Source organism: Pseudophryne corroboree, chromosome 1 (genome assembly GCF_028390025.1).
Source record: "Pseudophryne corroboree isolate aPseCor3 chromosome 1, aPseCor3.hap2, whole genome shotgun sequence".
NCBI lineage: Eukaryota > Metazoa > Chordata > Amphibia > Anura > Myobatrachidae > Pseudophryne > Pseudophryne corroboree.
In genome coordinates, this window is record NC_086444.1 from 272,021,627 (window position 1) to 272,149,255 (window position 127,629).

Below are 127,629 nucleotides of genomic sequence, written 5' to 3' on the forward strand. Positions count from 1 at the left end.
TTGGAGGAATCCCAGTTAGGAGAGGACTCGTCAGACTTGCCAGTGACATGGCCTGCAGGACTATTGGCGTTCCTGTCTAAGGAGGAAATTGACACTGAGGGAGTTGGTGGTGTGGTTTGCAGGAGCTTGGGTACAAGAGGAAGGGATTTAGTTGTCAGTGGACTGCTTCCGCTGTCACCCAAAGTTTTTCAACTTGTCAATGACTTCTGATGAATGCGGTCCAGGTGACGTATAAGGGAGGATGTTTCAAGGTGGTTAACATCCTTACCCCTACTTATTACAGCTTGACAAAGGCAACACACGGCTTGACACCAGTTGTCCGCATTTCTGTTTAAATAATTCCACACCGAAGAGATGATTTTTTTTTTTTTTTGTATTTTGACCAGGCATGTCAATAGTCTTATTCATCCCACGGACAACAGGTGTCTCCCCGGGTGCCTGACTTAAACAAACCACCTCACCATCAGAATCCTCCTTGTCAATTTCCTCCTCAGCGCCAGCAACATCCATATCCTTATCCTGGTGTACTTCAACAGTGACATCTTCAATTTTAATATCAGGAAATTGACTGTGGGTGCTCCTTCCAGCACTTGCAGGGGGCGTGCAAATGGTGGAAGGAGCCACCTCTTCCCGTCCAGTGTTGGGAAGGTCAGGCATCACAACCGACACAATTGGACTCTCCTTGGGGATTTGTGATTTAGAAGAATGCAGTTATTTGCTGTGTTTTTGCAAGCTTAACTCTTTTCATTTTTCTAGCGGGAGGATGAGTGCTTCCATCCTCATGTGAAGCTGAACCACTAGCCATGAACATAGGCCAGGGCCTTAGCCGATCCTTGCCACTCCGTGTCGTAAATGGCATATTGGCAAGTTTACGCTTCTCCTCAGACGCTTTTAATTTAGATTTTTGGGTCATTTTACTGAACTTTTGTTTTTTGGATTTTACATGCTCTCTACTATGTCAGTGGGCATCGGCCTTGGCAGACGATGTTGATGGCATTTCATTGTCTCTGCCATGACTAGTGGCAGCAGATTCAGCACTAGGTGGAAGTGGATCTTGATCTTTCCCTATTTTACCCTCCACATTTTTGTTCTCCGTTTTTTAATGTGTGGAATTATATGCCAGTAATATATCTGGAATTAGACGGCAGTAATGTCTGGAATTAGATACCACTAGATAGATACCAGATACCACTGTTTCTGGAATGATGATGACCTATGCACAGTGACAGGACACTACCACAGCACCCTACAGCAGCAAGATGCAGCACAAGATACTGGACTTTTAGTCACCACAATGCAGCACTGATACTGAGCACAGATATTGAGCACTGATGAGGATACTAGAACTGACACTGGGCAGCGAGAACAGCACTGGACTACTGTACTGTAGTATTATATACTGGTAACCACAATGCAGCACTGATACTGAGCACAGATATTGAGCACTGTTCAGGATACTAGAACTGACACGGAGCAGCATTATACAGCAATGGACTACTATACTGTACTACTATATACTGGTCACCACAATGCAGCACTAATACTGAGCACAGATATTGAGCACTGTTCAGGATACTAGAACTGACACGGAGCATCAAGATACAGCAATGGACTACTGTACTGTACTACTATATACTGGTCACCACAATGCAGCACTGATACTGAGCACTGAGCACAGATATTGAGCACTGTTCAGGATACTAGAACTGACACGGAGCAGCATTATACAGCAATGGACTACTATACTGTACTACTATATACTGGTCACCACAATGCAGCACTGATACTGAGCACAGATATCCGATTTAAAAGCCTGATCTTTTTGGTTTCTTTCCACAGGAATTTCGCTTGGGAAACGTCACCGAGCCTTCCTATGGAGTTCCACCAGGAATATTTCCTGAGAGTCAGCGAAAATTCCTTCTCTTTACACAAATCACATTTGCATATGCTAACACAGCGCGTATGATGCCGCAAATGCGCAAAATTACGCAAATGGTATCACATTGCGCCGCGTATTGCATACACACACGTGCGGTCCAATCGCACAGCTTATAGATAGTGATACTTATTATCTATACGCCCTACGATCACAGGAGTTTTACCTTAAAAACACACACACTACGTGCCTCAATACCAAAAATTACGTGAGGTCACTAACCTCCACGCCACCAAGCCTCTGCTTACTCAGTGCCTAACCGATGGGATACCACTTTCCGGGGTTTAATTCACTCACACTTATTTTTCAATACTTACACATATTTATTCTGTACAGAAAAAAAGGAATAATTTACCAGCAATCTGTAGCATCCCCCTAGAGGTATTACACTTCAATTCATATTTGCTATTGACTATAATTTAAATGCTATGATTCAGATTTGATAGTTATCTTGCAGAACATACAATGATATAAATATACATACATTTATATAATATTATTATTATTATTATTATTATTATTATAACAGTGTATATATATATATATATACACACACACATTACTTTATTACTCTATGAAACTCTCATACAGCATATATATATATATATATATATGTGTGTGTTGTCAAAGTCAGAAAAATATCTCTATGCACACTACCATATTTGCACCTCATACAGGTCCGTGCTGCGCATGCGTACACTCTCCCGTGCGCGCGCATACTCGCTGTCGCGTGCACCCGCAGGCGCACGATGTGCGCATTTACGGTAGAGTTTATGTGATCGTAGCGTGCGACTCAATCGTTACATATTTTCACTATATAATGTATTTTGTAGATCATGGTCCCTTTGATAGATTCTGAAAGTTTAGTTAATGTAGCATGTTCCTGGACAGAGAGATCCCTCTTTGTATTGTACGAAGGGTCCAACAGGGGTCATACAGTGATGTTTAGTATCCATCGGAAGAGTATTTAATTAGCAATATTCCGGTGTTGGTTTGGAGCGGATTAATCGCTCGTGCGAATAGTTATGGACATAAGAAGTTTATGTCCATTTACTATTATTTGCACTTACTTATCCATGCGGCGGGAAACCTAGTTTCCCACCCACCTGAGCAGTTGGAAATTGTCACAGCCCACCTGTATGAATCAACCTATGACCTTTTGTTATAATGCGAGGAGGAATTCCTGTGTCCAATGAACAATGAGATTGTAGGGACCATTGAATTGTATTGTGTGCGGGGCATAAATAGACAAGCCGATCACATCCAGCTCACTCTTCAACGGTTCTCATTGCTGATAATCGGGAGCTGGATGTCCAGAGGCGCATGCGATCGTTCCCCTTTGTGCGTAAGTTTTCTCCGCAATCATATTGATCTTACTGTTATTGTGAGCCATTTCTCTCTCTCTCTCTCTTCTCCGCTTTCTCTCTTATTTTCCCTTAAAACGTAATTGTATTGTATTGTATTTCCCGTGTAGTTATCTGGTTAGTTAGTCTATGTTATATTGTAGTGTATGACTTGTATTGTATTAATTCTTTTGCAAGTATAACATTCATAATATATATATAAGGCGTTGGACCCTAAGCACGGTATCTGTGTATTTCTTATAGTGTTAAGTATTCTCAGAGCGTCGGTGACGCTCAAACAGCTTTTAAGTTAATAAGGTTATACTGTGCTGCATTTACACTCTATCACTACACTAAGGTCTTACTGCATAATGCACTGTTTATGGTTTAGATATAAAGGTTTAACATTGTGAGCGTCAGCGCCGCTGGTGATCTCCTCGTGGTCCCGAGCGGCCGCTACGCTATAGCGAATCATTACGTTAGTCGGCAGCCAATAGCGTGCCTGCCTGTGATCTCTTGGCCGTGAGCGAACGTGACGCTTGAGCGTCTCGACTACGGCTAAGCGATTGTTACGCAACGTGCGTAGCCTTACGGTACTCCATACGTAAATAGCGTACAGTGTTCTTAGACCTCATAAAGGGTATTATATAAGATAAATATTTAGCTTTATCAGTGTATATATGTGTGTGTATATATATATATATATACACACACATATACTGAATGTAGCTTCCATAGCAGCCTAATTTGCATCTCAACAGATGTCCACATACTGTACTCTTGTTCCAGAGTAGTTGAACAAGGTCATTAACATTTCAATTGCCTTGCTCATGTAACAAAGGGTTTCACCTTAAACAATGAGCCTGTGTCTACAAGTATTTACACACTCATTTGAGTGGATTTTCTTACATCAAGCGAAGTATTAATCTCACTATTAATCTCACTAGGTCTAATTGAAACACTAGTTATAATTGACTATGGCATGGGTTTGTTAAATTCATTGGTAGCTTTTAAATGGTGATGGCTTTGTACATATATATTGTATGCTTGTGACAAAGGTAACAGATTGTTTAACAATTGCTTATTGTGGTGTTAAATTCAGGAACAGCTGAAAGTAAGCTGTTAGCTAAGTGGGTAGGGAGTGACTTTAAGTTATGTTGGTTTTAAGACCAATGTAGATTTGTACAGCACAAACAGCAGGTAATGTTTGCTATTCATTACTGTAACTTGCACTAGACCTAAAATGGCAACTGCTCCTCCCCCTCCAAACCATGTGCTTGGACACAAAATGGAGTCTAAGCCATGCGGCCAGAACACACAAACACTAGTGCTCTCTTTTGTCACAAGCACCAGAAGTCGCCCTGATAGGCAATTCCCACTGCATGCTAACAAAGCTTCCACACACTGCGTCGGTTTCAGCGCAAATGAAGCTATGTTACTTCAGGCTTGTGTTTGCACGATATGAATAAGACGCAGCATGGTAACCAAGCTATTTCCGTACTATGCAAATTAGACACATGCACCAACTTTTAAACTCTCTTTAAAATTACTTAACAGATAAACAATCCAATCTGAATCAAACACAATATGACTTATTGAACCCCGTTAACAACAATGAAGAGTACACTGTGACATTTCTAATATTGTGCATCTCTGTCACACTCAAAGGCAACAAAGAACTCTATTGTCCCTTGATTCATATCAGCACCTTAATGATAGCACAAAAATGGATGTGGTTCATCGCCATCAGATGCGTCCACTGTTAGCCGGTAGACCACAATGCGTCTGTACTGCACATCATATATGTACGTGAAATCCCGGACAGAGCCCCCAACTGTGAAATTCCATTATTTTAAATAAACATTTACATACCATTGTTATTATATACTGCGGACGTAAGTTGAGTCTTATTACCATATACGATAGTGCGCTAAATGTCGCAGCACTATGTCCCTTAAGAGAAAGCGAGTAGTCGCACACATGGTTTACTGAGGTCCAATGCTCAGATATATATATATATATATATATATATATATATATATATATATATGTATGTATTTGATATTAAAAGGTATGCATACAAAATAAGTAGTCATTCCAAGTTGTTCGCTCACTAGCTACTTTTAGCAGCAATGCAAACGCAAAGTCGCCGCCCTCTGGGAGTGTATCTTAGCATAGCAGAATTTCTAACGAAAGATTAGCAATTCTGCTATTAAGTATTTCCTTGCAGTTTCTGAGTAGCTCCAGACCTACTCCTAGATTGTGATCACCTCAGTCCGTTTAGTTCCTGGTTTGACGTCACAAACACGCCCTGCGTTCGGCCAGCCACTCCCCCGTTTCTCCAGCCACTCCTGCGTTTTCTGCTGGCACGCCTGCATTTTTTAGCACACTCCTGGAAAACGCTCAGTTACCACCCAGAAACACCTACTTCCTGTCAATCATTCTCCGATCAACAGAGCGACTTAAAAGCTTAGTTCACCAGTGAGTAAAATAACATAGTTTTGTATAAAATTGCTTAGCGCGTGCGCCCTGCGGTGCATACGCATGCGCAGAACTGCCAGATTTTAGCCTATTAGCAATTCTGTTAAAAAAAGCAGCAAGCGATCAACTCGGAATGACCACCAACATCTGTACAGTCAGTGGCGTAACTAGAATTTTTTTTCCCCAAGCCAAAACATTCTCTGGTGCCCCCTCATAATTGACACTAGTAAAGTGATGAATCTTTGCATGCCACAAAAAGGGGTGTGGCCTTGCTGAAATGGTCATGGCTTTGCATGAAGGGGTGTAGCACTGCAGGAAAAGACTACCTTATACCCCAGTTTTGCAACCTGCATGCCCAGACGTTGGACACCACAGGAAAAAAAAATAATCCTGATTCATGCCCCTTGCATTATTTGTCATTTTTCCTCCTTATAGTAATACCCAGTATACATTATGCCACATACTGCAATGGCCTTTAGACATTATGCCACACACAATGCCCATGACACAATATGCCACACCATAATGCCCCCGACACATTATGCCACACACCGTAATGCCTGTGACACATTATGACAAGAATCGCAATGCCCGTTATACATTATGCTACACACTGCAATATCCCTGACACATTATGCCACACACTCTAATGCCTGTGATAAATTATGACACGCATTGCAATGCCCGTTATACATTATGTTACACACTGCAATGCCCCTGATATATTATAGCACATACAATGCCTGTGACATATTATGACACACACCACAATGCCCATTATACATTATGCCACACACTGCTATACACCTGAGACATTATAACACATACCACAATGCCCGTGATATAGATTGCCACACACCGTAATGCCTGTGACACATTATGCCACACACCGCAATGTCCATTACACATTAAGCCCTACAGTGAGGCTTCTAATTACTTTTAAATTACCTGCTCATTGCCAGGGGTTTCATGCTCTTGGTTCCATGCACGGTGTCAGGGGTTTTCATGCTCAGGGTGTCATGCTCATTGCCAGGGGTTTCATGAGGTAGGTGTTACGCTTGTTGCCAGGGGTATCGTGCTGGGTTTCAAGCTTGTTGCCAGGGGGTAATATTCGTTGCCAGGGGTTTCATGCATTGGGTGTCATGCTCGTTGCTAGGGGGTAATGCATGTTGCCTGGGATTTAATGAGCTGGGTGTTGTGCTTGTAACCAGGGGGTAATGCTTGTTGCTAGGGCTGTACTCCAAATGCCACATATGCCCCTAGTGCCAGATATTCCTCCACAGTGCCAGATACACATATGCCCCCAGTGCCCCCCCAGTGCCAGATACACACACACCCCCAGTGCCAAATATGCCCCCCCAGTGTCAGCTACACATATACCCCCAGTGCCAAATATGCCCCCTCAGTGCCAGCTACACATATACCCCCAGTGCCAAATATGCCCCCCCCCCAGTGCCAGGAACACATATACCCCCAGTGCCAAATATGCCACCTCCCAGTGCCTGGTACACAAATACCCCCAGTGCCAAATATGCCCCCCAGTGCCAAATATGCCCCCCCAGTGCCAGGTACACATATACCCCAGCGCCAAATATGCCCCCCAGTGCCAAATATACCCCCCCAGTGCCAGGTACACACCCACCCGAGTCCCCAGGCTCCCCCGCTGCTGTGAGTTTTAGGAAGGACACGGAGGACACAGCGCGCACCTCTCATGTGTATCCCTTCTGTGTCTCCAGTAGAGATGAGCGGGTTCGGTTTCTCTGAATCCGAACCCGCCCGAACTTCATGGTTTTTTTCACGGGTCCGAGCAGACTCGGATCCTCCCGCCTTGCTCGGTTAACCCGAGCGCGCCCGAACGTCATCATGACGCTGTCGGATTCTCGCGAGACTCGGATTCTATATAAGGAGCCGCGCGTCGCCGCCATTTTCACACGTGCATTGAGATTGATAGTGAGAGGACGTGGCTGGCGTCCTCTCCATTTAGATTATAAGAGAGAGAGATTTACTGGAGTTTAGGACTAGGAGGAGTACTGTAGAAGTGTAGAGAGTGCAGAGAGTTTACTAGTGAGTGACCACCAGACAGTGCAGTTTATTTAATATATCCGTTCTCTGCCTGAAAAAAGCGATACACACAGTGACTCAGTCACATACCATATCTGTGTGCACTGCTCAGGCTCAGCCCAGTGTGCTGCATCATCTATATATATTATATATCTGTCTGACTGCTCAGCTCACACAGCTTATAATTGTGGGGGAGACTGGGGAGCACTGCAGTGCCAGTTATAGGTTATAGCAGGAGCCAGGAGTACATAATATTATATAGTGAGTGACCACCAGACAGTGCAGTTTATTTAATATATCCGTTCTCTGCCTGAAAAAAGCGATACACACAGTGACTCAGTCACATACCATATCTGTGTGCACTGCTCAGGCTCAGCCCAGTGTGCTGCATCATCTATATATATTATATATCTGTCTGACTGCTCAGCTCACACAGCTTATAATTGTGGGGGAGACTGGGGAGCACTGCAGTGCCAGTTATAGGTTATAGCAGGAGCCAGGAGTACATAATATTATATTAAAATTAAACAGTGCACACTTTTGCTGCAGGAGTGCCACTGCCAGTGTGACTGACCAGTGACCTGACCACACTGACCACCAGTATAGTTAGTAGTATACTTATATTGTGATTGCCTGAAAAAGTTAAACACTCGTCGTGTGACTTCACTTGTGTGTTGTTGTTTTTTTTATTCTATAAAAATAAAACTCATTCTGCTGACAGACAGTGTCCAGCAGGTCCGTCATTATATAATATATAATATATACCTGTCCGGCTGCAGTAGTGATATATATATATTTTTTATATCATTTATCATCCAGTCGCAGCAGACACAGTACGGTAGTTCACGGCTGTGGCTACCTCTGTGTCTGCACTCGGCAGGCAGTCCGTCCATAATTGTATACCACCTAACCGTGGTTTTTTTTTCTTCTTTATACATACATACTACTACGACATCTCTTTATCAACCAGTCTATATTAGCAGCAGACACAGTACAGTACGGTAGTTCACGGCTGTGGCTACCTCTGTGTCTGCACTCGGCAGGCAGTCCGTCCATAATTGTATACCACCTAACCGTGGTTTTTTTTTCTTTCTTCTTTATACATACATAGTTACATAGACATCTCTTTATCAACCAGTCTATATTAGCAGCAGACACAGTACAGTACGGTAGTTCACGGCTGTGGCTACCTCTGTGTCTGCACTCGGCAGGCAGTCCGTCCATAATTGTATACCACCTAACCGTGGTTTTTTTTTCTTTCTTCTTTATACATACATAGTTACATAGACATCTCTTTATCAACCAGTCTATATTAGCAGCAGACACAGTACAGTACGGTAGTTCACGGCTGTGGCTACCTCTGTGTCTGCACTCGGCAGGCAGTCCGTCCATAATTGTATACCACCTAACCGTGTTTTTTTTTTCTTTCTTCTTTATACATACATAGTTACATAGACATCTCTTTATCAACCAGTCTATATTAGCAGCAGACACAGTACAGTACGGTAGTTCACGGCTGTGGCTACCTCTGTGTCTGCACTCGGCAGGCAGTCCGTCCATAATTGTATACCACCTAACCGTGGTTTTTTTTTCTTTCTTCTTTATACATACATACTACTACGACATCTCTTTATCAACCAGTCTATATTATTAGCAGCAGACACAGTACAGTACGGTAGTTCACGGCTGTGGCTACCTCTGTGTCTGCACTCGGCAGGCAGTCCGTCCATAATTGTATACCACCTAACCGTGGTTTTTTTTTCTTTCTTCTTTATACATACATAGTTACATAGACATCTCTTTATCAACCAGTCTATATTAGCAGCAGACACAGTACTGTACGGTAGTTCACGGCTGTGGCTACCTCTGTGTCTGCACTCGGCAGGCAGTCCATAATTGTATACTAGTATCCATCTCCATTGTTTACCTGAGGTGCCTTTTAGTTGTGCCTATTAAAATATGGAGAACAAAAATGTTGAGGTTCCAAAATTAGGGAAAGATCAAGATCCACTTCCACCTCGTGCTGAAGCTGCTGCCACTAGTCATGGCCGAGACGATGAAATGCCAGCAACGTCGTCTGCCAAGGCCGATGCCCAATGTCATAGTACAGAGCATGTCAAATCCAAAACACCAAATATCAGAAAAAAAAGGACTCCAAAACCTAAAATAAAATTGTCGGAGGAGAAGCGTAAACTTGCCAATATGCCATTTACGACACGGAGTGGCAAGGAACGGCTGAGGCCCTGGCCTATGTTCATGGCTAGTGGTTCAGCTTCACATGAGGATGGAAGCACTCAGCCTCTCGCTAGAAAAATGAAAAGACTCAAGCTGGCAAAAGCAGCACAGCAAAGAACTGTGCATTCTTCGAAATCCCAAATCCACAAGGAGAGTCCAATTGTGTCGGTTGCGATGCCTGACCTTCCCAACACTGGACGTGAAGAGCATGCGCCTTCCACCATTTGCACGCCCCCTGCAAGTGCTGGAAGGAGCACCCGCAGTCCAGTTCCTGATAGTCAGATTGAAGATGTCAGTGTTGAAGTACACCAGGATGAGGAGGATATGGGTGTTGCTGGCGCTGGGGAGGAAATTGACCAGGAGGATTCTGATGGTGAGGTGGTTTGTTTAAGTCAGGCACCCGGGGAGACACCTGTTGTCCGTGGGAGGAATATGGCCGTTGACATGCCAGGTGAAAATACCAAAAAAATCAGCTCTTCGGTGTGGAGGTATTTCACCAGAAATGCGGACAACAGGTGTCAAGCCGTGTGTTCCCTTTGTCAAGCTGTAATAAGTAGGGGTAAGGACGTTAACCACCTCGGAACATCCTCCCTTATACGTCACCTGCAGCGCATTCATAATAAGTCAGTGACAAGTTCAAAAACTTTGGGTGACAGCGGAAGCAGTCCACTGACCAGTAAATCCCTTCCTCTTGTAACCAAGCTCACGCAAACCACCCCACCAACTCCCTCAGTGTCAATTTCCTCCTTCCCCAGGAATGCCAATAGTCCTGCAGGCCATGTCACTGGCAATTCTGACGATTCCTCTCCTGCCTGGGATTCCTCCGATGCATCCTTGCGTGTAACGCCTACTGCTGCTGGCGCTGCTGTTGTTGCTGCTGGGAGTCGATGGTCATCCCAGAGGGGAAGTCGTAAGCCCACTTGTACTACTTCCAGTAAGCAATTGACTGTTCAACAGTCCTTTGCGAGGAAGATGAAATATCACAGCAGTCATCCTGCTGCAAAGCGGATAACTGAGGCCTTGACAACTATGTTGGTGTTAGACGTGCGTCCGGTATCCGCCGTTAGTTCACAGGGAACTAGACAATTTATTGAGGCAGTGTGCCCCCGTTACCAAATACCATCTAGGTTCCACTTCTCTAGGCAGGCGATACCGAGAATGTACACGGACGTCAGAAAAAGACTCACCAGTGTCCTAAAAAATGCAGTTGTACCCAATGTCCACTTAACCACGGACATGTGGACAAGTGGAGCAGGGCAGGGTCAGGACTATATGACTGTGACAGCCCACTGGGTAGATGTATGGACTCCCGCCGCAAGAACAGCAGCGGCGGCACCAGTAGCAGCATCTCGCAAACGCCAACTCTAGAGCACGATATAGTAGGTGGAATGCACCTGTCTCAAGCGCAGTGGAGAATGATTTCAACGTTGTGCAAGGTTCTGATGCCCTTTGAACTTGCCACACGTGAAGTCAGTTCAGACACTGCCAGCCTGAGTCAGGTCATTCCCCTCATCAGGCTTTTGCAGAAGAAGCTGGAGACATTGAAGGAGGAGCTAACACGGAGCGATTCCGCTAGGCATGTGGGACTTGTGGATGGAGCCCTTAATTCGCTTAACAAGGATTCACGGGTGGTCAATCTGTTGAAATCAGAGCACTACATTTTGGCCACCGTGCTCGATCCTAGATTTAAAGCCTACCTTGGATCTCTCTTTCCGGCAGTCTGCTGGGGTTGAAAGACCTGCTGGTGACAAAATTGTCAAGTCAAGCGGAACGCGACCTGTCAACATCTCCTCCTTCACATTCTCCCGCAACTGGGGGTGCGAGGAAAAGGCTCAGAATTCCGAGCCCACCCGCTGGCGGTGATGCAGGGCAGTCTGGAGCGACTGCTGATGCTGACATCTGGTCCGGACTGAAGGACCTGACAACGATTACGGACATGTCGTCTACTGTCACTGCATATGATTCTCTCAACATTGATAGAATGGTGGAGGATTATATGAGTGACCGCATCCAAGTAGGCACGTCACACAGTCCGTACTTATACTGGCAGGAAAAAGAGGCAATTTGGAGGCCCTTGCACAAACTGGCTTTATTCTACCTAAGTTGCCCTCCCACAAGTGTGTACTCCGAAAGAGTGTTTAGTGCCGCCGCTCACCTTGTCAGCAATCGGCGTACGAGGTTACATCCAGAAAATGTGGAGAAGATGATGTTCATTAAAATGAATTATAATCAATTCCTCCGCGGAGACATTGACCAGCAGCAATTGCCTCCACAAAGTACACAGGGAGCTGAGATGGTGGATTCCAGTGGGGACGAATTGATAATCTGTGAGGAGGGGGATGTACACGGTGATATATCGGAGGGTGATGATGAGGTGGACATCTTGCCTCTGTAGAGCCAGTTTGTGCAAGGAGAGATTAATTGCTTCTTTTTTGGGGGGGGTCCAAACCAACCCGTCATATCAGTCACAGTCGTGTGGCAGACCCTGTCACTGAAATGATGGGTTGGTTAAAGTGTGCATGTCCTGTTTTGTTTATACAACATAAGGGTGGGTGGGAGGGCCCAAGGACAATTCCATCTTGCACCTCTTTTTTCTTTTCTTTTTCTTTGCATCATGTGCTGATTGGGGAGGGTTTTTTGGAAGGGACATCCTGCGTGACACTGCAGTGCCACTCCTAAATGGGCCCGGTGTTTGTGTCGGCCACTAGGGTCGCTAATCTTACTCACACAGTCAGCTACCTCATTGCGCCTCTTTTTTTCTTTGCGTCATGTGCTGTTTGGGGAGGGTTTTTTGGAAGGGACATCCTGCGTGACACTGCAGTGCCACTCCTAGATGGGCCCGGTGTTTGTGTCGGCCACTAGGGTCGCTAATCTTACTTACACCGCTACCTCATTGCGCCTCTTTTTTTCTTTGCGTCATGTGCTGTTTGGGGAGGGTTTTTTGGAAGGGACATCCTGCGTGACACTGCAGTGCCACTCCTAGATGGGCCCGGTGTTTGTGTCGGCCACTAGGGTCGCTAATCTTACTCACACAGCTACCTCATTGCGCCTCTTTTTTTCTTTGCGTCATGTGCTGTTTGGGGAGGGTTTTTTGGAAGGGCCATCCTGCGTGACACTGCAGTGCCACTCCTAGATGGGCCCGGTGTTTGTGTCGGCCACTAGGGTCGCTAATCTTACTCACACAGCTACCTCATTGCGCCACTTTTTTTCTTTGCGTCATGTGCTGTTTGGGGAGGGTTTTTTGGAAGGGACATCCTGCGTGACACTGCAGTGCCACTCCTAGATGGGCCCGGTGTTTGTGTCGGCCACTAGGGTCGCTTATCTTACTCACACAGCGACCTCGGTGCAAATTTTAGGACTAAAAATAATATTGTGAGGTGTGAGGTATTCAGAATAGACTGAAAATGAGTGTAAATTATGGTTTTTGAGGTTAATAATACTTTGGGATCAAAATGACCCCCAAATTCTATGATTTAAGCTGTTTTTTAGTGTTTTTTGAAAAAAACACCCGAATCCAAAACACACCCGAATCCGACAAAAAAAATTCGGTGAGGTTTTGCCAAAACGCGTTCGAACCCAAAACACGGCCGCGGAACCGAACCCAAAACCAAAACACAAAACCCGAAAAATTTCAGGCGCTCATCTCTAGTCTCCAGCGGCAGGTCTGTCAAATGAACTGCCGGTTCGTGAGCCAATCAGAGCTCACGATCCAGCACTTCATTTAACAGACACGCCGCTGCCGCCGGAGACCCAGGAGGGACACACAGGAGAGTGCGCGCTGTGCCCTCCGTGTCCTTCCCAAAACAGCAGCAATCGGCGGCAGCGGTGTTGCCCCAGCAGCACTGCGCCTCCAAGCGACTGCAGTGGCTGTGGGCCCATTGTTACGCCACTGTGTACAGTATATCATTCAGTATAACATATATAAGCATAAGTAAGTGGTACAGAGTTAGTTACATAAGAAATAGTTACAGCCACATAAGAAATAGTTACAGCCAGTATACATTACTCTTAGCTCAGTGGACAGTCATCACCAGTTAGAATCAGCAACACTCAACTTCCTGGTTAAGGGAAAATACTTATATACTGTGTATTGGAGAAGGTACCCATCTGGGGCTGGGTCTTCTGCTATTGGTCCAGGAGAGGGAGGTTTCTCATTTATTGTGTGTTATCGGTCAGTTCGAACACTGGGAGATACCTAATCCTATGATGTGTTTACAGTTGTTTACCTTCTGGGCTCCCACCTAAAGACCAGTTCAAACTGACCACAGTATCATACAGGAACATACATGAATCTGGTATAGCTAATAACTTGTTTCCGCAATATGTGACAATATCCTCACAACCATAAAATGATTACTTATGTGACCCTGAACAATTTGATCCCACACACAGTGTCCTTACACGGTGTCCTTGATATTTAATGGAACAATAAATATATAATATATATATATATATATATATATATATATATATATAGTTAACCAGTTGTGTAAAGGCTATGTATAACTCATTGTGTAGGGGACAGGTCAGTGCTGTGTAAACCATAAAGCCAGAATACATAATACATATGACATATCACTATTAGTATAACTTCATGGTCACCTGGCTTAGGTCACTTAAAATGCACACAATCTGTATGTCTTTAGCAATTTGTATGGTATCTGGCTTCTTGTTTGTTAGAGACATTGGCAACACTTGAGGCAAACAATGGTATTTACACATTCAATCAGTCAAAGGTCCATCTTCCATGGACACAATGCCTGTTTGAACAAGACAATCTGATATGTTTAAAACACTGTTTGATTTGTATTCTTGGATGTCCCACATTTGAGTGTCTGTAAGAAATATTTGCCATTTTGAATACAGTATGATATTCATTAACAAATGCATCCTCTGATAGCATGCGTATTTGATGCATGCATCTTAGATGCATCCATTAATAAATGCCATAGCGCACTCCAAATATCGAAATATGTAATTTGACTTCGACAAAGTCCTGTCTGTTCCATACCATTATAGGAGTGGAGGTGGAAGCCTGTGTGTTGTTCCTGGTTGCATGTACCTCTCTAATTTTTAATCACCTTCTTGACACTGTCCTCTTCCTCTTGCCTCTTCTCGTAAGGTGAAAAGTCATCAAATATGAGGTGGTATGTTTGTTGCTAGCTATGATTCGGAGAACTTAGCAAGCTTTTTCCAGGGAGACCACCTGTTGCGGAAATTATGGATTTATTAAACTGTGTACAAAAGTTTGTGCAGTCTCTGCACAGCTCAGGACTTACTCTTCCAGAGCGATTATCCGGCTGGGAGCTGATGTCAGGTACCCTCCCTTCCAATGGCTGGACACAACTGTGTTTATCCGGACATTCCCAGGAAACGGTCAGGTAGCACCCACAAACAGCCTCTGCCTGTCAATCTTCTTGCGATCGCCGGTGCAATCATTTTCTTTGTTAATCCCGTCGCTGTCCAGCGATACCCGTCGCTGGGGGGGGGGGGGGCGACGTGCCTGCGCATTGCGGAGCATATGCATGCGCAGTTCTGACCAGATCGCAGTGCTGCAAAAAACCTTAGCGTGCATTCAGGTCTGAATGATCCCACTGTCTCTTAAGCAGCCCAACACTCTTTTTCTCCTTTTTCTTCTCCATCATTTGTCTATTTCTTTTATCAGCACGTTTTTGTTAAATCTATTATGATTGCTATAGCAATTGTAAATAATACAGTTTTACTAGCGCTGCATGTTTGAAGAATATCAGTATTACAAATAAATAATTAGGAACACCGGTGGATCTTTAAAATGTGTCAGCCAGTAGTAAATAAATACACGTGTGTGTGTGTGTGTGTGTGTGTGTGTGTGTGTGTGTGTGTGTGTGTGTGTGTGTCTGTGTCTGTGTGTGTGTACCAACAATGAGTTCCGTAAAACATGCACTGTTAGGGGTGCTCTGCTAAAGACCATCTATAGGGTTAACTATTAGTAATGTGTACATACATGCAGGGCAGATTCTAGATTCTTCTGCCGCTCCCCAAGCCTTGCTCCAATGCTCTGGAATGGGGCCCCCATGTGATATAAAGCATTCATCTCCGGCTGGATGTTCCTGCTGCCACATCTAATGGCTTACTATGATTGCTGTCCCTGTATATGTCGGAATTATGACATACAGTACATTGCACTTTGCATGATGCATGTTATAACTGTTTTATGCTAATTATGCCCTCTTTATGGACTGGCCATGTGCACTCTAACATCGAGCAGTTGGAAACCCCCGTCTAGAAATCCTGTGTTTGCCACTGCTGGTGCCTTTTTGCCTTTATTCTATGCAGTTACTCATTTTTGGTTGAGGATATGGTTGTGATGTTATTGGTTGATTTTCAGTAGTGTTTTTGTTTTCATCATGAGGTGGCATGTGATATGCAGGTATGGGAGACCGTAGAGTTATGTCCTGCATGAACTCTCTGGAAGTGACATCACTGATGGTTGGGATGGACCAGAGTTCCTACCAACTCATTACATGCCAATTTGAATACATCATTTTTATAACTCTTTAGCTTTATAGAAATATAGATATGTGCGTGTGTTTCTACTTTCCACTATTCCAGTTGCCAATTTACTACACATTTTAAATTTGGAATCTCCTTTTGAAAACCTAAATTTAACACTTTTGTTTCTACTTCATCCACTAGGGGACACTGGAGCATATACAATGGGTATAAATGGTTGAATAATTGGAGACTGGCACTTTTTTTCAGGAAGTGTAGCTGGCTCCTCCCCCTCTATATCCCTCCAAGCCCAGTTTAGATTAGTGCCTCAAGAAGCCAGGTGCTACAAGGGCTGTCTCCAGCCCATTTTACATTTTATTTTATTTCTTTTGCTTGATCTTCACTGAAGACTTCAACAGGCAGGCTGTATGCTGCTGCAGTCTGTCTGTAACAGGGAAAGCCTCCGGGGGAACCCTTCACAGCTTTTTGAAAAGCTTGTGTCCCATTCTCCGACCACAGGATCAATAGTACCCTGGGGACCCAACAAAGCTTATTGAGAAGCTTCTGTCTGGTCCTGCGGCCTCCCGCACACCGGATGGTGTAGGCAGCGGCGAGTATCTCACCATTGTGGGCCCCTTAAGCTGCGGGTGCATCCTAGCGTGGTTAGGTTATTGCGCTGGCCTGTGTGGTCCAGTGGTTAAGGTAATGCTTTACATAGCCATCACATGGGGTTTGAATCCTATTAAGGAGTGATGTAATTTACACACCCAAACCTCGTACCAGCGATCGCAGCACTAGTAGTTGCAGGGCAGCGTTTACTGCCTGCTGCTCTCTGCATCTGCCACTTCCAGGCATAGCAGAGCCGCCCTAACAAGCTCCAGGTAACAGCTGCGCCAAATTACCTCCATTATTTGAAAATTGGGGAGCCAGTATGCACTTTAACTATATTCACTATAGCAGTGGTTCTCAGGGCATTTGCAGATGTGCCATGGACTGGCGGTCAAGGACCAATTCAAATTACATATATTCAATGTTATAAGCAAAACCAGTGCTTGTGGCTGGCAGTCATAACATATGTGGATAACAGAGCCATAACTAGACTTTTTGCTGCCCTGTGCTAGACAGAGAGTTTGTGCCCCCCCCCCCCTTCATTTTTCCAATAGGGACATAAAGTGCATGCCTTGTGTGTGTGTGTGTGTGTGTGTGTGTGTGTGTGTGTGTGTGTGTGTGTTGTGTATATTACACAGACATTTTTAGAACACTGCAACAAAATGGATTTGGACACAAATCTTCTTTATACCACACTCAAGCACTCAGCCTGAGAGCTTACCGCCATTCAGCCATAATACCCCTCATTAAATAACACATTTCAATATACTGCCACACCCAAAACTCAAACCCACAACATACTGCATCCCAGCCAAACACCCCACCCACCGAGCCACTTGATCCCACATAAAAAAATTAGATTTCTAACTACAGTATATGAAACTACTTGTAACTCATAAAAAATAACCAGCACCATAATCGAGCAGATCCATGCAGTGTGCAGCCACAATCCAATCCCTTGCAGCCACACACTACATAGCGCTGCAACTCTGATCACCCCTTCACAAAGTACAAGGTAAGCTTTCAAATAAACTTTCCAGCTTGGAGTTCTCTAGCTTTCTTTGCAAGGGCAGATGCCCCAATGAATACAGTGTTCGACTGCAATGTCATAGACAACGGGTTTGAATCCAGGGCACATCAGCATCCCAAAATGTAATAAAGGACAGTGAGACTGAACAACAAAGAGCTCTCAACTCAAGTCCATCAATGCAGTGAAGGTATTAGCGACAGAAGGCATGGGGGTAGGAGACAGGGGCGGTCAGGAGATGCTGGTCTTCAAAAAGGGGGAAAGCTGCAAGTAAAAGTAATTAGATAATTCATAATTATGAAGTGCTGCCAACAGTGCCCCCTACCCTGTAGCGCTATGTGTGGAGCACACTCTGCACACACCTAGTTACGGCCAGGGCTGTCTTAACAGCAGTGTAGGCCCCTGGGCACAGCAATGCACTGGGCCCCCTACCCATCCTCCAGTGGTAGGGGTGGGGGGTGCTATCAGTGGCAGCTTTGAAGTCCCGCGGGTGGTAGGGGGTGTTCTATCTTCCGCTAAGCATGTAGGACCTGGAGCAGTCATTTCTGCTAATTACTCCTTGACTGCACAAATGGGGCTAAACTGTAGAAGGGGGCATTGGGCTGAATGAAGAAGCCCTGGTACATGACTTTTAGGGTGGCAGGGGGGGTTTAATACATAGGGGAAGGGTGGATAGTGGAGTGGGCTTTTTATTTATAATTTTCTAGTGGGAGGGCAGCTTGCTTGACTGCAGATATCTCAAGTTCCTGAAAATATATTTCTTAGCTTTGAACGGGATAAAAAACTAGAGAGTCTCACTTTTCACAAGGTACTGGGGAATTAGGGCTCAGAGTTCAGGTGCCAGAGCAATTCACCAATGAAAACCTAAAACTGCATATTAGGCGTGTGGAGCTGAAGCAGGGACCAGCTGCTTGAAGGCTGATATTTCTGGTTCTGGGCATAGTAGAGACAAGCTGCCAGTGTCCACCAAAAGGATAGAGTCGCAGCTTTTGGATTATACCCTCAGAAAAACTCTAAGTCAGACAGAACCCGAGATATCTGGCTGGGAAGAACAATTAACAGGCTTGGATGGGGACCACTACTTTGAGGTCGGATATCTCCGGTTCCCCATGGCCGATTTGAAAAAATCTGGTACCCCTGGAAAGAGGGGACCCTCAGCTATCAGCCTAGGGCCCTTATACTCATGGGGCCCTTGGACAAGAGCCCATTGAGCCCATACGGAAAGACGGCCCTGGTTACGGCCCTGGTGGACAAACAGAAGCAAATCTTGTCCCTCGCCACACAAGTGCACCTAATTTAAATAAATGTAATATTTCTTTCTAAATTTCTCAATAACAAACATTTGGCCTAGGGGTGCTGTGAAAAAAATTCTGATACTCATAGGTGCCGTGGTTCAAAAAAGTTTCGGAACCTCTGCACTTTAGTTATACTAAATCTACCTCCACACCCTTCCTACTGAGATGATAGATATTGTCAGTATCTCTACCTGCTAATTACTGTTGCACTCTACAGCAGAGCCATTTCTTGCGGCGGATGAGGTGCATCATTATGTGAAACTCCGTGGAGTAGTAATGATGGGGAGGAGGGGGAGCCACTGCAAGTACACACACAAATGGGCGGGCGGAGATGATGGTGGGCGGGCAGGCTGGCGTCCGCAGTAAACAAACACAAAAGAGAACTACACAGCCCTGGCAACTAGCATTACACAGCCCTGGCAACTGACATTACACTGTGTAATGTCAGATGTCAGGGCTGTCTAATACCAGTTGAAAGGGCTGTGTAATGCCAGTTGCCAGGGCTGTGTAATTTACACTGCCCTGGCAACTGGAATTACACAGCCCAAGCAACTGGCATTACACAGCCCTGGCAACGATCATGACACCTGTCCCAGGGCATGAAACCCATGCAACCAGCATGGATCCCAGAGCATGAAACCCCTGGCAACCAGCATGGATCCCAGAGCATGAAACCCCTGGCAACCAGCATGACACCCAGCGCTTGAAACCCTTGGCAATGAGCAGGTAATTTAAAAGTAACTAGAAGCTTTACTGTAGAGAATAATGAATCAAGGGCATTGCAGTGTTTGGCATAATATGGTGCAGGGAGCATTACTGTGTGGAGCTTAATATAGTGGAATTTTTTATTCTGTGGTGGCCGTGATCTTTTGGTGCAGGGTCAAAAACTGGGGTGTAAGGTAGTCTTTTCAGGTGAGACCACTCCCATTTTAGCAAGATCACGCCCATTTTAGCGAGTCCAGAGCAAATTTGTATTTTTTTTATATCTATGAGGGGGGCGCATTTATTTTTATGTCAATAAGGGGAGAACACATTATAAATCTTGCACTGGGAGACAAATTGGCTAGAAACAGTCTTGTTCTACAGTACTTGAGACTGGATCCAGCCATCAACTATATCAAGGATCCTCAAAATTTTAGCAGATCATCCTAAGGGACACTATGGGATTTGAGAAATAAAAGTAAACATACCACTCCAATAGCATCTATCAAGGATATTATCTGAGGTGTAGTATGGGAACACTTCACCACAGGTAGGGTGTTGCGTAATATAATAGAGATGCTTACATTTACACTTACTGGGGGTAGGGGTATGTTACTATATGGTAGTTAATTCAAGAGGTTTTTTTATTTTTTCTCTAAATTTCAATAGGTCTGGCCTGTCAGGTCTAATTACTGTTACTCTCTGTCCCTCCTTAGAGGAGGGTTGCTCTCTTTCTACTTTTGTTGCAGTGTAGGCAAATTATACAGTGGTATAGGACCATTCACTTGAATATCATAGCTTCACATAAGCACTTTCAGAGGGATGTGGTATACAGGCCCATAGAATTGTCTGTACGCTGCATTGGTCTTATATATCTAGATATATTCAGATTTAATATACACTAGTGGTGTGTCTGGTTACAGAACTGTATCCCTGGGTTTGTTCTGTGATCCAGTTGTGTTTAAACTGAGAGTTCCTTTTCTACTCTCATGTGCATAGATAACATTCTAGTTAGCTCTGTGGGCTATTGTTATTCTGGGAAGCTTAGAAGGTGGTCTATTCTATAACCACTCATATCTTTGCTTACTCCTCTGTTATGATGCACTAACTCTTTTTTGGCAGTTTTGTCTACACAGGATGCCCCTTCTACTATGGTAGTTCCAGGCCAGTGATCAGGATGTAAAGTGATGGGTCTTGAACATCTTTAGACTCTATGGCCTGAAGGTGCTTTAGTCTGATGCATTCAAATCAGGTCAGTTCTTCTACAAGGCATTCATGGACATTTGCAGGTAAGGTTTTCCTCCATTTTGTATGCTGTCACTCTTCCACAGTGTTTCTTATTTTTCTTAAGGGAAGTGGACCGAACTCTACTGGTGACTCACATGGTGGTCGTCACAGTGTACATATAGCTATGGTTTTGATTTTCTCTACTCTCCAGTATGGTGTAGAGAAATTGGATTACTAGGACTCTGCACTAGAGTGAGAAATGACACCAAGAGTATAGAGACAAAAATAACAACAAAGGGGATCTTCTGTGTTTCCTCTGTTTCGCTGATAGGATGCTAACAAAGTTTTTGATCTGCAGGTCATGGTTTCTACGACTCTACATACTACTCTTGGCATGTCATTTTGCCACTTGTCATTGTTGGAGGTTGGTCTTCCAGGATTCTTTCCTCTACTCTTGCCTCACTGGAAGGACATGTGTCCAAGACAGGGTTTACTGGTGTATGGGTGAGGGTTGCAGTACCCTGACCTCCTTGTTACCTCATTTCTCCTATCAGGGGGTTGTGATCCCCAGGGAGGTTTTTTTTACATCCAGTCCTATGTTCTACCTTGGATTTCCTTCTAGAATGTTATTTTGCTAGTGTTCCAGCAGGTATATTTCATTTTGTTTACTCTTGAATGCCACAATTCCTCTGAGGATGTGGGTTTTGGGTCAGAGTGAGAACTTCATGTTCTTTTGACTGTGCAAGAGCACACAAAGGCAGCAGAGTTCTGTCCTTATACAGCAGACTCTCCTATGCAGCCAAATTTCCTAGGTGTCTGGTTGTCCCTGATTTTCCAACATATCCCTTAAAGCATGGCATTAATCTTTCAAGCTCCGGTTTTATTTCTGAGCTTGATAGTAGATCTTTCAGTCCTTAGGTTGTCCTGACCGGATTCAACCCTTAGGTTGTGTTGGACATCCTAGTCCTGTGGATCTCCATGATGGTCCTGACAAACAGGTCTTTTGTGAGTAAGCTGTCAGGGTTTGGTGCTCTGCCTTCACTATCCCTTCCTCAAGGGCCGGGCTGAGATTCACATGCTTATGGCAGTTGGTCACTACTCGCTCCTGTCTTCCACACTTCTCAACCATTGTGTTTTCTGTTTGTTAGCTGACCATTGTATGCATTTTCACCATCTCTGGACATGGTTAGCCCTCTTCGCATGTTCTTGTACTGTTTCCATGTGCACATCAGATTCCTTTTGTGCTTTATCATTCCTGCCAGGTGGAATGCTTTGGCTACTCAATTTTTCTTTGTGGCTTTTCTGGCTTTTTGGTCCACGGATCTTAAATGGTCTGTTCTTGGGCCTACAACTAGCCAGAGTTTTTCTGCTACCTTCTTGTTTAATGCAGGTCCCAGTTTTGACTCACCCTGTTCTCAGGGGTGTTGGATTATTCCCTGTCTGTTGATCTGGGTCTAGCATATGGTTTCCTTGATGACCACTGTCTCCATCCTTGCAACCACTATTTAGTTTGATCGTAGGGTTCTGTGATTTCTCAGTGCCTTCCCATCTGGAAGGTCAACTTTGGGATGTCCCCAGTGTCTATGCTCCAGTGTTCCCTAGTGGATGAAGGAGAAAATAGGATATTGGTACTTACCAATAAATCCCTTCTCAGTTTCCATAGGGGACACTGTTCCTTACAGCCGTATTCCCTAGTTATTGCAGTTGCTTGTTGGTTGTCTGCTGCATCTTGGTCGTTGCAGCTTTTCTCGTTGTTCAGTCTTTGGACTTTTTGCTTAGTTGGTTCCTCCTTCTTTTCTATCCTTCCTCTGGTGTCTCTGCTCTCTGTCTTCTCTCGGCTCAGTTTATCTAAACTGGGCTTGGAGAGATATAGAGGGGAAGGAGCCAGCTACACTTCCTGAAAACATTTAGAGTGCCTGGCTCCAATTATCCACCAGTCTGTATCCATTGTCTATGCTCCAGTGTCCCCTATGGAATCTGAGAAAAGGATTTATCAGTAAGTACCAAGATCCTTTTTTTTCAGTCCAGACATAGAGATGCTCAAAGCATAGCCAACAGCAAGAAATCACATCTGGCTACCATGCTTTATAGTCTTTCTCATTCCTTGGGGCTTGAATGGACTGGGATGGTATAGGGATCCTGGTGCTTGGGATGCCGGCAGTAATTATACTGTCAGTGGCATCCCAATGCTCAGGATCCCGACACCTAGTAGGTGAGTATTCTATCCCTAATCCCCAAACCCCCAATCTAACTTTAACCCTCCTTTTCTACAGCCTGACCCTAACCCCCTTTCTCCTGCAGCCCAATACTAACCCTTCCCAGTCCAGTGGTGCCTTACTCTAACCACCCCTTCCCACCCTAGGTACCTCTCCCGGCTGCCTAACCCTAACCCTCCCCCCCAGCCTAAACCTAACATTCCCCCCCCTACCGGCTTACCTCTCCGCAACCCCGGCAAACGCTCATTTGGGATCCTGATGTCGGGATTCCGAGCAGTGATGGGATTCCGGCATAGTTATTTCGACTGCCAGGATCCCAAACACCGGGATCCTTACTGGATCCCGAATGGACATATACTGTATATATTCATCAGAAGTCAAACAAACAGTTCTAATTTAATTTCTCATACATCCTAGAGGATGCTGGGGACGACATCAAGACCATGGGGTATAGACGGGAGCCGCAGGAGACATGGGCACTCTAAAGACTTTTCATTGGGTGTGAACTGGCTCCTCCCCCTATGCCCCTCCTCCAGACCTCAGTTTTAGAAATGTGCCCAGGTCAACTGGATGCACTCTGAGGAGCTCTACTGAGTTTCTCTGAAAATACTTCTGTTAGGTTTTTATTTTCAGGGAGATCTGCTGGCATCAGACTCCCTGCTCCGTGGGACTGAGGGGGCAGAAGCAGAACCAACTTCCTCAGAGTTTCATGGCTCTGCTTCTGGCTGACAGTCCACCATTGGCTCCTGAAGGGAAATGAATGCTAGCCATGTCTAGATGCTCACTCCCACAGCACGCCGTCACCCCACTCACAGAGCCAGAAGTCAGAAGACAGGTGAGTATGAGAAGATTGAACTTCAATCAAGTAAGTGACTGATGAGATACGACGTGGCTGGCGGGAGCACAGCGCGCCATTGCTGCCCACACACACACAGGCACTGCAGGGTGCATGGCACGGGGGCGCCCTGGGCAGCATAATACCTCTATAAACTTGCTAATAGGGGGCATAAGATGCCCAGGCACAGCCCTACCCCCGCCAGTATAAATATTACAAACAGTCCCTGAGGTAAAAAGGGTGGAGCTTCTTCCTCAGGCAGCCAGCACACTGCTCAGCACCATGTTCTCTCTCTCTCTCCTCAGGCTGCAGAGATATAGCTGGTCCTCCTCCACTTTTGACTACAAGTATTCAGGGTGTAAATAAGGGAGGCACAAAGCGATTTGGGTGCTTTACAAATGTGTTTTACTGTGTAAAGAGCTATATGCTATATGTCAGTGGGCATTCTGTGTTCACAGACATTAAATACAGGCGCTGGGGTTGTGAGCTGGCTGCTCCTATACTGTGTCCCTCTGACAGATTTTACTGTGGGTCTGTACCCAAATGTGTCCCAGTGTGTCTGTGAGTGCTATACAAGTGTGAGGCATGTCTGAGGCAGGGAGTTCCTTATCGGAGGAAGCCATTTTAGGGACACAGCATTGTAATGTGGTGGCGCTACCGGCACACCAAGAGCCTGCATGGGTGAAAGATCTACGTGACAGTATGCATCTGATTAACCGTAGATTGGATAAGTCTGAATCTAAGGCTGCATGCTGGGGAAAATCTGTGGAAGATGTGATTTTTCAGGATGCTGTTATTCCTTATGCGGGCTACCCCTCTGGGTAACATAAGAGACCATTTGCAAATGTTGTAAACACTGATACAGACACAGATTCTGATTCTTGCGTCGACGATAGTGAATCCAGAGAGATAGATCATAAATTGGCAAAAAGTATACAATATAGGATTGTGGCTATAAGGGACGTGTTGGAGGTTACAGAAAGCACTCCTGTACCTCAGGAGAAAGCTTATTTATGTAAGGAAAAGAAATCCAAAGTCACATTCCCTCCTTCACACAAACTAAATGCTCTGTTTGAAGGGATGTGGGTGAATCCTGATAAAAAAAATTGTATTCCCAAAAGGATTTACATAGCTTACCCTTTCCCGGCTGAGGACAGGAAAAAATGGGAGTCACCCTCTGTGTTAGACAGTGCACTTTCCAGGCTGACAAAGAAGTTAATTCTCCCTGCTCCTGGCATGGCTTCTCTTAAAGAGCCGGCAGACCGCAAAATGGAAACGACATTGAAATCCATTTATGTTACCAATGGTACACTCTCAGGCCCACTATTGCCTGCGCATGGGTGAGTCGCGCTATTGAAAAATGGTCAGAAAGCGTGTCATCAGAAATTGACACGATTGATAAAGATGAGATATTCCTTAAGTTAGGGAATATCAAGGACGCTGCCGCCTACATGCTGGAAGCAATGAAGGATATTGGACTCTTGAGTTCACAAGCCGCTACCATGGCAGTATCGGCTAGGTGGGCCATATGGATTCGCCAGTGGAACGCGGATGCAGATTCCAAAAGAAACATGGAGACTCTCCCATATAAAGGTGAGGCCTTATTTGGCGATGGCCTGGATGCGTTAGTCTTGGTGGCTACCGCAGGTAAGTCAACATTTTTGCCCTCTGCGCCTGCACCGGCAAACAAGACCTATCACCCACAAATGCAGTCCTTTCGGCCCAATAAATACAAAAAGACGAGAGATTCCCCCTTCTTTGCAGGTAGGAAAAGGGGAAAGAAGCCCACACCGGCCCCAGGTTCCCATGAGCAAAAGTCTACCCCTAATTCTGCCAAATCCCCAGCATGACGCTGGAACTCCCTTGCGGGAGGCCGCTCGGGTGGGGGCACGTCTCAAACTCTTCAGCCAGGATTGGATTCTATCTGGCCTGGACCCCTGGGTGTTGCAAATAGTATCCCAGGGATACAAACTAGAGTTTCAAGACGTTCCCCCATGCCGATTTTTCAAATCGACCTTGCCAGCTTCTCCGCCAGAGAGAGAAGCAGTAACAGCGGCAATCCAAAAATTATGTCAAGACAAGGTCATAGTCCTGGTACCATTGTCACAACAAGGGCGGGGTTTTTATTAAAGCCTCTTTGTTGTTCTGAAGCCAGACTGTTCGGTCAGACCGATCTTAAATCTAAAAGATCTGAATTTCTTCCTGAAAAGGTTCAAGTTCAAGATGGAATCACTTCGGGCGGTGATTGCCAGTCTGGAGGAAGGGGATTACTTGGTGTCGGTGGACATAAAGGATGCTTACCTGCATGTTCCCATTTATCCTCCTCACCAGGCTTATCTGAGATTCGCGATTCAGGATTGCCATTACCAATTCCAGACGTTACCTTTCGGTCTCTCCACGGCGCCGAGGGTATTCACCAAGGTGATGGCGGAGATGATGGTCCTCCTTCGTCAGAAAGGAGTCAATATAATCCCTTAACTAGGCGACCTCCTGATAAAGCCGAGATCCAGGGAGCAGTTATTACAAAACATATCCCTCTCCATGTCAATACACCAACAACACGGGTGGATCATAAATTACCCAAAGTCACAGTTGGAACCGACGACAAGGTTGTCTTTCCTCAGGATGATTCTAGACACAGAAGTTCACAGAGTATTTCTTCCGCTGGAAAAGACTCTGGAAATCCAGAAAATGGTAAAACAGATATTGAAACCATCAAGTGTGTCGATCCATCAGTGCATTCGGTTGTTGGGGAAGATGGTGGCGGCCTACGAGGCCATACAGTTTGGCAGGTCCCATGCCAGTGTATTCCAGTGGGACCTGTTGGACAAATGGTCGGGGTCACACCTACACATGCACAGAAAGATAATCCAGGATTTCGCTCCTGTGGTGGTTGCACAGCTCTCACCTGCTAGAGGGACGCAGGTTCGGGATTCAGGACTGGGTCTTAGTAACCACGGATGCAAGTGTCCGAGGCTGGAGAGCAGTCTCTCAGGGAGAAAACTTCCAGGGACGTTGGTCACAACAGGATGCCTGCCTTCACATAAACGTTCTGGAGCTAACAGCCATTTACAACGGCCTTCAACAAGCGGTGCATCTTCTTCAAGACCGTCCCGTGCAGATCCAGGCAGACAATGTAACAGCCGTCGCATACATAAACAGGCTGGGCGGAACGAAAAGCAGAGCGGCAATGGCAGAGGCGACAAAAATCCTCCGCTGGGCACAAAAACATCTACAAGCTCTGTCGGCAATATTCATTCCGGGAGTAGACAAATCGGCAGCAGACTTCCTCAGCAGACACGATCTCCATCCAGGAGAGTGGGGCCTCCACCAAGAAGTCTTCTCAGAGGTGACAAGTATTTGGGGATTTCCTCAAATAGACATAATGGCGTCTTGTCTCAACAAGAAGCTTCAGAGATACTGTTCCAGGTCGAGAGACCCTCAAGCAGTAGCAGTGGATGCACTGGTAACCCAGTGGGTGTTTCCGTAAGTGTATGTTTTCCCTCCACTTCCGCTGATCCCAAAAGTACTCGGGATCATAAGAAAGACAAGGGTTCGAGCAATCTTTATTGCCCCAGACTGTCCAAGAAGGGCTTGGTACCCAGATCTTCAGCAGTCACTCATAGGAGATCCTCGGCCTCTTCCTCCTCGGGAGGACCTGCTGCAGCAGGGGTCGTGTGTGTACCGTGGCTACGTTTAACGGCATGGCTGTTGAGCGCCGTATCCTAGCCAGGAAGGGTATTCCTAAGGAGGTCATCCCCACCCTTATTCAGGCCAGAAAGGGAGAAACATCAAAACATTACCACCGTATTTGGAGAAAATATGTGTCTTGGTGTGAATCCAAGAAGGCTCCTTCGGAAGAGTTTCACTTAGGACGTTTTCTCCATTTTTTGCAGGATGGTGTGGAGGTGGGCCTACGATTCGGATCAATCCAGGTCCAGATTTCGGCCTGGTCAGTGTTCTTCCAAAAACAATTGGCCTCTCTTCCAGAGGTTCAGACCTTCGTGAAAGGGGTTCTTCACATCCAGCCTCCATTCGTGCCTCCAGTGGCACCATGGGACCTTAACGTGGTATTGCAGCTACTTCAATCGTATTGGTTTGAGCCTCTACAAAAGATAGAGTTGAAGTTTCTCACTTGGAAAGTGGTGATGCTTTTGGCATTGGCATCCGCAAGGCGGGTGTCTGAATTGGGGGCCTTGTCTCACAAGAGCCCTTACCTGATTTTCCATGAAGATAGGGCAGAGTTGCAAACTCGACAACATTTTCTTCCTAAGGTGGTTTCTGCTTTTCACATAAACCAACCTATTGTGGTGCCAGTAGTTACTGACACATTCACTGATTCAAAGTCTCTGGATGTGGTTAGAGCTTTGAAAATCTATGTTGCTAGAACAGCTCGTATACGGAAAACAGATGCTCTGTTTGTCCTGTATGATCACAACAAGACTGGCTGTCCTGCTTCCAAGCAGACTATTGCACGTTGGATTAGAAATACGATTCAGCAAGATCATACTATGACTGGATTGCCATTACCAACGTCGGTAAAGGCCCACTCCACTAGGAAGGTGGGCTCATCCTGGGCGGCTGCCCGGGGGGGGGGGGGGGTCTTGGCATTACAACTTTTCCGAGCAGCTACTTGGTCAGGGTCAAACACATTTGCTAAGTTCTACAAGTTTGACACTTTGGCCGATGAGGACCTAAAGTTTGGTCAATCGGTGCTGCAGGGTCATTCGCACTCTCCCGCCCGTACTGGAGCTTTGGTATAGACCCCATGGTTTTGATGTCGTCCCCAGCATCCTCTAGGACGTATGATAAAATAGGATTTTGGTAACCTACCAGTAAATCCTTTTCTTCTACTCCATAGAGGATGCTGGGCGCCCGCCCCAGTGCGTACTTTACCTGCAGTTTAGTTATTACAGTTACACAAGTTGTGTTATCTTGGTTTCAGCATGTTGCTGCAATTAGTTCATGCCTGTTGGTGTGTTATGTTGAATGCCATGTGTGTGGCATGGTTGAGGGTGTGAGTTGGTAGATATCTCACCACTAGTTAAGTAATTCCTTTCCTCAAAATGTCAGTCTCCCTGGGCACAGTTCCTACAACTGAGGTCTGGAGGAGGGGCATAGGGGGAGGAGCCAGTTCACACCCAATGAAAAGTCTTTAGAGTGCCCATGTCTCCTGCGGATCCCGCCTATACCCCATGGTCTTGATGTCGTCCCCAGCATCCTCTACGGACTAGGAGAAAAGGATTTACCGGTAGGTTATCAAAATCCTTTTATTAGATTACAGTTATGTAAAATGTGAGTACTATGTATTGTAAAGCAAGTAAAGGAAAAAGACATATTAAAACATGTTCTAAAAAAAAAATATGATAAAAAATAGGAAATTGTTTGCATTTTAATCATATTTACACCACTGTAATCTGATCTCCTTTTGTACTGAGCAGCTGTACATTAACTATAGTGCAGGACGATCACAGATTTTCTAATGCAATCAATTAACAACAATTGTGCAAATACTGTATTTTATGCTTCTGCTGTATGTTTTTCCGTAGATACGTAGGGCATTTGGAAGTAGGGTCCCCCATTGCTGTTCTGGCTGGGCTGTCTCAGGGCATCACCATTTAAATACAGTCACTTGTTGTTATATCATGTTTGTCTATTATTTATGTAAGCAATTTTTTTTTCACATACTCTCTACCTTTGAACTCATAGTGGGGACCTTCCCATACTTACACTTTATATCACTTTACTATCACTATTTTTTGTGTGATGCTCTGGGGGGGTGGGGTCCTTTGTTGGAACATGTTTGGGGGTTCCCTGCGTTCTGGATGTTGGCCCCATAGTGTTAGGAACCTGCTCGACAAGAGGTGACCTGGACGATTGGTGGGCAGGCCGATATCATTGGCCAACGATATACCAACAACCTCTTATGACATATTATATTTTATTATACTGTAATGATCGTTTAGTGCATCTGCACCCCCTTTGTCTGTGCATACTACTTTATTCTCAGCAGCATAGCACCTTTCATTACTGGAGGGTGTGCAATTTAGAACCATTTCCCCTGTTTTTGCGTAGAAACAGTAGTTTCCCAGCTGTGACATACAGTAGATTTCCCAATTCTTCTATAGCATTACCTCATTTGTTCAAAGGATCAGTTCTTTCAGAGTGGCTTATATCTGATCAAAATCCAGGACATTCACTGTGTATTACGGGAAATTCAAACATGCTTCTGCAATATGACTTATTTTTGGCTTTTTTTCTACTTGTCATAAATCTGATCAAAATGTCTGATAATAGAAAGTGAGATTGTCAAAAGTAATTGTTAAAAATACTGCATTTCATAGATAAGTAAATGTAAGTGCTTATTAATAACACAGTAATGTGCTGTAATCCATAACAACCAATCAGATGGTTGATTTCATTTTCTAAACTGTAGGGGAAAAAATGACAGATAGAAGCTCACTGAGTGCTCTAGATTACAGCTCATTTTCTCACACATTGACTATTTAAATATATCAGACTCTCTGAGCTGTATTTTATTGTAGCCAATGGAACCTTCCATTTTGGTAGTATGAGGCCAAGCCCAGTGACAGGGGGTACAAGGTGAATCTTGGGAGTCCAGTTGCTGTGTCCCCCTTGCCTGCAGTGGCGCACCCAGGGGGGGTTTTCCGAGCACCCAGAAACCCCCCTCCAGCAAAAAAAAAAAAAAAAAAATTATTTTTTTTAGCTGCATGAGTATTATTAATGGCTATCTAGCGTACTCTGCAGCCTGCTGTCTTCCTGGTGGCACTTGTAAGTGCTTAATAAAAGTTTACTTTATTTTAATTATAGTACATATATACCCATGTGATTGTGCATACATATATACACGTGTGTGTGTGTGTGTGTGTGTATGTGTATATATATATATATATATATATATATATAACATGATGTAGGGACCGGCACTCTCAGGTATATGTATAACTGCCCCGGTGCCTCCTCAAGTGATCAAAGGACCATAAACAACACCAGCAATGGAGTGGCACTCGTAGGACTTCAGTCAGACAACAAAGGACACAGCGGTCACAGGTTTGGTGAAATCGACGTTTCGATAATTTAATATCGTCTTCAGGATAACCAAAGTGCATAAAAGACAACATATAAATACCTACTCACCACCCCTCGTGTCTCCACGCCACCGCTGCGGGCGCCGGGTCCTCAGACGACCGCAAACTGCGTCGCGCACTTCCTGTGCGCCCGGACGCTCGAGCGGTTGCCTGGAAACCAGAAACATCATGTGACCCAAACAAACAACATACGGCATTGCGGAAGCGAGTGTATCTGTGGAAGATCTACATACAGGGACAGCATATTCGTAACTAGAAATATACATGATCAATGTGTCATGACTATACAATGCATATACAGAAAAGTAATATCTATTGATATAATAAGCATAGCCAGACAAGGCACAATACTCATGAATATCATATGTATAAATGCATGATACAAAGAGAGACTGCTGTAAAAAGAATGTTAGATACTATCTGTAAAGGCAGTAAGAAAAAACAAGTGTGTTAATAGTCACTCACATAGGAGATAATAAATCCCAGAGACATCTAGTGGCTAAACAGACCGCCTGGGAAAGACCACAAGGATGTTTAAAGAGCGCATGGCACTCCACAGATCTGCCATTAGACTTGCTTTGGAAGGGGGTAAGGGTGGATCTAATCAACCAGTTGCTCGGCACTTTAAATTGTCGGGTCATGGCCTTTCCACATTACGGTACAAAATCATTGACACTGAACCAAAACGCCTTAGGGGGGGTGATAGGGGCAAGGCCCTCCTTAAGAGAGAAGCTAGGTGGATACACCGCCTGAATACGATCACACCCAAAGGGTTAAATGAGTATCTCCCTCTGAATTGTTTCCTGTGAGTTTATATGTACTCACAATTTCTTTAGTCTGGCTCTGAGGCGGTCTGTTTAGCCACTAGATGTCTCTGGGATTTATTATCTCCTATGTGAGTGACTATTAACACACTTGTTTTTTCTTACTGCCTTTACAGATAGTATCTAACATTCTTTTTACAGCAGTCTCTCTTTGTATCATGCATTTATACATATGATATTCATGAGTATTGTGCCTTGTCTGGCTATGCTTATTATATCAATAGATATTACTTTTCTGTATATGCATTGTATAGTCATGACACATTGATCATGTATATTTCTAGTTACGAATATGCTGTCCCTGTATGTAGATCTTCCACAGATACACTCGCTTCCGCAATGCCGTATGTTGTTTGTTTGGGTCACATGATGTTTCTGGTTTCCAGGCAACCGCTCGAGCGTCCGGGCGCACAGGAAGTGCGCGACGCAGTTTGCTGTCGTCTGAGGACCCGGCGCCCGCAGCGGTGGCGTGGAGACACGAGGGGTGGTGAGTAGGTATTTATATGTTGTCTTTTATGCACTTTGGTTATCCTGAAGACGATATTAAATTATCGAAACGTCGATTTCACCAAACCTGTGACCGCTGTGTCCTTTGTTGTCTGACTGAAGTCCTACGAGTGCCACTCCATTGCTGGTGTTGTTATATATATATATATATATATATATATATATATATACATACATACATACATACATACATACAAACACATGATATATATATATACATGTGTATACTGTGTACAGTAGACGTGTACAGTATGTATGTATATATATATATATATATATATATATATATATATATATATGCGTTTAATATATATATATATATATATACACAGCTGCTTTTATATATATATATATATATATATATATATATACATATATATATGTATATACGATATATATATATATGTGTAGATATGTATGTATATATATCTCCTATATAATAGCCCTATTCTGTGACTTTGTGATTCATTTGCTAACGCTGGGCGGAGTCACAAGACTGGGCGGAGTTAGTCAAATGAGTCACAGATCTGGCCAAATCTACAGGAGACTAGGAGCAGAAGCAGATGGTATGGGCATGGCACAGGCAGGGGTGCATACCTCCCAGCTTTCTGCAGGAGCTGTCTTCAGGCAGAAGGAGGGACACACACACACACACACACTCAGCAAAAAGGGGGCGTAGCTTCACGGGAGGGCCCCGTTTTCGTCAGTGAGGGGGCATGCCCAGCGCTCTGTGAGCTGCTGGCATGCCCCCAGGGGCTGATTATGAGTCCGGGGGGCCCAGGGCACTTGAGACAATGGAGCCCTATCTCATTGCTGTGCCTGCTGTGGGGTTAGGGGCGTGGCCTAATCGCGGGTCGCGCGGCCACGCCCCCTTATGCAAATTCCGATTTTTATTTTTATTTTTTAAATGGGATTTTGGCCCCTCAGCTAGGGCTAAATCCAGAGGGGGTGGTCGCTCCCCCCTACACACCCGCACAGGCAGAAGAAAGCAGGGAGACTGCTGCCTCCCTGTAACACCACAGACCTGCCAATACACACGATGCTGAAGTTAGCTTCTTATTCGGCCAGCTTCTTATTCACTTCTTATTCAAGCTCTAGCTTCTTATTCACTTCTTATTCGAACTCCCGCTTCTTATTCAGATCATTCAGTTTTGCAAGGGTTAATGAGTCTTGGGTAACAAATTTGACACCGGAAATCAACAGAGTAGGGTCCCTTGCATATGACCCACTTGTATTTTGCCTGGCCCAACGCTGTTTTGGGCATGAAATACACTGGCAAAGTGGGCACACACACCATATTTTGCCATTTTGAATAAGTAGCTGTAGTTTAGCAGGGGTTAACTAGTCTTGGGCCACAAATTTGACCCCCAAAAACAACAGAGGGTGGTCACTTGCATGTGATCCACTTGTATTTTGCTTGGCCCAATGCTGTTTTGGGCATGAAATATACTGGCAAAGTGGGCACACACACCATATTTTACCATTTTGAATAAGTAGCTGTAGTTTTGCAAGGGTTAACCAGTCTTGGGCCACAAATCTGACACCTGAAATAAACAGAGGGTGGTCACTTACATATGACGCAGTTGTATTTTGCTTGGCCCAACGCTGTTTTGGGCATGAAATACACTGGCAAAGTGGGCACACACACCATATTTTACCATTTTGAATAAGTAGCTGTAGTTTAGCAAGGGTTAACTAGTCTTGGGCCACAAATTTGACCACCAAAAACAACAGAGGGTGGTCACTTACATATGACGCAGTTGTATTTTGCTTGGCCCAACGCTGTTTTGGGCATGAAATACACTGGCAAAGTGGGCACACACACCATATTTTACCATTTTGAATAAGGAGGTGTAGTTTTGCAAGGGTTAACTAGTCTTGGGCCACAAATTTGACACCTGAAATGAATTGCTTGTGGTATAAACTGCATTCATCTTCATGGTGTGTGTTCCCACTTTGCCAGTGTATTTCATGCCCAAAACAGCGTTGGGCCAAGCAAAATACAACTGCGTCATATGTAAGTGACCACCCTCTGTTGATTTCAGGTGTCAGATTCGTGGCCCAAGACTGGTTAACCCTTGCAAAACTACAGCTACTTATTCAAAATGGTAAAATATGGTGTGTGTGCCCACTTTGCCGGTGTATTTCATGCCCAAAACAGCGTTGGGCCAAGCAAAATACAAGTGGGTCACATGCAAGTGACCACCCTCTGTTTTTGGGGGTCAAATTTGTGGCCCAAGACTAGTTAACCCTTGCTAAACTACAGCTACTTATTCAAACTTATTCAAAATGGCAAAATATGGTGTGTGTGCCCACTTTGCCAGTGTATGTCATGCCCAAAACAGCGTTGGGCCAAGCAAAATACAACTGCGTCATATGTAAGTGACCACCCTCTGTTGATTTCAGGTGTCAAATTTGTGGCCCAAGACTGGTTAACCCTTGCAAAACTACAGCTACTTATTCAAAATGGTAAAATATGGTGTGTGTGCCCACTTTGTCAGTGTATTTCATGCCCAAAACAGCGTTGGGCCAGGCAAAATACAAGTGGGTCATATGTAAGGGAACCTACTCTGTTGATTTCCGGTGTCAAATTTGTGGCCCAAGACTCATTAACCCTTGCAAAACTGAATGATCTGAATAAGAAGCTGGAGTTCGAATAAGAAGTGAATAAGAAGCTAGAGCTTGAATAAGAAGTGAATAAGAAGCTGGCCGAATAAGAAGCTAACTTCAGCATCGTCCAATACAGAGCAGCGTGTGCTGACTGTAGCACAATGCTGTTGCTGGTAGGACGGGGGAGCTTCTGAGATGGGACAGAGCTACTCGTGCCGGGGGGCCCCCTAAAACTGTGGGGCCAACGGTACGTACCCCCTGCCCACCCCCCTCCCTAATCCGGCTCTGCTGCTGGAACCCCCTCTTAATCCGTACCCCCTGATGCCCCCTCTCCCTCTGTCTCCACTATTCACCGCTGCTCTGCTGCTCTGCTAAGCAGAACAACGAGTACAGGAGCTTTCCAACTGCCCCCCCACCGCGGGACACTGCGACCCGCGGGTGGGACAGCGGGACAGACCCCAAAAAATGGGACTGTCCCGCGAAAATCGGGACATTTGGGAGGTATGGGGGGTGGGTGAGGGGTATGTCATACAGACAGATGGGCACCGGCTCACTGTGTGCTTGACCCCCCACATCTGCATACTCAGCAGGGTCTCTCTGGCGCGGAGGAGCGTCACTTTCTAGCACACTCCACGCTTCTTAGCTGCAGTTTTGTGGGGCACCTGCCGCTGTGCAGGTTCCGTACTGCCTCTGTTATCTCCAGCCCCGGCAACCCCACCGCTAGCTGCAGCGCTGCCACCCGCAGTGAGGTGCGCCCAGCTCATTCACACACTTTAGCTGGCGGGAAGCGCTGCAGAAATCCAAGCTGCATGCTATGACCCCCTCCTCCCTCCAGCCGCAGCATCTCCTGGGGGCTAACCAGTCATTTCCAGTCTCACCTTACCACATTGCCCGGCAGCTGCGCGAGGTCTGCGGTGTGTGACTGAGGAGGGGGGGAGGGATGCGGACGGGCAGAGGAAGCAGGACTCCAGCCTGAGAGAATCAACCATGCCAAGTCTCCAGCAGCAGCAGATCCCAACAGGTTGGAGTGGAACAGCAGCAGCCAGCAGCAGTGACTCCGGTAAGACACATCTGTCTGTCACCACTGTTTTGTCCCTAATACCAATCTCTCCCGTGCCCTGTGTTCTGTCATGTCCCTGTCACCCTTATCCTGGCCCTGCCACCCTTATCCTGGCCCTGTCACCCTTATCCTGGCCCTGTTACCCCTATCCTGGCCCTGTCACCCCTGTGCTTGCCCTGTCAACCCTATACTGGCCCCGTCACCCCTGTCCTGGTCCTGCCGCCCCTACCCTGGCCCTGTCACCCCTATCCTGTCCCTGTCATTTCTGTCCTGGCCCCGTCGCCCCTGTCCTGGCCCCGTCGCCCCTGTCCTGGCCCCGTCGCCCCTGTCCTGGCCCCGTCACCCCTGTCCTGGCCCCGTCACCCCTGTTCTGACCCTGTCACCCCTGTCCTGGCCCCGTCAACCCTGTTCTGACCCTGTCACCCCTGTCCTGGCCCTGTTAATGCATACCCTCCAACTACCTTTTATGGCATGTACAGTACCCGCAGCGCCTCCAGACCTCTCCCCAATGCACCACACCTCCGCACCTTCCCCACCACCACATGCGGCACTCCACCCCTCCCCCACATGCTGTGCCTCCAGACCCCCTACACCACCCGCGGCTCCCACTCCTCCGCCCCTTCACCACCCACAGCACCTCCAGGCCCCCTCCACCATTCACCCCCCTTATATGTCTCCCCCCCACACCTGCCCCCCTCCACCCGCAGCATCTGCAGACACCCTCCTCCATCCGCGGTCCCCCCCTCACCCACCCCTCCCCCACCAATGGCACCCCCGCACCTGCCCCTCCACCACCTGCAGCACCTCCGGACCTCCTTTCCCATCCACCGCACCACCCGTACCTGCCCCTACCTTACCCATGGTGCCTGCGGTCCCCTACCCCACCCCCGGCACTCCCATCCCTTCCCATCCCACAGCACCTCCGGAACCCTTCACCCATCCACAGCATCCCCACACCTGCCCCTCTCCCACCTGTGGCACCCCTGCCCCTCCCCCACCTGCAGTGCCTCCGGACCCCTCCCCCATCTGCATCCCCCACTCCTCTGCCTCTCCCCCACCCGCAGTACCTCCCGAACCTTCCCCATCCGGGCCCCACCCCCACTTCTGCCCCCCCTCCACCCGCAGCATCTACATACACCATCCGCAGTCCCCCCCGCACCCGCTACATTCTGTACATCGTGCCCTGCAGGTGCTGTTCACGCCGTCGCAAGGGGCTGTGCCTCCTTCACCATCGCACGCCCTTTCATTGTGCAATATTTAACCACTAACAAAGGAATGCAGGTAATACTCCATATAATACAAATATTAAACCCCAGAAAGGCATGCAAGGGTTAAGGGGGCGTAGCCCCTTGCGACGGTGTGAAGAGCGCCCGTAGGGCGCGATGAAGCACCTAGTATATATATATATATATATATATATATATGTGGATCTGCACTCCCACTGATGGCCACAGTAAGCACCGGTGCCCTCTTGAAACAAATACTTACAAATACGGAAAGGAGGAAGCTGTACTCTGCGTCTTTAAAAAGGCAGGTCCTGTAGATGTGTTGAATACACTTTTTGCCTGCTTCCTCCTATCCGTATTTGTGTATTATATACACACACACACACACACACACACACACACACACACACACACACCAGTTTTATGGACCCAGCATATACTGGGTCACCTCAGTCCCCACCCCCGTGATTGGCTCAACCCAGTTCTGGAAACCCCCCCATGCAAATCCTGCGTTTGCCACTGAACTTGCCTGCGCTGTATTCAGCACAGCCTTGCAGTTATTATATGATCCTGAGGCCGAAGCCACATCTCCTCTGTGACATGGGTCACACCTCCTCCATGATGTGGCTACTGCCTCATCACGGTCTTCTCTGGTAAAATGTTGGTAGGTACAGTATGTTATCAGCAGGGCCATTTCTAGACATTTTGACTCCAGTGCGAACAGTAAAAATTGCCCCCTCCCCCCATGGTTGTTTTATAAATAAAATATTTGTGCGCACGAAAAAGGGGGCGTGGTCACGCTCAAAGCCGGCCCTAGCCAATATGATGCCCTAGGCAAGATTTTGGCTGGTGCCCCCTAGCACCACCGCTGGTTCCGCCTCTGACCTTGCACCTCTTTCCCAGCACCATCACCCCTCATCCATAGCAGTCCTTATTTTGGGGTTTGTACCCCCTGTATTTTAAATAGGAACAGTTCGCACATTTGGCGCACAGCCCAAAAAGGGGTGTGTTTTTGCTGGCAAGGGGCATGCCACACAATAGTAACCCCAATTCCAATTACACCACTCAGTACTGCAACTTTATTCACATTTGATCATGCGATAGTGTCCATAATTCATATTACATCCCACAGTAGTATCACTTTACCTTATAAACGTTACTCCTCACAGTAGAGCCCCTTATTTACATCACATCACATCACACTGAATTGCTCCTTATTTACATTACACCACACCATATTGCTCTTTATTCACATTCGATGACACAGTAGTGCCCTTTCTATACGCAACGCCACATAGTAGAGCACCTTATACACATAATGCGACACAGTAATGCCCCTTACACATATGAGACACATTTTTAATGTCCTTATAAACATAATGCACCTTACACATTATGACCACCTTTATTAATGTCCTTTTACACGTAATGTCCCTTACACATATGCCGCACATTATTAATGCCCTTATACACATAATGACACACATAGTGCCCCCTACACACTTGCTGCACATTAGTGCCCCTATACGCATAATGACACACATACAGTAGTACCCTGTTACACATATGCCGCACATTATTAATGCCCTTATACACATAATGACACACATAGTGCCCCTTACACATATGTTGCACATTATTAATGCATTTTTACATGACACACATAATGCTGCTTACACATATTCCGAACACTACAGCACAACCAACCTACTCACATGCACACACCACTCACACTGCCACTAACACTGTAACCTCTGCCTCTGCTTGAATACAGATGTGTCCTCATAAATCTTGCCTCAATGCTAAAGTCGGGCACATTTGTTTTAATGAAAATGCATCTTATTTGCATTGCTATGTGGCTAGGATGCACAAGCAGCTTCTACTGATTAAAATTATATGCAACATGCATATATACTGTGTGAGACTGTGGCTGTTTCTGCATATGACATGCTACACACAGAATATAGGCATGCCGCATATCATTTTAATCAGCAGAAGCTGCTGATGCCCCTAGGCATATCAAATGCCCTAGGCAATTGCCTAGTTTGCCTATGCCTATGGCCGGCTCTGGTCACGCTGTAACAGGCGTGACCTCGTTGCAAGGGGCATGTAATTACACATTATGCCACACACTGTAATGCCCCTTACATTAAGTGCCCCTTACACCTTATTATGCTCCACACAGTAATGCCCCTTGGTGGCACATCAAATATTGCAAAATGTATGTGAATAATTATTCTGTTTCATTTAGCAAAAGACCATTTTAATTTTAATTTTTTATTGGCTAATAGTACTGTATGCTGATGTTTTCTTTGTGTTTTCTTTTCTAGATAGTCCCTCAACTGCAATCACTTGTTGTTACTTAGAAATTGATTGAGCAACAAACATGTTACTCATATTACAGCTGGATGGTGCTTTCTAAAATCATCTTTTCATGTGTGTGCTTGAGGCTAGTCCTCTTCTGGATATGACTGTATCCTTAAGAACTACTGGGAGCTTGATTGTCCCATTTACTGGCAGATGTATGCTCATTGCACATATATGGAGCTGTATACATGAGGACTGAACATACTCAATCCTTCAGCTGTGAAGTGTCACAGTGTAGCTTTAATTCACATAAACAAGAGTATGTGGTTTTTATTATATTCTTTTGCTGTACAACTATCCTCTTAAGTGTACATCTACGTTACACTGGTTTTTCTCACAGCAGGTGATAAACAGATACATGCGCTTGAAGAATTGCCCGTGGAACTCTCTATACTTCAAAAAGACTGTACATTACCCCTAACCTTAAAAAACAGCAACAAAATTACTTCCACCCCATCATCCTCTCACTTGTACCAACCTCCCACTGATGACAAAATGCCTCTATATAGTATTTGGACCTCCCACTTTCCACAAAAAGGTTCCACATTTTTCTCATCCTCTACAGTAAATGCCATTTGGATATCCCATTAACCCACAAATTCTCCCACTTATTCCCAAATTCTCTTGCATACCATGATATCCCACATGTACTGCAATACTGCTTTCGGATTCCCATGAGTCACTCAAAAAAAAAACTATCTTGCCCCTATAAAGAAACTTTTGTCCCTCTATTGGAGTACTTCTAACCAACTATTTCTACCACTGTAATCTAATAGCCATAGCGTGTAGAGACTGGCATTTAACATTAGTATCCTGCATAATAATACCTTATTGGTGATGTGAAGGAGGAAGACGATGCGTAGCAGTCAGCACTCTACTCTCTCCTCATTCTCTGATATAATCTACTGGACTACACCAGTGTTGTGCCTGCGGCTATCTTGTGTCCCAGGAGTGTAAGGGAGGCTTTACCCACATTGCCGCAATGATGCTCATCATAGGAACATGTGCCATGACGCCTCACCTGTGGCTATGTACTCCCAGTACCAGAATCACCCTATAGAGGACATGTACTAAGCAGTGATAAAAGTGGAGAAGTGAGCCAGTGGAGAAGTTACCCATGGCAACCAATCAGCATTGACTTAACATTTATAATTTGCATACTATAAAAGTATACAGAGCAGCTGATTGGTTGTCATGGGCAACTTCTCCACTGGTTCACTTCTTGACTTTTATCACTGCTTAGTACATGTCCCTCTAAGTCTCAGAGGCCATGGACAACACAGGTTAAGGCTTGCCAATCCTTCTATTGCTAATCTGAGGAAGTGGGAAAGAGTTTCTGGATGTATGTTTATCAGTGAACACGAGTAGAAATTAAAGTTGTCATTTATTTATAACATTACGTAGCACTTTACTGAGAGTGCTTAATTATTACCGTCTATAATTGTAGCTCCCACATTCTTCCGTATAGAAACAAGCACACATGCACGAAGGTTAAATCCATCAGAGCCAATTTACCTACCAGAATATTTTTGTTGTGTGGGAGCAAACTGGAGCGCCAGGAGAAAATGCAGGCAAAACATTTAGAAAACCTACAAACCCACATAGATAGTGCCCCATGACAGAGTAGAGTCCATGACCCCGTGTAGCAGCAATGCTAACCACTGTGATGAGTCCAGTATGTAAGTGCATCTGTTCAAATGTGGGGGTAATATATATCCCTACCATTATTACTGCTGCTGCTACGACTACTACTACAATAAAACAATTAGAATAATTCATGATACACATAAAAAATGACTCCTCTCTGCAGGACATCATAAAATACTGCTGTCTATCACCGTACAAGATATAAGATAGAAAAACGATTTTTCTTCAGAAGCAATGTACATTAATGACTAATTTGGCAAAAGTGCAGTAAATGTACATCATCATCCCACAGTGTTCAAATTATATTTTATTTAACATATTCATGACCATAATTAATTAATATGCCTCCCTTTTGGAATATTAACAGAGTTAAATAATAGTAATGAATAGCTCTTTGTTCTACAAAGCTATTGACTCCTCCGCTATTAATAAAGTGGTTTGGTACAATTAAAAACCAAGGAAGTTCTGCATCTTTTAACAGCGCATTTGTCAATCAAATTAGCATTGTTTTGAATAGAATATTCATTATATTGAATTATACAGTGTGCTTGAAGGTCGAGCAAAAAGTCTTTCTATTTCCTATGTATCCTTACATATACCCTGTGGTCTGTTTTTCCAGTGTATCCACTTGTATCAATTTATGATGTGGTGTTAAAGGTTTTTTTTTTTTTACTACTGACCTTCTGCTCTATCCTGATTAGATATCCAATACCATTTCTCTGTCTTCATTCTAGACCTGAGAAGATTGATTGAACAAGCCAAGGAGACATTTTCAATCAAGGTAATGTATAAGGCATATGACACAAGAGGAAACACAACACTGTTCATGCAGATTACATTCAGCGGGAAAACTATCAGAATAACTCACATGATGACAAATTGACTTGCTGTTCCTTTGGCGTGGCTACAGAAATGATGTGTGGTTAAAATATATCCTTTTTATGCCCTGGCAGATCTGATAAGGAGAGCACAATGTAGGAGGATGACAATGTGATGTCTCATTAACTTACATGTAGGCATATAACATGACATATCATTGTTAGCTATCATTCTACTGATAAAACTGTTATCACAGAATTAATAAAAGTTGAAAGGTAAACAAGCAAACCGATTCCCAGTGGTAAAGGCTGCATTGCTTTCTGCACATGGGTGGTCATTCCGAGTTGTTCGCTCACTAGCAGTTTTTAGCAGCCGTGCAAACGCTATGCCGCCTCCCACTGGGAGTGTATCTTAGCTTAGCAGAAGTGCGAACGAAAGGATCGCAGAGCGGCGGCAAACTTTTGTGCAGTTTTAGAGTAGCTCAATACCAACTCGGCGCTTGCGATCACTTCAGACTGTTCAGTTCCTGCTTTGACATCACGAACACGCCCTGCATTCGCCCAGCCACGCCTGCGTTTTTCCGAACACTCCCTGAAAATGGTCAGTTGACACCCAGAAACGCCCTCTTCCTGTCAATCACTCTGCGGCCAGCAGTGCGACTGAAAAGCTTCGCTAGACCTTGTGTGAAACTACATTGTTCATTGCATTTGTACGATGCGCGTGCACATTGCGCTGCATACGCATGCGCAGAAGTGTCATTTTTTTGCCTCATTGCTGCACAGCGAACGAATGCAGCTAGCGATCAACTCGGAATGACCCCACTGTTGTATACAGTGCTTCTGTACCAATGGAAATGGACATATTATCTATATTATGTATAATGATGGAAGGTACCGTAGCTACAAAGTTGACAGCAAAGCTGGGTACACACTACACGACAGGCAAACAATACGATTTCCTTTGAACTCCGGACAAATGATATGGGGCCTTATTTAGGTTTGGTAGCAAACCAAAAAAGTAAGCAATTCAGCAAAATGATGTTGCACTGCAGGGGAGGCAGATGTAACGTGCAGAGAGAGTTAGATTTGGGTCAGTTATATTGTTTCTGTGCAAGGTAAATACTGGCTGCTTAATTTTTACACTGTAGTTTAGATTTCAGTTTGAACACACCACACCCAAATCTAACTCTCTCTGCACATGTTATACAGTATCTGTCCCACCTGCAGTGCACATGGTTTTGCACAATTGTTTACCTTTTTGGTTTGCTAACAAACCTGAATAACTGCCAAAGTACATACACACTTTGCAATCTTGCAAAAGACCTAACGATATATCATCAGTAGCCACACCCAGGAGTATACTGTCATTGACGATATTCTCAGATTTTGCTGCATGCAGGGCCGACCAGAAGACGTGGCTGACGAAAACCTTATTTTACATTATTCCTTAAAATGCACTATTTACTGTACATTAGTTTCAATTTCAAACATGTTATTCTTCGGTAACAACAGTATACAGTAGCTGCCTCATGCTGTATAACAAGTCATACTGTATATAGAATGAAGGAAAGAAGTCTGCAGCTACTCAGGTTGGGTCAGCTCTGATATCAACTAGTTCACTGCTGCATATGGTCAGTCAATCATAACCAGAATGTAGGCGGCGCTGTACAGAACTTCCAATAGTGAATTTATTAGTAACAATTAGCTGTACTTATTTAGCCAGTGTTGGACTGTGGCATGAAGGGCCCAGCGGGGGAATCAGTGCTAAGGGCCAATGCTTATGAGTGTGGCCAGTCTTCAGAGGAAGTATGACCAGCCAATGCAGAGGCTTGGCTACTCATTAGAGAGTGCATGGTCAGGAATCCTTGATAAATATGTAAATACTGCTAGTCCATGCATGATAATGTACCAGATTAATAACAGGAATGCTCTAGAAAATACACCATAGTCCTGTGTAGTATAATGTAACATATGTATAATGTATAACTCAAGTGCACAGTCTGGATCCTGATCCCTAGAGAAGGGGGTGGGCCCTCAGGCAGTGGGGCCACCAGGGGTTTCCCCTGTAAACCTGTGGGCCAGTCCAACCCTGTATTTAGCATAGCGTAATGATCACATCTAAAGCATCAGCAACAGAAACTGCTGGTCAACTGTGAATATTTTGCCATGTGTTTTCAGGATATTTTGCTAACATGGAAAGATACAGTAACAGCCATGATTGAAATAAATTAATTACCATATTTAACATATCTCAGTAACAATCCTTTTTTTTTAATAACTTTCATACATAGGGCGGGATGTATTAAGATACATCGCCGGCCCTCGCCACTTATCGCAGCGATGTTGCTCGCATTGTACTAACAAATCAATATCGCAATGGTCTGCGGGGGGTCTCCATCACCTCCCCAGGATCTTCACACTGCCTAGACACCGGGAAGTAGCAGCAGGCTGCCCCCGGCGCCTCCTCCTCCCCCCTGCAACCGGAAGGACCTCCAGCTGCGTTGCTAGAGGGAGGAGGAGATTACCTTCCAGTACCAGGGCTGCCTGGAGGAAGGTATGCCGGGGGGAGGGGGTCGGCGTCTGCGGCGGGTTGCGGCAGTTGGTGATAAGAAGCCCATAGGCTTCTATAGGGTATCGCCATCCAGAGATGGCGATACCCTGGATGGCAAAAAAACGGCAGTAGGGTCTTAGTACATTTGAAAATGTGGTAAAACCCAAGTTTTCGGGGGTTTTACTGAATTTTTCCTTTAGTACATCCCGCCTATATTGTTAGCTCTAAGCTGATTACTTCATTAGATCTTAATATCACAGTCACTAATGCTGACATAATAAACTAACTTTATATTAAATATCTATTTCAAGAGTGTAAGAGAACTATGATAGAAAATCCATTTTTTTAATGAATTGTTTTATTGAAAAAGATTATAAAATGAATCATAAATACTACTAAATATAATAATTGCATTGATCATACATAAATACTAGTAAAACAAATAAGAAAAATAAGCAGCGTGTCCTATTTCAATTTCCATACTGCAAAAAACAAACAAAACAATGCTGCTTCCTTTCTGGAGATAGTGGAATATCGTCTTATTATTGAACACTCCACTAAGTCATTTTGCACAGTGTGATTCATTAGTACTCAGAGGATAGCACTGGATTTAATAATCCAATATGATCAAATATAGAAGTACTGTAGCGTGTAAATTATTACTGTAATTTAAAATTGTTCATGGCAGTTCAATATTTTTGTTTGCCTGGAAAAAATTATATAATCTTTGAAAACAACGCTATTCATTTGTAAATACAATTCTTCTTGTAGTGAAGGCAATATGAATGTACTGTAAAAAAAAAAAAAAAAAAGTATCTTTCTTATGCCTAACAGAGCTACATAATGATTATAATGTCACATTTTCTTGTCAGGTTTTGCTAGACAATATAATATAATGCCAAATGTTGATAAATAGTGCTTTCATATGTATAAACTATGCCACCAAAATTATTCTGATTGTAGTAAACTTTATTGCTAAAATTATAAAATTGTAAAGTGCCCTTGTGATTAATAACCATTTTCGACTGCCTTGAACGCACATCAATCTGGGTTTTTGCTCAGTGGAAAAGGGTAAAAAAACAAAAAACAGGTCAAGTTACCCAGGAATCCAACCTGGGTAGGACCGGTTTACATCATACTGAGAACCCAAACCGCAGTGTCACAATGGGTGATCGGGAGGTTGGGGAACATGGTGCACGCTGGAGATTTGTTCCCTCATTTCTGCCTATGCGCTATGCACACAGCCAATCAGGGAGCACTATGACATTGAGCTCCCTGATTGGCTGGCGTGTCCCCAAGTGACAGAAGTCACAAGCGGATCTCACTGCTCCGTGCATGATGCTACAAACACGGCAGCCAGAAGCAGGTCTAGTTGAAAGTTCTGTTTGTGTACGAATTCCATGCTTTTCCGGCAGTGTATGGCTATTGTCGGCAGTGATTGAGAATATGAATTCTTAGTAAATTCCCGTGTTGCATGAGGTGTATGTGAACAAACAACTGTGTTTGACTGATGGTATATTGATTTGTATTTGTGTGGATGGCAGTGTATCTCAATACGAATTGTCCCAACACTGCCGAGACTTGTGTTTAGTAAATTTCCAAGTTACATTTTCGTATGAAAATGCAATCTCGAATCAAATCGTGACGTTAGTAAATTTTCACCATTGCATGTAATTGTGTATCACTTTGGGGCAAATTCACTTCTCTCCTCTTTTAGTATTGATCTCATACCTTTGCATGTGATTGCACCCACCAGTATTATATAAAAGGGAACGTTCCTCTTAATAAGCCTATGAGGGTGAGTAACTTGATATAACCTTGCGTGTGCAACCAGTATATACATAGGGGTATATGCAATTACCGGCGAATCGCGGCAATTTTTCGTCCGTTTTTTAATTCGACACAATTCGACCGTCGAATTCCGGCAAGTGGGTGCCGAATTCAACATATTCAATAAAAAACGGATTTGACAGTCCCGCTGTCGAAAAACGGCCAATTTGACGGATTTTGATCCGATATTTAAAAAACGGGAAAAAACTGTAAAAAACCCGAAAAAAAATTGCGTGGGGTCCCCCCTCCAAAGCATAGCCAGCCTCGGGCTCTTCGAGCCGGTCCTGGTTCTAAAAATCCGGGGGAAAAACTGACAGGGGATCCCCCGTATTTTTAAAACCAGCACCGGGCTCTGCGCCTGGTGCTGGTGCAAAAAATACGGGGGACAAAAAGAGTAGGGGTCACCCGTATTTTTTACACCAGCATCGGGCTCCACTAGCTGGACAGATAATGCCACAGCCGGGGGTCACTTTTATACAGCGCCCTGTGGCCGTGGCATTAAATATCCAACTAGTCACCCCCCCCCCCCCATCCAAGGGCTGCGGATGGGGGGCTGATAGCCTTGAGAAAATTGAAAGAATATTGTTTTTTCCAGTAGTACTACAAGTCCCAGCAAGCCTCCCCGCAAGCTGGTACTTTGAGAACCACAAGTACCAGCATGCGGGAGAAAAACGGGCCCGCTGGTACCTGTAGTTCTACTAAAAAAAAAATACCCAAATAAAAATAGGACACGCACACCGTGAGAGTAAAACTTTATTTCACACATGTCGACACACACATACTTACCTATGTTCACACGCCGACCTCTGTCCACTTGTCCATGTAGAATCCACGGTGTACCTGTGAATAAAATTATACTCGCCTCAATCCAGTGTCCGGATCTTTAAAAATAATCCTCGTACTTGGCAAAACAACAAAACGAACACCCGGACCAAACGGACTGAAATGGGTCCCATGTTTACACATGGGACCCCTTTCCACGAATGCAGAGACCCCCCCGTGACTGCTGTCACAGAAAGGTCTCTTAAGCCAATCAGGAAGCTCTACTTCGTGGCACTCTCCTGATTGGCTGTATGCGCGTCTGCTGGCAGACAGCGCATCGCACAGCTCCCTCCATTAGTTTCAATGGTGGGAACTTTGCGGTCAGCGGTGGGGTTACCCGCGGTCAGCCGCTGACCGCGGGTGACCTCACCGCTGACTGCAAAGTTCCCACCATTGAATATAATGGAGAGGCTTTGCGTTGCGCTGTCTGACAGCTCAGACGCGCATAGCCAATCAGCAGAGTGCCAGGACGTTGCGCTCGCTGATTGGCTGAAGGGACCTTTTGTGACAGCAGTCACGGGGGGTCTCTGCATTCGGGGAAAGGGGTCCCATGTGTAAACATGGGACCCCTTTCAGTCCGTTTGGTCCGGGTGTTCGTTTTGTTGTTTTGGCAAGTACGAGGATTATTTTAAAAGGTCCGGACACTGGATTGAGGTAAGTATAATTTTTTTCACAGGTACACTGTGGATTCTACATGGACAAGTGGACAGAGGTCGGCGTGTGAACATAGGTAAGTATGTGTGTCGACATGTGTGAAATAAAGTTTTACTCTCACGGTGTGCGTGTCCTGTTTTTATTTGTGTATTTTTTCCCAGTAGAACTACAGGTACCAGTGGGCCCGTTTTTCTCCCGCATGCTGGTACTTGTGGTTCTCCAAGTACCAGCTTGCGGGGGAGGCTTGCTGGGACTTGTAGTACTACTGGAAAAAACAATATTCTTTCAATTTTCTCAAGGCTATCAGCCCCCCATCCGCAGCCCTTGGATGGGGGGGACAGCCTCGGGCTTCACCCCTGGCCCTTGGGTGGCTGGGGGGGACCCCTTGATTGAAGGGGTCCCCACTCCCCCAGGGTACCCCAGCCAGGGGGGACTAGTTGGGTATTTAATGCCACGGCCGCAGGGCGCTGTATAAAAGTGACCCCCGGCTGTGGCATTATCTGTCCAGCTAGTGGAGCCCGATGCTGGTGTAAAAAATACGGGGGACCACTACACTTTTTGTCCCCCGTATTTTTTGCACCAGCACCAGGCGCAGAGCCCGGTGCTGGTTTTAAAAATACGGGGGATCCCCTGTCAGTTTTTCCCCCGGATTTTTAGAACCAGGACCGGCTCAAAGAGCCCGAGGCTGGTTATGCTTAGGAGGGGGGATCCCACGCAATTTTTTTTCTGATTTTTAACATTCCATTTAAAAAAAAATACATATATTTTTAAAAATATATAAATAATACTTGTGCCTCCAAAATAGACAAACCAAGTACCTAATCCCTTCTAATATAAATAGATATGCTATTACCAAAAAAAAAAACACAAAAAAAAACCATGTTTTTAAATTTTTTTATTAGATTCCGCCAGCAAAGTGTGGCGGATTGAAAATGACGAATTTACTGTCTAAAAGCATTGTTGTCGAATTTACAAACTTCAATTGAATATACTTTTGTCGAATTGCCGCATTTGTACCATTGCAGAAATGTCGAATTTGACAAATGTCAAATTTCAAAAAGTCGAATTTGGAAAGTCCGTTTTTTTGACGAAAAGTACTGAATTGCATTGTTGAATTTTTTTTTGGGGTGAAAATGTCCCGTTTTTCGACATTTTCGGGAATTCGACCGCAATTGCATATACCCCATAGTATCTTGACTTGCATTAACTACAGGTTTTTTTTTTCATATTCTGTTACAAATTATAAAGTTGATTAATGGCACCTCATGTTATGTTCATTGGATTTACATGACATAAGCATGTAGATTGTTTTTTATGAGAAGAAACTACAAAAAAGTGGCATAAAAATGTAAGAGGAAAATAGTTACTGAAATTAAACAGAATATACAGTAACTGTAGAATATGTACTACTGTATAACATGATTACTGGTAACAGCAAATTTCCAAGACTCACCAAAAATTTGGACAAACTACACAACAAATGTGGATGTTACTGATTGTCAGATCTACTTCACAGTGAAATAGCGGCATAGATTAATGCTTTTCATGGAAATATCAATCATTTTGAAGCTTATCTGTGTTGCTGTCAGGCACGGATTGAACTGCATATGTTGAATGTCATCCAAAGCCAGTTACTTAAGTTTAAAGTCAGTAGTATTTCATATTTTCATTGGTTGTAATAAAGTATTTAATAATACAAATCCATACTGGGAATCTCTAGCTGTAATGCATATTTATTGGCAAGCTGCTCAATCAGATTGTGATGTCACTCCGGTGCTAAAAGGGAGGGGTAATTCTGTGTAAGAAAAAAAAATTGTTATCCCTAATGTACACTGAGTGAAAAATAACACTATATAATAATCAGATAATACAGAGACCTTGGTTGCATATATCTAGTGTTAGGGACCCCCAATGACAGAGACGCCTTGCCGTTCGGCCTGGGGGCTTAACCCCATATCTGCAGATATATGCAACCAAGATCTCTGTATTATCTGATTATTATGTAGTGTTATTTTTCACTCAGTGTGCATTAGGGATAGCAAAATGTTTTTTCTTACACAGAATTACCCCTCCCTTTTAGCACCTGAGTGACAACACAATCTGATTGAGTAGCTTGCCAATAAATATGCATTGTAGTTAGAGAGGCATGGATGGGTCAGCATTAGGAGGGATTGCTGACACCAGAGTGCCATTGGAGAAGCTAGGGGTGTCTCCATGTAAGCTGGCTCTCAGATGCTGTAGGAGCCATTATCATGTGGCCTTACACTGTGCTATTAGACCCAGACATACTTGTAATTATTTATGGGGTGGGTTTGGGGTGTGGTGACTCCTTTGTTGGTATGGCTGTGCTGCTTCAGGTTGGTACACCCTAACACTTTATTAACACTTATGTTTTTCCCTATCACATTGTATATATGTTTGTATTATTTTAATCACACTTCTCACTCACATAGCACTTATGTGCTTCTTATTAACCCCCACTAATTTTCACATGTGTGCTGCCCTGGAGTGGACAGCCTGGCCGGCATGATGGGGTCCTGCACCCCGGACCCATATATAGTGTTAGGGGCCCCCAGTAACAGAGATGCCTTGCTGTTCGGCCTGGGGGCTTAACCCTATATCTGCAGATATATGTGACCAAGATCTCTGTATTATCTGATTATTATGTAGTATTATTTTTCACTCAGTGTGCTTTGGGGATAGCAAAATGTTTAATCTCTAGCTGTACTATGCAAACTATAGAGAATAACCGCATTCATTATCCATAAGGCAGTTTATAACCCTTTATCATCCACCCAGACCTGCTTATATTACCATTGCAGATTCTTAGGTTGCTTTGTGAGGAGCAGTGCCTGCCTGGTGCAAAACATAGGGGAAAGTATTAGGGGTAAATGTAAAAGCCTGCATGATGCAGGTATCATCAAGTTCCCGGTGAGTATGCCCGATGTTTTAAATAAAACATGCAGCAGACTTTCCAGGATCTCGCGGGTGCTGTATCTCATAGGCTATCATGGTTTTGCCTTATAAATTAATGTCCCTTTAAAACAATGGTCAGACTCATGCCAATGCTTGCATGTCACATGCTTTTATATTTCCCACCCGAAATGTATATACTATATGCATATCCAGAGCCGGCGGAACCAGCTCAGCAATGGGATGCAGTGCAGGGAGGCGCATGCCTGGAGAGGCGCTCTCACTGCTCTGCATTCCTTTGATGTGTGCAGTTGCTGCCGGCTGCGCCTATCACGGTACGTGCATACCGGCTCTCAAGTCCCCACTCCCACGGCGCTGATGTAATCTCCTCCCGTCCTGATGTAATCTCCTCCCACACCGCTGATGTAATCTCCTCCTGCAGTGGCGCTAGCAGTGGGAGGTGTGTGGGCGGGACTGACGGACAAAGGACGGCTTCGGGAGCAGAGAGCTGCAGTGACTACTGTACTTGACTGCAGTACTGCCAGGAGCCACTAGATGCCCCCATATCCATGGAGCCATCTCATCACCTACCAGGACTGAGGAACAATAGAGAGACTGCCCGGGAGGTTGTATCTATCAGAGGAACTAAGTGAGTATTTTGTATGTATGATTATCTATCTATCTGTCTGTCTGTCTATGTGTCTGTCTGGATTTTTTCACTCTGTCTCTCTTTGTTGAAGGGGTCTCTGCCTGCTATAATGTGTAAAATGGGGACTCTGTCTGCTATAATGTGTAAAATGGGGACACTGCTATATTGTGTAAAATGGGGACACCTGCCTGCTATAATGTGTAAAATGGGGACTCTTGCCTACCGTAATGTGTAAAATGGGGACACCTGCCTGCCGTAATGTGTAAAATGGGGACACCTGCCTGCCGTAATGTGTAAAATGGGGACACCTGCCTGCCGTAATGCGTAAAATGGGGACACCTGTCTGCCGTAATGTGTAAAATGGGGACACCTGCCTGCCGTAATGCGTAATATGGGGACACCTGCCTGCTATAATGTGTAAAATGGGGACACTTGCCTGCCGTAATGTGTAAAATGGGGACACTTGCCTGCTGTAATGTGTAAAATGGGGACTCTTGCCTGCCGTAATGTATAAAATGGGGACACGTGCCTGCCATAATGTGTAAAATGGGGACACTTGCCTGCCGTAATGTGTAAAGTGGGGACTCTTGCCTGCCGTAATGTGTAAAGTGGGGACTCCTGCATCCCGTAATGTGTAAAATGGGGACTCTGACTGCCGTAATGCGTAAAATGGGGACACTTGCCTGCCGTAATGTGTAAAATGGGGACACTTGCCTGCTATAATGTGTAAAATGGGGACTCTTGCCTGCCGTAATGTATAAAATGGGGACACGTGCCTGCCGTAATGTGTAAAATGGGGACACTTGCCTGCCGTAATGTGTAAAGTGGGGACTCTTGCCTGCCGTAATGTGTAAAGTGGGGACACCTGTCTGCCGTAATGTGTAAAATGGGGACACCTGTCTGCCGTAATGCGTAATATGGGGACACTTGCCTGCCGTAATGCGTAAAATGGGGACACTTGCCTGCCGTAATGCGTAAAATGGGGACACTTGCCTGCCATAATGTGTAAAATGGGGACTCCTGCCTGCCGTAATGTATAAAATGGGGACACGTGCCTGCCGTAATGTGTAAAGTGGGGACTCTTGCCTGCCGTAATGTGTAAAATGGGGACACGTGCCTGCCGTAATGTGTAAAATGGGGACGCTTGCCTGCCGTAATGTGTAAAGTGGGGACTCTTGCCTGTCGTAATGTATAAAATGGGGACACGTGCCTGCCGTAATGTGTAAAGTGGGGACACTTGCCTGCCGTAATGTGTAAAGTGGGGACTCTTGCCTGCCGTAATGTGTAAAATGGGGACACTTGCCTGCTGTAATGTGTAAAATGGGGACTCTTGCCTGCCGTAATGTATAAAATGGGGACACGTGCCTGCCGTAATGTGTAAAATGGGGACACTTGCCTGCCGTAATGTGTAAAGTGGGGACTCTTGCCTGCCGTAATGTGTAAAGTGGGGACTCTTGCCCTCCGTAATGTGTAAAGTGGGGACTCCTGCATGCCGTAATGTGTAAAGTGGGGACTCTTGCCTACCGTAATGTGTAAAATGGGGACTCTTACCTGCTGTAATGTGTAAAATGGGGACTCTTGCCTGCCGTAATGTGTAAAATGGGGACTCTTACCTGCCGTAAAGTGACAGTCGGAGTACCGACAGCGGTGAATCGAGTTCCCTCTGTGCGCTATGCGCGGTGTAAATGTGAACAAGATTGTGCTACTGTATGGAGTAATTTGAATTGGTACTATTGTGTGACCACGCCCCACCTGTTTTTTTGCGGCGTGAGACTTCATACTGCATTGTCTCTTTATTAAATATGAGAGAGAGGGCGCAAATTTATAGTTTGCAGGAGGGCGCCGAACACCCTTGCACCGGCCCCGTGCATATCCTTAACTTGTGAGCACACTAGTAATAGTGTGATTTGTGTGCACCTTGTTCATGAAAAAAGTGAAATTAACAGCACTGCACTCAGGGTCTACAGTATTATCAAGAATAGAAATCAGATAATGCTACAGTTCACAGATAATTATTATATCAGCATTTGACTATGATATATAATTATACACATACATCGATAAAAGCAACATAAAATTATATGATAAACACATGCAACACATACAGTACACTAATTAAAATGCCTCTGCATGGAAAATCAAGGGTCATATTCAAGGAGCCCTCCTATAACTACCAACAAGTATATTAATAGACTTATGTCCTTGGCTGCATGATCATTATGTCTGGTTAGAAAAGCGGCAATATCTCCCCAGAACATTAGTGATGTGAAGGTCCATATAATGATAAATATGAGATCGCTGAGATAACATGTTTAGAAACAAAACTATGATCATTTTAGAAGAAAACAGTGAGATTAAAGCCTCCAATAAAATCAGTTGGTAATGTTGCACCCAAATATATTTTATCCTTGCTGAGTGGAAAACCTGGTGTGCTGATCACCGATTATTCCAACTAGCTGGGCAGATCCATCTATTCAGGATCTCTTAAATGGGGATTTGATCCAATACCAGCAGCAGTGGTCTGATACACACTGTATAGCCAATGAGATTATAACCCAATAGGGAGTCTGCTTTCAAGTTGCACCGGTTCCTGGTGCACAGCATGCAACGGTTTCTAGTGGCTTTAGGAGATATCAAGTCCCAAGGGCAAAACTGCAAACTGTGTTTAACAGCAGTACCTGGATTATCCTTACAAGTGTTATTATTGTCCTTATATTGTAGTCATCTTTCCCTGGTTACTTCTTTAATATATTCTTTTGCTCTTGTGATTGTATAAGGTTTATAATCCTATTTAACCAAATATTACTGATTTCTTCAATTTGCTCATTACATACATCTTCTTCCATGCAGTTCCTCTTGATCCTCTTAAATTTGTCAGATGGAATTTTTCCAAGCCACTTGTAATGATTCTCACTGGTGGCTGAGATATAAGTGCTAGAGTCTATAGGTTTCCTGTATGTTTTGGTATAGATGGCTTTATCTTTTATATACAGGGTCAGGTCTAGGAAATTCACAGATCGTTTACTGATATCATAAGTTGATTGAATGCCCAGATCATTGTCATTCAGGATGCTACAAAGTGTCTCAAATGCACTTCTATTCACGCCATGTACCTGCCATAAAAATATTGGCATACTGTAACTGGGAGCAAATTTCGTCCCCATCATTTGCTCCTTTATAGGGATTTTGATATGTCCTGTAATAGTGCCTAATGCTTTGTTGACTGCTGTCTCAAGAAAGCAGTCACTATCTCTATGTACTTTAATGTGATGCTGTGATGGTGTTCTTTGTAGACTTCAAATGGGATATATTCTTTAACAATAAAAGTTCAGAAATAGTGGTCAATCCATGTGGAAACATATGAAGTTAAAGAATGTGATCCAGTGATGATCAGTCACTATTCTTGGGCACCTTCAGAAGGACATAAATTACTAGAGTGGATGCGTTTTTAACTTAAAACCTCAAAAGCTATTGTGATTCTGGTCATAGGATCATATTTCATTTTCTGGTAGGTCTCTTCCTCTGCCAACTGTCTATATATCTCAGTAATATATTGTCTGTCCATTATTACCAACCCATCCCATTTGTCATCTGGCAGCTACTGCCACTCAGAGGACAGCAAGCTGAGGAGGATGATGGCAAAGCAGTCATTGAGTCTTTCAGTGACGTACAGTCAGGGTAGGCAGGGGAAGCAGAGCCTCTCTTGTCATACATCAGTATACTCCAGAGTCCAGAGTTTTGACTATAATAATAAATGCTCTTGTATTTACTGCGTCTTACAGCAGAAAATTAAATAAAGGCTACAGCATTTATGTCACCAGAACACATTAGATACATAGTTTTTAGACTTTCTATCTGAGAGATACTAGGAGGGGGATTTTGTGCCATGTTCAGTGGGCAGAGATATTAGTATTATCCAGCAAACACTGTCCATCACTCAGTCGGGGCTGGGCTTAAAATCAAGGCAACTGCTGTGATGTCCTTAAGCCCCACTTACAAATAGACACCTGGAAGTCCAATTGGCATGCTGTATATTAAATCACACAGTCCCCATGACCTTAAGGGATTGAAGGAATGATTTTGGTAATTTTTCTTTAAAATGGAAATATGATATCTACAATTATCTTTGGAGGACATCAATGCCTACTTAGGACCAATTAAGATCCTTAACAACACCATGCCCCTCTCCTTCCCAACTAAAAAGGCCTCTGAAAGGGTCATCAGAAGGACCATCCTTTAAAAATATTTATGTTAAATCCTTCTACAAGCCCCAGTTTATGGTTGACCAAAACAATCATGTGAAGTTTTTCTCCAGCCACATGAACAATTGGCAGGAGCAATGAATGTAGCACAACACACTAAGATGAGCATTGATAGTAACTTAAAATGACTGGGCTTTTGCTTACCTGAACTCAGTCAGACCCATAGAGAACATACACGGTCTCAGCAGCACAGAACAAACCTAGGGGGTCATTCTGACCTGATCGCACGCTGCAGTTCATCGCAGTGCAGTGATCAGGTCAGAAGTGCGCATGCGCTGCAGTGCGCCGGTGCATGGCTGGCAGCCAACGGCTGTCGTTGCCTAGCGTTCGCCTCTGCCTGATTGACAGGCAGAGGCGGTTGCTGGGCGGGAAGGGGCAGCACGGTGGCGTTTTGCTGCTGTTTTGTGGGCGCGGTCTGGCCAACACAGGCATGGCCAGACCGTGCGGGCTGCAGCAGCTGCATGACATCACACGCAGCCGCTGCAACCCGGGCAGCGACGAGTAGCTCCCAGCCAGCACGCAAAAGCTGCGCTGGCTGGGAGTTACTCCTGAAGTGCAAAAGCATCGCCGCTGAGCGATGCTTTTGTACTTCTGCGGGAGAGTGGGGCGGGCCTGACATGAGGGGCGGACTAGTCCTGTGCTGGGTGTCCCCCCGCATGTCAGTGTGCCTGATCGTAGCCCTGCAAAATTTTGCAGGGCTATGATCAGGTCTGAATTAGGCCCCTAATTTGTACTGCTATTTTTCAAATTGGAACCCTGATAGCAATTGCACCCAAGCAGAGTGTGAGGAAGAAGGGGGGGTACAGGAGAGGACTTTCTCTTTGTTTGAATGAAGAGGAGGCTCCTTTAAAACAAATTATAATAATTTGTGTTTCATGTCTTTCAACCATTATTTGAGAATGTATTTGTTTTGGATGGAAACATTTTAACATTTCCTTAACTATAATAAATGTATGATTTCCTTGTTGAACACATTTGTCAACATTAAATTGAATAGGCCCGTGGCAAGGTTTTCAGGAGACTGTTCCTGTGTGTTAATAGACTTCTTCTTATGCTATAGCCTTCTTCCTATGTGCTGGTAACTCACAGGGGACCCGTTTGAAGCATCTCGCCAGCCAGAGGCACTTATATTGCTTTGATATTTTTTTTCTTGTTTGCCACAAGTTTGGAAATCGCAGTTTATTACATCCAAAAAATGGTATTAACAGCTTGTAGTGACTAGTGTTTTAAAGTAGGGATGAGCGGGTTCGGATTTGGAAATCTGAACCCCACCGAACATCCCCGATCCGAGTTGGGAACCGGGTCCGGCTCGGATTTTCCCGCCAGACTTCGTTCCCAGAGCAAGGCAAAACATCATCATCCTGGTGTTGGATTCTCGAGAGAGCCAGACTTTATATATTTTGCGCCTCCCACCCTGCCATCTTCACTCCAGTTCTGGAGTGTAGCCAGAGGACGTGTCTCCTCAGTGTCTGTGCGGGAAAGTGGCGTGGCGCATGGGGTAGCGAACTGCTCTTTTGCATCATTACAGTGGTGCTGTCTTGTGATGCATCAGTCCAGTAGTGGTGTCTTGTGCTGCATCAGTCCAATGGTGGTGTCCTGTGCTGCCATAAGTCCAGTGGTGCTGCTGTATAAGTCCAGTCCAGTGGTGCTGTCTTGTGCTGCATCAGTCCAGTGGTGGTGTCCTGTGCTGCCATAAGATCAGTGATGCTTTTGTATATGTCAAGTCCAGTGGTGCTGCCGTATAAGTCCCGTCCAGCGGTACAGTCGTACAAGTCCAGCGGTACAGTCGTACAAGTCCAGCGGTACAGTCGTACAAGTCCAGCGGTACAGTCGTACAAGTCCAGCGGTACAGTCGTACAAGTCCAGCGGTACAGTCGTACAAGTCCAGCGGTACAGCCATATAAGTCCAGTGGTGCTGTACTGTACTGTATATTATTTACTCCAAATAAAGGGGTTATTAATATTTAATCCAATTAATTTTTACAGGGTTTGCCCTGTGTGGTGTAGGGGCATGCACTCCAGTGCTGCATATTATTATAATAACTCCAAATAAAATGGTTATTATCCAAATATTTTTTACAGGCTTTGCCGCGCGTGTGTGTGGTTTAGGTGTACGCTCTCCTGTGCTGCGTTTTGTTATATAACTCTAGAAAAATAATGGAGAACAAAAATTTGGAGGATAAAATAGGGAAAGATCAAGAACCACTTCCTCCTAGCTCTGAAGCTGCTGCCACTAGTCATTACATAGACAATGAAATGCCATCAACGTCATCTGTCAAGGCCGATACCCAATGTCATAGTAGAGGGCATGTAAAATCCAAATAGCCGAATTTCAGTCCAATGGCCCCAAAAAAATAAATTGAAATGGTCTGAGGAGAAACAAAAGCTTGCTAATATGCCATTTACGACCCTGGCCTATGTTCATGACTAGTGGTTCAGCTTCACATGACGATGGAAGCCCTCATCTTCCCGCTAGAAAAATGAAAAGAGTTAAGCTGACAAAAGCACAGCAAAGAACTGTGTGTTCTGAGATGTATCACAAATTCCCAAGGAGAGTCCAAGTGTGTTGGCAGTTGCGATGCATGACTTTCCCAACACTGGACGGGAAGAGGTGGCTCCTTCCATCATTTTGCATGCTCTCTGCAAGTGCTGGAAGGAGCACCCACAGTCCAGTTTCTGATATTCAAATTGAAGATGTCACTGTTGAAGTACACCAGGATGAGAATATGGGTGTAACGGGTGCTGAGGAGGAAGTTGAAGAGGAGGATTCTGATGGTAATGTGGTGTGTTTAAATCAGGCACCGGGGGAGACACTTATTGTCCGTGAGATGAATAAGCCCATCCTCATGCCTGGGCAGAAGACCAAAAAATCCACCTCTTCAGTCTGGAATTATTTCTATCCAAATCTGGACAACTACTGCCTTGCCATATGTACCTTATGTAAAGGTGCAATAAGTAGGGGTTAGGACGTTAACCACCTAGGAACATCCTCCCTTATACGTCACCTGCAGCACGTTCATAAAAAGTCACTGTCAAGTTCAGAAACTGTGGATAAGTCCATAAGCAGTCCAGAGACACCTAAATCCCTTTGTCCTGTTGTATCCAAGCACCTGCAAACCACACCAGCAGCTCCCTCCTTGTCAATTTCCTTGACAATCCCTTTGTCCTGTTGTATCCAAGCACCTGCAAACCACACCAGCATCTCCCTCCTTGTCAATTTCCTTCTCAGTCAGGATTGGAAGTAGTCCTGCAGGCCATGTCACTGGCATGACTGACTCCTCTCCTATCCGGGATTCCTCTGGAGGATCATGCATTGCTACGCCTACTGCTGCCACTGCTGTTGTTGCTGCTGGGAGTCGTTCATCATCCTGGAGAGGAAGTTGGAACACAACTACATCTTTCACTAAGCAATTGACCGTCTAACAGTCCTTTGCGAGGAGGATGAACTACGACAGCCGTCATCCTGTTGCAAAGTGGATAACTGATAACAGTGGGATATAGACAATTGATGGACGTAGTGTTTCCCCGGTACCAAATCCCATCTAGATTCCACTTTACTAGGCAGGCGATATCGAGAATGTACAGAGATGTCAGAAAAAGTGTCCTCAGTGTCCTAAAAAATGTGGTTATACCCAGTGTCCACTTAACCATGGACATGTGGACAAGTGGAACAGGGCAGACTAAGGACTATATGACTGTGACAGCCCACTGGGTACATGTATCGCCTTGAACAGCAACAACAGCAGCGGCACCAGTAGCAGCAGCTCAGAAACACCAGCTCATTCCAAGGCAGGCTACGCTGTGTATCACCGGTTTCAGTAAGAGGCACACCGTCGACAACCTCTTAGAGAAACTGAGGGAAATCATCGCCCAATGGCTTACCCCACTTAGACTCTCCTGGGGATTTGTGGTATCGGACAATGCCACCAATATTGTGCGGGCATTAACTCAGAGCAAATTCCAGCATGTCCCATGTTTTGCTCACACAACAAATTTGGTGGTGCAGCATTTTTTGAGAAATGACAGGGCCGTGCAGGAGATACTTTTGGTGGCCCGAAAATTTGCGGGATACTTTTGCCATTCAACGACTGTGTGCCGAAGACTGGAGCACCAGCAAACACTCTTAAACCTGCCCTGCCATCACCTGAAGCAAGAGGTTGTAATGCAGTGGAACTCAACCCTCTATATGCTTCAGAGGATGGAGGAGCAGCAAAAGGCCATTCAAGCCTATACATCTACCTATTACATAGGCAAAGGAGTGGTTATGCACCTGACTCAAGCGCAGTGGAGATTGAATTCCGTGTTGTGCATGGTTCTCCAACCCTTCGAACTTGCAACACGTGAAGTCAGTTCAGACACTGCCAGCTTGAGTCAGGTCATTCCCCTCATCAGACTTTTGCAGGAACAGCTGGAGAAAGTGAAGGAGGAGCTAAGATGGAGCGATTCTGCTCAGTATGTGGGACTTGTGGATGAAGCCCTTCATTCGCTTTGCCAGGATCTGTGGGTGGTTAATCTGTTGAAATCAGAACATTACATTTTGTCCACCGTGCTCGATCCTAGGTTTAAAACCTACACAGTGTCTCTCTTTCCAGTGGACACAAGCCTACAGAGGTGCAAAGACCTGCTGGTGAAAACACTGTCAGCTGAAGCAGAACGCGTGGTAGTAGCTCCGTCTTCATTTTCTCCCACAACTGGGGCTGCCAGGAAACAACTTAGATATCCGATTCTTAACCAACCCACTGGTCTGGACTGAAGGAGCTGCCAACAATTTCTGACATGTCTACTGTCACTGCATATGATGCTGTCACCATCGAAAGAATGGTGAAGGATTACATCGGTGACAGCATCCAAGTAGACATGTCAGATAGTCGATACCTGTACTGGCAGGAAAAATAGGCAATTTGGAGGCCCCTGTAAAAAGTGGCTCTATTTTACCTAAGTTGCCCCCCCCCTCCTCCTCCAGTGTGTACTCCAAAAGAGTTTTTAGTTTACCCGGTAACCTTGTCAGCAATAAGCATAGGAGGTTACTTCCACACAATGTGGAGAAGATGATGTTCATCAAAATTAATTATCTATTCTTCCGGATGACCGTCCTCCAGAAAGTACAGAGGGACCTGTGGTGGTGGATTCCAGCGGGGATGAATTAATACTGTGTGAGGATGTACACAACACCAAAGGGGGTGAGGAATCAGTTGATGAGGATGAGGACAACATATTGCCTCTGTAGAGCCAGTTTGTTCAGGGACAGATTAATTGCCAGCTTGTTTTGTGGGGGCCCAAACAAACCAATCCTTTCAGCCAGAGTCATGTGGCAGACCCTGGCACTGAAATGATTGGTTTGTTAAAGTGTGCGTGTCCTGTTTATACAACATTTTATTATTTTATTATTTATTAACAGTTTCTTATATATAGCAGCAAATTCCGTTGCGCTTTACAATTGGAAATAACAATGATATGAAAAAAACTAGGTAATAACAAACAGTCATAGAGGTAGGAAGGCCCTGCTCGCAAGCTTACAATCTATAGGGAAATAGGCATGTATACACAAGGATAGGAGCTATCTATTGCATAGTTGTTCGCCAGACTGCAAAGGTCCTTGGTGGGCTGAACAGCAATGATGAACAGGGGTCGAGAGGAAGGGAGAGTGAAGAATGAGAAGACATGTGAGGATATGTGTGGACTGTGTAGAGTGGATGCAATTTGATAGGAAGGTTTATGAAAGTTATGTGGGCGGTTCTGGAATTTGATATGCTTGCCTAAAGAGGTGAGTTTTCAGGGAACGCTTGAAGGTTTGGAGACTAGAGGAGAGTCTTATTGCGCATGGTAGGGCATTCCACAGAGTGGGTGCAGCCCGATGAAAGTCCTGCACTCATGAGTGGGAGCGAGTAATGAGTGTGGATGAGAGACGTAGGTCTTGTGAAGAGCAAAGAGGTCGGGTTGGGAGATATTTTGAGATAAGCAAAGTTATGTACGTTTGTGTAGTTTGGTTAATGGCCTTGTGTGTGAGTAAAAGTATTTTATATTGAATATGGTAGAATGCAGGTAACCAATGGAGTGACTGACAGAGTGGATCTTCAGACGATGAACATCTAGTGAGGAAGATTAGCCTCGCAGCTGCATTCAGAATGGATTGTAGTGGTGAGAGTCTCATTTTGGGAAGACCAGTTAGGAGACTATTGCAGTAATCAATGCGGGAGATAATGAGAGCATGGATTAGAGTTTTAGCAGTGTCTTGTGTAAGGTATGGTCCTATTTTGGATATGTTTTTTTAGATGCATGTAACATGATCATGAGACAGATTGAATGTGGGGAACAAAGGACAGATCAGAGTCAAGGATGACACCTAGGCAGTGAGCTTGTGGGGTAGTGTAGGTTGTCGAGTTTTTAACAGTGATAGAGATATCAGGTTGGTACCAACTATTGGCCGCTGGAAATATAATTAAATCTGTCTTTGAAATATTAAGTTTGAGGTAGCGAGATGCCATCCAAGATGAAATGGCAGAAAGGCATTCAGTGACACGGCCCAGTACAGATAGGGACAAATCAGGGAGGATAAGTAGATTTGAGTATCATCTGCGTATAGATGATACTGAAATACAGAAGAGCTGATTAGTTTACCAAGAGATGAGGTATAGATAGAGAAAGGCAGAGGACCCAAGACTGAGCCTTGCGGTACTCCAACTGAAAAAGGTAGTAAAGAGGAGGTAGATTCAGAGAAACGAACACTGAAGGAGCGATTAGACAGGTAGGATAGGAACCAAGAAAGAGCTGTCTCTTTAAGACCTAGGGATTGTAGTGTTTGTATGACAGTGTCAAATGCAGCAGATAGATCTAGAAGAATAAGTAGTGAGTAATGGCCTTTAGACTTCGTAGTGACCAAATCATTAACCACTTTAGTCAGTGCTGTGGAGTGTTTGGAACGGAAGCCTGACTGAAGTGGGTCCAATAAAGTGTGTGAGTTAAGAAAGTGTGTGAGTCGAGTGTAGGCAAGTCTCTCAAGTAGCTTAGAGAGACAAGGGAGCTGAGAGATAGGGCAGTAGTTTGAGAGAGCGTTATGGTCAGAATTTTGTTTTTTCATTATGGGAGTAATCACTGCATGCTTGAAGAGTGAAGGAAAAATACCAGTACAGAAAGAGAGAGATTACAGATTTAGTTAAGGTTGGGATGAGCACCAGAGACAGAGCTTTACTTATTTGTGAGCGTACAGGATCAAGAGGAGAGGTAGTAGAGAAGCAGGATGAGAAGAGTGATGATACTTCATCTTCATTTGTGGGATCAAATGAAGAGAGAGTGCTAGAGGGTTCAGGTAAAGAACGGAGCAGGTCACTGGTTGCCGAAGAGCATACCATTTCATCCCGGATCTTATCAATCTTCTCCTTGAAGTAGGAAGCAAGATCCTGTGCCTTGATAGTGGCTGGTGGGGTAGGGGAGGGAGGATTCAGAAGTGATTTAAATGTATTAAAGAGTCGTTTGGGGTTAGAGACTTGAGTAGAGATAAGAGTTTGGAAATATGTTTGTTTGGCAGTGTCCAGGGCATTTCTATAAGATTGATAGACTGTCTTATATGTGATGAAGTCACTTGAAATACGAGATTTATGCCACTGACGTTCAAGTTTACGTGTTTTTGTAGTTGTCTTGTTAATTTGGAGTGCCATGGTTGACATCTAGGCTTACATGGAGTGTGATGGGTAGCTGGAGCCACTTCATCAAGGGCTAGTTCTAGAGTCTCGTTCAGGTGTGATAAAGCCATCTCAGGAGAGGTGAATGCAGAAAAGGTGAAAGCAGTTGTCGGAGTGAAGTGGAAAGTTCTTGAAGATTAATTGTGTTAATATTTCTGTGGGTTTAAGGAGGATTGGAGGACTTCAGCAACACATAGTTTGAATTAACAGACGAGAGCATGCAGGTGATAAGGTTGTGATTTGAGAGGGGGAAAGGAGTGTTAGTGAGTTCAGAGACGAGCATAGTCTGGTAAATACTAGATCAAGGCAGTGGCCCTCCTGATGAGTAGAGGAGTCAGTCCATTGGGAGAGGCCAACATAAGGGTGGGTGGGAGGGCCCAAGGACAATTCCAGCTTGCACCTCTTTTCTTAGCATTGCCAGCTTGTTTTGTGGGGGTCCAAACAAACCAATAATTTCAGCCACAGTCGTGTGGCAGACCCTGGCGCTGAAATCATTGGTTTGTTAAAGTGTGTGTGTCCTGTTTATACAACATAAGGGTGGGTGGGTGGGAGGGCCCAAAGACAATTCCATCTTGCACCTCTTTTTTTCTTTGCATTATGTACTCTTTGTGGCCTAGTTTTTCAAACTGCCATTCTGTATGCCACTGCAGTGCCACTCCTAGATCGGCCACGTGTTTGTGCCGCCGACTTATGTCACTTAGCATAGTCATTCAGCTACCTCGGTGCAACCTTCTGGCCTAAAAACAATATTGTGAGGTGTTCAGAATAGACTGGAAATGAGTGGAAATGAATGTTATTGAGGTTAATAATAGCATAGAATTCTGTGATTTTAGTTGTTTTTATGCTTTTTTCCCAAAAAATACCGATCCAAAACACAAAAGGGTGATTTTGGCAAAACCAATCCAGATCCAAAACATGAAGAAAGATCCAGATTCAAAACCAAAACACAAAACACTATTTTAAAGTAATTTCTCCCAGAGATTATGGTGTATATTCAATTTTTGTAACACTAGATGGCTACAGATGTGTCCTCATACACTTAGCATCACACACCACTCAATCTGTACTAGAGACGCCAGACTGTGAACTTAACAACACGGGAATCAGAGATCTACAGTTTGGTTCTACAGACATCCGATTCCACCCAAATTTTGTGATTCGAACTGAACCAAAACCCAGTCTGGATTTCCTGAGGAGATCCAATCTGAACTGAGTGTGGTTTTGGATCTTCCCATGGTTTGGAATTGTGAGTTTAAATACAAATTTTGAGTTTTGGATTGCAAAAATTATATTTTTTTAGCTGTTCTTATAAATTTTATCAATGATTATTGATTTATTTAAAGATTTTAAACTGAACTGAAGTCCGAATCGTAACCAAAACACTTGAGGGTGGTTTTGCAAAACCATAACCACAACCAAAACACAAAGGTGAAATGAAATCCAAAACACTGGGGTCCACGCACATCTCTAACAGGAATGAGTTTTAAATACTGTATGTACAAAGTCATTGGTAAAGCACAATGGAACTTGGTTTTAGAAACAGCCATGTCCACTGCATTGTCATACACAGATGTATAAGTGCGGTATATCAAATTAATCAGTGTTGAGTCGTTACACAGTTTGTTGCATCAGAATATTTATTTTGTGCGAACAAGACACACATTCGAGTGAAAAAGAAACGGGATGCAAGCAGAGTTGCCCAGGGCCTGGTATGCCGAGAAGGGCTGTTTGGTGTGACTACGACAAGAGTTTATGAGTACACATTTGTATGATGAAGAGACTGATGCTACATAAGATCAGGGGTGGCTCACCAGGAAGATTCCTATCTGTTTGGCCTGTTTTGGGTGTTGTCATGTGGCCCCACCTCCCACATGACAGGCAACCCACTGCACTTAGTATATTGTCCCCATTCATTCTGTTATTCCATCTCTGCAGTACAGCAACTCTAACATCCAGTAATGCTGCCATGGCTACATGGTACGTTTACAGGACCACTCAATCCGCCCCTGGTCTCAGACACAACTGCAGCAAAAGACTCCAGGAAGGCCGTAATTGCATCTATTCAGGCCCTGTGAGGATGGATTCTGTGGTCCTCAACAGACCCCACCCGTCATTAGACCACGCCCCCTTTAGGGCTGCTTCCAAAAATTCCCCGGGCTTGTTTTCCCTCATAATCCGCACCTGCATAAGATGTTACTGCAAATGAAGCAGAAATATGAAGTCAGATAAAATGCACAGCTCTCAACTTTCCTGACTTAATATAAATATTGGGACACATTGCATTTTGCCTCCAATCTATCCAGACCACAATCTGTACAACATAACTGCTATCTGCATTTGCCTTTAACACAAAATGCTAAAGATGACAATATGGTTGGTATGAAGATATTGGATTTTAAATTATTAATTTTGCTCCCTATATCCCCTGTAATTTGACGCAACAGGTAATATATTTGCCTACCTTTAGACAGCTGCATAACTGCTGGTAATAAATGGTTAATAGCGATGACATTTTGAAAGCTAGAAAATCTGTTTGCTTGCAGCTTTTTGTTTTAATTTTGTTTCTCAACACTACTTATTACGATGCTATAAAGGAAGGTTAGCAATATATGTATGCATTGGCTAAACACATGAATCTGCAGTGTAAGTTATACTACTGAATCAACAGTGCACAGTAATTGGCAACATAATATAATTGATTTAAAAAGCATGTTTCTATTCCCGTTTATTGGCTATTATTTTATGTTGAAAAAGCACACTAATGTTAAATACTTCTTTCCCAAGGCTTCTAGTATAAAAAGAAATTACTTACTGTATTAATGCGATACCATATATATATATATTTATATCGATCCATTGCAGGGAAGAAAACAGAAGTTATTTATTTTGTCTTTGTCATAGAGCGCTATTTCTCTAATGTTACTTTACAGCTGTGGATAAATAGTGTTTTCATACCAGGCACTGTTTAAAAACATAATGGGAACATTACTGTACAATACTGATAACTCATTGTGCAGAATCCAATAATCAATTTAAGAACTGTATTTTTGTCAACTTGTTATCAAACATTAACATTCTGTTCTATTGTACCGTGAAAAAGGTTAATGTTTTATGTGGCTGCAAAATATTCACAGTTTGGTTCCAGGCGTTAAAAATTACTCTTTTGTGACTTGTGTGTTTATTAGATATAACAGAGCGTACGTTTTCTCTTATATGGCAAGTCACAGCAGAGATATATGGTCGTTTTAAAAGACAATTGATCTGTGGCTTTAGGCCTTTACTGGCTACAAAACTCTAACGATTTGCAACATTCTTGTGATGTAGAGGGAGATGTATCAAATCCTGAAAAGAGATAAAGTGGAGAGACATAAAGTATCAACCAATCAACTGCTAACTTTTTAAAACACAGGGGCAGATGTATTAACCTGGAGAAGGCATAAGGAAGTGATAAACCAGTGATATGTGCAAGATGATCAAGGCAGCAGCCAATCAGATCCTAACTGTTAATTTACATATTGGAGCTGATTGGCTGGTGCCTTTATCACCTTCCACATATCACTGGTTTATCACTTCCTTATGCCTTCTCCAGGTTAATACATCTGCCCCACAGTCTTTAAAATGACAGTTAAGAGCTGATTGGTTATTACTTTATCTCTCTCAACTTCATCTCTCTTCAAAGATGGATTACTACATCTACAGATGGTCGGGATTACGGTATTAGAAATACCAGATTACGGTAGTTGAAATACCTACGCCAGAATCCCGACGCTGCTCGGAATGCTTGTGTCGGCATCCCGAGTAGGATTACAATCCCGGCGGCTGTGGTTGGGAGGAAGGTTAGGTTTAGGCTGCAGGGGGAGGTTTAGGGTTAGGCTGCGGGGAGGAGGGGTTAGGGATTCTAACCAGTGGAATGCCGCGGCCAGTATTCTGACCGCTGACATCCTGAACGCCAGCATATCAGCCCCAACCCCATCTTCCGCAGTAGTAAGTATATTATAATTGGCATAATAGCAAGTTATTACAGTTGTTATAGTAAATAGCTCTATTATGCACTGTACCGCAAAAAATGTACACCTGACCAATAAAGCTGACTCTGATGCTGATATTTTTGGAATAGAAAATTGCCACAACAAGATTACACCAAGGTAGCTCTGCCAGATAAAGCTACCTCTTGCCTCCTTATAAATGTCAAATACTATTATTTAACTATTTTGACTATGAGACACTCACACGGCTGAGAAATAAGCATAGTGTCAGAGCGTGGATTTTTCTAGGAAATGCAAGTTGTAGTTAACCTTTCACTAAGCTGCAATATAGTGGGTGTATTAAGATAAACATCTACAAACTCCCTTGGGTTGTAGGTTCATGGCATTATAAAACAGTTCTTAGTCTGAATACGTTCAGGGGTCAGCATAAAATGAACAACATTACATGGTATATTTGGAGCAGTGGGAGACCAGAGTAAATCCCTCTGTTTTTTTGAGGGTCTTCTGTTACCACCTGACTCCCATACTCTTGGGCAGATGTCTCCTATATGGATGCTCTCGGAGATGGCGTATATACAGTAGCATCCCCAAACACTAGCTAGCAAGGGAATGATCTTGATGTCAGCCCAAACTCTGCTCTATATTAGGAAAAGGTGGAGCTATCTACTGAAACCCTCCCTCACATGTGGAAGTTTCTCACCCTGACACACAGAGGGTCCAGGAGAGAGATGGATAGTGCCTTTATAACATTCAGCTCATGGGAGATAAGAGCTGAAAGTGAGGAGAGATACTGTAGCTCACTCCCTGTAAACAGAGGGTTTTTCCAAGAAGTCATAGGATAAACTCATTGGTAAGACTTAGTGCAGATCTAGAGGCAGGACTGGTCAAGGATTACTTACAACTCGTGCTAGACTGTACTACAAGGACAAGAGAGCTTCTTTGTTCATATTGTCTTTTGAGTGTGTTCCCACTGCAATTAGTTGACACTGAAACAAAAGCCCTGCCTTGCCAGCAATAAGAGGCAGGGAAACCTTGATTGTTACAGAAGTTTTATAGTCGGATTGGTTGAGTGCTCTTAAAAGTGTTACAGCTTCACTGGTAAATTGGTATTCAATAAACTCCAACAATTTTTGAGCTACTGTATTTAGCCAGATGACAAAATAGTTTCCCCCATCCAGTATATTGCATTATTAACTTCTACATTCATTGAATGCAGAGGATCCATGTCTTTTTATATCGGCAGAGATATATCAGACCTTGGAGAGAGATATAGTACCAGTCATTTAGCATCTAACTGCCATATTAGAGGCTCAGGGGATGACGTACTAAGCTTTGGGGATAGATAAAGTATCATCCAATCAGCTACTAACTGCCATGTTACAGGCAGATGCACTTAGCTTTGGAGAGAGATACAGTGGTGAGATGATGATTATTATTATTATTATTATTATTATTGTTATTATTATTATCTTTTATTTATATGGCGCCACAAGGTATCCACAGCGCCCATTACAGAGTACATAAAAATTGAGCAAAATAAGAAAAAAACAAGTACAAGGTATAAATAGAAAACCAGGGGTTATGTACCATCAAAGGAAGTATTGAGTATAAGATAATTTAAGTAAGAGAAGGAAAGGCACGTGAGGGGAGAAGGCCCTGCTCTTGCGAGCTTACAATTTAAAAGGTAAATGGCTAACAGACCGGGGTGAGAGTGGACAAGAGGGTTAGGAGGACAGTTGGCTGGGTTTAGAGCCTGTTTTAAGATTTGTAGAGAGGCGGAGAGTCAGATGGGGAAAAATAGAGAATTCCAGAGATAGGGAGCAGCATGTGCAAAATCTTGTAGGTAGGAGTGGGAGGAGGTAATCAGTCGGCAGGAGAGGCGGCGTGCATTAGCAGAGCAAAGAGGGTGGGTGAGAGATGAGGTCATAGATGTAAGAGGGAGAAGAATGGGTGAGGGCTTTGAAGGTGAGTGTGAGAAGCTTGAATTAAATTCTGAATGGGAAGGGGAGCCAGTGAAGGGCTTGTAAGAGAGGGGAGGTGGATGTTGTACAGAACGTTGGGTAAGGAAGATGAGATGGGCATCAGCATTAAGGATAGCTTAGAGTGGAGAGAGGCGTACGTCAGGGAGGCCAGAAAGGAGATCACAGTAGTCCAATCGGGAGATGACCATGAGTGGATGAGTGTCTTAGTAGCATCCTACTAAGGGTCCTACTAAGGGTCGGATCCTGGAAATGTGTTTGAGTTGGAAATGGCAGGTTTTTGAGAGGTGCTGAATGTGTGGTTTGAAGGAGAGGGAGGAGTCAAGGGTTACTCCAAGACAGCGCACTTGGGGGCTAGAGAAGATAGTAGTGCTATCAATAGATAATGAAATTGTGGGAGGTGAGGTTAAGCAGGACGGAGGGAATATCATCAGCTCAGTCTTATGCTGGCCATACACTAGGTCGAATGTACGATTTTAACGCATCATTTGATGCACCTTGTGCACATTGTGCATGTTTTGGGTACGATTACAATGTGATGCATGGCCCTGTGGGTCGAAGGTCGCATCCTCTGATCATACGTGCAGCCCATATTATCTGTCGTAATCGTATGCACATCGTACCATATTTTATGCACATATGATGCGTCATACGCTGGAACATTCGATCAGTGTCATTTGAGTTGAATTTCCCTGGACACTTCCACCAGCCATTTTGCAGCTCCGCTGATGACAGGAGAGGAGCGTATACCACTGATTCAAGCCCAGAATCAAGACAGGATTATACAGCATCTATTATGAATAATTGCTTTCCAACAATGCACACTGTCCACCATTGTTTGTTGATGCCTAGAGAGGATGTTTTTTTAGCCCCTGCAGACTCTGATCTGTGTGCACACACACTGACCACCAATGTTTTATTATGCAGTACTGACACATCCCGTTAATTATACTGCTACTGTCCATCTTTCGTTTGTGCTGCAATTATGCTAAGACTGTACCCCAAATGCATATTATTTGCTAGTGTCTTTTATACCTATGCTGATGTTTTTCAAATATGATTTTGCTACTGTACTCCAAAGGCATATAGGGGCTAATTCAGTAAGCAAAGTAAATTCTGCTAATCAGCAGAATTTGCTATCCTTTGGATAGCATTCTGGGGGCCGCTCATTGCTGGGCAAGGCCACACAGCCTGCAGACTGGAGCCTCTCCCCCTTGATGAATCAGAAATTGCAAGCGCCTCGCAATTTCTGTTTCATCATAAAAAATCTTGATGCCTCCTGCTGGCGCAGCTTAGCTGTGCCCGCAGGAGACCCGGCGCCATCTTACTCATTGCTGCGGCTGCGTGTGATGTCACCCAGCTGCCACAATCACGCTGCGATGCCCCCGTTCGCATCGACCCACCCACCATTCATGCTGCCCCGCCCCCACAATGCTGCGTCTTCTCCCTGAAAACAGAGCATTGCCGCCAACCCCCACCCACCCCATGACCACCTCTGCCTGATTGACAGGCAGAGGCAATTGCTTTTTCTGTGCCCTCCCCGCAGAAAGTGCGGGGCATGTGCAGAATGGGCGCTGTGCATGCGCCCGCATCTTTTCAGCAAAAATTCCGTTTGGATCACACACTGTGATCCAACCAGAATTAGCCCCATAATCCACTAGTGTCTTCACCAGGGCCGGTGCTAAGGTGTTCGGCGCCCTCCTGCAAACTATAAATTTGGTGCCCTCCTACAAATACAGATGTGGCCACACTCATCTTACCTGCAAGCAGCCGCATCGTAAGCTGCGTCCTGTTTGAGGGAGTGTACACACCATGCGATCCTAGGGATCACAGATGCATGCACACCCACGGGGCAGCACACACTAATATACCACCTCCCCCTCCCCAGCACACACTATTATACCACCCCCCTCCCCGGCACACACTAATATACCCCCCTAGCACACACTAATATACCACCTCCCCCTCCCCACCACACACTATTATACCCCCCTCCCCAGCACACAATAATATACCCCCAGCACACAATAATATACCACCCCCCCTCCCCAGCACACAATAATATCCCCCTACCCCTCCCCAGCACACACTTATATACCACCTCTCCCCCCCCAGCATACACTATTATACCACCCCCCTCCCCAGCACACACTAATATACCCCCCCAGCACACACTAATATACCACCTCCCCCTCCCCAGCATACACTATTATACCACCCCCCTCCCCAGCACACACTAATATACCACCTCTCCCTCCCCAGCATACACTATTATACCACCCCCCTCCCCAGCACACACTAATATACCACCTCCCCCTCCCCACCACACACTATTATACCCCCCCTCCCCACCACACAATAATATACCCCCCAGCACACAATAATATACCCCCCCCCTCCCCAGCACACAATACTATCCACCTACCCCTCCCCACCACACACTATTATACCCCCCCACCACACAATAATATACCCCCAGCACACAATAATATACCACCCCCCCCTCCCTAGCACACAATACTATCCACCTACCCCTCCCCACCACACACTATTATACCCCCCCACCACACAATAATATACCCCCCAGCACACAATAATATACCACTCACCCCTCCCCAGCACACAATACTATCCACCTACCCCTCCCCACCACACACTATTATACCCCCCCACCACACAATAATATACCCCCAGCACACAATAATATACCACTCACCCCTCCCCAACACACAATAATAGCCACCTCCCCAGCACACAATAATATCCACCTCCCCCTCCCCAGCACACAATAATATACCCCCCCCTCCCCAGCACACACTTATATACCCCCACACACAGTGTGTCAGCTGCAGTGTGTACCTGAGTCTCTGCTTCTCTGTATGGCATGGCTAGCTGCTAGATGGGCTGGGCTGCTCCTCTCATGTCTGAAGGCTCCTCCAGTCGTGCAGTCATATGTGCACCACATGACATCCTGTTCCTGCCCAATGTCAGGAAGCAGGCTCAGCGTCGGGAGGTGGCTGCCCAGGTCTGCTATGAGGCTGAGCACACAGTATAGTATGTGGATGCAAATTAAAAGTGCCCGGGCCACAAAAATGACATCGATGGGAGGGGAGAGAAGGTGGATAAGGGAGGGGGCGGGCACTGCGGAGACTGCTGTGTCTATACTGACAAGGGGAGGGAAGGGGGTGACACTGCTGCCGTCCTGTTATTCAGCTTTACAGAAGGTGCGGGGAGGAGCAGGACAAGAGGGAAGAGGGGAGGTCCATGATACGTAAGAACAGTGAAGAGCTTCCGTATATGCTGCCGGCGCCGCTGCTGCCTGTCAGTGTGACAGGCGTGGGCAGCACCAGCAGCTAGGGTAGTAGCAGAGCAGGGAGAGCGCCTCATGAGTGCAGCGCCTCCCTGCTTTGCAGGCTTTGCTGAGCGGCTAGCGCCGGCACTGGTCTTCACATGTGGTTTTCCTATGCTGATGTGGTGCAAAGGGGATTTTAAAGATACTGTACCTCAAATGCATATTACCCACTAGTGTCTTCTCATGGGGTTTTCCTATGCTGGTGTTTTTCAAATGTGATTTTGCTACTGTACCTCAAATGCATATTACCCACTAGTGTCTTCTCATGTGGTTTTCCTATGCTGGTGTGGTGCAAAGGTGATTTAAAAAGATACTTTACCCCAAAACTAGTCATGTACATATATGTGCACTATAGGTCATTAAAGAACCAAATATGGATTTCATTCACATATAGGACACTACTTGTTAATTTTAATGTCATTTAAAAAAAATGTGCTTTGTGTCAGTGAAATTTGTTTTGACACTCCTATTCATAGGCAGTCATACACATTTACAATAACTGACGTGTAAAAACCAATACAACTTTATTTACAACAATGAAATTAGTGAACATTTAAAATTTGGGTCAATGAAGGCTAACATTATTTGGGGGCCGCAATTGTCCATGTCGACTTTGTGCCTGTCAACATTATGGGGTCGACCCATAGTCCGGATCTCAGATTGCAGTATCCTGATGAACATGTCATGCTCATTGCACAATGTGGATCAAACAGAATTATTACATATACCGGCATACTGTGACTGACATAGTGGGCACTCACACATGCACACGAACCAGGAACCTCTGCTAAACATCCAGAGAATCCTATATGTAATTATAGTTATCAACTGGTCGGATTATAAAATCATTTTCTTATTATGAACTACAGCAGCCAATCTATCTTTACAGCAGACATTCTAAGCTTAGAGAAACATCAGTTTACAACTGTCTAGGCTTAAAGTATATAATCAATGAATGAAACATTATGTTAGTTATTATGCATCATTACAGTTGAATGCTATATATCAGTTTACTAACAAATAACGTATTAATCAGGAGATCAATGAACCATAATAGAAACTTAACTTGATTTACTTACCTATCTCAGCTTACTATTTTATTTCACATACAGTATATCAAATTAATGTATATGACTTAGATTTAAAGCTATATATGATCCGGACATTTATTCCCCAAAATTTCTTTAGGATAATTTAGTTCTAAGTAATGGGAGATAAACACTGTTTTTGAACATAAAAGATGTTATTCATGTAAATCATCTGTGTCTCATTATGTGCCAACTTATCCCATCAATTAAATAGATGGGCAACTAGATACCATAATTTTGAGACATTGAACAGTACAGTATCTCCATTGTAAGGTTTCGATAAACTGCTCAACAAATATTGCAACACTATAGACATCAGTGCCAAATTAACACACCATCCTCACTTGAGGAGTAACAGATTATTTACAACAATAATTCCTGATGGGCTATAGATATTATTCCTGAGTATACATTTAAGAAGATGTGATTTATATCAATTATATTTGGTCTCATTATATAATGATCTATTCCATTAATTCACTAGATGGGTAATTAGAGACCGTATTGTTGAAAAATGGAACAGTTATTCTATCTCTGTCATCACTTGAGCAGAACAAACATTTTATAACAACTCCTGAATTAATGAGTAGATTAACTTGATATAAGCCTGATATGGAATTACATTATTATTTTTCATGCAGTCATTATACAAACAACTCGCCCATGGATTGAATTTTTTAAATCACTTAACTTCACCACTCTTTGATTATGTTTTTTGTTTCGTTTACCTCTTTTTTTGTTTTCTATTTTTAATGTATGCCAATAAAAGATATTAATGTTTGAATTTTTCATTAATATATATTTATTAAGTGCATCCTTGCTATTGTATATCCTATTTTTTTTCTTATTTGAACCTGGAACTTCAAATATGGGCAGCGAACCTCAAAGGCAAACTTCAAACACATATTTAAAGAGTGTTTAAAAAATGTAAAATGCAATTTGTAATACAAAAAGCAGAACAAGGGACATAAACGTCAGATGGCAAACAGCGACCAATAAAATGATCGGTAAATGTAAACTGCGAGTATGAACTGGAAATTTTGAAACACAAATTTAAATGAGGATTTTTGACAGTTATACCACAAACATGTATCCAAATATCCCATTAAATTCAATCACATTTAGAACCAGGTAGCAAGTTTTGAGCATCACTAGCAAACACAATTTATACATATAACTGTATCTTAGTTTAACTGCTTTTTTTTACTTGAGTAAAGGCTTGCAGATACATTTTGGATCTGTTTATGTCTATTTAGGGATCTCTTTAAAGGGGCAATCCTACATACAGCAGATTTGTTTTTTTTTAAACAAAGTTTTGTATACAGTTTCTTTAGAATAAACTTGAAAATGACAATTTTTCAAGACAGCTATGGTAAAACTTAGTATTTCCATTGCATAATAGCTCTGTCACTACAAAAAAAAAAAAGGGCCTCTCTCCTGAGCCAGTCAGTCAAGGGGCTACTCAGAGGTCACATAGTCACAAAGGAAGGAGACCCTATGCTCACAACAATATGCAACTGTGTTTGTTAAGGTAATCACTGGAGATGCTTTAAATATTTCAGCCATTTTAAAATTAAATCAAACTAATCTGATTCAACAAATGAGAACCAGTCCTTGACATACTGATATTTCGGTTCAACAACCAAGGTGTGTCTTTTATAATACCATTTTGGAATTCTCCATTCACATGGGAAAACATAGCTATTTAAAGCTGGAAACATGTTTTTGAAGTCGAGAGGGGCCATGGGGGCCACTATGTGCAAACAGTTTTCCCTGGTTCCCCGCCTATAAACCAAGGGGTAGACGTAAGTGGAAGGACCAACAATAAGCCCAATATTTTCACATTCAAATGTGGTAAAATAAATCAAATAAATAAAATTAAGCAAAGAACCAGCAGGTGAGATGGGATGTTTTTCTTAGATGCTAGTGTGGCTTTAAACTTGAACACGCTTGTCTATGCTTCAAAATGCTAGCACTTGGTTTACTCTGTTCATCTTTCTAAAATGTTTGGCAAATTGTTAATTTGGGGAATTACAAATTTACTGGCTCATAAAGCACATCTAGTAATCTCATGACATTTAATAGATTCTAAATGAATAACTTATTAAATCAAATTCAAATGGAAAACAAATGACTCCCTGGGGGGTATTCAAATTCATCACAGATTGCTATTTGTTTTGGCCTCCACCCCACTGGACTTAATAATGGCTTGAATGGTTAAAACGCCAAATTTTTCATCATCAACATGCACTACTAATGTGTGAAATTTAAACCCTAAATCCAAGTAGTTTAGCACAATCTTCTTGCAGTTTAATGAAAGACAGTGCCATTCTAGGGGGAAGTGGCTACGATTGGCAGGCCTGCCTACTTTGCATTCAATCAGTTGTGATCTTTAATAAGCCACACATTACCAGTCTTCCAAAAAAGGCTTCTACACAATATATATTTTTTGGCATTTACACAATGACAGAAAAAATACCTGCGATCTCAGCCATCTCGTATGTTGCAATCACTTATTTCTTTCTTTTGGAAGTTAAACTGCACTTTGTGTAACCACAGGTTTGTGTATTCAGCTACTTGTGTTTCTTTAATAGAAAAATATGTTGGCGATTTCAGGTGGGTTGCTTTCAAAGATGTAAGTAAAATCTGCATCTTGCATGTGAAAAATCCTTGAAAACAGGTAAGTTTAGAATATTGCACAGCATTAAATTGCTACCATGTTTCTTCTTCATTTTTAGATGAAACTGCAGCTTTAAGACATTGACATTTTTAGCTTCTAAACAAAATATTGCATTTTGGTACTGTCATATCAGTATGCAATTCAGGCACTCATATAATGTGATCCTATTTTAAAAAATTCAATCATTTTAAATGACATCATTCATCAAAAAACTAGTGACTGCTTCCCAGTTTTGACCTGATAGAGCAGAAAGACATTTGCAGCAATCGAGTAATGGAAGACAGGAGAGTCCACATGTGACCCTCACTTTCCGAAGCCTAGTCTATACTGTATGTTAGTTTACTTGTTATATTTTAGGTTTTGTTTTGTCTACTTTAAGTAATGCTATGTGCCCATAAGAATAAATAATAATAACCAGCCCCATTGCTATACCTTTGGCTGACTATTGCACATTGGTTGCTCCTCTTCTGGATGGACTCACTTCTTTTGTCACTGTAAGAGCGGCACTGATCACCAGACTACGTCAGATTGCACTGGACTAAGCAGGGACACTTGTGACATGGGGCCTGCATCATGACTTGCTAAAATATACAGTTGCATATAGCGGAAGTAGGCGTATAGCAGAAGTAGTGCTGATATTCAAAAAGGTAAGTAAATTGAACCAGGTAACTATAGACCAGTTAGTCTTACATCTATAGTGGGGAAAGAACTGGAAGGTCTTTTAAGGGATAGTTTACAGAAGTTCCTTGAAGCCAATAAGATTATTAATAGTAACCAACATGGATTTTTGAAGGGCTAGATCATGTCAATCAAACTAACTAAGCTTTTATGAAACAGTTAGCGTGAACCTAGATCAGGGTAAAGACATGGATGTAATCTGTTTACACTTTGCTAAAGCTTTCAACACAGTACCGCAGATGAGATTTCTCTATAGTTACAAGAACTGGGGCTAGGGAGCACAATATGCACTTGGGTTAGAAATTGGTTAGATAATAGGGAGCAGTGAGTTGTGGTAAATGGAACTTTTTCAAATTGGACTGAAGTACTTAATGGTGTGCCACAAGGGTCTGTACTTGGACCACTACTGTTTAACATTTTCATAAATGATCTAGCAGTAGGTTTAGAGAGCATGGTGTCACTTTTTGCAGACGATACCAAACTGAGTAAGGTTATAAATTCAGTGGAGGATGCTGAGTCTCTTCAGAACGATGGGCAGCCAAATAGAGAATGAGGTTCAATACAGACAAGTAATGCACTTTGGTAGCAAAGAAAAAAATTCCACCTACACACTAAATGGGGTAGAATTAGGGGATTCTGTACTGGAAAAAGACTTAGGTGTTCACATAGATAACAAACTTAGCAGCAGTAGCCAAAGTAGGAATGCAGCGAAAAAGACAAACAAGGTATTAGCATGCATTAAGCGGGGAATTGATGCAAGGGATGAGAGTGTTATACTCCCATTATATAAATCACTAGTGAAGCCACATCTTGAATACTGTGCACAATTTTGGGCACCATACTATAAAAAGGATATCCTGGAACTAGAAATGGTTAAGAGGCGGGCGACCAAACTGATTAAGGGGATGGAGACATTGGAATACGAGGAAATGTTTGCTAGGCTAGACATGTTTAAATTGGAAAAGAGGAGATTAAGAGGGAATATGATTAACACTTGCAAATATAGAAGGGGACAATATACAGAGCTTGCGGAGGATCTGTTTTTGACAAGATCGGCACACAGGACACGTGGACACCCGCTTAGGTCAGAGGAGAGGAGATTTCGCACACAGAGGTGTAAAGGTTTCTTCACAGTACGGACAATATGTATTTGGAATTCCCTGCCTGAGAAAGCAGTAATGGCAGACTCGGTCAATACTTTTAAGAATGTGCTAGATAAATTCCTAATCGATAAGGATATACAGGGTTATGGTGGGTAGATCACACACTATAGTTAACAAAAGAGAAAAAATAACACAACGGCTAACATTCACAACAGATAATTTTAGTCCTAAAAATAATACACCGTAGGAGACCATAAACAGGTTGAACTTGATGGACAAATTGTCTTTTTTCAACCTCAGAATTCTGCTAAGCTAAGATACACTCCCAGAGGGCGGCGGACTAGCGTTTGCAATGCTGCTAAAAGCAGCTAGCGAGCGAACAACTCGGAATGACCACCTATGTGCGATGATGCAGGACATATTCTGAACATGCAAAGAATGCGTCCATTGTATATGTAGGCACCCCACCATCAGAGATGTACACAAACCAGAATTAGAGGAACCACAGCAGATTCTTGCATGTGGTTGGTTTTGTCCAATAGAAAATGAGCAGGAAATGGTAGCTGTTTTTTGACTGATTTTTATGTCTATTTGCTGTGGATTTTGAATGGAACGAAACCCCCCCCCCACTGAATTTAACAAAAAAACAAAGTCCAAAAGAATTAAAAAAAAAGATCAACATTGTGTTTTAAAATGATTTTATAATTGTCTGTTAGTAAATAAGGAATTTAAAACCAAAAACATACTGTCAATGTTGATCGATTTTAGTTCATTTTATACTTCCGTAAACTTACCCTCTGGTCTTATCTCTGACAACTAAATTGTGTATGATGGAAGCAGTGCAGTAGCCCAAGCACTGGCACACAGGCCCCTGAGTTTCGGTGGGCCCATACCAAACACCCTGCATGCATTTTTTTCAATACTTACCCTCCGGAGTCCCACTTCACAGCAGTGCTGTAGAAATCACTGGGAAAATGGCACGGCAGCCATTTTCCAGGTGTTTTGCACATGCCGAGTAGGAAAATCACTGGGGAAATGGGCCAATTTTCCCAGAGACCTGCGCATGTGCACTAGACTCTGGGACAGAGCTAGGGTCCCCTTGTGACCCTAGTGACCAGTGTCAAGAGTGTGCTGCCAGCTAGACAGGAAGAGGCCCATAAGGAGACTGTACATGGTCTTCCTCCTCTCTGAAGATGCCCCTGAGCCCAAATTATTAACTGATTTGATCAGGGTTGCATTTAATTTTTGTTGAAAATACGTCCCTCATCAGCAACATCATCATCAATTTGACAACAATACCAGCCTTGTTTAAGGGTAGCATTTAGAGTCGGACTGGATCACCCGTGTATTGCTGGAATTCCCTGCCAGTACATGTATGCCGTGACAATGTTTAGAGGAAACTGGATCTCTGCACTCACCTCTGCAATTAGCATCATTGACTAATTTTGACATCAGCAATGCCAATTCTATTTGCTGGAGCTGGTGCAGAGAACCAGGTGCCTCTAAGTACTACTGTGGCATATACGGAGGGTGGCGTATCCTGGCAAGATACCAGTGAAGCAGTACAATTCTGGCATTATTTATGCTTGGTGAAGAACATCTTTCAAAGATAAATGTAGCACAAATAAAAAGCCATTCTGTACTGCAATTTCTTGTGAACACCATGAACAGCCTTTCTAAGAGACAGCCAAGGTTAGGAATATGCACCTGAAAATACTGTGCCAAGCTGCATGCATGAATAATGCTAATAATTATATGTAAAACACAAAATTATACAGCACAGAAGTAATATTACTTGTCTTCTGTTACAGAGGACGTTGCGTAGCTGCATGTTGAAAGAAGTGTTAGAGATGTTTAACAATGTTTTATATATATATTTATATATATATATATATATATATACACACACAGAAAATATATGTATGTATATACTGTGTGTGTATATATATATATATATATATATATGTCCGAAATTGCCGGCACTCCACTTAATCACAGATATTGCCTGGGTGCCATCCTTACCCACTTAGCAAGTGGGATACGTAGAGAAGAGGTGTGGAGGCGACACTCCTAGGTCTTTGTGTTTCAAAGCTGAAATAACGGTATCTAGGTACCTGTAAATCTATCAACGTTTCAGCTTTATTATTAAAAACTTTCTTCAGGATACAGAGACAATACATTCACATACCTTTATAGAATACACCATCACCAAAACAAAAGTCAAGAGGGGTCAGGTCGGCTAGTCGGGAATTACGTCATCACACGTGTGACGAGCGCTTGATCAGCACCACTTCCCGTTGCTGCCGTAGCCAAGCAACCACTAACAACAAAAGATATATCGTCACTAAACAACATCTTACTATGGAATCCGGAGTCACATGGACAATATAAGCGTCTGCTAATACACAACATGATCATAACCACAGAGTGTATCATGTTCATTAATACTAATTCAGCAATAAATTCAAGACCAAAAAACATATGCCAATGCGGAGAAATAACTGATAATAGAAAGTATGCTGTACTGCTGCACAGATACTTGTTGATGCAGTTATTAATACGCTGAATAGTCGATTGCCACAAGCTATCTATGCAGTAAGGATAAAATACTGTGTTGCAGTCTGCAACAAACAAGAATAAATGATCACTATATCCATGCATCTTGACAGCAATATCAGTCCCCGATATTAATCTTATAAACAGACTGCAACAGAAAAACGGTTAATCGCGCTGCCATTTATATCACAAATGTACCTGCATGATCAATACTACCAACCAGAATGTCCTCATGTATTGAATATAGCCCTCTAAAACTATAAATAACAGTTCCAGAAAATGTACTTATTGAGTCCTGCAGGTGCCACCGTGTTAAGTTTGTAAATCCAATGGGTCTCCAGTTGGAGGAGTTGTTTCCCCCTCTCACCTCCCAAAATATGAGGTGGTACATGATCTATAATCTTATACCTCAAAGAGGATATGTTGTGTTTCAGCAGTTTAAAATATCTGGCCATGGGTTGATCATGGTTACCCCCCTATAGAGCTTGTCTGATGGCCATCCTGTAAGTGGCCATTCGCTCTTTGAATGTGCAGATGGTCTTATCGACATATAGGAGTCCGCAGGGACAGTGGATGAAGTAAACAACAAACCTACTGCTGCAAGTTAGAATATGTCTAATAGGAATCCGTACTCCCGTGTGAGGATGTCCAAAGTCGCTGCCCGTCTCCGTTACCTGCGGGAAGTGGTGCTGATTGAGCGCTCATCGCACATGTGGTGACGTCACTCCCGACTAGCCGATCCGACCCCTCGTGACTTTGGTTTTGGTGATGGTGTATTCTATAAAGGTATGTGAATGTATTGTCTCTGTATCCTGATGAAAGTTTTTAATAATAAAACTGAAACGTTAATAGATTTACAGGTACCTAGTTACCGTTATTTCAGCTGTGATACACAAAGTCCTAGGAGTGCCGCCTCCACACCTTTTCTCTCTCTCTCTCTCTCTCTCTCTCTCTATATATATATATATATATATATATATATATATATATATATATATATATATATAAAATCTACATTAGAGATGTGCGTGGACCCCCATGTTTTGGTTCTAATTCACTATTGTGTTTTAGGATTGACAAAACCACCATCTAGTACTTTGGTCCAGATTTGGTTTTTGGTTCAGTTTAAAAAACCACCATCTAGTACTTTGGTCCAGATTTGGTTTTTGGTTCAGTTTAAAATCAATTAAAAAGTCAATAATCATTGCTAAAAAAATGCAATAAAAAGCTATAAAAACAGCTAAAATCATGTAAAATGGACCTGTTTACATGCAATCCAAATCTCTAATACAAATAATGAAAATCTTTTTTTCATTCGTTTCTGAGAATATTTTCTGCAATTCCTACATAAAAAGCAATATACTGTCAAAGTCAGAAAAATGTCTCAATGCACGTTGCCATATTTGCACCTCACACTGGTCCGCGCTGCGCGTGCGTACGCTCTCCCGTGGAGGCGCATACCCGCAATAGCGTGCACTCGCAGGCGCGGTATGCGTATTTACGGTAGAGTTTATGTAGTCGTAGCGTGCGACTCATTCGTTACAAATGTTCACAATTAATGTAGTTTATAGATCATGGTCCCTTTGATAGATTCTGAAAGTTTGGTTAAAATACAATGTCCCAGAGCTAAGGAATCCCTCTTTGTATCGTACGAAGGGTCTAACAGGAATCATACAGCAGTGTTTGGTACCCATCGGAAGAGTATTTAATTAGCAATATTCCGGTGTTGGTTTGGAGCGTATTAATCGCTCGTGCGAATAGTTATGGACATAAGAAGTTTATGTCCATTTCTACTATTTACTCATACTCAGGTATGCGGCGGGAAACCCAGTTTCCCACCCACCTGAGCTGTTGGAAATCGTCACAGCCCACCTGTATGAATCACCCTATGACCTTTTGTTATGATACCGGGCCGAATTCCTTCGGCCAATGGACAATGGGATTGTAGGACCAGGAGATTGCATTGTGTGTGGGGCATAAATAGGCAGGCCGACCACATCCAGCTCTCACTCTTCAACGGTTCTCATTGCTGAAAATCGGGTGCTGGATGTCCAGGCGCATGCGATCGTTTCCCCTTGTGCGTAAGTTTCTCTCCGTAATCATTGTCTTTCTGTGAGCCAATCTCTCTCTCTCTCTCTCTCTCTCCCCCTCTCTCTCCTCTTTTCTCTTATATCTCCCATAGTATTATAGTATTGTATTGTATTTCATTTAGGTCAGAGTAGTATTGTCTTTTTGTATTTTAGTTCTGTGGTTAGGAAGTCTCTGTTATATTGTAGTGTATCATTTGTACTGTTATCCCCTTTTACAAGTATATTAGATATAATACAGTTAATAGGCTTTGGAACCTAAACCAGTATCTGTGTGTTTTCTATAGCGTTAAGTGTTCACTTGAGCGTCGGTGACGCTCAAGCAGCTTTGTAGTTAGTCAGGTTACACAAGGTTGCACTTACACCCTGTACTCACATTAAGGTATTCTTTGTATTTCTTTGGTATAAGGTTTAAACATTAAGGTATAGCGTTGTGAGCGTCTGCGCCGCTGGTGATCTCCTCGTGGTCTCGAGCGTCCGCTACGCCATAGCGAATCATTACTCTAGTCATAGCCAATAACGTGTCCTGTGATCCCTGGGCCGTGAGCGAACGTGACGCTTGAGCGTCTCGCCTACGGCTGAGCGATCGTTACGCAACTAGCGTACCATTACGGTACTTCTTAAGTAAACAGCGTACAGTGTTCTTAGCTTCATAAAGGGTTGTTTATACGACAAAGGAATTTAGCATTGTCAATTGGGGACTCGTCCTATCCTTCTCATATCTGCACTAGGTAGATCAGCAGACATTATCCCCCAGCAAAGGGTGGGAGGTTGTCTCCCAGTGCTGACGGGATAAGCGTCTGCTTCGCTTAGATAAAGAGTGCTGAAGGAATCCGGGAACCGGAAGTAAGAACAAAACGCTTGTGTCTTTTAAAACTGTTTTATTTTTCTTCTGTCTTGCGTATACACGCACGCATACATTTATCTGTATTTCTTTTTCAAATTTCGTATATCACTATTCCTGTTTGCCAAGTTTTATAGTTGATAGAAAGTGCAAAAAGAGATTTGCTGTTATTTCATAGTAGAGGTAATAGTTAAAGTATAGACCAACACACGGCTTGTCTGGGAGATAAGACAGTCAGTGTGGTGTGCGGTAGATGATCAGGGATCATCTACATTGATAAAGGTAGAAATTGTGTTACGGTGGATCTTTGTTTTGCGTACACGTGTCCCTAACAAAAGACTTGCGTACGCAATCCAAACGGCAGACGCACGCAGCGTACATTACGCAACGTAGCGTCTGGTTACGCAACGTAGCTCAAGTCACGAAAAGTTGAATTAGCGCAAAGCGATATTTAGCGCAAAGGCGATAAGTAACGCACAGCGGTAAATAACGCGACGCGGTAAATAACGCAAATCTATTTTTGGAAAATCTGAAATTTAGTTTAACAGATCCTGCTCCTAATTAGTAACACTGTTGGACTGAAGACAATTTCTGCGCAGAAATAGATATAGAAACAAAAGTGTACATGTGTTGAGTGAGTGTGGTTTTGTATACAAAAGTTTATATAACTTTAAGGTGGAACCAAAAGGAAAGCCGGGTACTCGTCAAGGGACATACGTGTAAGTGACATATACGGTGGCTAGGGAGGCATCCCTGGTTAAATAATATTTGAGCATTAGAGTATAGCGGACCATAAGGTAACAAGACCAGGAGGTCATAAGGTAACAAGACCAGGAGGTCATAAGGTAACAGACCAGGAGGTCATAAGGTAACAGGTAAAATAGACAAAGAGGTCCGCTATAAAAGTCCAGTGGCACAACGCCTGGGGTGTTGGTGCAGAACCCATATAGGCCATACAAGCTCTTGCTGAAGGAATCGCGGCCGGAAACATCGATTCCATTGATCTTTCAGTACATGACAAGTAGTGCTCGTGTACTGAACGATTGGACCGCACGTAATTGTGTGCAGTAGTTAGTAATCTGACCTAATACCATTAGAGTAAAGTGGTCACAAACGCTATTTGTACATTCTGACGTGATTTGTGTAATTTTTTATTTTTGGAAGGGAAGTTCGCTGGTCACTCAGGAACTATCCAACAACCGATACTTGCTGGGGAACGCGCCCCAGTAAATAAAGGTTCACAGGGGCCCTAGGTTGGGTACAGCAGCTCTGGTTACAGTGATTGCAGTACTGGCCAACGTGGGCGAGAAGTAAGTGGGGTACTTGATAAACCACCACCGCCGGCCTGCCCAAGGACATCTTGGTTTGTTTGTAAGGGTTCGCTGAAAACCTTGAGATAAAGATCCAAGGAGGAATAAGCAACGCCTGCAGATTATGGGGGCCATTTGTTCAGGTAGGGGGCGATCAACCTCGGTTCGGGTTGATTCAGAGAACTGACCAGTTGGGTCGGCACGATATGTAATGTGTGAAAAATACGGTAGTCACACAGAGGTTTTATGTGATGAATGGGAGAGAATGACTGTACAAGACAGGGACAAATTCCCAAGAATAGGTAGCTTCAGTCCAGAAGTGTTACAAAATTTAAGGAGGAGGATATGTCTCGTAAAATCAACAAAGAGACGAATTCAACATCATGATTGTTTACAGTTATGGCACCAGGAAGGTGAGATACAGAGAGGTTTGGCTCTGGCGGCAGGATCTGGGGCAGTCAGGAAGTTGATTGCCACAGCTCCTCCTCCACCATACATTGCAGGAGAGAAGTTGATTGCGGAGAGAAACGCACTGGGTTGTAAAACACAAACTCTTAGTAACCCTGTAAATGTTAATGACGTTAACCAAATAACTCATGCAAGTATTAACCCGTGCAAGATGTACCCTGTTTTGAACCTTCCTCAGGAGTGTGATCAAGAAGACGATTCAGCAACAATTTCAGCTCTCTCTCTCTTGCAGCCACCATAGCAGAGACCACAGTAGGCACAGCGACACCCACGAGATTAGTGAAAGCCCCTAGCGGAGGGATAGGTGAGGTCGTGTCAACGGGTAAGTACGGCACCATGCACTACACTGAAACAATTGTACCACAACAAGCAGTAGAATCTACACAGGAAGAGGCTGTTAGAATTGCTCCTGTAAGGGTAATAGCAGTTCCCAATGGAAAAACAGATGTATCTGGAGCCACTCCCATAAGGAACATTGCCATGTACACTCCATTTTCCCGAATGGAATTAAGAACAATAGTGTCCGAATTTCCTGACCCCAGGAAGGATTTAGTTGCTAGCCAAAAATACATCAGGGATCTAGGTAACACTGTAGAACCCAACAACAAGGATTGGCAGATACTGCTAAGAGCTTGTTTACCTTCCAATGTTGACGCAACTCAATTTTTAGCTGATTGTGCATTGGATAAAGATGTACCGCTTACAGACGTGTACAACAAGGATAATGTAAAAAGGATAAATTTACAGCTAAAAGAGTATTTCCCAGCCGTTGTTAAATGGAATAAAATATTTTCCATTAAGCAAAAGGAGTCCGAAACGGCAATAGAATATTTTCACCGGGCACTATTAGAAATGGCAAAGTACACGGGTATAGAAGACATAAAGACCAACCCAAACCATCGGGAAGTAGCAGTATCTGTACTGATGGATGGTTTAAAGGAAACATTAAAGACTAGGGTTCAGACCACGCAACCATGCTGGCGAGGTCTGTCAGTGTCCGGCTTGAGAGAGGCTGCTATTGATCACGACAGAAACATCACTAGGCACAGAGAGTCGCAAAGTGATAAGTTGATGTCCGTAAGTATACAGGCGCTGACCACAAGGCAGCCTGCGTATGTACCACCGAATCCTGTGGGTAAGGCAAGTGTAATAACATGTTTTTCTTGTAACAGACCGGGACACTATGCACGAGAATGTAGAACAAAGAATGTACAAAGATCTTTTCAACCCCCTAGACAACAACACAACACACGACATTGGGAGCAGGGTCCACAGAGGCGGAGTTTTGAGCCACATACAGGGGAAACAAAAAGATACCCCCCGAACAGAGATTGGCATGCCTCTGGTAGTTCCCAGCTAACTCCCCCACAAGTAGTTGCTGCCAATGGGATTCAGGGAGGTCAGCATACCCAATAGGGGTATGGCCATACCTGTAATCTGCAGCCAGTTAAGTTGATTGCCAGTCTTGGAAGCGAACCAGAGATTGCAATCAATGTGGCTGGTAAAACTTTAAACTTTCTTGTAGACACAGGGGCGGCCAAGTCAGTGATAAATTCGACAGTGGGCATGAGAACCACTGGTAGGACAATTCCAGCCATGGGAGTAACAGGAGTAGTCCAGCACTACACTGTTAGCAAACCAGCCGAGATTACAATAGGGCCTTTGCATACCAAGCATTCCTTTTTGCTGGCTGCATCTGCACCAACTAATCTCCTGGGAAGAGACTTACTATGTAAAATGGGTTGCGTCATTTATTGTACTCCTGAAGGTGTATTCTTGGACATTCCTGAGAATCACGCTCAGGAAGTGCGAGACATGCTAGACTCCCCATCAAAATTAATGTCACATTCCATTATGACAAATAGGAATCCATCCCAAGTAGAAGAGATGACATCTCAGATACCAGAGTCGCTTTGGACAAAAGATGGACAGGACACTGGATTAATGGCAAACGTAGCTCCAGTAGTTGTGCAAGTAAAAGATGGTAGGATAGCTCCAAAAATCCCACAGTATCCTCTGAAGCCAGAGGTGGAGCTAGGAGTTTTTCCCGTAATAGAGCGCTTGCTACAACCGGGCATTCTAGTAAGAACGTCCAGCACCGCAAATAGTCCCATCTTCCCTGTTAAAAAGAGTGGGGGGAGGGGTTACAGGCTAGTGCAGGATCTAAGGGGGATTAACAAAATAGTTGAGAGTCAGTTCCCCGTAGTGCCTAATCCAGCTGTCATCCTAATGCAAATTCCTCCCACTGCCAAATTTTTCACTGTTATTGACCTCTGCTCCGCTTTCTTTTCGGTACCTCTGCACCCTGACAGCCAATATTTGTTTGCATTCACATACAGAGGAGTCCAATACATGTGGACTCGGTTACCCCAAGGTTTCATAGACAGTCCAAGTATATTTTCTCAGGCTTTGCATGATTGTTTACAGTCTTTCCAACCGGAGAGTGGATCAGTGTTGATACAGTACGTGGATGATCTACTACTGTGTTCTGATTCATTGGAGGCATCCCTGAAGGATACGAAACAGCTCCTGTTTCATCTTTCAGACACAGGTCACAAGGTTTCCAAAGACAAGTTGCAATTATGCCAAGCTAAGGTAAAATATTTGGGACACTGTCTAACACAAGGACTGAGACACCTGACCGCTGATAGAATCCAAGCCATTAGAGACATGACACTGCCACAAACCCAGCAACAGATCAGGACGTTTTTAGGAATGTGTGGGTATTGCCGTAATTGGATCCCAGGGTTTTCCATATTGGCGCTACCTTTGCAGGAAATGGTCTCCTCAAACAAACCTGATCGGATTTCGCATACAGACGAATCCGAAACAGCATTTGAGAGACTCAAACAGTGTCTAACGCAGGCACCAGCACTAGGTATGCCAGACTATGGGAAACCCTTTGAACTATACGGAACAGAAAGTGCTGGGTGCGCAGCAGGTGTACTAACACAAAAACACGGTGATGCCAGCAGGCCAATTGCATACTACAGCGCTCAGCTAGATACGGTAGCGCGATCCCTCCCCACATGCTTGCGTAGCGTTGCGGCGATAGCATTGCTAGTGACAAAAAGCGAAGATGTCGTGCTAGGCCACAACCTCACAATCCATACACCGCATGCGGTATCTGCCTTATTGAATTCTGCCCAAACCAGACACGTCTCATCAGCAAGGTTTACAAGATGGGAATTGGCATTAATGGCCCCCGTAAACATCACCATAAGAAGATGCAGTGCATTAAACCCTGCAACATTTCTCCCAGGTGTGCCTGGTCAGACACAAAGGGTGGAAGGTGAGAGTGATGGGGAAGGAGGATTTAATGCAAAGGAAGATACACATGATTGTATGGAATATTTGACCCAAAATTTTACCGCAAGGCCTGACATCAGTGACAATCCACTGGAAGATGCAGAACTCACGTTCTACACGGACGGTAGTTGTCACAGACAGTCAGACTCGGGAGACTTGTGTACTGGATACGCAGTCGTAGATGACCAAGACACCATAGAAGCGGAACCGCTAGGCCCACCTCACTCAGCCCAGGTTGCTGAACTGGTCGCCCTAACCAGAGCATGTGAATTGGCTAAGGGTAAGTCTGCCAATATCTACACCGATTCTAGATACGCGTTCGGGGTAGTACATGATTTCGGAGCGCTATGGCGTCTCAGAAATTTCATGACGGCAGCTGGTACACCGATAGCGCATGCAGCTCACATAAAAAGGCTTCTAACAGCGATACAGGAACCCGATAGAGTGGCTGTTATCAAATGTAAAGCACATACATATAGCCAAGACCCAGTATCCCTTGGTAACAGCCGAGCAGACGAAGACGCAAAGCTTGCAGCTGCTACCCCCATACAGACAGACACCACACAACTGATGGTATTTAATACCATCAACACACAGAAGTTGTGTGAGATGCAGAATTTGTGTTCCACACAGGAAAGAGCAGTCTGGAAGGCAAAGGGATATGGCCAGGAGTCCTCAGGGCTCTGGACGGATGGACATGGTAAACCAGTGGCCCCCAGGGCATACCTTCCATGTCTGGCTGAAGCAGCTCACGGGCTGACTCATCTAGGCAAGGAGGGGATGTGCAAATTGGTAAGAGCATACTGGTGCGCCCCAGGATTCTCCTCTCATGCGGGTAAAAGAGCAATGTCATGCCTTACCTGTCTGAGAAAGAATATTGGAAAAGCAATACCTACAGAACCATCCCATATCCCACCTGCCGGCGGCCCTTTCCAGGTAATACAAATTGACTTCATTCAATTACCCCCATGTAGAAATTTGAAATATGTACTTGTCTGTATAGATGTTTTCTCGAATTGGGTCGAAGCTTTTCCAGCAGCTACAAATACCGCTATGTTTACAGCTAAGAAAATTGTGCAGGAATTTGTATGTAGATATGGTATCCCTAGAATCATTGAAAGTGATAGGGGTACCCATTTTACAGGTGATGTCTTTCAAGGAATGTGTAAGTTGATGGGAATTGATAGTAAGCTGCACACTCCGTACCGTCCACAGGCGAGTGCGAAGGTCGAAAGAGTGAACAGCACTATTAAAAATAAATTGAGTAAAGTAATGGCAGAGACAGGATTGACGTGGCCAGAAGCTTTACCCATTGTTTTGTATAGCATCAGAACCACTCCCAGGTCCCCTCTTAACCTGTCCCCTTTTGAAATTCTGTTTGGTCGACAACCGCATGTCATGATTAACCCTCAGGATGATTTGAAATGTAACAATGAAGTAACTGTAAAATACTTGATTAACATGAGTAAACAGTTGAGGAATCAAAATGATAATCTGAAGTTGGTGATTCCTGATTTACCAGATAGTAATTGTCATGACATTGAACCTGGGGATTATGTAATGATACGAAATTTTCTACGCTCAGGTTGTCTTATTGATAGATGGGAAGGACCATACCAGGTCTTATTGACTAGCACCACAGCATTGAAGGTTGCTGAGAGAGAGACTTGGGTCCATTCATCCCACTGCAAAAAGGTTGCCGATCCAGAGAAGTCCCGTGATAAGGAACAGACGGTAGAGGTTGTATCACTGGAGTGTCTGTTCCAGGAGGACTGAGGCGGCACCTGAGCCTTGAAGACCGAAAGCAGTTGTCGACTCCCTTCTCCCTTTTATTGTTTTTCTCCACTTCCCAGCCCCTCTCCCTTAAGATTTCTTTTTCCCCCTTCTCATTCTTCTCTATTTTTTCCTCAAAGATGGACTTGCCCCAAGAGACTGTGATCCGGATTTTGATGTTAACCATGATGTTGACCAGAGCAGTCTGTTCCGGCGAGAGTACCATAGAGGTCGAGAGAGGTTCTGGAATGGGTTCCGATTATGATGATGGAGGCGTAGTTTTCCAAGATCAACCAAACCAACAAGCAAAGGCGAGTATCAGAAAACGATCCGATAGAAGAAATTGTGATGGATTGTTAGCTGAAGAAAATTGTATCTGTAGGCTCTGTGATAATCTGGTTGAAGATGGATGCATAAAGAAATGCCAATCTAGTTTTAATATCCATATGGACCGGCATCCATTGAGTGACTATCACTCTCTAGTGGGTAACGTGTTAAACCAAACAGATTGTTGGGTATGCTCTCAAGTACCTCAGGGTCACAGTAAATCAGGGCTAGTACCATTTCCTTTAACGTTAGGGGAGGTACTTGAGCTAAGTGGTGGGAGACCGGTGGACCGGAGGTTTAACATCTCCAGCCCTCCTAGTTTGAAGCTCCACCAATACCATGTGGATAGGTCCCTCATATGTTTTAACATCTCCAATCCCAGAAAACCGGGAAATTGGGAAGTGTCATGGAGCAACCTTACCATGACCTTTTCACACAGAGCAGATAGAATGCCTACAGATACAGAGCTCGTACGCCACATAGCCAGTAGAGGAAAATCTTTCCGGTATCGATATACCTTAGGAAATAGGATTACTAGAGTTGGAGAGGTATCACCAGGATACTGTGCACATATCGTACAAACCGATACGTGCATTAGGCAGATGGAAGAATTAGGGTCAGGAGATTTCACCTGGAAGGTTTGTAACATGGTCATGTCCTTCTCCGTCCCTTATGTTCTCCCCGATGATGCATATTTCATATGCGGGAGAAAGGCGTACAAGTGGCTTGCCCCAAACTCTGAAGGATTGTGTTATATTGGAAAAGTATTGCCTGAAGTGATGACTGTAACACATGACAAAATGAAGGACATACACCGTGGTGCCCAAGCTCCTTATACTCACACTCATTACGAGCACCGAGTTAAAAGACAACTGTCAGAAAGGTTAGAGCATCCGGCCTCTGATCTTATCCATGAATCCACCGGGATTCAGGTTCTGGTAGCGTTAGATTTCACTCGTACCGCTCGAGGAGTGATGAATTATAGATACATTTCCGCACTCGCCAATTTGTTAGATAATATCACTGAAATGTATGATGACACGTTTAGATACACTGGAAGAGAACTTCAAGCTTACAAAACAGAACTAGTTCAGCATAGGATGGTTCTTAATTATCTTACAGCAGTAACAGGCGGATATTGTGTTACATTAGCAACACAGTACGGCATAAAGTGTTGCACGTATATCACCAATAGCACCGAGGATCCGGTAGAGGTCATAGACCAAAAGATGGATGATATTCTCCAATTGAAGTGGGAATTTCGTCGAAAACACAATCTCACCCTTGCTGCTGTAGGTAATGAGCTGACTGGTTGGGTGTCATGGTTGAACCCGCGAAATTGGTTCTCCGGTTTGGGGGACTGGGCTCAAGGAGTCATAATGGATGTTGGAAAGTTTCTACTATGTATCTTGGGTGTCGTTATATCGATTGGATTGATATTTAGATGCGGGCAGGCTTTAATGAGGTGCAAACAAAGTACAAGAGTGATGAGCTTGAGGAGCGAGGAAACCGTAATTAACCTGGATTTGATTTATGACCCAATGATAGAAACCAGGATGTGATGAAAATGCGATTATACGGTCCGTTTCTTTCACCTGTTTTTCTGCTTTTTCTCCAAGATACAAAGACCCCCTTGGACGAGGAAGCTGACGAGACGAGATGTATACAGACAACGGATTGACCAAAGAAGAAGATTTGACAACTTTAAATATGGACACTTGATGAACTTTGCCATGGATCCCCAGTTTCCCTAGTATTTTTAAACTCACGCTAGCCCAACATTTTTGTAAATCTGATGGCACTGACAAAGCTTGTTGCTCATGCCTAAGGAGCAAAACAGCGCAAAGAAGACGACTCTCAACAGATACCGAACACAACTTCAACAACAGATGTACATTTCCCTGACATAGAATATCATTGCATTTTTCGTAAGTGTTCTTTATCTTCATCTCTACAACCCTCAGGTAACGACACACATAGACGATAGGGAATACAGGCACAGATATCAGCAACCACATACCTCCCCCATTCATGTATCATCAACTAAAATGTGCTCCCCATTTTGTTCAAAATCCGAAACGAGCTCGGTAGAGTTTGACAGCCCATCCACAGACCTGTACCACAGGATAAGAAGGAATTCAAATGTATACTTCGCAATACCTCGAAGCTAGATTTACCACACGTACGGCACGATGATACATGACCCTCCAAACATGGATTCATACACACATGCTTCTGCTATCTCACTAGGTCATACCCTCTTCACACCTTCTCCTCTCTCCTCCCTTACCCAACCATGGAAATCAATTAACCCCTGACTTGCATTTTTCTCCTTAAATGTTTTGTGGCAGTTATTATTGACTGCCAAAGGGTGGACTGTCAAAGTCAGAAAAATGTCTCAATGCACGTTGCCATATTTGCACCTCACACTGGTCCGCGCTGCGCGTGCGTACGCTCTCCCGTGGAGGCGCATACCCGCAGTAGCGTGCACTCGCAGGCGCGGTATGCGTATTTACGGTAGAGTTTATGTAGTCGTAGCGTGCGACTCATTCGTTACAAATGTTCACAATTAATGTAGTTTATAGATCATGGTCCCTTTGATAGATTCTGAAAGTTTGGTTAAAATACAATGTCCCAGAGCTAAGGAATCCCTCTTTGTATCGTACGAAGGGTCTAACAGGAATCATACAGCAGTGTTTGGTACCCATCGGAAGAGTATTTAATTAGCAATATTCCGGTGTTGGTTTGGAGCGTATTAATCGCTCGTGCGAATAGTTATGGACATAAGAAGTTTATGTCCATTTCTACTATTTACTCATACTCAGGTATGCGGCGGGAAACCCAGTTTCCCACCCACCTGAGCTGTTGGAAATCGTCACAGCCCACCTGTATGAATCACCCTATGACCTTTTGTTATGATACCGGGCCGAATTCCTTCGGCCAATGGACAATGGGATTGTAGGACCAGGAGATTGCATTGTGTGTGGGGCATAAATAGGCAGGCCGACCACATCCAGCTCTCACTCTTCAACGGTTCTCATTGCTGAAAATCGGGTGCTGGATGTCCAGGCGCATGCGATCGTTTCCCCTTGTGCGTAAGTTTCTCTCCGTAATCATTGTCTTTCTGTGAGCCAATCTCTCTCTCTCTCTCTCTCTCCCTCTCTCTCCTCTTTTCTCTTATATCTCCCATAGTATTATAGTATTGTATTGTATTTCATTTAGGTCAGAGTAGTATTGTCTTTTTGTATTTTAGTTCTGTGGTTAGGAAGTCTCTGTTATATTGTAGTGTATCATTTGTACTGTTATCCCCTTTTACAAGTATATTAGATATAATACAGTTAATAGGCTTTGGAACCTAAACCAGTATCTGTGTGTTTTCTATAGCGTTAAGTGTTCACTTGAGCGTCGGTGACGCTCAAGCAGCTTTGTAGTTAGTCAGGTTACACAAGGTTGCACTTACACCCTGTACTCACATTAAGGTATTCTTTGTATTTCTTTGGTATAAGGTTTAAACATTAAGGTATAGCGTTGTGAGCGTCTGCGCCGCTGGTGATCTCCTCGTGGTCTCGAGCGTCCGCTACGCCATAGCGAATCATTACTCTAGTCATAGCCAATAACGTGTCCTGTGATCCCTGGGCCGTGAGCGAACGTGACGCTTGAGCGTCTCGCCTACGGCTGAGCGATCGTTACGCAACTAGCGTACCATTACGGTACTTCTTAAGTAAACAGCGTACAGTGTTCTTAGCTTCATAAAGGGTTGTTTATACGACAAAGGAATTTAGCATTGTCAATACTAATCACACAAAGTATGCTAGGTACATGAAAATGTCACGAGGTATTAGTAACGATGAGAATAAATGTCACATCAGAATGAAATGAGATAGATCTTAAGTTAGTTATGACAGCTGCGCTCAGTCATTTCAAACTATGTCTTGCAAAATCTTTGACATTCAATTTATTTTTGTTTCCTTTTTGTATACACAAAAGCTATGTTATTATTTAGAAAGCAGAATAACATTACTGTTGAGTCATTGATATGCAAAAAAAAAAATGAAACCAGCTTGTTGATCAGTCAATCCAATCTATCCCATAAAAGCTTCACAACAATGACAAACGAGCATCTTCTGTGCAGCAGGTATTAGTGGCAGTAAATTTCAAAGACCATGAAAACTAATGAAAAAGTAAGCCTTAATGGCAGGGAGGCTTGAAATTTGAAATCTTTCGGCCTGAACATACATTGAATCTTCTGCAAATATAAAGATTTATAAATATTTACAGCTCACTGGAAAAAGAGAGAGATTATTTTTGCTAGAAGCTCATAGGTAATGCATTTTGTACTCACAGGTAATGCATTAATGTGACTCAAGACACAGTGTGGCTCAGAGCTACAGTAAATGATTTAAAGGTAAAATATCTGTAAATAGTTTTTGGATATATTGAGTTGATGTAAACTAATACATTGTCGGTAGTAAATATAGATCATAATTTATTTACTTACTTATTTGTATGCTTGGTGTTATCAAATGCACTGGTGCAAGAGGGTCTACTACGGTATGCCAGCACTCGGGATCCCGGCGCCCAGCATACCGGTGCTGGGATCCTGACCGCCGGTATACTGGCAGCAGGTCGAGCCCAAAAGAGCCCCTTTCAGGCACGCTGCGCTCGACACACTGCAGGCACGGTGGCGCGCGTAATTTATTCTCTCTCCAAGGGTGTCGTGGACACCTCAAGAGGGAAAATAGTTGTCGGTATGCCGGCTGTCGGGATTCCGGCAACGTTATGCTGAGCGCCGGGATCCCGACAGCTGGCATATCAAGTGCCACCCGGTGCAAGAACATACTTTGAATGCCTCAATACAATTTTTGGAACATTTTTATTGAATGCACAGTTAACACAGTTTACACAATGTTGTAATGTTCTATCCATTGCTAAATTTAACAAGGAGGTTAACTATCAAGGGAAGCCACTATTAGTCTACCACTGAAAGAGAATCTTTATTAACATTAGTAGCAAAAATATAAGAATTAAATTAGTTGGTAGGTCAGATAAGAGTTCTCACTAGTTTCTGCCTGTGCTTCCTTAGAGGAACAATATGTTAATCTTGTTTCTGTTTCACAAGGTGGGATGTTTAGGGGGTTTATCTCATGAGTCCAATATGGCTCATTAAAAGAAATAGAAATAACATAGTGTGTACCATTCACAGTGGTAACTTTGTGTAATATAATATAATGTTGGTTATAATATGAACCAACCTGGGTCTATTGTTTATAATAATACTCATTTAATAAGATAGATCACACATTAAAATGAAACACATTTTTTTCATACAAATAAAAACACAACATGGACCAGTGGTAAGTAGCAAAGAATAAAAAGCAGGTGTTTATCTGTCCATTATAGGAGTCCAGGTAAGTAGGCTCAGTTCCAATGTAAGTAAACACATGTGCACATCTAAATATATACTGCATACTGTACCAGCACATATACTGTACATATAAAAAAAAATGAAAAAAAGCATATGAATGTCCAAGTGACCTGAAAAAGATATTTATGCAAAATTTTATACATACACAAAGGGAATATCTAGTCCAAATAGAGATTCCAATGTAAAGATATTCTAGCACATGCAAAGTGTGTGTGTCGTGTGTGTCGTGTGTGTCGTGTGTGTGTGTGTTTGATGAAAATACTACAGTACTGTATATGTAGCAATTAGCAATACTATGAAAACAATTGAGTTATTAATGTATTCAGATACAGGGATCTAATAGAAAAAGAGGTGAAATGCATTGGAACCAGAGTCCAAGTGTCACTTACCAGATCTGGGATTCAGTGTACTTTCCTTTCAATAGGGGGCACAGACTTTGTGCTTCCGTCTGACCCACAGAATTCAATGACTTTGCCTGATGGGGCTGCTGCTTAATGGAAATACAAGCTGAAGCCCATCAGATGAGTTTCCACTAGTGGCAACATTCCGAATTACAAGTCTTTTTTTAAAACTATGTTCAAATGACCACTGACATGAAACCTAGTGCAAATCACCTCTCCTATATCTAGCCCCTCATCTTCTGGTCCCTAGTTTCCAGGAGACAGCAGGAGCTATACATGCAGAGACCTACTGTACACAGCATGCCAATTTGCTATATGGGCCACACCAAGATGGGAGCAGCTCAGCTACTAGAGGGCCATTAGCTCCGTCTGGGTGTGACCTGAACCTACATGATGCTACAGGTGTACTATGTTATACCGACGCTTGGGATCCCGGTGCCCAGCATACCGGCACCAGGATCCCGAGTGCTGGCATGCGGGCAGCGGGGCGAGCACAAAAGAGCCCCTTGCAAGCTCGCTGTGCTCACCACGCTGCGGGCATAGTGGATCACTATGCTCACCACGCTATTTATTCTCCCTCCAGTGGTGTCGTGGTCACCCCAAGAGGGAGAATAGTTGTCGGTATACTGCGAGGCAGGATCCCTGCAGCCGGCATATTGAATGCCTCCTGATGCGATGGGTGTACTATGTTATACCAACGCTTGGGATCCCGGCACCCAGCAAGCGACAAGGGACAAAGTGAGTGGAGACTGAAGAGTCAAACCTAGTGGGTAACGGAGGAGAGCCTTTAAAAAAAATGCTGGTTTGGCATCAAACAGTGTTTTTGAGATAGAGGAGAGAAAACGAGGCCAGGAGGCTGACTGGGCAATTGCAGTCAAAAATACCTGGGCAATGAGCATGTGACTGCCAGAGCACGACTGCTGAGTAGCTGTGAGACATTGAAGTGAATCCCTGTTGCAGATGCAAAGCAGGCTGTAGTGAGAGCGGTATGGAGCTGATGCTGACCCCTTTGTAGAACCAGGCCAGTACCTACAAAGCTGAGTGTCTTCAAGCTAATCTATGAACCGAGAGGGAGACTCTGGTTGAATGTCGCAGAGGGTTTCTTCTAGAGATGAGCGGGTTCGGTTTCTCTGAATCCGAACCCGCCAGAACTTCATGTTTTTTTTCACGGGTCCGAGCGGCTCGGATCTTCCCGCCTTGCTCGGTTAACCCGAGCGCGCCCGAACGTCATCATGACGCTGTCGGATTCTCGCGAGGCTCGGATTCTATCGCGAGACTCGGATTCTATATAAGGAGCCGCGCGTCGCCGCCATTTTTCACACGTGCATTGAGATTGATAGGGAGAGGACGTGGCTGGCGTCCTCTCCATTTAGATTATAAGAGACTGAGAGAGATTTACTGGAGCTGACTAGGAGGAGTACTGTTACTGTAGAAGTGTAGAGACTGAGTGGAGAGAGTTTACTAGTGAGGACAGTGCAGTTTACTTTATAATCCGTTCTCTGCCTGAAAAAAGCGATACACAGCACACAGTGACTCAGTCACATACCATATCTGTGTGCACTGCTCAGGCTCAGGCCAGTGTGCTGCATCATCTATTATCTATATATAATATTATATATATCTGTCTGACTGCTCAGCTCACACAGCTTATAATTGTGGGGGAGACTGGGGAGCACTACTGCAGTGCCAGTTATAGGTTATAGCAGGAGCCAGGAGTACATAATATATTATATAGTGAGTGACCACCAGACACACAGTGCAGTTTATTTAATATATCCGTTCTCTGCCTGAAAAAAGCGATACACACAGTGACTCAGTCAGTCACATACCATATCTGTGTGCACTGCTCAGGCTCAGGCCAGTGTGCTGCATCATCTATTATCTATATATAATATTATATATATCTGTCTGACTGCTCAGCTCACACAGCTTATAATTGTGGGGGAGACTGGGGAGCACTACTGCAGTGCCAGTTATAGGTTATAGCAGGAGCCAGGAGTACATAATATATTATATAGTGAGTGACCACCAGACACACAGTGCAGTTTATTTAATATATCCGTTCTCTGCCTGAAAAAAGCGATACACACAGTGACTCAGTCAGTCACATACCATATCTGTGTGCACTGCTCAGGCTCAGGCCAGTGTGCTGCATCATCTATTATCTATATATAATATTATATATATCTGTCTGACTGCTCAGCTCACACAGCTTATAATTGTGGGGGAGACTGGGGAGCACTACTGCAGTGCCAGTTATAGGTTATAGCAGGAGCCAGGAGTACATAATATTAGAGATGAGCGGGTTCGGTTTCTCTGAATCCGAACCCGCCAGAACTTCATGTTTTTTTTCACGGGTCCGAGCGACTCGGATCTTCCCGCCTTGCTCGGTTAACCCGAGCGCGCCCGAACGTCATCATGACGCTGTCGGATTCTCGCGAGGCTCGGATTCTATCGCGAGACTCGGATTCTATATAAGGAGCCGCGCGTCGCCGCCATTTTCACACGTGCATTGAGATTGATAGGGAGAGGACGTGGCTGGCGTCCTCTCCATTTAGATTATAAGAGACTGAGAGAGATTTACTGGAGCTGACTAGGAGGAGTACTGTTACTGTAGAAGTGTAGAGACTGAGTGGAGAGAGTTTACTAGTGAGGACAGTGCAGTTTACTTTATAATCCGTTCTCTGCCTGAAAAAAGCGATACACAGCACACAGTGACTCAGTCACATACCATATCTGTGTGCACTGCTCAGGCTCAGGCCAGTGTGCTGCATCATCTATTATCTATATATAATATTATATATATATCTGTCTGACTGCTCAGCTCACACAGCTTATAATTGTGGGGGAGACTGGGGAGCACTACTGCAGTGCCAGTTATAGGTTATAGCAGGAGCCAGGAGTACATAATATATTATATAGTGAGTGACCACCAGACACACAGTGCAGTTTATTTAATATATCCGTTCTCTGCCTGAAAAAAGCGATACACACAGTGACTCAGTCAGTCACATACCATATCTGTGTGCACTGCTCAGGCTCAGGCCAGTGTGCTGCATCATCTATATATATTATATATCTGTCTGACTGCTCAGCTCACACAGCTTATAATTGTGGGGGAGACTGGGGAGCACTACTGCAGTGCCAGTTATAGGTTATAGCAGGAGCCAGGAGTACATAATATTATATTAAAATTAAACAGTGCACACTTTTGCTGCAGGAGTGCCACTGCCAGTGTGACTAGTGACCAGTGACCTGACCACCAGTATATATAATATTAGTAGTATACTATCTCTTTATCAACCAGTCTATATTAGCAGCAGACACAGTACAGTGCGGTAGTTCACGGCTGTGGCTACCTCTGTGTCGGCACTCGGCAGCCCGTCCATAATTGTATATACCACCTAACCGTGGTTTTTTTTTCTTTCTTTATACATACATACTAGTTACGAGTATACTATCTCTTTATCAACCAGTCTATATATTAGCAGCAGACACAGTACAGTGCGGTAGTTCACGGCTGTGGCTACCTCTGTGTCGGCACTCGGCAGCCCGTCCATAATTGTATATACCACCTAACCGTGGTTTTTTTTTCTTTCTTTATAGTCATACTAGTTACGAGTATACTATCTCTTTATCAACCAGTCTATATTAGCAGCAGACACAGTACAGTGCGGTAGTTCACGGCTGTGGCTACCTCTGTGTCGGCACTCGGCAGCCCGTCCATAATTGTATATACCACCTAACCGTGGTTTTTTTTTCTTTCTTTATACATACATACTAGTTACGAGTATACTATCTCTTTATCAACCAGTCTATATTAGCAGCAGACACAGTACAGTGCGGTAGTTCACGGCTGTGGCTACCTCTGTGTCGGCACTCGGCAGCCCGTCCATAATTGTATATACCACCTAACCGTGGTTTTTTTTTCTTTCTTTATACATACATACTAGTTACGAGTATACTATCTCTTTATCAACCAGTCTATATATTAGCAGCAGACACAGTACAGTGCGGTAGTTCACGGCTGTGGCTACCTCTGTGTCGGCACTCGGCAGCCCGTCCATAATTGTATATACCACCTAACCGTGGTTTTTTTTTCTTTCTTTATACATACATACTAGTTACGAGTATACTATCTCTTTATCAACCAGTCTATATATTAGCAGCAGACACAGTACAGTGCGGTAGTTCACGGCTGTGGCTACCTCTGTGTCGGCACTCGGCAGCCCGTCCATAATTGTATATACCACCTAACCGTGGTTTTTTTTTCTTTCTTTATACATACATACTAGTTACGAGTATACTATCTCTTTATCAACCAGTCTATATATTAGCAGCAGACACAGTACAGTGCGGTAGTTCACGGCTGTGGCTACCTCTGTGTCGGCACTCGGCAGCCCGTCCATAATTGTATACTAGTATCCAATCCATCCATCTCCATTGTTTACCTGAGGTGCCTTTTAGTTGTGCCTATTAAAATATGGAGAACAAAAATGTTGAGGTTCCAAAATTAGGGAAAGATCAAGATCCACTTCCACCTCGTGCTGAAGCTGCTGCCACTAGTCATGGCCGAGACGATGAAATGCCAGCAACGTCGTCTGCCAAGGCCGATGCCCAATGTCATAGTACAGAGCATGTCAAATCCAAAACACCAAATATCAGTAAAAAAAGGACTCCAAAACCTAAAATAAAATTGTCGGAGGAGAAGCGTAAACTTGCCAATATGCCATTTACCACACGGAGTGGCAAGGAACGGCTGAGGCCCTGGCCTATGTTCATGGCTAGTGGTTCAGCTTCACATGAGGATGGAAGCACTCAGCCTCTCGCTAGAAAAATGAAAAGACTCAAGCTGGCAAAAGCAGCACAGCAAAGAACTGTGCATTCTTCGAAATCCCAAATCCACAAGGAGAGTCCAATTGTGTCGGTTGCGATGCCTGACCTTCCCAACACTGGACGTGAAGAGCATGCGCCTTCCACCATTTGCACGCCCCCTGCAAGTGCTGGAAGGAGCACCCGCAGTCCAGTTCCTGATAGTCAGATTGAAGATGTCAGTGTTGAAGTACACCAGGATGAGGAGGATATGGGTGTTGCTGGCGCTGGGGAGGAAATTGACCAGGAGGATTCTGATGGTGAGGTGGTTTGTTTAAGTCAGGCACCCGGGGAGACACCTGTTGTCCGTGGGAGGAATATGGCCGTTGACATGCCAGGTGAAAATACCAAAAAAATCAGCTCTTCGGTGTGGAGGTATTTCACCAGAAATGCGGACAACAGGTGTCAAGCCGTGTGTTCCCTTTGTCAAGCTGTAATAAGTAGGGGTAAGGACGTTAACCACCTCGGAACATCCTCCCTTATACGTCACCTGCAGCGCATTCATAATAAGTCAGTGACAAGTTCAAAAACTTTGGGTGACAGCGGAAGCAGTCCACTGACCAGTAAATCCCTTCCTCTTGTAACCAAGCTCACGCAAACCACCCCACCAACTCCCTCAGTGTCAATTTCCTCCTTCCCCAGGAATGCCAATAGTCCTGCAGGCCATGTCACTGGCAATTCTGACGAGTCCTCTCCTGCCTGGGATTCCTCCGATGCATCCTTGCGTGTAACGCCTACTGCTGCTGGCGCTGCTGTTGTTGCCGCTGGGAGTCGATGGTCATCCCAGAGGGGAAGTCGTAAGCCCACTTGTACTACTTCCAGTAAGCAATTGACTGTTCAACAGTCCTTTGCGAGGAAGATGAAATATCACAGCAGTCATCCTACTGCAAAGCGGATAACTGAGGCCTTGACAACTATGTTGGTGTTAGACGTGCGTCCGGTATCCGCCGTTAGTTCACAGGGAACTAGACAATTTATTGAGGCAGTGTGCCCCCGTTACCAAATACCATCTAGGTTCCACTTCTCTAGGCAGGCGATACCGAGAATGTACACGGACGTCAGAAAAAGACTCACCAGTGTCCTAAAAAATGCAGTTGTACCCAATGTCCACTTAACCACGGACATGTGGACAAGTGGAGCAGGGCAGGGTCAGGACTATATGACTGTGACAGCCCACTGGGTAGATGTATGGACTCCCGCCGCAAGAACAGCAGCGGCGGCACCAGTAGCAGCATCTCGCAAACGCCAACTCTTTCCTAGGCAGGCTACGCTTTGTATCACCGCTTTCCAGAATACGCACACAGCTGAAAACCTCTTATGGCAACTGAGGAAGATCATCGCGGAATGGCTTACCCCAATTGGACTCTCCTGTGGATTTGTGGCATCGGACAACGCCAGCAATATTGTGTGTGCATTAAATATGGGCAAATTCCAGCACGTCCCATGTTTTGCACATACCTTGAATTTGGTGGTGCAGAATTTTTTAAAAAACGACAGGGGCGTGCAAGAGATGCTGTCGGTGGCCAGAAAAATTGCGGGACACTTTCGGCGTACAGGCACCACGTACAGAAGACTGGAGCACCACCAAAAACTACTGAACCTGCCCTGCCATCATCTGAAGCAAGAAGTGGTAACGAGGTGGAATTCAACCCTCTATATGCTTCAGAAGTTGGAGGAGCAGCAAAAGGCCATTCAAGCCTATACAATTGAGCACGATATAGGAGGTGGAATGCACCTGTCTCAAGTGCAGTGGAGAATGATTTCAACGTTGTGCAAGGTTCTGATGCCCTTTGAACTTGCCACACGTGAAGTCAGTTCAGACACTGCCAGCCTGAGTCAGGTCATTCCCCTCATCAGGCTTTTGCAGAAGAAGCTGGAGGCATTGAAGAAGGAGCTAAAAGGGAGCGATTCCGCTAGGCATGTGGGACTTGTGGATGCAGCCCTTAATTCGCTTAACAAGGATTCACGGGTGGTCAATCTGTTGAAATCAGAGCACTACATTTTGGCCACCGTGCTCGATCCTAGATTTAAAGCCTACCTTGGATCTCTCTTTCCGGCAGACACAAGTCTGCTGGGGTTGAAAGACCTGCTGGTGACAAAATTGTCAAGTCAAGCGGAACGCGACCTGTCAACATCTCCTCCTTCACATTCTCCCGCAACTGGGGGTGCGAGGAAAAGGCTCAGAATTCCGAGCCCACCCGCTGGCGGTGATGCAGGGCAGTCTGGAGCGACTGCTGATGCTGACATCTGGTCCGGACTGAAGGACCAGACAACGATTACGGACATGTCGTCTACGGTCACTGCATATGATTCTCTCAACATTGATAGAATGGTGGAGGATTATATGAGTGACCGCATCCAAGTAGGCACGTCACACAGTCCGTACTTATACTGGCAGGAAAAAGAGGCAATTTGGAGGCCCTTGCACAAACTGGCTTTATTCTACCTAAGTTGCCCTCCCACAAGTGTGTACTCCGAAAGAGTGTTTAGTGCCGCCGCTCACCTTGTCAGCAATCGGCGTACGAGGTTACATCCAGAAAATGTGGAGAAGATGATGTTCATTAAAATGAATTATAATCAATTCCTCCGCGGAGACATTGACCAGCAGCAATTGCCTCCACAAAGTACACAGGGAGCTGAGATGGTGGATTCCAGTGGGGACGAATTGATAATCTGTGAGGAGGGGGATGTACACGGTGATATATCGGAGGGTGAAGATGAGGTGGACATCTTGCCTCTGTAGAGCCAGTTTGTGCAAGGAGAGATTAATTGCTTCTTTTTTGGGGGGGGTCCAAACCAACCCGTCATATCAGTCACAGTCGTGTGGCAGACCCTGTCACTGAAATGATGGGTTGGTTAAAGTGTGCATGTCCTGTTTTGTTTATACAACATAAGGGTGGGTGGGAGGGCCCAAGGACAATTCCATCTTGCACCTCTTTTTTCTTTTCTTTTTCTTTGCATCATGTGCTGATTGGGGAGGGTTTTTTGGAAGGGACATCCTGCGTGACACTGCAGTGCCACTCCTAGATGGGCCCGGTGTTTGTGTCGGCCACTAGGGTCGCTAATCTTACTCACACAGTCAGCTACCTCATTGCGCCTCTTTTTTTCTTTGCGTCATGTGCTGTTTGGGGAGGGTTTTTTGGAAGGGACATCCTGCGTGACACTGCAGTGCCACTCCTAGATGGGCCCGGTGTTTGTGTCGGCCACTAGGGTCGCTAATCTTACTCACACAGCTACCTCATTGCGCCTCTTTTTTTCTTTGCGTCATGTGCTGTTTGGGGAGGGTTTTTTGGAAGGGACATCCTGCGTGACACTGCAGTGCCACTCCTAGATGGGCCCGGTGTTTGTGTCGGCCACTAGGGTCGCTAATCTTACTCACACAGCTACCTCATTGCGCCTCTTTTTTTCTTTGCGTCATGTGCTGTTTGGGGAGGGTTTTTTGGAAGGGCCATCCTGCGTGACACTGCAGTGCCACTCCTAGATGGGCCCGGTGTTTGTGTCGGCCACTAGGGTCGCTAATCTTACTCACACAGCTACCTCATTGCGCCTCTTTTTTTCTTTGCGTCATGTGCTGTTTGGGGAGGGTTTTTTGGAAGGGACATCCTGCGTGACACTGCAGTGCCACTCCTAGATGGGCCCGGTGTTTGTGTCGGCCACTAGGGTCGCTTATCTTACTCACACAGCGACCTCGGTGCAAATTTTAGGACTAAAAATAATATTGTGAGGTGTGAGGTATTCAGAATAGACTGAAAATGAGTGTAAATTATGGTTTTTGAGGTTAATAATACTTTGGGATCAAAATGACCCCCAAATTCTATGATTTAAGCTGTTTTTTAGTGTTTTTTGAAAAAAACACCCGAATCCAAAACACACCCGAATCCGACAAAAAAATTCGGTGAGGTTTTGCCAAAACGCGTTCGAACCCAAAACACGGCCGCGGAACCGAACCCAAAACCAAATCACAAAACCCGAAAAATTTCAGGCGCTCATCTCTACATAATATATTATATAGTGAGTGACCACCAGACACACAGTGCAGTTTATTTAATATATCCGTTCTCTGCCTGAAAAAAGCGATACACACAGTGACTCAGACAGTCACATACCATATCTGTGTGCACTGCTCAGGCTCAGGCCAGTGTGCTGCATCATCTATTATCTATATATAATATTATATATATCTGTCTGACTGCTCAGCTCACACAGCTTATAATTGTGGGGGAGACTGGGGAGCACTACTGCAGTGCCAGTTATAGGTTATAGCAGGAGCCAGGAGTACATAATATATTATATAGTGAGTGACCACCAGACACACAGTGCAGTTTATTTAATATATCCGTTCTCTGCCTGAAAAAAGCGATACACACAGTGACTCAGTCAGTCACATACCATATCTGTGTGCACTGCTCAGGCTCAGGCCAGTGTGCTGCATCATCTATATATATTATATATCTGTCTGACTGCTCAGCTCACACAGCTTATAATTGTGGGGGAGACTGGGGAGCACTACTGCAGTGCCAGTTATAGGTTATAGCAGGAGCCAGGAGTACATATTATATTAAAATTAAACAGTGCACACTTTTGCTGCAGGAGTGCCACTGCCAGTGTGACTGACCAGTGACCTGACCACACTGACCACCAGTATAGTTAGTAGTATACTTATATTGTGATTGCCTGAAAAAGTTAAACACTCGTCGTGTGACTTCACTTGTGTGTTTTTTTTTTTTTTATTCTATAAAAATAAAACTCATTCTGCTGACAGACAGTGTCCAGCAGGTCCGTCATTATATAATATATAATATATACCTGTCCGGCTGCAGTAGTGATATATATATATTTTTTATATCATTTATCATCCAGTCGCAGCAGACACAGTACGGTAGTTCACGGCTGTGGCTACCTCTGTGTCTCTGCACTCGGCAGGCAGTCCGTCCATAATTGTAATACCACCTAACCGTGGATTTTTTTCATTCTTCTTTATACATACATAGTTACATAGACATCTTCTCTTTATCAACCAGTCTATATTAGCTGCAGACACAGTACAGTACGGTAGTTCACGGCTGTGGCTACCTCTGTGTCTGCACTCGGCAGGCAGTCCGTCCATAATTGTATACCACCTAACCGTGGATTTTTTTCAGTCTTCTTTATACATACATAGTTACATAGACATCTTCTCTTTATCAACCAGTCTATATTAGCTGCAGACACAGTACAGTACGGTAGTTCACGGCTGTGGCTACCTCTGTGTCTGCAGTCGGCAGGCAGTCCATAATTGTATACTAGTATCCATCTCCATTGTTTACCTGAGGTGCCTTTTAGTTGTGCCTATTAAAATATGGAGAACAAAAATGTTGAGGTTCCAAAATTAGGGAAAGATCAAGATCCACTTCCACCTCGTGCTGAAGCTGCTGCCACTAGTCATGGCCGAGACGATGAAATGCCAGCAACGTCGTCTGCCAAGGCCGATGCCCAATGTCATAGTACAGAGCATGTCAAATCCAAAACACCAAATATCAGAAAAAAAAGGACTCCAAAACCTAAAATAAAATTGTCGGAGGAGAAGCGTAAACTTGCCAATATGCCATTTACCACACGGAGTGGCAAGGAACGGCTGAGGCCCTGGCCTATGTTCATGGCTAGTGGTTCAGCTTCACATGAGGATGGAAGCACTCAGCCTCTCGCTAGAAAAATGAAAAGACTCAAGCTGGCAAAAGCAGCACAGCAAAGAACTGTGCATTCTTCGAAATCCCAAATCCACAAGGAGAGTCCAATTGTGTCGGTTGCGATGCCTGACCTTCCCAACACTGGACGTGAAGAGCATGCGCCTTCCACCATTTGCACGCCCCCTGCAAGTGCTGGAAGGAGCACCCGCAGTCCAGTTCCTGATAGTCAGATTGAAGATGTCAGTGTTGAAGTACACCAGGATGAGGAGGATATGGGTGTTGCTGGCGCTGGGGAGGAAATTGACCAGGAGGATTCTGATGGTGAGGTGGTTTGTTTAAGTCAGGCACCCGGGGAGACACCTGTTGTCCGTGGGAGGAATATGGCCGTTGACATGCCAGGTGAAAATACCAAAAAAAATCAGCTCTTCGGTGTGGAGGTATTTCACCAGAAATGCGGACAACAGGTGTCAAGCCGTGTGTTCCCTTTGTCAAGCTGTAATAAGTAGGGGTAAGGATGTTAACCACCTCGGAACATCCTCCCTTATACGTCACCTGCAGCGCATTCATAATAAGTCAGTGACAAGTTCAAAAACTTTGGGTGACAGCGGAAGCAGTCCACTGACCAGTAAATCCCTTCCTCTTGTAACCAAGCTCACGCAAACCACCCCACCAACTCCCTCAGTGTCAATTTCCTCCTTCCCCAGGAATGCCAATAGTCCTGCAGGCCATGTCACTGGCAATTCTGACGAGTCCTCTCCTGCCTGGGATTCCTCCGATGCATCCTTGCGTGTAACGCCTACTGCTGCTGGCGCTGCTGTTGTTGCCGCTGGGAGTCGATGGTCATCCCAGAGGGGAAGTCGTAAGCCCACTTGTACTACTTCCAGTAAGCAATTGACTGTTCAACAGTCCTTTGCGAGGAAGATGAAATATCACAGCAGTCATCCTACTGCAAAGCGGATAACTGAGGCCTTGGCATCCTGGGTGGTGAGAAACGTGGTTCCGGTATCCATCATTACTGCAGAGCCAACTAGAGACTTGTTGGAGGTACTGTGTCCCCGGTACCAAATACCATCTAGGTTCCATTTCTCTAGGCAGGCGATACCGAAAATGTACACAGACCTCAGAAAAAGAGTCACCAGTGTCCTAAAAAATGCAGCTGTACCCAATGTCCACTTAACCACGGACATGTGGACAAGTGGAGCAGGGCAGGGTCAGGACTATATGACTGTGACAGCCCACTGGGTAGATATATGGACTCCCGCCGCAAGAACAGCAGCGGCGGCACCAGTAGCAGCATCTCGCAAACGCCAACTCTTTCCTAGGCAGGCTACGCTTTGTATCACCGCTTTCCAGAATACGCACACAGCTGAAAACCTCTTACGGCAACTGAGGAAGATCATCGCGGAATGGCTTACCCCAATTGGACTCTCCTGTGGATTTGTGGCATCGGACAACGCCAGCAATATTGTGTGTGCATTAAATATGGGCAAATTCCAGCACGTCCCATGTTTTGCACATACCTTGAATTTGGTGGTGCAGAATTTTTTAAAAAACGACAGGGGCGTGCAAGAGATGCTGTCGGTGGCCAGAAAAATTGCGGGACACTTTCGGCGTACAGGCACCACGTACAGAAGACTGGAGCACCACCAAAAACTACTGAACCTGCCCTGCCATCATCTGAAGCAAGAAGTGGTAACGAGGTGGAATTCAACCCTCTATATGCTTCAGAGGTTGGAGGAGCAGCAAAAGGCCATTCAAGCCTATACAATTGAGCACGATATAGGAGGTGGAATGCACCTGTCTCAAGTGCAGTGGAGAATGATTTCAACGTTGTGCAAGGTTCTGATGCCCTTTGAACTTGCCACACGTGAAGTCAGTTCAGACACTGCCAGCCTGAGTCAGGTCATTCCCCTCATCAGGCTTTTGCAGAAGAAGCTGGAGACATTGAAGGAGGAGCTAACACGGAGCGATTCCGCTAGGCATGTGGGACTTGTGGATGCAGCCCTTAATTCGCTTAACAAGGATTCACGGGTGGTCAATCTGTTGAAATCAGAGCACTACATTTTGGCCACCGTGCTCGATCCTAGATTTAAAGCCTACCTTGGATCTCTCTTTCCGGCAGACACAAGTCTGCTGGGGTTGAAAGACCTGCTGGTGACAAAATTGTCAAGTCAAGCGGAACGCGACCTGTCAACATCTCCTCCTTCACATTCTCCCGCAACTGGGGGTGCGAGGAAAAGGCTCAGAATTCCGAGCCCACCCGCTGGCGGTGATGCAGGGCAGTCTGGAGCGACTGCTGATGCTGACATCTGGTCCGGACTGAAGGACCTGACAACGATTACGGACATGTCGTCTACTGTCACTGCATATGATTCTCTCAACATTGATAGAATGGTGGAGGATTATATGAGTGACCGCATCCAAGTAGGCACGTCACACAGTCCGTACTTATACTGGCAGGAAAAAGAGGCAATTTGGAGGCCCTTGCACAAACTGGCTTTATTCTACCTAAGTTGCCCTCCCACAAGTGTGTACTCCGAAAGAGTGTTTAGTGCCGCCGCTCACCTTGTCAGCAATCGGCGTACGAGGTTACATCCAGAAAATGTGGAGAAGATGATGTTCATTAAAATGAATTATAATCAATTCCTCCGCGGAGACATTGACCAGCAGCAATTGCCTCCACAAAGTACACAGGGAGCTGAGATGGTGGATTCCAGTGGGGACGAATTGATAATCTGTGAGGAGGGGGATGTACACGGTGATATATCGGAGGGTGAAGATGAGGTGGACATCTTGCCTCTGTAGAGCCAGTTTGTGCAAGGAGAGATTAATTGCTTCTTTTTTGGGGGGGGTCCAAACCAACCCGTCATATCAGTCACAGTCGTGTGGCAGACCCTGTCACTGAAATGATGGGTTGGTTAAAGTGTGCATGTCCTGTTTTGTTTATACAACATAAGGGTGGGTGGGAGGGCCCAAGGACAATTCCATCTTGCACCTCTTTTTTCTTTTCTTTTTCTTTGCATCATGTGCTGATTGGGGAGGGTTTTTTAGAAGGGACATCCTGCGTGACACTGCAGTGCCACTCCTAGATGGGCCCGGTGTTTGTGTCGGCCACTAGGGTCGCTAATCTTACTCACACAGTCAGCTACCTCATTGCGCCTCTTTTTTTCTTTGCGTCATGTGCTGTTTGGGGAGGGTTTTTTGGAAGGGACATCCTGCGTGACACTGCAGTGCCACTCCTAGATGGGCCCGGTGTTTGTGTCGGCCACTAGGGTCGCTAATCTTACTCACACAGCTACCTCATTGCGCCTCTTTTTTTCTTTGCGTCATGTGCTGTTTGGGGAGGGTTTTTTGGAAGGGCCATCCTGCGTGACACTGCAGTGCCACTCCTAGATGGGCCCGGTGTTTGTGTCGGCCACTAGGGTCGCTAATCTTACTCACACAGCTACCTCATTGCGCCTCTTTTTTTCTTTGCGTCATGTGCTGTTTGGGGAGGGTTTTTTGGAAGGGACATCCTGCGTGACACTGCAGTGCCACTCCTAGATGGGCCCGGTGTTTGTGTCGGCCACTAGGGTCGCTTATCTTACTCACACAGCGACCTCGGTGCAAATTTTAGGACTAAAAATAATATTGTGAGGTGTGAGGTATTCAGAATAGACTGAAAATGAGTGTAAATTATGGTTTTTGAGGTTAATAATACTTTGGGATCAAAATGACCCCCAAATTCTATGATTTAAGCTGTTTTTTAGTGTTTTTTGAAAAAAACACCCGAATCCAAAACACACCCGAATCCGACAAAAAAAATTCGGTGAGGTTTTGCCAAAACGCGTTCGAACCCAAAACACGGCCGCGGAACCGAACCCAAAACCAAAACACAAAACCCGAAAAATTTCAGGCGCTCATCTCTAGTTTCTTCATGCATGAAACAGGTGACTATAGTCTATTGCCTGTATTGTGTTCTCTTTAGATAAATCACAGTGTTTTCATATTTCCACTGAGGTTTACTTTTAATCACTTGCCTCACATAATCATATCATACGTGATATAACCACAGCCAGGAGTCCATTACCTGGCTCCATCGTATCACATACAATTGTACTGCCCAGCTGTGTGCCCCTCTGTATGGACTTTCTCCTGGAGCAGCAGACCCCTGGGAGTGACGTGGCGCTCTTCACCATCGACATCACACCCAATATCGCGCTACAGAATGCGCAAGAACTAAACATGCTGGGAGGCGATAGATAGATAGATAGATAGATAGATAGATAGAAAATAAAAAAACTATATAGTGACACATGGGGAGGGAGGGTCACTAAATAGTGTGGGCCTATTGACATTGGGAGTGAGGATGGGGGCTCTGCCCCAGAGATCTATTACCAGTAAGGGGTGGAGGTGAAAATGCTGGGGATTATTTTACCACTGGGGGTGATATTTCTACTTGTGGGAGAAAAGTATTTTACATTGGAGGTCTACAGACACGGGGGTGGGATGCAAAACACCCCCTAAGTATATATTTTTTCTCTATCCTCCTAGTGGATGCTGGGGACTCCGTAAGGACCATGGGGAATAGACGGGCTCCGCAGGAGACTGGGCACTCTAAGAAAGATTTAGTACTACTGGTGTGCACTGGCTCCTCCCTCTATGCCCCTCCTCCAGACCTCAGTTAGAATCTGTGCCCGGCCAGTGCTGGGTGCTTTTAGTGAGCTCTCCTGAGCTTGCTAATAAGAAAGTATTTTAGTTAGATTTTTTATTTTCAGAGAGCTTCTGCTGGCAACAGACTCTCTGCTACGTGGGACTGAGGGGAGAGAAGCAAACCTACTAACGGCGGCTAGGTTGCGCTTCTTAGGCTACTGGACACCATTAGCTCCAGAGGGATCGAACACAGGACCTGACCTTGTCGTCCGTTCCCGGAGCCGCGCCGCCGTCCCCCTCGCAGAGCCAGAAGACAGAAGCCAGCGGGTTGAAGCAAGAAGACGTCAAAATCGGCGGCAGAAGACTCCTGTCTTCATATGAGGTAGCGCACAGCACTGCAGCTGTGCGCCATTGCGCCCACACTAACCCACACACTCCGGTCACTGTAGGGTGCAGGGCGCAGGGGGGGGTGCCCTGGGCAGCAATTGATTACCTCCTGGCAAAAAGCAGCATATATACAGTTGGACACTGTTATATGCATGAGCCCCCGCCATTAATTTTACACAAAATCGCGGGAGAAGCCCGCCGCTGAGGGGGTGGGGCCTTCTTCCTCAGCACTCACCAGCGCAATTTTCTCTCCACAGCTCCGCTGAGAGGAAGCTCCCCAGGTTCTCCCCTGCACGATAGAGAGGGTGAAAAAGAGAGGGGGGGCACATCAATTTGGCGTAAAAACAATATATACAGCAGCTACTGGGTTAACACTAAGTTACTGTGTGATTCCTGGGTCATATAGCGCTGGGGTGTGTGCTGGCATACTCTCTCTCTGTCTCTCCAAAGGGCCTTGTGGGGGAACTGTCTTCAAATAGAGCATCCCCTGTGTGTGTGGTGTGTCGGTACGTGTGTGTCGACATGTCTGAGGTAAAAGGCTCCCCTAAGGAGGAGATAGAGCAAATATGTGTGTGAGAGGGTGTCTCCGTCGACAACGCCGACACCTGTTTGGATATGTGTAAGTGTTGAGGTGATTTTATTGCACAAAAGATTAAAGAACAGACAGGAAATCTACCCATGTCTGTCCCTATGTCACAGAGACCTTCAGAGTCTCACAATGCTCACTATCCAAAATAATAAACACTGATATCGACACGGAGTTTGACTCCAGTGTCGACTACGATAATGCAAGGTTACAGCCAAAATGGCTGAAAGGTATTCAATATATGATTATTGTAATAAAAGATGATTTGCATATCACTGATGACTCATTTGTCCCTGACACAAGGGTACACATGTTAAGGGGAAGAAAGCTGAGGTAAATTTCCCTCCTCTCATGAGGAAAAAGAGCGGGAATCTCCAGACAAGGGACTGCAGCTTCCCACAAAAGATTCTCAGGCAGTATCCTTTCCCCGCTAGGGCCAGGATGTGATGGGAATCTTCCCCTAGGGTGTCACGTTTGCACAGAAGGTAGCACTAGCTATTCTCAGGGATCCTGCAGATAGCGTGCACATTCTAGTACACTGTTCAGACCGGCGATTGTGTCGGCATGGGTTTATAGCGCTGTGGCAGCGTGGACAGGTACTTTATCAGCAGAGATTGAGACCCTAGTATGCATATATATATATATATATATAGAGAGAGAGAGAGATATATGTATGATATTTTCCTGACGACGGGACTTTGGGTCCCGAAACGTTGAATTAAACTTCAGCTATTTGAAAACCCTGCAGTGCCGTGTTTTGCTCTCTCTGCCAGGAGAGTATCTAGAGGACTATTTATTTACACAAGGGCACGCAGGTACTTGTTATCACTATCATGTAGAGTGCCGATCCAGCAGCATCCCTATATATAGAGAGAGATATATATTAAAGATGCTGTCTTAAGAGATGGGTTTATATATAAAACATGCCCAAAGAGACATGGGTATACTGGGTCCTAGAGTCAAAGCTATGTCGATTTCTGCTTGACGTGTCCTGTAGAATATGCAATGGACAGATGATGCTGACTTAAGAGGCATATGGAAGGCTGAGGATTGTGTGGAGAAGGGTTCTCGGACCTTGTCTCCACAGCTATAGCTGGTAATTCTGATATTTTGCCTTATATTCCTGCACAGCCTAGGAAAGCACGACGTTATTAAATGCAGCCTTTCGAATAAAGAAACAAGAAAGTCCGAGGTGCGTCCTTTCTTGCCAGAGGCGGGGGCAGAGAAAAGAAGCTGCACAACACAGCTAGTTCCCAGGAACAGAAGTCCTCCCCGGCCTCTACAAAAATCCACCGCATGTCGCTGGGGCTCCACAGGCGGAGCTAGGCCCGGTGGGGGCACGCCTTCGTAAGTTCAGCCACAAGTGGGTTCACTCCCTGTTAGATCCCTGGGCAATAGATATTGTGTCTCAGGGATACAAGCTGGACTTTGAGAAGATGCCCCCTCACCGACGGCCTGGCCGGCTTCCCCCCACGAGAGGGAAACAGTGTTAACTGCAATTCACAAATTGTATCTTCAACAAGATGGTGGTCAAGGTTCCCCTCCCTCAACAAGGAGGGGGTTATTATTCGACCATGTTGTAGTCCCGAAACCAGACGGTTCGGTTGGACCCATATTGAATTTAAAATCCCTGAACCTGAAAGGGTTCAAGTTCAAGATGGAATCGCTAAGAGCGGTTATTGCAAGCCTGAAAGGGGGAGATTTTATGGTGACTCGGGACATAAAGGATGCATTCCTTCATGTTCCCATTTATCCACCTCATCAGGCGTACCTCAGAATTGCGGTACGGGATTGTCATTACCAATTTCAGACGTTGCCGTTTGGTCTCTCCACGGCCTTGAGAATATTCACCAAGGTAATGGCGGAAATGATGGTGCTCCTGCGGAAGCAAGGTGTCACTATTATCACGTACTTGGACGATCTCCTCATAAAAGCGAGATCAAGAGAGCAGTTGCTGAACAGCGTATCACTTTCTCTGGAAGTGTAACGGCAACACGGCTGGATTCTATATATTCCAAAGTCGCAGTTGGTTCTTACAGCTCATCTGCCTCTCCTAGGCATGATCCTAGACTCAGACCAGAAAAGGGTTTATCTCCCGATAGAGAGAGCTCAGGAGCTCGTGACACTGGTTAGGAATCTATTAAAACCAAAACAGGTGTCAGTGCATCACTGCACTCGAGTCCTGGGAAGGAGGGTGGCATCATACGAGGCCATTCCCTTCGGCAGGTTCCATACGAGGACCTTCCAATGGGACTTACTGGACAAGTGGTCCGGATCACATCTTCAGATGCATCGGTTAGTCACCCTATCCCCCAGAGCCAGGGTGTCTCTCCTGTGGTGACTGCAGAGTGCTCACCGTATCGAAGGTCGCAGATTCGGCATTCAGTACTGGGTCCTGGTGACCACGGATGCAAGCCTCCGAGGGTGGGGGGCAGTCACACAGGGAAGAAATTTCAAAGGGCTGTGGTCAAGGCAGGAGACTTGCCTTCACATCAATATCCTCGAACTAAGGGCCATATACAACGCCCTAAGTCAAGCGGAGACCCTGCTTCGCGACCAACCGGTTCTGATTCAGTCAGACAATATCACCGCAGTGGCTCATGTAAACCGCCAAGGCGGCACAAGGAGCAGGGTGGCGATGGTAGAAGTCACCAGAATTCTTCGCTGGGCGGAGAATCACGCAAGCGCACTGTCAGTAGTGTTCATTCCGGGAGTGGACAACTGGGAAGCAGACTTCCTCAGCAGGCACGACCTCAACCCGGGAGAGTGGGGACTTCATCAAGAAGTCTTCGCGCAGATTGTAGGTCGGTGGGAACTGCCACTGGTGGACATGATGGCATCCTGCCTCAACAAAAAGCTACAGAGGTATTGCGCCAGGTCAAGGGACTCTCAGGCGATAGCTGTAGATGCACTGGTGACACCGTGGATGTTCCAGTTGGTTTATGTGTTTCCTCCTTTTCCTCTCTTACCCAAGGTGCTGAGAATCATAAGGAAAAGAGGAGTGAGAACAATACTCATTGTTCCGGATTGGCCAAGAAGGACTTGGTATCCAGAGCTGCAAGAAATGCTCACAGAGGACCCATGGCCTCTGCCTCTAGGGCAGGATCTGTTGCAGCAGGGACCTTGTATGTTCCAAGACTTACCGCAGCTGCGTTTGACGGCATGGCGGTTGGACGCCGGATCCTAGTAGAAAAGAGGGATTCCGGATGAGGTTATTCCTACACTGATAAGGGCTAGGAAGGACGTGGCGGCTAAACATTATCACCGTATACGGCGAAAATATGTTGCTGGGTGTGAGGCCAGGAATGCCTCTACAGAGGAAGTCCAGCTGGGCCGTTTCCTTCACTTCCTACAGTCGGGAGTGACTTTGGGCCTAGAATTGGGGTCCATTAAGGTGCAGATTTCGGCCGATCCATTTTCTTTCATACAAAACCTAGCTTCTCTACCTGAAGTTCAGACGTTTGTAAAGGGAGTGCTGCATATTCAGCCCCTTTTTTGTGCCACCAGTGGCACCTTGGGATCTTAACGTGGTGTTGAGTTTCCTGAAATCTCACTGGTTTGAGCCGCTTAAGACCGTGGAGTTAAAATATCTCACGTGGAAAGTGGTCAAAAATTGGCGGCTTTGTCATGTAAAAGCCCCTATCTGGTTTTCCATATGGACAGGGCAGAATTACGGACTTGTCCGCAATTTCTGCCAAAGGTGGTGTCATCTTTTCATGTGAACCAACCTATTGTGGTGCCTGCGGCTACTCGTGACTTGGAGGATTCCAAGTTACTAGATGTAGTCAGGGCTTTGAAGATTTATGTAGCCAGATCGGCTGGAGTCAGGAAACCTGACTCGCTGTTTATCCTGTAAGCATCCATCAAGCTGGGTGCTCCTGCTTCAAAGCAAACTATTGCTCGCTGGATCTGTAACACGATTCAGCAGGCTCATTCTGCGGCTGGCTTGCCGCCTCCAAAATCAGTAAAAGCCCATTCCTCAAGGAAGGTGGGCTCTTCTTGGGCAGCTGCCCGAGGGGTCTCGGCATTACAGCTTTGCCGAGCAGCTACTTGGTCGGGTTCAAACACTTTTGCAAAGTTCTACAAGTTTGATACCCTGGCTGAGGAGGACCTTGTGTTTGCTCATTCGGTGCTGCAGAGTCATCCGCACTCTCCCGCCCGTTTGGGAGCTTTGGTATAATCCCCATGGTCCTTACGGAATCCCCAGCATTCACTAGGACGTTAGAGAAAATAAGATTTTACTCACCGGTAAATCTATTTCTCGTAGTCCGTAGTGGATGCTGGGCGCCCGTCCCAAGTGCGGACTTCTTCTGCAATACTTGTATATAGTTATTGCTTAAATAAGGGTTATGTTATGGTTGCATCAGGTTTGTCTGATGCTCTGTTGTTGTTCATACTGTTGACTGGGTATGTTATCACAAGTTATACGGTGTGATTGGTGTGGCTGGTATGAGTCTTACCCTGGATTCCAAAATCCTTTCCTTGTAATGTCAGCTCTTCCGGGCACAGTTTCCTTAACTGAGGTCTGGAGGAGGGGCATAGAGGGAGGAGCCAGTGCACACCATTAGTACTAATTCTTTCTTAGAGTGCCCAGTCTCCTGCGGAGCCCGTCTGTTCCCCATGGTCCTTACGGAGTCCCCAGCATTTACTACGGACTACGAGAAATAGATTTACCAGTGAGTAAAATCTTATTTTAAATGATATGTTTAAATATATTTGAAAAAAAATTTTTTAAACTTTATTATAGTGAAAGAAAAAACCGGACCAGGTCAGTGATGTTGGGGCAGAGGTTTCCTGAATCGATCTCTGGTGAACGGAAGACGCATTTATTACCAATGCGGCCTGAACAGATTCAGGTGGATTCACTGCCGTAAGCTAAACAGAGAAATGGTAAGACGAGTGCTGCTGTGTGGACATCACTTCTACACAACCCTACCCATAAAAGAGGTGTTACATATATAAAGCTGGTTTAGACCTTCCCTCATTGCTAGAAGTTTGTCTTGTGCTGCTTGTCATTGGTGTAATACAGGTTGAGTATCCCTTATCCAAAATGCTTGGGACCAGAGGTATTTTGGATATGGGATTTTTCCGTATTTTGGAATAATTGCATACCATAACGAGATATCATAGTGATGGGACCTAAATCTAAGCACAGAATGCATTTATGTTTCATCTGCACCTTATACATACAGCCTGAAGGTCATTTTAGCCAATATTTTTTATAACTTTGCGCATCAAACAAAGTGTGTGTACATTCACACAATTCATTTTTGTTTCATATACACCTTATACACACAGCCTGAAGGTCATTTAATACAATATTTTTAATAACTTTGTGTATTAAACAATGTTTGTGTACATTGAGCAATCAAAAAACAAAGGTTTCACTATCTCACTCTCACTCAAAAAAGTCCGTATTTCGGAATATTCCGTATTTCGGAATATTTGGATATGGGATGCTCAACCTGTAATACTATTCTCTGTACCCCCTTGTAAACCCACGATGCCTTCACAAATTTTCTGTTTTCTATTTGTTATTAATGGATTATGGGCCCTCATTCCGAGTTGTTCGCTCGCTAGCTGCTTTTAGCAGCATTGCACACGCTAAGCCGTCGCCCTCTGGGAGTGTATTTTAGCTTAGCAGAATTGCGAACGAAAGATTCGTAGAATTGCGAATAGAAAATTCTTAGCAGTTTCTGAGTAGCTTCAGACTTACTCAGCCATTGCGATCAGTTCAGTCAGTTTCGTTCCTGGTTTGACGTCACAAACACACCCAGCGTTCGCCCAGACACTCCCCCGTTTCTTCAGACACTCCCGCGTTTTTCCCATAAACGCCAGCGTTTTTTCGCACACGCCCAGAAAACGGCCAGTTTCCGACCAGAAAAACCCACTTCCTGTCAATCACAGTACGATCATCAGAACGATGAAAATTCCTTGTTATGCCGTGAGTAAAATACCTAACTTTTGTGTATAATAACTAAGCGCATGCCCTCTGCGAACCTAGCGCATGTGCAGTAAGCGACTAATCGCAATATAGCCAAAATCGGCAACGAGCGAACAACTCAGAATGACCCCCTATGTGTGTGAGGCAGGGCACAGAGCTGATCTAAAATTTCTACAGACCATGTTATGTTTTTATGTTTTTACTAGAATATCTGATTCTCCATTAATTAGTTTCCAAACTTTTTAAACAATATATAAAATATGCACTGAATTTATAAATTACTCTATTGTACATGTTTTTATGAACCAGAAATTTGCATATTTAGCACCTGCACAGTGAGCCCATAGTAGCGGTTGGGTACAAAATCCCAGCTGTCGGAATCCCGGTGGCCAGAATTCCGACACATCCTGGTAAGTATTTTCTCTCTACCCTTTATCCTACCCCTACTGCTAACCCCCCCTCCCATAGCCTAATCCTAACCATTCCCACCCCCAGCAGCCTGCCCATATCCTTCCACACCCCCACAGCTTAATCCTAACTCTCCCCTTAATGCCTAACCCTCACCCCTGTACTTACCTCCAACATGTGTCAGGATTCTCACAATCGGGCTCCCGCTGTTAGTGTTGTGACCGCATTGCCATAGTAGTGCATCACTATAAGAATATTGGTTTAAGATGGATTTCAGAGAAGTTAATATTAGTTATTTTAGTGGATTCACTGTAGTCCATTAGTGCTGGCACATAGTGATCAGAACTCAGTATTGCGTATAGTGATGTGCACCGGAAATTTTTCGGGTTTTGGTTTTGGATTCGGTTCCGCGGCCGTGTTTTGGATTCGGAGGCGTTTTGGCAAAACCTCCCTGAAAATTTTTTGTCGGATTCGGGTGTGTTTTGGATTCGGGTGTTTTTTTTTACAAAAAACCCTCAAAAACAGCTTAAATCATCGAATTTGGGGGTCATTTTGATCCCATAGTATTACTAACCTCAATAACCATAATTTCCACTCATTTCCAGTCTATTCTGAACACCTCACACCTCACAATATTATTTTTAGTCCTAAAATTTGCACCAAGGTCGCTGGATGACTAAGCTAAGCGACCCAAGTGGCCGACACAAACACCTGGCCCATCTAGGAGTGGCACTGCAGTGTCAGACAGGATGGCACTTCAAAAAAATAGTCCCCAAACAGCACATGATGCAAAGAAAAAAAGAGGCGCAATGAGGTAGCTGTGTGACTAAGCTAAGCGACCCAAGTGGCCGACACAAACACCTGGCCCATATAGGAGTGGCACTGCAGTGTCAGACAGGATGGCCCTTCCAAAAAACACTCCCCAAACAGCACATGACGCAAAGAAAAAAAGAGGTGCAATGAGGTAGCTGTGTGACTAATCTAAGCGACCCAAGTGGCCGACACAAACACCTGGCCCATCTAGGAGTGGCACTGCAGTGTCAGACAGGATGGCACTTCAAAAAAATAGTCCCCAAACAGCACATGATGCATAGAAAAAAAGAGGCGCAATGAGGTAGCTGTGTGACTAAGCTAAGCGACCCAAGTGGTCGACACAAACACCTGGCCCATCTAGGAGTGGCACTGCAGTGTCAGACAGGATGGCACTTCAAAAAAATAGTCCCCAAACAGCACATGATGCAAAGAAAAAAAGAGGCGCAATGAGGTAGCTGTGTGACTAAGCTAAGCGACTCAAGTGGCCAACACAAACACCTGGCCCATCTAGGAGTGGCACTGCAGTGTCAGACAGGATGGCACTTCAAAAAAATAGTCCCCAAACAGCACATGATGCAAAGAAAAAAAGAGGCGCAATGAGGTAGCTGTGTGACTAAGCTAAGCGACCCAAGTGGCCGACACAAACACCTGGCCCATATAGGAGTGGCACTGCAGTGTCAGACAGGATGGCACTTCCAAAAAATAGTCCCCAAACAGCACATGATGCAAAGAAAAAAAGAGGCGCAATGGGGTAGCTGTGTGACTAATCTAAGCGACCCAAGTGGCCGACACAAACACCTGGCCCATCTATGAGTGGCACTGCAGTGTCAGACAGGATGGCACTTCAAAAAAATAGTCCCCAAACAGCACATGATGCAAAGAAAAAAAGAGGTGCAATGAGGTAGCTGTGTGACTAAGCTAAGCGAACCAAGTGGCCGACACAAACACCTGGTCCATCTAGGAGTGGCACTGCAGTGTCAGACAGGATGGCACTTCAAAAAAATAGTCCCCAAACAGCACATGATGCAAAGAAAAAAAGAGGCGCAATGAGGCAGCTGTGTGACTAAGCTAAGCGACCCAAGTGGCCGACACAAACACCTGGCCCATCTAGGAGTGGCACTGCAGTGTCAGACAGGATGGCACTTCAAAAAAATAGTCCCCAAACAGCACATGATGCAAAGAAAAAAAGAGGCGTAATGAGGTAGCTGCGTGACTAAGCTAAGCGACCCAAGTGGCCGACACAAACACCTGACCCATCTAGGAGTGGCACTGCAGTGTCAGACAGGATGGCACTTCAAAAAAATAGTCCCCAAACAGCACATGATGCAAAGAAAAAAAGAGGCGCAGTGAGGTAGCTGTGTGACTAAGCTAAGCGAACCAAGTGGCCGACACAAACACCTGGCCCATATAGGAGTGGCACTGCAGTGTCAGACAGGATGGCACTTCAAAAAAAATAGTCCCCAAACAGCACATGATGCAAAGAAAAAAAGAGGCGCAATGAGGTAGCTGTGTGACTAAGCTAAGCGACCCAAGTGGCCGACACAAACACCTGGCCCATCAAGGAGTGGCACTGCAGTATCAGACAGGATGTCACTTCAAAAAATAGTCCCCAAACAGCACATGATGCAAAGAAAAATGAAAGAAAAAAGAGGTGCAAGATGGAATTGTCCTTGGGCCCTCACACCCACCCTTATGTTGTATAAACAGGACATGCACATTTTAACAATCTTTTCAGTGACAGGGTCTGCCACACAACTGTGACTGAAATGACTGGTTGGTTTGGGCCCCCACCAAAAAAGAAGCAATCAATCTCTCCTTGCACAAACTGGCTCTACAGAGTCAAGATGTCCACCTCCTCCTCATCGTCCGATTCCTCACCCCTTTCACTGTGTACATCCCCCTCCTCACAGATTATTTATTCGTCCCCACTGGAATCCACCATCTCAGGTCCCTGTGTACTTTCTGAAGGCAATTGCTGTTGAATGTCTCCACGGAGGAATTGATTATAATTCATTTTGATGAACATCATCTTCTCCACATTTTCTGGAAGTAACCTCGTACACCGATTGCTGACAAGGTGAGCGGCTGCACTAAACACTCTTTCGGAGTACACACTGGAGCAGGGGCAATTTAGGTAAAATAAAGCCAGTTATAATCCACCATTCTTTCAATGGTGACAGAATCATATGCAGTGACAGTAGACAACATGTCAGTAATCGTTGGCAGGTCCTTCAGTCCGGACCAGATGTCAGCACTCGCTCCAGACTGCCCTGCATCACCGCCAGCGGGTGGGCTCGGAATTCTTAGCCTTTTCCTTGCAGCCCCAGTTGCGGGAGAATGTGAAGGAGGAGCTGTTGACGGGTCACGTTCCGCTTGACTTGACAATTTTCTCACCAGCAGGTCTTTGAACCTCTGCAGACTTGTGTCTGCCGGAAAGAGAGATACAACGTAGGTTTTAAATCTAGGATCGAGCACGGTGGCCAAAATGTAGTGCTCTGATTTCAACAGATTGACCACCCGTGAATCCTGGTTAAGCGAATTAAGGGCTCCATCCACAAGTCCCAGATGCCTAGCGGAATCGCTCTGTTTTAGCTCCTCCTTCAATCTCTACAGCTTCTTCTGCAAAAGCCTGATGAGGGGAATGACCTGACTCAGGCTGGCAGTGTCTGAACTGACTTCACGTGTGGCAAGTTCAAAGGGTTGCAGAACCTTGCACAATGTTGAAATCATTCTCCACTGCGCTTGAGTCAGGTGCATTCCCCCTCCTTTGCCTATATCGTAGGTAGCTGTATAGGCTTGAATGGCCTTTTGCTGCTCCTCCATCCTCTGAAGCATATAGAGGGTTGAATTCCACCTCGTTACCACCTCTTGCTTCAGATGATGGCAGGGCAGGTTCAGGAGTGTTTGCTGGTGCTCCAGTCTTCGGCACGCGGTGGCTGAATGCCGAAAGTGGCCCGCAATTCTTTGGGCCACCGACAGCATCTCTTGCACGCCCCTGTCGTTTTTTTAAATAATTCTGCACCACCAAATTCAATGTATGTGCAAAACATAGGACGTGCTGGAATTTGCCCAGATGTAATGCACGCACAATATTGGTGGCGTTGTCCGATGTCACAAATCCCCAGGAGAGTCCAATTGGGGTAAGCCATTCTGCGATGATGTTTCTCAGTTTCTGTAAGAGGTTGTCAGCTGTGTGCCTTTTATGGAAAGCGGTGATACAAAGCGTAGCCTGCCTAGGAACGAGTTGGTGTTTGCGAGATGCTGCTACTGGTGCCGCCGCTGCTGTTCTTGCTGCAGGAGGCAATACATCTACCCAGTGGGCTGTCACAGTCATATAGTCCTGAGTCTGCCCTGGTCCACTTGTCCACATGTCCGTGGTTAAGTGGACATTGGGTACAACTGCATTTTTTAGGACACTGGCGACTCTTTCTGACGGCTGTGTACATTTTCGGTATCGCCTGCCTAGAGAAATGGAACCTAGATGGTATTTGGTACCGCGGACACAGTACTTCAATCAATTCTCTAGTTCCCTGTGAATTAACGGTGGATAGTGCCGTTTCTAACGGTTGCACGGCTCGCCCGCCGCGGCACTTTGTGTGTCCTTATCTCCTCTCCTTTCTCTTCCCGAGCGCTCCTGCTCGGGGGGCGGAGTTTTCGCGGAATGACGCGTTTGCGTTGTGACGTCACGATGCAAACGCGTCATTCCGTGAAACTCCGCCCCCTGAGCAGGAGTGCTCGAGGGTTGATTCTATATCGGAGTGGGAGAAGGGACCTTCTGACATACCTAGGGGAGGAGACCAGTCACCAGGGGGAGGAGCTACGGCCAAACAAGGTACCCGAAAAGTACCCTCGCGGGCTCGCTTCGCTCGCCACGCTTCGGGCATGGTGGCTCGCTCCGCTTCACTCGCCACCTAATTACTAAAGGTAATAGTTGGTGGCGTGGATACTAGAGCAACTGTACCGCTGGTGTAGCTCCTCCCCCTTGTGCCGTGGCTCCTCCCCCTGACGGAAAAGGTCCCTTAGGCCACTTGGATCTAGGCACAACCATGCTCGAGAAGAGGGAGGAGAGGAGATAAGCCTGGAAGGAGGAGGCGGCCGGCGCGAGGGACGTGTGGCGGCCGGACCCGAAGAGCGGGAAGATATAAGTAGTATCTCTAACTCTCTCTTTCCCCCTCCCTCCCCCCCACTTGACACCTGCCTGCCGCACTGTTTAAAATGGGGAAACCTGCCTGCCGCACGTTGTAAAATGGGGACACCTGCCTGCCGCACTGTGTAAAATGGGGATACCTGCCTGCCGCACTTTGTAAAATGGGGACACCTGCCTGCCGCACTGTGTAAAATGGGGACACCTGCCTGCCGCACTGTGTAAAATGGGGACACCTGCCTGCCACACTGTGTAAAATGGGGATACCTGCCTGCCGCACTGTGTAAAATGGGTACACCTGCCTGCCGCACTTTGTAAAATGGGGACACCTGCCTGCCGCACTTTGTAAAATGGGGACACCTGCCTGCCGCACTGTGTAAAATGGGAATACCTGCCTGCCACACTTTGTAAAATGGGGACACCTGCCTGCCGCACTGTGTAAAATGGGGACACCTGCCTGCCGCACTGTGTAAAATGGGGACACCTGCCTACCACACTGTGTAAAATGGGGACACCTGCCTGCGGCACTTTGTAAAATGGGGACACCTGCCTGCCGCACTTTGTAAAATGGGGACACCTGCCTGCCGTGCTGTGTAAAATGGGGACACCTGCCTGCCGTGCTGTGTAAAATGGGGACACCTGCCTACCACACTGTGTAAAATGGGGACACCTGCCTGCGGCACTTTGTAAAATGGGGACACCTGCCTGCCGCACTTTGTAAAATGGGGACACCTGCCTGCCGTGCTGTGTAAAATGGGGACACCTGCCTGCCGTGCTGTGTAAAATGGGGATACCTGCCTGCCGCACTGTGTAAAATGGGGACACCTGCCTGCCGCACTGTGTAAAATGGGGACACCTGCCTGCCGCACTTTGTAAAATGGGGACACCTGCCTGCCGCACTTTGTAAAATGGGGACACCTGCCTGCCGCACTGTGTAAAATGGGAATACCTGCCTGCCACACTTTGTAAAATGGGGACACCTGCCTGCCGCACTGTGTAAAATGGGGACACCTGCCTGCCGCACTTTGTAAAATGGGGACACCTGCCTGCCGCACTTTGTAAAATGGGGACACCTGCCTGCCGCACTTTGTAAAATGGGGACACCTGCCTGCCGCACTTTGTAAAATGGGGACACCTGCCTGCCGCGCTGTGTAAAATGGGGACACCTGCCTGCCGTGCTGTGTAAAATGGGGACACCTGCCTGCCGCGCTGTGTAAAATGGGGACACCTGCCTGCCGCACTGTGTAAAATGGGGACACCTGCCTGCCGCACTGTGTAAAATGGGGACACCTGCCTGCCGCACATTGTAAAATGGGGACTCTTGCCTGCCGCACATTGTAAAATGAGGACTCTTGCCTGCCGTACTGTGTAAAATGGGGACTCTTGCCTGCCGTGCTGTGTAAAATGGGGATACCTGCCTGCCGTGCTGTGTAAAATAAGATTTTACTCACCGGTAAATCTATTTCTCGTAGTCCGTAGTGGATGCTGGGAACTCCGAAAGGACCATGGGGAATAGCGGCTCCGCAGGAGACTGGGCACAACTAAAGAAAGCTTTTAGGTCACCTGGTGTGCACTGGCTCCTCCCACTATGACCCTCCTCCAAGCCACAGTTAGGACACTGTGCCCGGACGAGCTGACATAATAAGGAAGGATTTTGAATCCCGGGTAAGACTCTTACCAGCCACACCAATCACACCGTATAACTCGTGATACTATACCCAGTTTAACAGTATGAAAAAACAACTGAGCCTCTCAACAGATGGCTCAACAATAACCCTTTAGTTAACAATAACTATGTACAAGTATTGAATACAAAATAGTGTATTAACAGTAGCGCTCTCCAGCCACCAAGTTTGAATTTCAACACCAGGAGTGAAAAAAACAAGAAAACTGATTCACCATGAGGGAATGGAGGGATCCTTCACCCTCCCTTTGCTTAGGTCTGTGTAAACAGCAGCAAACACTTCTCTCTCTCGATCACAGCCCAACTAAGGAAATTCTCCAAAGCCTCAGAGAAAATCCGTAACGGATGACAGTAAGTTCACTTCTTAACAAGCATCCTAAAACACTTTAAAGAGAGAGATGCATAGTGTAGCAGTCCTTTAAGATAAAAAGTTGTTTTATTCCACAGACCGCACTTACAAGACAATGATTAAAAAGAGGCACATAAAATCAACTCCTATGGACATATCACCAAGATGACATCTTTCCTCCTCGGGAAACTCCTGCAACACCAGCTGGACACGGTGTATGGGGAAGCCTGGTTCCGGATCCACAGCTTCCACCAGAACCAAGAGGATCCTTCAGAGTAAATGGAGAAACGTCCACGGGTTGTAACAACAAGCGAAGCTCAACACGTATCGGACATACCGTCCTTCATCAGGAGCATACATTCACTTGTTTAGAAACCATACTTATACCCTATACACAGCTGGAGACGATTACCGCTAACCGGCAATTTACAGTATCTTCATTTCCGTTTTGGTCACCTGACCGGAAACGGAAACTACGTTTGCGGTTCACATGCGTTCCACGCGGCAATTTACATCGCGACTGCGTTCCACTCCACATCCTTATGCTGTCCACGGACCTCCGGACTCTAAAAAGTCTTTTTATTGCAGTCCTTTTACAATCAGTCCAAATGGTCCAACAAGTACCACAAACCCCGTTAAGAGCAAGGTCATAAAAGGAAAGAGAAAAAAATTCATTTACCAGAACAATAAAAATTAACCATAAAACTAGTTAAAATAATTAAAATAATATACAGTATCATACTGGAGAAAGAGGAGCAAGAAAAGGGCAAGGAACTATTCCAAAAAACATTTCAGTTCGAATTCACCGTTTA

At 44.7% G+C, this 127,629-nt stretch overlaps 1 long non-coding RNA gene across 1 annotated transcript; it reads left to right on the forward strand.

Annotated features, from left to right (window-relative positions):
* Positions 1 to 42,520: 42,520 nt before the first annotated feature.
* On the forward strand, positions 42,521 to 119,811 carry LOC135056829 (uncharacterized). The gene is made up of 3 exons (XR_010244087.1): positions 42,521 to 42,569; positions 118,223 to 118,365; positions 119,745 to 119,811. It is a non-coding gene; the product is annotated as an uncharacterized LOC135056829 (long non-coding RNA).
* The last annotated feature ends 7,818 nt before the right edge of the window (positions 119,812 to 127,629 follow it).